The following is a 144,179-nucleotide window of genomic DNA, read 5'->3' as shown; positions in this document are numbered from 1 at the left end:
GTGTAAGAGAATTGAAGGACGCGCTGGCCGCGGTGACTGTCGAATCCGCCGTGTACAGAGGCAGATCAGGAGAGCACGGGCGGCAAGCGGTCTTGCGATATCTTGTCGAAAGGTAACGTCACGGAGACGTCAAAGATACGGCACAACCATCAGCCTTAACATGTTATAAATGTAATGCCTGCTGTTCAAATTACTAACTCAACCACATGTCGCAGTGTTGTATTATAACCCTGCAGTTCTTACTTCTCAATTCATTTGTCTATCTCTATTCTGTGATTATTATGGCAAGCTACGAGGGCGGTTGTTTCTGCTCTGTTTAAATGTAATATTTTCTTGGGCCTGCTTTCGTATCGTAGCTTTCGAATCGTAGTCACGTATCCCTGTTAGTGAACGAACCTTCTCCGACTATTTATTATGCCCATAAGTGGAAGGAAATTTGGCCCATTTGTATATTAAATGAAACTACACTCGATTGAAATTGTTCCTAGGTACCATTACGTAGCAACAGATATTATTTAAAACACGCAACGGATATCGTAGGGAAAGCGGGGCGGTCAGAGAAAGTTACGTGATTTTTCTTTTCCTGGAATTTTTCTATGCATTTAAATTTAAACTTCGTGAACCTACAATCTTTACCTCTTTGATATTCATTATATTTTTCGAATACTTACAAAACGGGAATCTCTTTCAGCAATGGCTTTTAAATGATTTATGTGAGAGCGAATTACTATCACTTTAACAAGGAAGATTATTCCAAAGAAAGCATGTGTTGAAAGATGTGAAAATTACCGAACTATCAGTTTAATAAGTCACGGCTGCAAAACACTTAACACGAATTCTTTACAGACGAATGGAAAAACTGGTGGAAGCCGATCTCGGGGAAGATCAGTTTGGATCCCGTAGAAATGTTGGAACATGTGAGGCAATACTGACCCTATGACTTATCTTAGAAGATAGGTTAAGGAAAGGCAAACCTGCGTTTCTAACATTTGTAGACTTAGAGAAAGTTTTTGACAATGTTGACTGGAATAATTTCTTTCAAATTCTGAAGGTGGTAGGGGCAAAATACAGGGAGCGAAACGCTATTTACAATTTGTACAGAAACCAGATGGCAGTTATAGGAGTCGAGGGGGCGTGAAAGGGACGCAGTGGTTGGGAAGGCAGTAAGACAAGGTTGTAGCCTTTCCCCGATGTTATTGAATCTGTACATTGAGCAAGCAGTAAAGGAAACAAAAGAAAAATTCTCCATGGAGAAGAATTAAAAATATTGAGGTTCGCCGATGAAAAAGGACCTGGAAGAGCAGATGAACGGAATGTCCAGTGTCTTTAAAGGAGGATATGAGATGAACATCAACAAAAGCAAAACGAGGATAATGGATTGTAGTCGAATTAAATCAGGTGATGCTGAGGGAATTAGATTAGGAAATGAGACACTTAAAGTAGTAGATGAGTTTTGCTATTTGGGGAGCAAAGTAACTGATGATGGTCGAAGTAGAGAGGATATAAAATGTAGACTGGCAGTGGCAAGGAAAGCATTTCTGAAGAAAAGAAATTTGTTAACACCGAGTATAGATTCAAGTGTCAGGAAGTCGTTTCTGAAAGTATTTGTGTGGAGTGGAAGTGAAACATGGACGACAAGTAGTTTAGAGAAGAAGAGAATGAAAGCTTTCGATATGTGGTGCTACAGAAGAATGCTGAAGATTAGATGGGTAGATCACATAACAAATGAGGAGGTATTGAATAGAATTGGAGAGAAGAGAAATTTGTGGCACAACTTGAACAGAAGAAGGGATCGGTTGGTAGGGCATATTCTGAGGCATCGAGGGATCACCAGTTTAGTATTGGAGGGCAGCGTGGAGGGTAAAAATCACAGAGGGAGACGAAGAGATGAATACAATAAACAGATTCAAAAGGATGTAGGTTGCAGTTGATACTGGGAGAGAAAGAAGCTTGCACAGCGTAGAGTAGCATGGAGAGCTGCATCAAACCAGTCTCTGGATTGAAGACCACAACAACAACAACAACAACAAGAAACACAGTTAAACAGTTGAGAAAGAAGTTGAGTCTCATATTCTTTGGATCCTCAAAATATTTCTATACAGTTTTACACAAAACCAACTGATAATACACTGAAGCGCTAAAGAAACTGGCATAGGCGTGTATTCCAATACAGAGATATGTAAACAGGCAAAATACAGCATTGCGGTCGTAAACGCCTATATAAGATAACAAGAGTCCGGCGCAGTTGTTAGATCGGTTACTGCAGCTACAATACCAGGTTATCAAGATTTAATGTTGAATGTGGTGTTATTGTCTACACATGAGCGATGCGACACAGCATCTCTGAGGTAGCGATGAAGTGAGGAATTTCCCGTACGACTATTTCACAAGTGTAACGTGAATATCAGGAATCCGCTAAAAAATCGAATCTCCGACATCGCTGCCGCCGGAAAAATATCCTACAAGAATGGCACCAACGACGCCCGAAGAGAATCGTTCAACGTGACAGAAGTGCAACCCATCCCCAAATTTCTGCAGATTTCAATGCTCGGCCATCAACATATGTCAGCATGGGAACCATTCAAAGAAACTTCATCGATATAGGGTTCTGGAGCCGAAGGCCCACTGGTGTACCATTGATGACCGCACGACACAAACCTTTACGCATCGCCTGGGCCCGTCGACACAGACATTGGACTGTTGATTACTGGAAACATGTTGCGTGATTGGGTGAGTTTCCTTTCAAATTGCATCGAGCAGGTGGACGTGTACGGGTATGGAGACAACCTCATGAACCCATGAACCCTGCATGTCAGCAGGGGACTGTTGAAGCTGGTAGAGGGTCTGTAATGGTGTGGCATGTGTGTAGTTGGAGTGATATTGGACCCCTGATACGTCTAGATGCAACTCTGACAGGTGACAGGTACGTAAGCATCCTGTCTGATCACCTGCAACCATTCATGACCACTGTGCATTCCGACGGACTTGTGCAATTCCAGCACGACAATGCGATACCCCACATGTCCAAGAACACTCTTCTGAGTTTAAACACTTGCGCTGGCCACCAAACTCCGCAGACATGAAGATTATTGAAAATATCTGGGACGCCTAGCAACGTGCTGTTCAGGAGAGATCTCCACCCCGTCGTAGTCTTACGGATTTATGGACGGCCCAGCAGGCTTCATTGTGTCAGTTCTTAGTCGAGTCCATGCCACGTCGTGTTGCAACACCTCTGTGTGCTCGCGGGAGCCCTACACGATATTTTGCGGGTGTACTAGTTTCTTTGGCTCTTCAGTGTATTTCAGACGTGTTTAATATGTTTTACCCGTATTTATACACATATTTCCCTATATGTCTAGCGAATTTCAACCTTCAGTTTCGTTTTCACACACCTCAATGATGTCATATCTCCTAAACTGTGTGTCGTTCAGATGGTTCAAATGGCTCTGAGCACTATGGGACTTAACTTCTGAGGTCATCAGTCCCCTAGAACTTAGAACTACTTGAACTTAGCTAACCTAAGGACATCACACACACCCATGCCCGAGGCAGGATTCGAACCTGAGACCGTAGCGGTCGCGCAGTTCCAGACTGTAGCGCCTAGAACCGCTAGGTCACACCGGCCGGCTCTAAAGGCTGTAAATTCGACTAAATCCCTAGGAATTACAATTACGAACACCTAAAATTGGAAAGAACACACGGAAAATGTTGCGGGGAAGGCGAACAGAAGACTGCGTTTTGTTGGCAGAACACTTAGAAAATGTAACGGATCTACTAAGGAGACTGCCGAAACTACACTTGTCCGACCTCTTTTAGAATTCTGCTGCGCGGTGTAGGATCCTTACCAGATAAGATTGTTGTTCTTGTTGTTGTTGTCGTCTTCAGTCCTGAGACTGGTTTGATGCAGCTCTCCATGCTAATCTGTCCTGTGCAAGCTCCTTCATCTCCCAGTACCTACTGCAACCTACATCCTTCTGAATCTGCTTAGTGTATTCATCTCTTGGTCTCCCTCTACGATTTTTACCCTCCACGCTGCCCTCCAATGCTAAATATGTGATCCCTTGATGCCTCAGGACATGTCCTACCAGCCGATCCCTTCTTCTAGTCAAATTGTGCCACAAACTCCTGTTCTCCCCAATTATATTCAATACCTCCCCATTAGTTACGTGATCTACCCACCCAATCTTCAACATTCTTCTGTAGCACCACATTTCGAAAGCTTCTATTCTATTATTGTCCAAACTATTTATTGTCCATGTTTCACTTCCATACATGGCTACACTCCATACGAATACTTTCACAAACGACTTCCTGACACTTAAATCTATACTCGATGTTAACAAATTTCTCTTCTTCAGAAACGATTTCCTTGCCATTGCCAGTCTACATTTTATATCCTCCCTACTTCGACCATCATCAGTTACTTTACTCCCTAAATAGCAAAACTTCTTTACTACTTTAAGTGTCTCATTTCCTAATCTAATTCCCTCAGCATCACCCGACTTAATTCGACAACATTCCATTATCCTTGTTTTGCTTTTGTTGATGTTCATCTTATATCCTCCTTTCAAGACATTGTCCACTCCATTCAACTGCTCTTCCAAGTCCTTTGCTGTCTCTGACAGAATTACAATGTCATCGGCGAACCTCAAAGTTTTTATTTCTTCTCCCTGGATTTTAATGCCTACTCCAGATTTTTCTTTTGTTTCCTTTACTGCTTGCTCAATATACAGATTGAATAACATCGGGGAGAGGCTACAACCCTGTCTCACTCCCTTCCCAACCACTGCTTCCCTTTTATGCCCCTCGAGTCTTATAACTGTTATCTGGTTTCTGTACAAATTGTAAATAGCCTTTCGCTCCCTGTATTTTACCCCTGCCACCTTTAGAATTTGAAAGAGAGTATTCCAGTCAACATTGTCAAAAGCTTTCTCTAAGTCTACAAATGCTAGAAATGTAGGTTTGCCTTTCCTTAATCTTTCTTCTAAGATAAGTCGTAGAGTCAGTATTGCCTCACGTGTTCCAATATTTCTACGGAATTCAGACTGATCTTCCCCGAGGTCGGCTTCTATCAGTTTTTCCATTCGTCTGTAAATAATTCGTGTTAGTATTTTGCAGCTGTGACTTATTAAACTGATAGTTAGTTAATTTTCACATCTGTCAGCACCTGCTTTCTTTGGGATTGGAATTATTATAATCTTCTAGAAGTCTGAGGGTATTTCGCCTGTCTCATACATCTTGCTCACCAGATGGAAGAGTTTTGTCAGGACTGGCTTTCCCAAGGCTGTCAGTAGTTCTAATGGAATGTTGTCTACTCCCGGGGCCTTGTTTCGACTCAGGTCTTTCAGTGCTCTGTCAAACTCTTCACACAGTATCGTATCTCCCATTTCATCTTCATCTACATCCTCTTCCAATTCCATAATATTGTCCTCAAGTACATCGCCCTTGTATAGACCCTCTATGTAATCCTTCCACCTTTCTGCTTTCTCCTCTCTGCTTAGAACTGGGTTTCCATCTGAGCTCTTGATATTCATACAAGTGGCTCTCTTTTCTCCAAAGGTTTCTTTAATTTTCCTGTAGGTAGTATCTGTCTTACCCCTAGTGAGATAAGCCTCCACATCCTTACATTTGTCCGCTAGCCATGCCTGCTTAGCCATTTTGCACTTCCTGTCGATCTCATTTTTGGGACGTTTGTATTCCTTTTTGCCTGCTTCATTTACTGTATTTTTATATTTTCTCCTTTAATCAATTAAATTCAATATTTCTTCTGTTACCCAAGGATTTCTACTAGCCCTCGTCTTTTTACCTACTTGATCCTCTGCTGCCTTCACTACTTCATCCCTCAGAGCTACCCATTCGTCTTCTACTGTATTTCTTTCCCCGATTCCAGTCAATTTTTCCCTTATGCTCTCCCTGAAACTCTGTAGAACCTCTGGTTCTTTCAGTTTATCCAGGTCCCATCTCCTTAAATTCCTACCTTTTTGCAATTTCTTCAGTTTTAATCTACAGTTCATAACCAATAGATTGTGGTCAGAGTCCACATCTGCCCCTGGAAATGTCTTACAATTTAAAACCTGGTTCCTAAATCTCTGTCTTACCATTATATAATCTATCTGATACCTTTTAGTATCTCCAGGATTCTTCCATGTATACAATGTTCTTTTATGATTCTTGAACCAAGTGAACTATGATTAAGTTATGCTCTGTGCAAAATTCGAACAGACGGCTTCCTCTTTCATTTCTTAGCCCCAATCCATATTCACCTACTATGTTTCCTTGTCTCCCTTTTCCTACTGTCGAATTCCAGTCACCCATGACTATTAAATTTTCGTCTCCCTTCACTACCTGAATAATTTCTTTTATCTCATCATACAATTCTTCAATTTCTTCGTCATCTGCAGAGCTAGTTGGCATATAAACTTGTACTACTGTAGTAGGCATGGGCTTCGTATATACTGTATCTTGGCCACTATAATACGTTCACTATGCTGTTTGTAGTAGCTTACCCGCACTCCTATTTTTTTATTCATTATTAAACCTACTCCTGCATTACCCCTATTTGATTTTGTATTTATAAACCTGTATTCACCTGACCAGAAGTCTTGTTCCACCTGCCACCGGACTTCACTAATTCCTACTATATCTAACTTTAACCTATCCATTTCCCTTTTTAAATTTTCTAACCTACCTGCCCGATTAAGGGATCTGACATTCCACGCTCCGATCCGTAGAATGCCAGTTTTCTTCCTCCTGATAACGACGTCCTCTTGAGTAGTCCCCGCCCGGAGATCCGAATGGGGGACTATTTTACCTCCGGAATATTTTACCCAAGAGGACGCCATCATCATTTAATCATACAGTAAAGCTGCATGCCCTCGGGAAAAATTACATCTGTAGTTTCCCCTTGCTTTCAGCCGTTCGCAGTACCACAACAGCAAGGCCGTTTTGGTTAATGTTACAAGGCCAGATCAGTCAATCATCCAGACTGTTGCCCCTGCAGCTACTGAAAAGGCTGCTGCCCCTCTTCAGGAAACACACGTTTGTCTGGCCTCTCAACAGATACCCCTCCGTTGTGGTTGCACCTACGGTACGGCTATCTGTATCGTTCAGGCACGCAAGCCTCCCCACCAACGGCAAGGTCCATGGTTCACGGGGGGAGGCAGATAAGATTGACAGAGTGTATTGAGACAGTTCAAAGAAGGGAAGTACGTCGTATCATCGGGAAATAGATAAGAGAGTGTCACTGACAGAATTTGGGGTGGTCATTATTAAAACCATGTTGTTTTTCTTTGTTCGGACTCTTCTCACAAAATTTCAGTCACCAACTTTCTACTACGAATGCGAAAATATTTTGTTGACGACGACGTGCATATAACGAAACGATCATCATAATAAGACGAGGGAAGTCAGAGCTCGCACGGAAAGAATAAGGTTTGTTTTTTCCGCACGCTGTTCGAGAGTGGATTAACACAGAATTGTTGTGAATGTGGTTCGACGATATCTCTGCCAGGCACTTAAGTGATGCACAGAGTATCCATGTAGAGGAAGATGTAGGTGTAGAATGCTATTGCCAGCAATGGAATGTCTTTTTGCCGAAGGCGTCGCTTCTTTACCCGGCCTCTAGTGCGCCAGCCCACGTCTGCTAGGAGTACGTGCCAATGGAGCGGCGTGTAGCCCACAGTCACCCGCTGTGCTCAGCCCGCCGTAGTGTCCTCACGTACGCAGCAGCCGCGTGTGCGCCGCGGACGGCCGGGCCGTTTCTCTGCCCTTGGCCGACCCCTTGAAGGGAAGTCCAGGTAGGCGAATGTCCGTCTGCACCCAGTCTCCACCAGCTCGCACGCATCTCTTGCCTCTACCTCCACCTCTACATCTACATAATTAATCTACAAGGCGCTACAGTCATGGACTGTGCGGCTGGTCCCGGCGGAGGCTCGAGTCCTCCCTCGGGCATGGGTGTGTTCGTCCTTAGGACAATTTAGGTTAAGTAGTGTGTAAGCTTAGAGACTGATGACCTTAGCAGTTAAGTCCCATAAGATTTCAGACACACACAATTAATCTTCATTTCACAATTAAAGCCTTGCCTGACAGTATATCGCGTGATTTTCACCGTATTTTCTTACCATTCCACTCTCGAACAGCGCGTGGGGAAAAACCAACGCTTAAATTTTTCCGTACAAGTTTATCTTATTTCATTATGATAATTGTTTCTCCATACCTAGGTCGGCGCTAACAAAATATGTTGGAAGCGCGAGAAGAAAACTGGTGATCGTACTGTATTTTATGGATTATAAAACACTATGCACTATAAGGCGCGCCTTAATTTTTAACCAATTCTACCGTTTTTATTATTAGATTACAAATCCAGCCTGAAAAATCTTATTTTATAAAACCGAGTGACCTCTAACATCTTGAAAATCGACACCTGAACATCCTGCTTCTCCTTCTTCCTCTTCCTCGCTTTCATTGTACCCTTCGTATGTACTGAAGAGCGACAGAAACTGGTACACCTGCCTAAAATAGTGTAGGGGCCCCACGAGCACGTAGAAGTGTCGCAACACGACGTGGCATGGACTCGACAAATGTCTGAAATAGAGCAGGAGGCATTCACAGCATGAATCCTGCAGCGCTGTGCATAAATCCGTAACAATACGACGTGTTGGAGAACTCTTCTGAACAGAACGTTACAAGCCAGTCCAGATATGCTCAATAATGTCCATGTCTGGGGAGTTTATCGATGAGCGGAAGTGTTTAAACTCAGAAGAGTGTTCCTGGAGTAACTATGTTGTAATTCTGAAAGTGTGGGGTGTCGCATTATCCTGCTGGAATTACCCAAGTCCGTCGGAATGCATGATGGACACGAATGGATGCAGGTGGTCTCGCAGAACGCTTACGTACGTGTCACCTGTCAGTCGTGTCTAGACGTAACAGAGGTGCCATATCTCTCCAACTGCACGCACCCCATACCATTACAGAGGCTCCACCAGCTTGAAGAGTCCCCTGCAGACATGCAGGGTCCATGGGTTCATGAGGTGTCCAAGGAATAGAAAAGCAACTGGAATCACTCAATAGAGGAAAGTCCACTGGACCTGACGGGATACCAATTCGATTGTACACAGAGTACGCGAAAGAACTTGCCCCCCTTCTAACAGCCGTGTACCGCAAGTCTCTAGAGGAAAGGAGGGTTCCAAATGATTGGAAAAGAGCACAGGTAGTCCCAGTCTTCAAGAAGGGTCGTCGAGCAGATGCGCAAAACTATAGACCTATATCTCTGACGTCGATCTGTTGTAGAATTTTAGAACATGTTTTTTGCTCGAGTACCATGTCGTTTTTGGAAACCCAGAATCTACTATGTAGGAATCAACATGGATTCCGGAAACAGCGATCGTGTGAGACCCAACTCGCTTTATTTGTTCATCAGAGCCAGAAAATATTAGATACAGGCTCCCAGGTAGACCCCATTTTCCTTGACTTCCGGAAGGCTTTCGATACAGTTCCGCACTGTCGCCTGATAAACAAAGTAAGAGCCTACGGAATATCAGACCAGCTGTGTGGCTGGATTGAAGAGTTTTTAGCAAACAGAACACAGCATGTTGTTCTCAATGGAGAGACGTCTACAGACGTTAAAGTAACCTCTGGCGTGCCACAGGGGAGTCTTATGGGACCACTGCTTTTCACAATATATATGAATGACCTAGTAGATAGTGTCGGAAGTTCCATGCGGCTTTTCACGGATAATGCTGTAGTATAAAGAGAAGTTGCAGCATTAGAAAATTGCAGCGAAATGCAGGAAGATCTGCAGCGGATAGGCACTTGGTGAAGGGAGTGGCAACTGACCCTTCATATAGACAAATGTAATGTATTGCGAATACATAGAAAGAAGGATCCTTTATTGTATGATTATATGATAGCGGAACAAACACTGGTAGCAGTTACTTCTGTAAAATATCTGGGAGTATGCGTGCGGAACGATTTGAAGTGGAATGATCATATAAAATTAATTGTTGGTAAGGCGGGTACCAGGTTGAGATTCATTGGGAGAGTGCTTAGAAAATGTAGTCCATCAACAAAGGAGGTGGCTTACAAAACACTCGTTCGACCTATACTTGAGTATTGCTCATCAGTGTGGGATCCGTACCAGATCGGTTTGACGGAGGAGATAGAGAAGATCCAAAGAAGAGCGGCGCGTTTCGTCACAGGGTTTTTTGGTAACCGTGATAGCGTTACGGAGATGTTTAATAAACTCAAGTGGCAGACTCTGCAAGAGAGGCGCTCTGCATGGCGGTGTAGATTGCTCGCCAGGTTTCGAGAGGGTGCGTTTCTGGATGAGGTATCGAATATATTGCTTCCCCCTACTCATACCTCCCGAGGAGATCACGAATGTAAAATTAGTGAGATTAGAGCGCGCACGTAGGCTTTTAGACAGTCGTTCTTCCCGCGAACCATACGCGACTGGAACAGGAAAGGGAGGTAATTACAGTGGCACGTAAAGTGCCCTCCGCCACACACCGTTGGGTGGCTTGCGGAGTATAAATGTAGATGTAGATGTAGGTTCTCTGCATACCCGTACATGCCGTTCCGCTCGATACAATTTGAAACGAGACTCGTCTGACCAGGCAACATGTTTCCAGTCATCAAAAGTCCGATGTCGGTGTCGACGGGGGCAGGCGAGCGTGAAGCTTTGCGTCGTGCACCTCGTCAACGGTATACGAGTGGGCATTCGGCTACGAAAGCCCATATCGATGATGTTACGTTGAATGGTTCGCAAGCTGACACTTGTTGATGTCCCAGCATTGAAATCTGCAGTAGTTGCGGAAGTTTTACACTTCTGCCACGTTGAACGATTCTCTTCATTCGCCGCTGGTCCGGTTCTTGCAGGATCTTTTTCCGGCCACAGCGACGTCGGAGATTTGATGTTTTACCGGATTTCTGATATTCATGGAACACTCGTGAAATGGTGGTACGGGAAAATCTCCATCGCTACCTCGGAGATGCTGTGTCTCATCACTCGTGCGCCAGTTATAGGAACAAGTTCAAACTCACTTAAATCTAGATAACCTGCCATTGTAATAGCAGTAGCTGATCTAACAACTGCGCCAGACATCTGTTATCTTACACGCAGGAGTGTTCTGCCTGTTTACATACGTATCTCTGTATTTGAATGCCTGAACCAGTATCTCTGGCGCTTCAGTGTATAAGATGGTCTTCAGTGCCATCGAGAGCGTAACTTATACCGTACTTCTTGAAAGATTCAACAATAATGTCTTGTCTCATTCTAGGTCACAACTGCTTTAGCCAGCGACAAACTTATTTGATTTTAGGTCGTTTTAAACCTGATTCCGGCATGAATTCACGTTAGGTTTCATCCATCACCCATTTGTTCCATTCCACTCCCATATACATTTTAAATGGTTGATTTATCGAGACACAAGACGTTGCAATTCTTAAGTAAGTCCTCCTATAATAACAGCAAGCTCTGTACTTACCTATTTCAATTTCTCTTTTTTATAGTTACAGTTTTCGCATCTTTAATGGCAACATTCTGTTACTCGACACATCAAATGTCAGAGGAGTTCAGTCCATATTCGCTATTTGGTTGGTTCCATACTGGTTTTCTTTCGATGTTGAATAATAAAGCGATGGAAATATACACTCCTGGAAATTGAAATAAGAACACCGTGAATTCATTGTCCCAGGAAGGGGAAACTTTATTGACACATTCCTGGGGTCAGATACATCACATGATCACACTGACAGAACCACAGGCACATAGACACAGGCAACAGAGCATGCACAATGTCGGCACTAGTACAGTGTATATCCACCTTTCGCAGCAATGCAGGCTGCTATTCTCCCATGGAGACGATCGTAGAGTTGCTGGATGTAGTCCTGTGGAACGGCTTGCCATGCCATTTCCACCTGGCGCCTCAGTTGGACCAGCGTTCGTGCTGGACGTGCAGACCGCGTGAGACGACGCTTCATCCAGTCCCAAACATGCTCAATGGGGGACAGATCCGGAGATCTTGCTGGCCAGGGTAGTTGACTTACACCTTCTAGAGCACGTTGGGTGGCACGGGATACATGCGGACGTGCATTGTCCTGTTGGAACAGCAAGTTCCCTTGCCGGTCTAGGAATGGTAGAACGATGGGTTCGATGACGGTTTGGATGTACCGTGCACTATTCAGTGTCCCCTCGACGATCACCAGTGGTGTACGGCCAGTGTAGGAGATCGCTCCCCACACCATGATGCCGGGTGTTGGCCCTGTGTGCCTCGGTCGTATGCAGTCCTGATTGTGGCGCTCACCTGCACGGCGCCAAACACGCATACGACCATCATTGGCACCAAGGCAGAAGCGACTCTCATCGCTGAAGACGACACGTTTCCATTCGTCCCTCCATTCACGCCTGTCGCGACACCACTGGAGGCGGGCTGCACGATGTTGGGGCGTGAGCGGAAGACGGCCTAACGGTGTGCGGGACCGTAGCCCAGCTTCATGGAGACGGTTGCGAATGGTCCTCGCCGATACCCCAGGAGCAACAGTGTCCCTAATTTGCTGGGAAGTGGCGGTGCGGTCCCCTACGGCACTGCGTAGGATCCTACGGTCTTGGCGTGCATCCGTGCGTCGCTGCGGTCCGGTCCCAGGTCGACGGGCACGTGCACCTTCCGCCGACCACTGGCGACAACATCGATGTACTGTGGAGACCTCACGCCCCACGTGTTGAGCAATTCGGCGGTACGTCCACCCGGCCTCCTGCATGCCCACTATACGCCCTCGCTCAAAGTCCGTCAACTGCACATACGGTTCACGTCCACGCTGTCGCGGCATGCTACCAGTGTTAAAGACTGCGATGGAGCTCCGTATGCCACGGCAAACTGGCTGACACTGACGGCGGCGGTGCACAAATGCTGCGCAGCTAGCGCCATTCGACGGCGAACACCGCGGTTCCTGGTGTGTCCGCTGTGCCGTGCGTGTGATCATTGCTTGTACAGCCCTCTCGCAGTGTCCGGAGCAAGTATGGTGGGTCTGACACACCGGTGTCAATGTGTTCTTTTTTCCATTTCCAGGAGTGTAATATTTTCTCTCCATACTCTTGTGGCATTTTCGGAGACGTTTTGGTTCGCATGCTAATTCGATGACGCTTCATAAACCTGCAGTACCAACCAACTCCACCCTTAAAGTCTGTTAGTTCCACTGTAGCCCTAGCTTACGAGCGTGTATCTCAATGGTTTTCGTATTAATTCCAGCGCCATTTCGACAGTGTCCTTGAATTCTTTTCAATACCTCGTCTTATAGTTTTCGCCGTTTTGAATTCAGTCTTCTGTTTGCACATTTAGTCTTCAACATTTTTTCAGTTCTTTTTATTCGCCCGCCAATCGCGGATGTTTTTTTTCTGTTGGTGAAGGACCGAAATGCCGCTCAGTTGCTCTAAGCCATTTTCTTCTGCACATGCTGTTACTTTCCATTCATAGTCTGCATCATATGAATATCTTTCATCTTTTTCCATTACGAGCCTAATTACTGACAAAAATATTGCAGTGTTACCTAAACACAAATCACTTAAATTCACTGCCGTCGTAGACTGCAGTGACGCATCGTAGGCTAGACAGTGTTCTGGGTTTGTGGTGGTGGGGCAGGAGAGAGGCAGTGTTTGCAAGCTTGTGAATCCCAGCAACTCATTTTCGTCGCATCGGTGCACTGCTGCTGCCAGTTGAATCCAGTGTTTCCAGATTAAGATAGGTTTCCCCGCGGCATATATGGCCATTTTTAAGACTGGTGGGAATTTTGATCAAACACTGGACATGAAAAAGCTCGTCTTGTAGTCCGTAAAATACGGTAATTTCATGAGAAGATCACACGGAACTAAAAAACGGCTTTGTTTTAACAATTACGACTCCCAACTCGCTAATCATGTCCGCGACACACTTTCCCCACTTTCTCGACAGTAAAAAAACAAGTTGCCCTTCTCTGGACTTTTTCGATGTCTTCTGTCAGGCTATCTGGTAAGGAGCCCACAAACATTATCTAAGAGATTGTTTCAATTTAAGTTGCTCGTAACTGCAGTTCGTACGTGATAGTGGAATTGACAGCTTTTACAGTTGTGCGACTTCCAGTCCCGTGGATGACCTCACACTTTTCATTATTCAGAGAAAATTTCCACTTTTCGCACCACATAGGTAAAGTATAGAAGTCATTCTTCAGTTGGTTCTGATCATCTGATTACTTTACTAGACGGTAAAAGATAGCAAGCAGCATCTGGAAACAATCTAAGACGGTGCTCAGATTGTCTCCGAAAGCATTTACATACAGTGTGCGTCACTAACTATTGCCACCTACAATAACTCCGACAGTATGATAGGACTGAAGAGTTTGTGGGATAAATGTTGCATGGGACAACGGAGCCCATAATAGGAAGTCGGTTTTCTGTTGATAGGTGGGGTCGCTTCAGAGATATGGAGGTCAACTATGTTTTTTGAAATTGGATGCTATAGTTTGGTACTTACTTTCTGATAGCGGCTATCGAGACGAATCCAATGATGCGTAACAGTAAGGTCTCTGAAGGTCAACGAAGGCCAGAAAGGTGGCATCAACGTTCATTTACAGAAAGTGTTCCAAGTGATGACCATTGGTTGGGGTTGGGTTGTTTTGGGGAAGGAGACCAGACAGCGAGGTCATCGGTCTCATCGGATTAGGGAAGGACGGGGAAGGAAGTCGGCCGTGCCCTTTGAAAGGAACCATCCCGGCATTTGCCCGGAGCGATTTAGGGAAATCACGGAAAACCTAAATTAGGATGCCCGGACGCGGGATTGAACCGTCGTCCTCCCGAATGCGAGTCCAGTGTCTAACCACTGCGCCACCTCGCTCGGTCATTGGTATCAGTGCAGTGCTACAATGTTCTTATCATGGATTGAGTGGTATTCCTTATCACATCGGCACTTATCAAAGCACATGCTCTGACAATTCTCGCTCACATATCTCGCTCACATGTAGTTGGAACGTCTTGATAAACAATGTCTTTTACGAATCCCCGCAAGAAAAAATCCAGAGGCATCAAGTCTGGCGAACGAGCCGGCCACTACACATCTCCTCCTCGTTCGATCCAACGATTTGGGAAAAATCTCTGCAACTCATTTCTAGCCCTTATCGAAAAATGTGCCGGATACCCATCATGATGATATCACATTCTGTTCCTTGTCCCTAAAGGTATTTCTTCCAATAACAGTCCTAATGTTTCTAGCAGGAATGTGGTGTACTTGCTACCATTAAGGTTTCCTGCAATGAAATAGGGCCTATAATTCTGTCCTCCAGTATCGCACACCACACATTAACCCACCACGGTTTTTGGTGTGCAACTTGCCGCAGTCAGCATGGATTTTTAGTTGCGCATTAATGCATGTTATGCAAATTAACATTTCCATGGTTCGTTTATGTAGCCTCGTCAGTAAATACACTCCTGGAAATGGAAAAAAGAACACATTGACACCGGTGTGTCAGACCCACCATACTTGCTCCGGACACTGCGAGAGGGCTGTACAAGCAATGATCACACGCACGGCACAGCGGACACACCAGGAACCGCGATGTTGGCCGTCGAATGGCGCTAGCTGCGCAGCATTTGTGCACCGCCGCCGTCAGTGTCAGCCAGTTTGCCGTGGCATACGGAGCTCCATCACAGTCTTTAACACTGGTAGCATGCCGCGACAGCGTGGACGTGAACCGTATGTGCAGTTGACGGACTTTGAGCGAGGGCGTATAGTGGGCATGCGGGAGGCCGGGTGGACGTACCGCCGAATTGCTCAACACGTGGGGCGTGAGGTCTCCACAGTACATCGATGTTGTCGCCAGTGGTCGGCGGAAGGTGCACGTGCCCGTCGACCTGGGACCGGACCGCAGCGACGCACGGATGCACGCCAAGACCGTAGGATCCTACGCAGTGCCGTAGGGGACCGCACCGCCACTTCCCAGCAAATTAGGGACACTGTTGCTCCTGGGGTATCGGCGAGGACCATTCGCAACCGTCTCCATGAAGCTGGGCTACGGTCCCGCACACCGTTAGGCCGTCTTCCGCTCACGCCCCAACATCGTGCAGCCCGCCTCCAGTGGTGTCGCGACAGGCGTGAATGGAGGGACGAATGGAGACGTGTCGTCTTCAGCGATGAGAGTCGCTTCTGCCTTGGTGCCAATGATGGTCGTATGCGTGTTTGGCGCCGTGCAGGTGAGCGCCACAATCAGGACTGCATACGACCGAGGCACACAGGGCCAACACTCGGCATCATGGTGTGGGGAGCGATCTCCTACACTGGCCGTACACCACTGGTGATCGTCGAGGGGACACTGAATAGTGCACGGTACATCCAAACCGTCATCGAACCCATCGTTCTACCATTCCTAGACCGGCAAGGGAACTTGCTGTTCCAACAGGACAATGTACGTCCGCATGTATCCCGTGCCACCCAACGTGCTCTAGAAGGTGTAAGTCAACTACCCTGGCCAGCAAGATCTCCAGATCTGTCCCCCATTGAGCATGTTTGGGACTGGATGAAGCGTCGTCTCACGCGGTCTGCACGTCCAGCACGAACGCTGGTCCAACTGAGGCGCCAGGTGGAAATGGCATGGCAAGCCGTTCCACAGGACTACATCCAGCATCTCTACGATCGTCTCCATGGGAGAATAGCAGCCTGCATTGCTGCGAAAGGTGGATATACACTGTACTAGTGCCGACATTGTGCATGCTCTGTTGCCTGTGTCTATGTGCCTGTGGTTCTGTCAGTGTGATCATGTGATGTATCTGACCCCAGGAATGTGTCAATAAAGTTTCCCCTTCCTGGGACAATGAATTCACGGTGTTCTTATTTCAATTTCCAGGAGTGTATAATCAAATTAATAAATGTGTCATCCGTCTGAATCTGAAGATGAGCTCTTCGGCAGAATCCAATACGACGCGTACAACCGTGGTGGAGACTGTTATGGGAAGGATGGTATTTATGGCGATGCGGAACACGGACAACACTACTCTGGCGCAGTGGCTAGCACACTGGACTCGTATTCGCGCCATCCTGATTTAGGTTTTCCGTGATTTCCCTAAATCGCTCCAGGCAAATGCCCGGATGGTTCCTTTGAAAGGGCGCGGCCGACTTCCTTCCCCGACCTTCCCTAATCCGATGAGACCGATGACCTCGCTGTCCGGTCTCATCCCCCAAACAACCCAGCACTACTCTGGCTCATGCCAGATGCCCTTGCCATTTGACGCGAACTAACACAAGGATCTCGAACCACTGTGGCAAGGCTACCAGTTTCTGTTTCCTCGTTATTAACTTTCCTTCGCCGGCCCTGTTTCCAGATCCAGTTGTTCTCAATTTATCATACACGTATTTAAATGTACGACGTGTAGCGTGACTACATTGAGGATATCTTTCAGCGTATAAGTCTGTTGCTCTCACTGAATTTCATTGGCATTCTCCATAAATTAGAAGCACATCGACTTTTTCTTCGAAGGAATACATCATTCACATTCCCTTGATTCGACGATACTAGTTTTACCGTTCCTATTAGTGTTGTATTGCAAAACCGTCGAATGGTGTTTAAATGTCAATGGCACGTTAGATGAATACTATCTGCACGATGTGCGAGAGCGAATTGTCAGACCATGTGCTTCGATAAGTGCCGACGTGATACCACTCAATCCATGATAAGAAGATTGCAGCACTGCATTGATACCAATGGTCATCACTTCGAACACTTTCTGTAAATGGACGTTCATGCCACCTTTCTGACCTTCGTTGCACTTCATTGGATTCGTCTCGGTAGCCGCTATCAGAAAATAAGTACCAAACTATAGCATCCCATTTAAAAAAAAAACAAAGTTGACCTTCATATCTCTGACGCGACCCTACTTATCAAGAAAGAACCAGCGTCATAATATGGCCCCCGTTATCCCATGCAACATGTCTCTCACAAACTTTTCAGCTACTATCGTATTTTCGGAGTTATTCTAGGTGGCAATAGTTAGTGACTCACCCTGAAGACTAGGAACAGCAGAGGTTTCATAAAACTTCCTTGTGGAACGCCAGATAATACATCTGTTTTACTCGATGACTTTCCATCAGTTAATACGAACTGTGGCCTTTCTGACAAGAAACCACAAATGCAGTCACACAACTGAGACGGTACTCCGTTGGCATGCAATTTTATTAGAAGTCGCTTGTGGAAAAAGATGCCAAAAGACTTCCGGAAACCTAGAAATATGGAATCAGTTTGAGATCTCCTGCCGATATAATTCGTTACTTTGTAAGAATAAAGAGCTACTTGTGTTACACAAGAATAATTTTTTTCTGAATCCCTGGTGATTATTTCTCAATAGATCGTTTTCTTCGAGGTAATTAATGGTGTTTGAGCACAGTATTTGTTCCAAAATCTTGCTTGAAATCAGCGTCAATGATATGAGTCTGTAATTTAGCGGATTCTCCTACATCCTTTTTTTAGTGTTGGTGCGACCTGTGCTACTTACCATCACTACGTACGGATCTTTCGTCGAGCGGTTGTGTAAGATTGCTAAATACGGGAATTTTGTATGAGCGTGCTCTGTAAGGAACCTAATTCGTATGGTATCTGGAGTGGTGGAGTTGCCTTTATTAAGCGATTTAAACTGCTTCGCCGTACCAAGAATATCAACTTCTAAATTACTCATGTTGGCAACTGTTAGTGACTCGCATACTAGACTGTTTACTTCACGTTCATTGGCGAAGGGATATAGTAAAAACTGTGTTAGTAACTCTGATTTAGTGGCACGTACATCGATAATAATAGCATGATGAGTGATGACTTCTTGTAGCAAAAAACACGATCCTTTCTCGTCCATAGATACAGAATAAATATGTGTCTTGTCCCATATGCAGGTCTGCGTGACCGAGCAGTTCTAGGCGTTACAGTCTGGAACCGCGCGACCGCTACGGTCGCAGGTTCGAATCCTGCCTCGGGCATGGATGTGTGTGATGTCCTTACGTTAGTTAGGTTTAAGTAGTTCTTAGTTCTAGGGGACTGATGACCTCAGATGTTAAGTCCCATAGTGCTCAGAGCCATTTTTGAACAAAAATCACCAACCAGGAAATCCTGCAATAAGCTGGCGAAGAAAGGTCGTTTTGGAGAACAATAGAGAGAAGAAGAGCGAGCGGACTGGCTGTACAGTTAGACAGAACCAATTTCTTGTATCTACCCTAGAAGGAACGTTATCGGGGACAACAGTCCGAGAAAGAACTTAACTTGCTTTTTTGAATACAAGCTACACTACTGGCCATTAAAATTGCTACACCATGTAGAAATGCAGATGATAAACGGGTTTTCATTGGACAAATGTATTATACTAGAACTGACATGTGATTACATTTTGACGCAATTTGGGTGCATAGATCCTGAGAAACCAGTACCCAGAACAACCACCTCTGGCCGTAATAACAGCCTTGATACGACTGGGCATTGAGTCAAACAGTGCTTGGATGGTGTGTACAGGTAAAGCTGCCCATGCAGCTTCAACACGATACCACAGTTCATCAAGAGTAGTGACTGGCGTATTGTGACGAACCAGTTGGTCGGCTACCATTGACCAGACGTTTGCAATTGGTGAGAGATTTGGAGAATGCGCTGGCCAGGGCAGCAGTCGAACATTTTCTGTACCCAGAAAAGCCCGTACAGGACCTGCAATATGCGGTCGTGCATTATCCTGCTGAAATGTAGGGTTTTGCAGGGATCGAATGAGGGGTAGATCCTTGGGTCATAAGACATCTGAAATGTCACGCCCACAGTTCAAAGTGCCGTCAATGAGAACAAGAGGTGACCGAGACGTGTAACCAATGGCACCCCACACCATCACGCCGAGTGGTACGCCAGTATGGCGATGACGAATACACGCTTTCAATGTGCGTTCACCGCGATGTCGCCAAACACGGATGCCACCATCATGAAGCTGTAAACAGAACCTGGATTCATCCGAAAAACTGACGTTTTGCCATTCGTGCACCCAGGTTCGTCGTTGAGTACACCATCGCAGGCGCTCCTGTCTGTGATGCAGCGTCAAGGGTAACCGCAGCCACGGTCTCCGAGCTGATAGTCCATGCTGCTGCAAACGTCGTGGAACTGTTCGTGCAGATAGTTGTTGTCTTGCAAAAGTCCCCATCTGTTGACTCAGGGATCGAGACGTGGCTGCACGATCCGTTACAGCCATGCGGATAAGATGCTTGTCTTCTCGACTGTTAGTTATACGAGGCCGTTGGGATCGAGCACGGCGTTCCGTATTACCCTCCTGAACCCACCGATTCCATATTCTGCTAACAGTCATTGGATCTCGACCAACGCGAGCAGTAATGTCGCGATACGATAAACCGCAATCGCGATAGGCTACAATCCGACCTTTATCAAAGTCGTAAACGTGATGGTACGCATTTCTTCTCAGTACACGAGGCATCACAACAACGTGTCATCAGGCAACGCCGGTCAACTGCTGTTTGTGTACGAGAAATCGGCTGGAAACTTTCCTCATGTCAGCAGGTTGTAGGTGTCGCCACCGGCGCCAACCTTGTGTGAATAGTGTGAAAAGCTAATCATTTGCATGTCACAGCATCTTCTTCCTGTCGGTTAAATTTCGCGTATGTAGCAGGTCATCTTCGTGGTGTAGCAGTTTTAATGGCCAGCGGTGTATATACTGAGTTGACGGAAGTCATGGGATAGCGATATGCACATGTACAGATGGCAGTAGTATCATGCACACAAGGTATATAAGGGCAGTGCATTGACGAACTTGTCATTTGTACTCAGGTGATTATGGCCGCACGACGGGATTTAACAGACTCTGAACACGGAATTGTAGTTGGAGCTAGACGCGTGGGACATTCCATTTCAGAAATCGTTAGCGAACTGATTATTCCACGACTAGCAGTGTGGACAGTGTGCCGAGAATACCGGATGTCAGGCGTCACCTCTCATCACGGACAACGCAGTGGCCGACGGGCTTCACTTGACGACCGAGAGCAGCGGCGTTTGCCTGGAGTTGCCAGACCTGACAGGCAAGCAACACTGCGCGAGATAACCGCAGAAATGAATGTGGGACGTACGACGGGCGTATCGTTTAGAACAGTGCAGCAAAATTTTGGTGTATTTGGCAGCAGACGCGAGGGACTTTGCTAACAGCACGACATCGCCAGCAGCGCCTGTAGCGGACTCGTCACCACATCGATTGCACCCTAGACGACTGGAAAATCGTGCGCTGCCCTGGTGACTCCCAATTACAGCTTGTTGCGTGGTTCGCGTGGGCGCAGAGTGCACGAAACTATGGACCCAAGATGTCAACGAGGTACGGGACTGAGCAAATGTGGTGGTTCCATAATGGTGTGGACTGGGTTTACATGGAATGGTCTGGGTCCTCGTGCATCTGAACCGATCGTTGACTCCTAATGGTTACGTTCAGCTACTCGGAGACCATATCGTGTTCCCAAACGTCGATGGAATTTTTGTGGATGACAGTGCGCTACGTCACAGGGTCACAGTTTTCGCGATTGGTTTGAAGAACATTTTGAACAGTTCGAGGGAATGGTTTAGCCACCCATACCGCCCGACATGAATCCCATCGAACAATCGAGAGGTCATTCTTGCACAACGTGCTGCACAGGCAACAATTTCGCAATTATGGGAGGCTGTAGAGGCTGCATGGGTCACTGTCCATGCAGGGGACTTCATACAAGCTCTTGAGTCCATGTCACGCCGAGTTTCTATACTGGGCCAGATAATAGAAGGTCCGACATTATATTACGAGGTATCCCATGAGTTTTGTCAGCTAAGCATTCGTAATGCAGTAGAAGTTAGCTTGTACTAGACCCTAGACGGAGAGTTGCCAACCAAACGAAAGATTGATGATGAAGGGAACTGCTCCTTCCAGCACCGCTGCTCTTGAGCGGGTAGCACGTGTATGTTGTATTGTACAGTATTGAACAGGGGACCTAAAGAAACGACGCAGAGGCTTCGTTCCCCGCCGTAGCCCTCAGTGGTTCACAACCCCACAACAGGCTGCAGCAGTCCACTCACCCCACCGCCGCCCCACACACACACCGAATCTAGGGTTATTGCGCAGTTCGGCGCCCAGCGGACCCCCTCCCCCCCCCCCCCCCTCACCCCGGAACGTCGCACACCAGACGAGTGTAACCCCAGTGTTTGCGTGGTAGAGTAATGATGGTTGAAACGCCCGCTAAACCTGCTGGGCAGAACAGGTGATTAGGATTGTGCAAAGGTCCAAATAAGATTGGGGTCAGTTTCACCTTAAAATTGTAATTTATGGTAATTTAATAACACATTTACAACCAAAGCGCCACATGGCCGAACCTTTACAACTACGAGTTTCAAAATGCAATTCTTTCACGGCTGAAGGCCTCCAAACAAGAAACCTTAAAAATCAACAAGATAAAAATGCAGTTAAAATAGCAAATAAAATAATTAAAATGTATATATATGCCAGGTTGAAAGCCTCAAGGCCTCAAGGCAAGGGTGGATAAACATAACCAAGTTGCAACGCACACGGCTGAAGGCCCACAATAAAATTTTAAAATAAATTACCATAACCTTTCAAAGGCAGAAGGCCGCAATGTTTAAGCTTGAAAGGTAATTTTAAGAATAAGGTTCCAAGGCTGAAGCCACACATTAATTTTCCAAGATTTTTAAAAAAATATAACCGTAAACCTTAAGTCTTTTGTAGATGAAACCGGACTAAAAGAAAAGACAACGGCAATAACCTTTCACCAAATATCCACTTGCCGGAATTCAAACTTACTTACATAAAACACAGTAAAACCAAGAATTTATTCTTTTATCATTGGCTCTGATAGATCATAAACAGACAATTAAACATTGGTGAGAAAGACAGTGGAGACAACAGCACTCAGAAGCCACTAGGGGTCGGTCTGCCCTCGTTCACTTAGGTGAGACAGGTGCTGACCCCAACTACACTTGATCCATCGGAACCCAACCAAGGGACAGCCACGGACCAACCGAAAAAACGACTTGCTTGCCACTAATCGGTACACCATGTTGGACAGCGACAACAGGAGTGGAAAGGACGCTGCCTGAAATTACGTTAGTGGCCAGGGCAGGCAACCGGAACACTAACGGCCACTAGGCAGAAAATTCCGCTGGTGCACTTGAATTGTAGTCAACCAATATAGTTCATTCCACCGCTTGGCAGCTAAATTTCAGCAATACAAACACTTGGTGTTGCTCACAGGAAAACCTCCCCAACAGCGAACCACCGTAACGAACCACACAACATGAATGGACGTGGCTTGGTTACTTGAAACCACCGCTCAACTTTGACGTCCTGGATCTGTGAGCCACAAAGCTCGTAGATATCGGACAGCTCTACACATGCTCCGACACTGCGCAGGGACCGCCAGCGGACCCAGCCGACTGCACCATCAGGAGATAACTTCCCTGGTCCGCAGCAACCGACCGGCTCCTCTCAGAATGACGACAACATCTAAAATAGACGTCAGTGGAAATAATGCCAGCTGCACACACAACCTGACAAACACTTGCACGCAGGCCGGAGTGGCCGTGCGGTTCTAGGCGCTTCAGTCTGGAACCGCGTGACCTCTACGGTCGCAGGTTCGAATCCTGCCTCGGGCATGGATGTGTGTGATGTTCTTACGTTAGTTAGGTTTAATTAGTTCTAAGTTCTAGGCGACTGATGACCTCAGAAGTTAAGTCGCATAGTGCTCAGAGCCATTTGAACCAAACACTTGCACGAAGACCTGAATGGTACCCAACAGGAACTAAGCACGCACGAAGACAAATCGAGAGTCGATGCACACAAACACAGCCGATTCATACCGGCCGGTGTGGCCGTGCGGTTCTAGGCGCTTCAGTCTGGAGCCGCGTGACCTCTACGGTCGCAGGTTCGAATCCTGACTCGGGCATGGATGTGTGTGATGTCCTTAGGTTAGTTAGGTTTAAGTACACTTCTGGAAATTAAAATAAGAACACCGTGAATTCATTGTCCCAGGAAGGGGAAACTTTATTGACACATTCCTGGGGTCAGATACATCACATGATCACACTGACAGAACCACAGGCACATAGACACAGGCAACAGAGCATGCACAATGTCGGCACTAGTACAATGTATATCCACCTTTCGCAGCAATGCAGGCTGCTATTCTCCCATGGAGACGATCGTAGAGATGCTGGATGTAGTCCTGTGGAACGGCTTGCCATGCCATTTCCACCTGGCGCCTCAGTTGGACCAGCGTTCGTGCTGGACGTGCAGACCGCGTGAGACGACGCTTCATCCAGTCCCAAAACATGCTCAATGGGGGACAGATCCGGAGATCTTGCTGGCCAGGGTAGTTGACTTACACCTTCTAGAGCACGTTGGGTGGCACGGGATACATGCGGACGTGCATTGTCCTGTTGGAACAGCAAGTTCCCTTGCCGGTCTAGGAATGGTAGAACGATGGGTTCGATGACGGTTTGGATGTACCGTGCACTATTCAGTGTCCCCTCGACGATCACCAGTGGTGTACGGCCAGTGTAGGAGATCGCTCCCCACACCATGATGCCGGGTGTTGGCCCTGTGTGCCTCGGTCGTATGCAGTCCTGATTGTGGCGCTCACCTGCACGGCGCCAAACACGCATACGACCATCATTGGCACCAAGGCAGAAGCGACTCTCATCGCTGAAGACGACACGTCTCCATTCGTCCCTCCATTCACGCCTGTCGCGACACCACTGGAGGCGGGCTGCACGATGTTGGGGCGTGAGCGGAAGACGGCCTAACGGTGTGCGGGACCGTAGCCCAGCTTCATGGAGACGGTTGCGAATGGTCCTCGCCGATACCCCAGGAGCAACAGTGTCCCTAATTTGCTGGGAAGTGGCGGTGCGGTCCCCTACGGCACTGCGTAGGATCCTACGGTCTTGGCGTGCATCCGTGCGTCGCTGCGGTCCGGTCCCAGGTCGACGGGCACGTGCACCTTCCGCCGACCACTGGCGACAACATCGATGTACTGTGGAGACCTCACGCCCCACGTGTTGAGCAATTCGGCGGTACGTCCACCCGGCCTCCCGCATGCCCACTATACGCCTTCGCTCAAAGTCCGTCAACTGCACATACGGTCCACGTCCACGCTGTCGCGGCATGCTACCAGTGTTAAAGACTGCGATGGAGCTCCGTATGCCACGGCAAACTGGCTGACACTGACGGCGGCGGTGCACAAATGCTGCGCAGCTAGCGCCATTCGACGGCCAACACCGCGGTTCCTGGTGAGTCCGCTGTGTCGTGCGTGTGATCATTGCTTGTACAGCCCTCTCGCAGTGTCCGGAGCAAGTATGGTGGGTCTGACACACCGGTGTCAATGTGTTCTTTTTTCCATTTCCAGGAGTGTAGTTCTAAGTTCTAGGGGACTGATGACCACAGAAGTTAAGTCCCATAGTGCTCAGAGCCATTTTTTGAACAGCCGATTCATGAACGATCGGCGAGCCAAAACGCGTCGTCCGGTAGGACGACCGGCCCACGATCCACCAAGACGGTGGCCCGGCTCAAGTGAAGCGTGGCGGCAATGGTCGGGCGAGCCGTGTCGACGCAGACCTCACTGCTGCTCCAAGCCGAATGCACCAGTGCCGCATTGCAACTCCCCTACTGGCAGGTCCGGACTGAGCTCCAGACGCGTTCCAACTCACTGGCAGGCCCGAACTCGCGACCCGAACAGGCTTACGACAGACAACGACTGGGAAGTAACAGCAGTCGAGCAAAGATACAACGAGAGGGGATATATCGATACGTGCTGCTAGCGCCGGTCACGGTTAGGCAAAGCAGCAACTCAGAGACAGTAGCAATTTAAATTAACGTAGTGAGGTGGAAATACGTTAAAAAAAGGGAGGTAAAATACATGATGGCGGGAACATGAGCCACGCACGGCTCAATGGTGTATGCGTACGTGGAGACAGTGTGTGCGTAGCAATCGCCGACATAGTGTAACTGAGGCGGAATAGGGCGAACCAGCCCGCATTCGCCGAGACAGATGGAAAACCGCCTTAAAAACCATCCATTGACTGGCCGGCACACCGGACCTCGACACGAATCCGCCGGGCGGATTCGTGCCGGGGACCGACACGAATCCGCCGGGCGGATTCGTGCCGGGGACCGACACACCTTTTCTAGCATACTCTTCAATTAGACATTTAGGGTGAATAACCAGATCCTTAACAGTCAGAGAAAACATCTGGGAACTATACTTTATTATTTACTCATTACTAAGACTAATCATAGTCTTATTATTCAAGCAAATAAATTTATTCTTAATAAATCAGTCGCCCGGAAAGCAGTGCGCTAGACTGCACGGCTAACCGGGCGGGAACGTTTATATTACTAAAATATGGGAAACGAGCTTCACTGTTTATAGTGCACGGTGCTAGTTGCTGGTTGCCCATCTAACGGCTGCCAGGGCCAACAGAATTATGATTTTCAGTATTTCATATAAAAGTGTTGTCATACTCATTAAGAGGTATCATCTTTCGTTAAAGGTTTAACACCGTAGGAAGAATGTTACAGTTAGAAACTGTGCGTAAGTTTTGAGGCAGCATTAAGACTGGGCGCGCAAATTACCCAGACTGTGTTCACGCAGTATTGGACATTGAGAGTACTTAGTGACTTACAACAAACTTTACACATAATTTCAAGCCTATACGCAACTTTTCCTCGCTGAAAAACCACACAAAATGGTGAAAGGTACAAAGCTTGTCACTAGGTACATATTCGCTGCTCACACAGTAAAGCTACAGTATCTGGGATGACGTTTTATTATTTCTTTACTACTTACACTATTTGGAACGCATTTTACGGGCAATGTTGACACATACCACTGAAAGTACCTGGAAAATTACACACATCAAATAAGTTTTGCATCACCGCGGTTCCGAGAGTTACGGAACCTGTACAGAAAATTGCAATAAAGATCAACATAAACATCATTTCCGCCCCTTTTTATTGCTCATGAAAAGCACACACTGCATACAGCGAGACCTTCAGACGCGGTGGTCCAGATTGCTGTACACACCGGCTCCTCTAATACCCAAAATTGGTTCCAATGGCTCTGAGCACTATGGGACTTAACTGCTGAGGTCATCAGTCCCATAGAACTTAGAACTACTTAAACCTAACTAACCTAAGGACATCACACACATCCATGCCCGAGGCAGGATTCGAACCTGCTACCGTAGCGGTCGCGTGGTTCCAGACTGTTGCTCCTGCAACCGCTCGGCTACTCCGGCCGGCCTCTAATACCCAGTAGCACGTGCTCTTGCATTGATGCATTCCCGTATTCGTCGTGGCATACTACCTACAAGTTCATAAAGGCACTGTTGGTCCGCATTGTCCCATTCCTCAACGGCGATTCGGTGTAGATCCCTCGAGTGGTTGGAGGGTACGTCGTCCATAAACAGCCCTTTTCAATCTATTCCAGGCATGTGCGGTAGGGTTCGTGTCTGGAGAACATGCTGGCCACTCTAGTAGAGCGGTGTCGTTATCATGAAGGAAGTCATTCACAAGATGTGCACGATGGGGGCGCGAAATGTCGTCCACGAAGACAAATGCCTCGGCAATATGCTGTCGATACGGTTGCACTATCGGTCGGAGGATGGCATTCACGTATCGTACAGCCGTTACGGCGCCTTCCATGACCACCAGCGGCGTACGTCGTCCCCACATAATGCTACACCAAAACAGCAGGGAATCTCCACCTTGCTGCACTCGCTGGACAGTGTGTCTAAGGCGTTCAGCCTGACCGGGTTGCCTCGAAACACATCTCTGACGATTGTCTAGTTGAAGGCACATGCGACACTCATCGGTGAAGAGAACGTGATGCCAATCCTGAGCGGTCCATTCGGCATGTTGTTGGGCCCATCTGTACCGCACGGCATGCTGTAGTGGTTGAAAAGATGGACCTCGCCATGGAGGTCGGGAGTAAAGTCGTGCATCATGCAGCCTATTGCGCACAGTTTGAGTCGTAACACGACCTCCTGTGGCAGCACGAAAAGCATTATTCAAGATGGTGGCGTTGCTGTCAGGGATCCTCCGAGCCATAATCCTTAGGTAGCGGTCATCCACTGCAGTAGTAATCCTTGGGCAGCCCGAGCGAGGCATGACATCGACGTTTCCTGTCTCTCTCTGTATGTCCTCCATATGCGAACAAAGCCGCTTTGGTTCACTCCGAGACACCTGGACACTTCCCTTGCTGAGGGCCCTTCCTGGCACAAAGTAACAATGCGGACACTATCGAACCGCGGTATTGCCATATAGGCATGATTGAACTAGAGATAACAGGAGCTGTGCACCTCCTTCCTGGTGGAGGGCATCTGATTGGCTATCGGACCCCCTTCGTCTAATAGGCGCTGCTCATTCGTGGTTGTTTACATCTTTTGGCGAGTTTAATGACAATTCTGAACAGTGAAAGGGACTGTGTCTGTGATACACTATCCACAGTCAACGTCAGTGTTCAGGTGTTCTCGGAACCAGGGGACGACACACAGTGCAGGAGTATGACGTCATAGACATTGAGAACTAGTTTCCTCTTAAAACGGAGCCCAAATTACGCAGACTATACTCATCCAGGGGTTGCTAATTAGAGCATTTATCGACTTCCAAAAAACATTAATCGTAATATCAAAATTTTTCTAAATTTTTTCTCATTTACATGCTTAATGTCGTATGCTTAACACAATAACTCATTTGTGATATAATCAGAAGTTTGAGGCTGTTTTGTATATTCTTTAGAGAATTGGGAGCTTATTCGTATCGCACTTGTATACCAGCAGATATTTTTCATTCAAAATGGTTCAAATCGCTCTAAGCACTCAGGGACGTAACATCTGAGGTCATGTGTCCCCTGGACTTAGAACTGCTTAAACCTAACTAACCTAAGAAACCACACACATCCATGCGTGAGGCAGGATTCGAACCTGCGACCGTAGCAGCAGCGCGGTTCCGGACTAAAGAACCTAGAACCGCTCGGCCACACCGGCCGGCGGTATTTTTCGTGTTCGCTCTGCGCAGGAGATGATGTTGATCAGGAAGTGTATCTGGTATTCGAGAGCCTGTTGTGCTCATTTATATGTGATGTGCATCTATGCTTCATTCCGTGACTTTCGGGAGAAAGGAAAGAAAGGGACTTCTATTGTTAGAGTCGATAGAGAGACGACGAGAGAAAAACTCTCTCGATGGATTCGATTAAGAATAGTTGTACATGATTAAAGGGTTTGACTATTGTATTTATCCGACAGTAGACATGCAGGTGAGAGGTTACAGCAAAAGAAACTTCCCAGATTATTTAATTCTATATGAAATTACTGTTGGCAAGCGGGGTGCACTCAGCCACTGTGAGGCCAGTTGAAAAGGTGGTTGACTGAGAAGTAGCGGCTCAGGTCACGAAAACTGACAAACGGCTGGGAGAGCGGTGTGCTGATCACATGCCCCTCCCGTATCAGCATCTTGTGACGCCTGAGGGCTGAGGATGACACGGCGGCCAGTCGGCACCATTAGTCATTCGAGTCCTGTTCGGACGGTGTTTTTTTTTAATTTTTAAATCAAACATAACTCACAGTTCGGAAGATTTGTTGGTTCATGATGAGGCAACACAAAACTTGCACTTCGGAGCCCTGTTTGTGGCGAATTTCATTAAATTAAAAATACAATACCATCGAATTTGTCGTGGATTGAGCTATGCGCGATGTTCTCCCCAGCCGTAATGACGTTAACTCTGTGTATTCAGTTTGTAAGATTAAAATACACTAATGGCCATTAAAATTGCTACACCACGAAGATGACGAGCTACAGTCGCGAAATTTAACCGACAGGAAGAAGATGCTGTGATATGCAAATGATTAGCTTTTCAGAGCATTCACACAAGATTGGCGACGGCGGCAACACCTACAACGTGCTGACATGAGGAAAGTTTCCAACCGATTTCTCACACAGAAACGAGGAGAAATGCGTACCATCACGTTTCCGACTTTGATAAAGGTCGGATTGTAGCCTATCGTATCGCGTTAGCGGTTTATAGTATCGCGACATTGCTGCTCGCGTTGGTCGCGATGCAATGACGTAGCAGAATATGGAATCGGTGGGTTCAGGAGGGTAATACGGAACGCCGTGCTGGATCCCAACGGCCTCGTATCACTAGCAGTCGAGATGACAGGCATCTTATCCGCATGGGTGTAACGGATGGTGCAGCCACGTCTCGATCTCTGAGTCAATAAATGTGGACATTTGCAAGACAACAACCATCTGCACAAACAGTTCGACGACGTTTGCAGCAGCATGGACTATCAGCTCGGAGACCATGGCTGCGGTTACCCTTGACGGTGCATCACAGACAGGAGCGCCTGCGATGGTGTACTCGACGACGAACCTGGGTGCACGAATGGCAAAACGTCATTTTTTCGGATGAATCCAGGTTTCGTTTACAGCATCATGATGTTCGCATCCGTGTTTGGCGACATCGTGGTGAACGTACATTGGAAACGTGTATTCGTCATCGCCATACTGGCGTATCACCCGGCGTGATGATATGGGGTGCTATTGGTTACACGTCTCGGTCACCTCTTGTTCGCATTGACGGCACTTTGAACAGTGGACGTTACATTTCAGATGTGTTACGAACCGTGGCTCTACCCTTCACTCGTTCCCTGCGAAACCCTACATTTCAGCAGGATAATGCACGACCGCATGTTGCAGGTTCTGTACGGGCCTTTCTGGATACAGAAAATGTTCGACTGTTGCCCTGACCAGCACATTCTCCAGATCTTTCACCAACTGAAAACGTCTGGTCAATGGTGGCCGAGGAACTGGCTCGTCACAATACGCCAGTCACTACTCTTGATGAACTGTGGTATCGTGTTGAAGCTGCATGGGCAGCTGTCCCTGTACACGCCATCCAAGCTCTCTTTGACTCAATGCCCAGGCGTATCAAGGCCCTTGTTACAGCCAGAGGTGGTTGTTCTGGGTACTGATTTCTCAGGATTTATGCACCCAAATTGCGTGAAAATGTAATCACATGTTAGTTCTAGTATAATATATTTGTCCAATGAATACCCATTTATCAACTGCATTTGTTCTTGGTGTGGCAATTTTAATGGCCAGTAGTGTATGTACATTACGAAGACTTGACCTTGGACTGTTTCAGGAGGCTTGTATTTGGACTCGAGTAGTATGTGAAAGAATACGAGAATGTAAGACAGAAAAAACCAGACTTATTCCTTGAACTTAATACGTTTACTTATTATTTCCAATTCGGAGAATAATATTTTCAGTTCCAGTGGATTAACTTGCTTCGTTGCTTATTACGAAGAGCATTAATTTCCTCCGAACACTCAAGCACGGAAAGCGTTCAAGTGAATCTTACATTCACTCTCGAAGCAATAGGGTTATTATTTTGTACACTGGTTTACGTTGTTGTGGTGTTATACACGGAGCTGCTTTGTACGAGGAGGTTCGATTGTTTAAGGAATCGGGGCCTTACTGTTAGCGACTAGCGGAGTGGTTTAGTAGTCGCAGATGCAGAAGTGTGCAGCTAGGCTAGGTGGACCTCGCCTGAGGCAGGTCGGGGTCGAAGTGATTACCGCAGGCGCTCGCCTAGCGCTGCACAGCGGCGGTGCTAACAGCTTGTAACACCAGCTGCAGGCGGCTCCAGGCCGGCGGGACGCGGAGTCCTGTGTGTTTACCGCGGCTCCACCAAGGCTGGCAATGAGCGGGGACCGCCCCACATCGGGAGAAAGCGATCGCGTCTATATAACGGGGTGGCCGGCCAGGGGCGGCGGACAGTTTGTTACCAGCTGAGCGGAAACAGGGCGAGGCGGCCATGAGACTGGTGAGTGGCTACTGCGATCCTCTTTCTGTCTGGCGGCTTGCTGGGGACACGTGCACAGCAAGGGCCACCATTTTTACGTCTACGTATCTTCCAATCAGTACGGATAATAAATCTGCAAAACGGTCGTGTCTCTCTGTCTTTGAATACGCTTGTCTTCAAAACTACTAGGTGAATTTTCGTGGGATTTTCGCAGTTAACTTAAGCATTGCTTGGGGCACCGTACAGGCTCAAATGGTTCAAATGGCTCTGAGCACTATGGGACTTAACAGCTATGGTCATCAGTCCCCTAGAACTTAGAACTACTTAAACCTAACTAACCTAAGGACAGCACACAACACCCAGTCATCACGAGGCAGAGAAAATCCCTGACCCCGCCGGGTATCGAACCCGGGAACCCGGGCGTGGGAAGCGAGAACGCTACCGCACGACCACGAGCTGCGGACACCGTACAGGCTTTAGCCCATTACAATCAGATAACAGCAAAAAAGATGTCGTGATTTAATGTTTTAGTAGAACTTCCTTCCCTGTCTGTCCGAACAAGCCAATCTCTAAAATTATTAGACGGATTTTTAGTGTGTTTTCAGTGGTAACTTAAGTGTACCTCGGGGCGCCGTAAAGGCTATATTTAATCAAAAACAGATCACGGAAAAAATATATTCGTACTTATCATAAAAATGTATTTTTTCAGGATGAATTTCAGTCATCAGTTGCAAATAAAATTTATTATCTTTACCGGTTTCGACAAGTTCAGGAGTCTACAAAATTAGGGATATTATAAGTGTTTTGACCTTGGCTACACATTCATGTGAATCAGGTTTATAATTTTGCACGCTTCTGAAGCTAATAAAGCAATTTGCCGAAACCGGTAGAGATAACTGTTGTGACTTGGCAAGACAGCCAAGCCACTCTGAGGAAGCCGAAAGGCACGCGTTTAAGCTCACGCAGGCTGGCGTGAGATCTGGAACAGTTAAAGGAATAGAGACTAGCCAAAAATGGTACGTAGCTTCTGGAATACTTAACTTTAATCCATAATTGGTAAACATCGGTCTGACGGTACATGCATCACAAGATAAATAGCAAATGATAATGGCGCCTTGCTAGGTCGTAGCAAATGACGTAGCTGAAGGCTATGCTAACTATCGTCTCGGCAAATGAGAACGTAATTTGTCAGTGAACCATTGCTAGCAAAGTCGGCTGTACCACTGGGGCGAGTGCTAGGACGTCTCTCTAGACCTTCCGTGTGGCGGCGCTCGGTCTGCAATTACTGACAGTGGCGACACGCGGGTCCGACGTATACTAACGGACCGCGGCCGATTTAAAGGCTACCACCTAGCAAGTGTGGTGTTCGGCTGTGACACCACAATAATAACTTTTCATTTTATTAAGATTTTAAGCTCCTCTTGATGTTATTCCGTGTTCGCGGTTTAAAAATTGGATTTGAATTCAGCCTTAGGCAAACACAATTAGTTGTACCCAGACATGTTTCGACACCTACGTTATCATCTGCTTTGGGTCAAATTTTTATTTCTGTAAAGTACAGCCAGCCGGTGTGGTCGAGGTGTTCTAGGCGCTTCAGTCTGGAACTGCGCGACCGCTACGGACGCAGGTTCGAATCCTGCCTCGGGCATGGGTGTGTGTGATGTCCTTAGGTTAGTTAGGTTTAAGTAGTTCTAGGGGACTGCTGACCTCAGATGTTACGCTGTTGTTTTCTCTCTATATAAATGATTTTTGGATACGGTGGATAGCAATGTGCGGCTGTTTGCTGATGATGCTGTGGTGTACGGGAAGGTGTCGTCGTTGAGTGACTGTCGGAGGATACAAGATGACTTGGACAGGATTTGTGATAGGTGTAAAGAATGGCAGCTAACTCTAAATATAGGTAAATGTAAATTAATGCAGATGAATAGGAACAAGAATCCGGTAAGGTTTGAATACTCCATTAGTAGACTAGCCCTTGACACAGTCACGTCGATTAAATATTTGGGCGTAACATTCCAGAGCGATACGAAGTGGGACAAGCATGTAATGGCAGTCGTGAGGAAGGCGGATAGTCGTCTTCGGTTCATTGGTAGAATTTTGCGAAGATGTGGTTCATCTGTAAAGGAGACCGCTTATAAAACACTAGTATGACCTATTCTTGAGTACTGCTCGAGCGTTTGGGATCCCTATCAGGTCGGGTTGAGGGATGACATAGAAGCAATTGAGAGGCGGGCTGCTAGATTTTTTTACTGGTAGTTTTGATCATCACGCGAGTGTTACGGAAATGCTTCAGCAACTCGGGTGGGAGTCTCTAGAGGAAAGGAGGCGTTCTTTTCGTGAATCGCTACTGAGGAGATTTAGAGAACCAGCATTTGAGGCTGACTGCAGTACAATTTTACTGCCGCCAACTTATATTTCGCGGAAAGACCACAAAGATAAGAGAGATTAGGGCTCGTACAGAGGCATATAGGCAGTCATTTTTCCCTCGTTCTGTTTTCGAGTGGAACAGGGAGAGAAGATGCTAGTTGTGGTACGAGGTACCCTCCGCCACGCACTGTATGGTGGATTGCGGAGTATGTATGTAGATGTAGATGTAGAAGTAGAATTAGGGAAAACACTGACTCTTTGACATTTCGACTTTATCGTATTTGCGAAAACGCTGTTCTTGGTTGATATCACGTGTTACCACTGTAAGTTGTAAATAAAATGTCTACACGATCTTCCTAGGTGCTCAGTCCAGAACCGCGCGACTGCTACGGTCGCAGGTTCGAATCCTGCCTCGGGCATAGATGTGTGTGATGTCCTTAGGTTAGTTAGGTTTAAGTAGTTCTAAGTTCTAGGGGACTGATGACCACAGATGTTAAGTCCCATAGTGCTCAGAGCCATTTTTTTCTACACAATCTTCATTGTCTTTAAACCATACTTCCGCACTGTTTAGTGCATAGTGTACTACCGCTTCGTACACGGCGTTTAAATTTATCATAACTAACCCGCTCTACCGATTTCGATTATATATTTACTATGCGCACTATTCAGTATTTGAGAACGACTTACTGACGTACAACAAACTTTACACATAATACCGAAGTGTTACGAAAATATTTCTCGCTTACAACCCCCCACAAAATGATCAAAGGAAAAGTGTTTATCGTTTAGTATATTTTCGCTACTCACACAGTAAAACTGTCTTATCAGGTACGACGTTTTAATTTATCACTTCTTTTCTATTACATTCGGTGCAGTTTTAGCAGACAGTATCCTTATATGCCACTGAATCTACGTATAAAATTATATCATTGTACGGCATCACGAAATGCGGATTCTCAGTCCTCCAGATGCGCCAATTTTGCTTATTGACGAACCCATCCAAATGAAAGTAGGCTTGATCGCTAAACCAAGCCTTGAGCATGCGCATACTAATTCCCATCATGCCCCGCGGCCAACCGTGCAGTTTAAACGTCCAAACGCAAACACTTCAGAAGTTATGACGATTTTATTTCATATAGTTTAATAACTGTTGTAAAAGCATAAGCCAGGAGGTCCTGGAGCAATATGCATGACTCATAATCTGTGTAAAGTACTGTGCGAGTAAGGGGATGGGGCTAACGTGTGGAACATGTAGAAACGTGGAAAAAGTGCTATGAATTATTTCCCAACATCCGATCTTCTTTCGTCTTCATTGGCCGGTCTCAGTCGTGCGCGTACACATTGTAAAATAGCGTAAGGACCACGAATATAAGATACGAGAGATTAGGGCTCATACGGAGGCGTATAGATAGTCGTTTTTCCCTCGTTCTGCGAGTGGAACGGGAAAGGAAAAAAAAATGGTTCAAATGGCTCTGAGCACTATGGGACTTAACTTCTGAGGTCATCAGTCCCCTAGAACTTAGAACTACTTAAACGTAACTAACCTAAGGTTCTAGGTCTGGAACCGTGCGACTGCTACGGTCGCAGGTTCGAACCTTGCCTCGGACATGGATGTGTGTGATGTCCTTAGGTTAGTTAGGTTTAAGTAGTTCCAAGTTCTAGGGGACTGATGACCTCAGAAGTTAAGTCTCATAGTGCTCAGAGTCATTTGAACCATTTTTGTGGACCAACGCGTTATTGACTTTCTCGGTTTGTGAAGCTCTGTCTTTTGACTGAATCATCCAACTCTTTTGAAGTTATAATCTTTTTTTTTTTTTTTTTTGTCTGCACTTGTACATCACTTCTAACGGTTCCCATTCCATTTGGATAATTCCTTCGTGGTGCGCTCCTTTTCTTTTAGATTTTCGATTGTTTCCGCATTATTGTTAGCCTGTCACCAGCACATTAACGTATAAGATTCCAGGAAGAGGAGAACGGAAATAACAGCAAGACTGTAGCAAGATGTGGCATTGGCTAATAGGAACGCAGAACAAGACGATAACAATTCCGGTGAAAGGTTCCAAAGTAGGAATTTTCGTGCACGAAGGGAAAGACTGGAAGGAGAGGAAAGATGACCCAACAGCAAAAAGTTTAACCCGACTGTTTGGAACAGCATCTTGCTCATACGCTCACGTTTCTTAAAAATAAAAATAAAAATGTTATCTGCTGTTGATGCGTCTTAAGACTACTTGGGAATTGTCTAGATGTACGAAAGTGCACTGGTCTCCACATTGCTTTAGTTCTTACGGCGGACTATATCTGCGCAAACGAAATGCAACAGGCAATACGATATTTAACTGTTCTGGAAATCACCTTAATTCCTTAATTATGTCATTTTATGCTTATAACGTGTTTTTGCCCTCATGAAAATAAACAAGGAAATGAGATTGAAATCATTTCGCAGCCCACTAAAACGCTTCATTTGAGTCATCTGATGTCTGTGATGTCACTTGCTAGCACGCTGCTCCTATGTTCATAAAGCCCATTCACAGTGATACTTTGTTTTGGAATTTACGTTCGAAATGTGAGTTACAAATGGTGTGTACCACCATACTGTACAAACACATCTATAAAATCTCGTGAAAAACTGTTTTTGTATGTTCCAAGAATGATAAGGTGCGTAAAACGTGGCTTTAACTCGCTTGTAGAGATCCAAATGATCTATCTTGTGGTTATTTCTGTGAGCATCATTTTGATGTAAGTATATACTGCATGTTAACACGCTGTCTCCTGCAGCGAGGTCAATTTTTCTTTCTTTTTCTGGTTAATATTGCTGTCTTTTTTTTAATTTTACTTTATTCGTAGTGAGTCACGTAAGAGCTTTAAATTCTGTAATATATTACATTTTAATATCTCTCTTAATTTTTTAGCTTCATTTTACACCTGATCAACTTGGGACGAATTCCAAGAGTGGTGTTAAGAAACTGTATTTCACGCCATATTTATCCCCTATTCTGAAGAATCTGAGGAACCATTTAACAACTTGCGATCACATTAATCTTTTCAAACAAGTCGTTGAAGGCAATAATTTGTCACTTCACACAATCTCCATTGAGCCTGTTGTAAAGCTGAATGATTTTGACAAAGAGAAAAACTGCCTGGAATCTACAAGGGAATGTAATAAGACCAGGGCATTACGATAGAATGAACTTGGTCCTGTGTAAATACTTTCAAGTAATAGTGTTTCAGCAGCACTTAGATATGCAGTAGAACAACAGATACGAGGCCTGTTAAGAAAGTAAGCTCCGATTGATTGCCAAATTGAAACCACAGTGAACATCAGAAATGTTTTACTTGTAACAATAAGCTACACCTTTCAGCTACTTCTCTACGTAGTCGCCGTTCTGACTTAGACTTTTGTCATAGCGTTGTACCAACTTTTCAATAGCCTCATCATAGAAGGCAGCCGCCAGTGCTTTCCGCCAATTCTCCACGCTGGCCTACACCTCGTTGTCTGTGTCAAAATGTTGTCTTCAAAGACAGCGGTTCATGTGACCAGAGATGAAACTCAGGGGGAGACAATTGCGGACTGTATTGTGGGTAATCTAACATTTCCATTTGAAAACGATGCAGGAGCATCTTCATTGCCCCTGCAGAATGCGGCTGAGAATTGTCGTGAAGACGAAACAGCACGACAGTTATGTAATGTTAGCTGCATAGCTTCAGGCGAAATTTCTCACCAGGCCCTCGTACTTGGCGGCAGACACTATTTTCTAGACATCTTTCCGCACTCACTGCGAGCTCAGAAATGAGAAGAGCGAAGTGATGCTAACTGGGGTTATACTAGAGACACTACCCAACACATCTGTGCAAAGCTTTATCGGATTTTCATAGTCGTTTCCATTTCGCGACCGATCGGAGCTTACTTTCTGAACGCCCCTCGTATTTTAAGGTCCTGCTACGTCAACTGAATATTTTATAGAATTAATTTTCCATGGTTTAAATTTATGAGCTGGACGAACAGCAAAACCGTTGTGTGTACAGCTGTTGAAGACAAAAGGTGGGTACAAACTAGACGAATGAAGATCGACAGGTGACAGACGCTGGACTTGGACGAACGTTGGTCGCCAGAGCATTGGTGTTCTCGTCTACACCAAACGAAGAGCTTGGGGGCAAAGCGATGCGCCGTGGGGAAGCGCAGTTGGCTCTGGTGATTTGCCGACGTTGCTCACGTTTTGTTACTGCCATAAAGCGGCGTTTTAATTAATTTCACCGGCCGACATTATGAAGGAAGATGAGGACTTAGCAGTCGTCGCGTATTTACCTTCATGTTCAGGAAAAACAGGACACTTTGAATGACTAGAGATAGGACGTTTTCACAGGACATGTACATTAGTATGTTCTGCAGAAATGGTTAGCATTTCAGTCACCTCGGTTCAGCATGTGCCCTGTTGGCACAGGGTGCGACAGGGGCCCTGTTAACTCGTTCCATGCGCGATGGCATCGACGAGTGTAAGGCGCGAATGGCGTCCAGTGGTATACCCGTCCATTCTGCAGTCACCAGGTTCCAAAGTTCATCCGTGGTGGTTGGCAGAGGGCCAAACATTTTCGACTGGCGACGAGTCTGGTGATCTGGCGAGCCAGGGCAAAAGGCTCACATCCAGTGACACCAAGAAAGCACGTGTTCGTGCAGTAATATGTGGTCGTGCGTTGTCTTGCTGAAAAATGGCGTCTGTGGTAGAAGCAGAAAGGGTACGGTTACGGGTCGCAGGATGTCATTAACGTAGGTCGCACTGGTTACAGTGCCCTGAACAAGCACCAGCTGTAACTTGTGGTGGTACCCAATAGCACCCGACACCATAATGCCTTGAGTTGGCGCTGTTTGCCTTGTGCGAATGTAGCGCTGTGATGGCGCTCCCCCTGTCTGCGGCGAACCAAAATGCGGCCATCATTTTCAAACAAACGAAACATGGACTCGTCCAGAAACACTATCTGATGTCATTCCTGCCTCCAGTGACGTCATTCCACACACACCATTGCCGTCTAGCATGTTTCTGCACATTCATCAAAGGTAGGCAGATAATTGGACGACGCGCGTGTAACGCATGCCGTGATAAACGGCCACGGACTGTGACCCCTGATAGTGTACAATGTGTTACACTGTGTCACTGTTACGCCAGAGCCCAGGGGGAGGGAGATCTACTCTGCAATGCCATTCGGATGAGGTGTCGCTTTGTCGGGCGGTGGTCTGGGAGGTGCGACCTTACACAGCTCGTCGCGTTCTACGGCCTTCCGTGAATCATTTTGCACACACCCGTTGCACTGCCGACACCCTTCGTCCCACACGAAGCAGCAGTTTCCCGGACGGATGCAACACATTCTCTCGTGCCAATAATTCGACCAATTTTAGTGGCCAGTAGTGTAATTTGGCTCCAACAATTACAAAATGTTTCTGTTCTCCCAGCACAGTCAAGAGAACTCAGCACTTTCAAACACAATAAAGATGGCGTAGTGACGTGTAACAGACCAGTTGTGTTACAACATTTTGTTCTGAAAGCAGGTTGGTTTTATTCAGTATTCCAATTACCACACTGGTGAGTGGTCCAGGCTGTAAGTGGACGAGGAAGGTTTTTTACGGCCTCCCACAGACGTCCACTTGTGCAGTAGGGCGTATGGTTGTGATCCGTCTATCACCTCGAGTGAGAGTGTCCGCACGTTCCAACACTGCAGAAGGGCGCCCTGCCAGCACTCCGAAGATCGGACAGGTTTGCGCGACCTTGTTGATGATGACAGATGCCTCGCCTAACGACTCACCGCGCTTTTGTTCAGTTCATGCGTTGTTATGGAGAACGAGAGGTTCGTTTGCAAGTTTGTGACGACGAACACGCTGTAGTCGTTTCTTCAGTTTCTCTGAGGGTAGCACAATACACTTCACTGTCGATCGTTGCACAATGAGGGAGTGCATCAAACAGAATAACCCGTTCAGAGCCGCAGAAGAACATGACTTTACCGGCTGAGTTAGCGGCTCTGAACTTTTTCTTCGGAGGAGAGGTAATGTGCCGCCATGGACTGCCATTTTGTTTCCAGTTCGAACTGATGGACCCATGTTCCATCTCTTGTGATGATGTTCGACCACAAGTTGTACGACCGGTTTCTTAACGCTGAAGCAATTCCTCACACATGGTTCTTGATTGCTCTTTATGGTCTTCTGTTAGGCGGCGAGGAACCCAGTGGCCACACACCTTCGAGTATGCCAACTGGTGCACGAGTGTGTCAGCACCATCAGCACAGACGTCCACTTATGCAGTGAGGTGTGTGGTTGTGATCCGTCGATCACCTCAAGTGAGGATGTCCACACGTTCCAACATTGCAGAAGCCGCAGCAGAGTGCGGCCTGCCGGCACGCCGAAGATCGGACAGGACTGCGCGACCTTGTCCGATGATGACAGACGCCTCGCCCAACGACTCACCGCGCTTTTGTTTACCACCAGGTCTCCGTAGACTTTATGCTAGCGCCTACTATGCCCTGGATTTCCCCCAAAAGAAACTCAGTGACATCTCTCCGCTCGGAAGGCACCTCCGTAACAGATGTCACAAGTTGAAGGCTACGCATAGCCATGCCCACCTACCAGTAACTATAGGGGCTGACGCGGGAATATTCCACAATGTCCCACATCATATTCCGGATTTTTTTCAACCGAAATAGGCGGAGAAAAAAAGATGTTGCATTACTTATTGAAAGCCACTCTTACGTGATAATAACAGATATTTTGCCAGAATGATGAGCGAAAATGTTGTCTGAACGCTATAATCATTCAGAGCAACAACAGTCCGGACTATATTTTTAGCACAGGAAAATAGCCAGTTGTACTGTTGTCATGAAAAATGGCAAAGCGGTAGGTACGACACCGGGAGAAATATTAAAATGCTTGAACCAAGATGGAATAAGAGAAATATTGAGATTATGTAATAAAATATATGACAGTGGTGAATGGCCTGAGGACTTTCTGACAACAGTAACGATTCCATTACCCAAAAAACAAGGAACCAAGAAATGCAGCGAACATAGGACAATCAGCCTCATTTCACATGCAGCCAAAGTGATGTTGAGAAAAGTTAATAAAAAACTTGAAAAAGTGATGGAGGAGAATCTTGGCGAAGAGCACTTTGGCTTTAGACTGAATACAGGCACCAGAGATGCAATAGGACTCCTACGAATCTTGGGAGACAGGTTTATTCAAAAACGAAGAGACCTATATATGTGCTTCATCGATCTAGAAAAGGCATTTGACAATGTGGTTTGGGACAAGCTGGCGACTATAATGAGGGAAAAGAGAGTGGACTGGAAAACCGGAAGACTAGTAAACTCATTATATCTTAATCAAAAAGTTTCAATTAAAGTGAGAGGAGAAAGTACAAATTGGATCGGACTAGGAAAGGGAGTAAGACAAGGATGCTGTCTATCACCTACACTTTTCAACCTCTACTTGGAAAATATGATTGACCAATGCTCATTAGATGAGAAAGGCGTATAAATTGGAGGAAGAAGAGTAGGGTGTTTGAGGAAATAAGGAAATAAAAATTATGCTGAATGGAGAAACACTAGAACAGGTGCAAAATTTTAAGTGTCTTGGAAGCAGGGTAGACACCGACTGGAAGTGCACCACAGAAATTAAAACAAGAATAGCAATGGCAAAAGAGGCGTTTTATAAGAAAAGGAGAATTTTCTGCAGCGGTCTGGACAGAGAACTCAGGAAGAGACTCATAAAATGTCTTGTATGGCGTGTTCTTTTATATGGCGCTGAAACATGGACTATGAGGAAGAAAGACAGAGAAAGACTGGAGCCTTTTGAGATCTGGACATGGCGGAGGATGGAAAGAATAAGTTGGATGGACAGAGTAAAAGATTAAGAGGTACTGAGAAGAGTGGGAGAGAAAAGACAGTTACTAGATGTAATACACAGAAGAAAAATAAATTGGATCGGGCATATATTAAGAAAGAATGACGGACTGATAAAAACAGTTTTAGAAGGCTATGTAGAAGGGAAAAGGAAGCGAGGAAGGAAGAGATTCCACATACTGGATGACACGATGGACGGTACAACATACAGCAGCCTTAAGAAGGAAGCAATGGATCGCAGAAAAGGGAGAGGCAAAGGACCTGCTAATATAGCAGATAACTGATGATGATGATGATGATGAATGTTGTCAGAGAGTCAAGACGTAGTATCGAGTCACACACGAAGCAGGCGATGGGGTTGAATTGCGCCGGAGTCGGCATATTAATAGCTCGCTGGATAAACAGGTTGTAGGTGCCGCCCGGAGCCAAAGATAGCCGGCGTACGTAGAACGTCGGTGAGTACGCAGCTGTTGCTTCACGTAGGTGCAGCCAGTCAGTCGAGGACCTGCGCAACGCCAGACGTCGCTACCGACTGGCGCGTTGGCAGCTGGCTCTACTTGCGAAATGATGTTGATAGCCCCGGGTGTGCATGAGTCTATTTTGAGTCTCCAATGTTCTCTTTCAAATTCTGAAGGTGGCAGGGGCAAAATACAGGGAGCGAAAGGCTATTTACAATTTGTACAGAGACCAGATGGCAGTTGTAAGAGTCGAGGGCATCAAAGGGAAGCAGTGGTTGGGAAGGGAGTGAAACAGGGTTGTAGCCTCTCCCCGTTTTTATTCAATCTCTATATTGAGCAAGCAGTGAAGGAAACTAAAGAAAAATTCAGAGTAGGTATTAAAATCCATGGGGAAGAAATAAAAACTTTGAGGTACGCCGATAACATTGTAATTCTGTAAGAGACAGCAAAGGACTTGGAAGAGCAGTTGAATGGAATGGGTGATGTCTTGAAAGGAGGGTATAAGATGAACATCAACAAAAGCAAAATGAGGATAATGGAACGTAGTCGAGTTAAATCGGGTGACGCTGCGGGAATTAGATTAGGAAATGAGACGCTTCAAGTAGTAAAGGAGTTTTGCTATTTGGGGAGCCAAATAACTGATGATGGTCGAAGTAGAGAGGATATAAAATGTAGACTGGCAATGGCAAGGAAATCGTTTCTGAAGAAGAGAAATTTGTTAACATCGAGTGTAGATTTAAGTATCAGGAAGTCGTCTCTGAGAGTATTTGTATGGAGTGTAGCCATGTATGGAGGTGAAACGTGGACGATAAATAGTTTAGACAAGAAGAGAATAGAAGGTTTCGAAATGTGGTGCTACAGAAGAATGCTGAAGATTAGATGGGTAGATCACATAACTAATGAGGAGGTATTGAATAGGATTGGGGAGAAGAGAAGTTTGTGGCACAACTTGACTAGAAGAAGGGATCGGTTGGTAGGACATGTTTTGAGGCATCAAGGGATCACAAATTTAGTATTGGAGGGCTCCGTGGAGGGTAAAAATCGTAGAGGGAGACCAAGAGATGAATACACTAAGCAGATTCAGAAGGATGTAGGTTGCAGTAGGTACTGGGAGATGAAGAAGCTTGCACAGGATAGAGTAGCATGGAGAGCTGCATCAAACCAGTCTCAGGACTGAAGACCACCACAACAACAACAATGTTGTGGCTTGATGTCTTTCCATTCCTTATTTTCCTGTACGATCTCTTGGTGTTCTGAGCCGCCTCTACAGAGGTAGGACAAAATAATATGAACATTCATTCATACGATGGATGATCTTTCCTTTATTGCGGACCAGAGTGCGATAGTATGTGGTAAAACAGGGATAGATAGCCATGATAGTTTCAAATGCCACTGATATTGCTTTATCCATTCATAACAAACAAAGCGAGACTTTTTTCACAAAGTTTGACGGAACTTCACACTAACTACGAATTTTCTTTTAAACACTTGGCCATTTCACCTGTGTATCAATTTTAGGCGACCAAACACGCAATGGATAGACAGCCAGCTGACAAAATGTTTTAAAACCGTGAAACATCCCCTTAGAAAAATTATAAATTACTGTGCCGATAAACCTCTTACGTTATTTGATTTTCAAACAGCTGAGCAGAACTGAACGTACTCAGACATTTCGCTCTTTACTTATTCTGATCAACACTAAACTGACACACAATAACTTTTAGCGCAACGCAATCTGACTTTCAATAATCCCTACAAAAGAATGGCCATGACTAACAATAACCTATACCAGAATGAGATTTTCACTCTGCAGCGGAGTGTGCGCTGATATGAAACTTCCTGGCAGATTAAAACTGTGTGCCCGACCGAGACTCGAACTCGGGACCTTTGCCTTTCGCGGGCAAGTGCTCTACCATCTGAGCTACCGAAGCACGACTCACGCCCGGTACTCACAGCTTTACTTCTGCCAGTATCTCGTCTCCTACCTTCCAAACTTTACAGAAGCTCTTCTGCGAACCATGCAGAACTAGCACTCCTATCCTCCTATATCCTTTCTTTCAGGAGTGCTAGTTCTGCATGGTTCGCAGAAGAGCTTCTGTAAAGTTTGGAAGGTAGGAGACGAGATACTGGCAGAAGTAAAGCTGTGAGTACCGGGCGTGAGTCGTGCTTCGGTAGCTCAGATGGTAGAGCACTTGCCCGCGAAAGGCAAAGGTCCCGAGTTCGAGTCTCGGTCGGGCACACAGTTTTAATCTGCCAGGAAGTTTCAATAACCTATACCTTTCATGAATCACTTACCTCACAAAAATCTTCGTTACTCAAACTACTGCAATACAGTGTGCGCCAATACTGCCAGCTGAATAAAAGATTCTAACTACTGAAGGCACTAACTACTGATAGGCATAGTTAGCAAATGAAAGATTTTGATAGAGAACGAACAATGTATTTACCTTAATAATGTTCAAAAGTCATCATATATATAATCAGTTCATGATATCCAGTATTACAAATTTACTCTTTCTGATGGACACACGTCCAGATCGTCCGCTCTCAGAATTCTGCCATCTCTCTCCCCACATCCACCACTGCTGGCGGCTCACCACCAACTGCGCAACGCTACGCGCTGTTCACATCCAACTGCAATAGCGAATATTCCAACAATGCCAACCAGCCACAGACTGCACACAGCAGAGTCAGTGATTTTCATACAAAGCGCTACGTGGCATTACCAACATAAAAAACTAAACAGCCTACTTACAACCGAAAAGAAAATCGTATTGACGTGCGGGATTAGCCGAGTGGTCCTCGGCGCTGCAGTCATGGACTGTGCGGCTGGTTCCAGCGGAGTTTCGATTCCTCCCTCGGGCATGGGCGTGTGTGTTTGTCCTATGGATAATTTAGGTTAAGTAGTGTGTAAGCTTAGGGACTGATGACCTTAGCAGTTAAGTCCCTCAATATTTCACACACATCTGAACATTTGAAAATCGTATTAAAAGAGTTGCAAATAATCTTAACCGGTGTTTTTTTGTAGAGGAAATTACAAGAAATAACACAGTTTTACATGAAACTGAAACTTAAACCGGCCGAAGTGGCCGTGCGGTTAAAGGCGCTGCAGTCTGGAACCGCAAGACCGCTACGGTCGCAGGTTCGAATCCTGCCTCGGGCATGGATGTTTGTGATGTCCTTAGGTTAGTTAGGTTTAACTAGTTCTAAGTTCTAGGGGACTAATGACCTCAGCAGTTGAGTCCCATAGTGCTCAGAGCCATTTTGAAACTTAAAACTAATACATCAGAAGGTATGTACGTTGTGCACCCCAATTTTTTCTTTTTTCTTTTACGCTACCACATCGATAGCGCTTGTCAATGTATGACGTACAGGATTCGTGCAGCCAACGCTTCCAGCTGACTCACTGAATCCAGTCCAGTCGCATATTTCCTTTCCCACAACCAGACCACTCTTCCTCTTAAAATAGCTATCATTCGAATCTTACCTGTACTGAACTTCCTGTGACAAGTCTGAACTGTCTGAAGTCACTTCAGTTTACTTCTTTGTCGAATCTTCTTTACGATTTTTTCCCAATAGATTTTAGACTTTTTCTTTTTTCCCAAGATTTCAATTTTTAATACTTTCTTCTGATGACGTATTGGAGCCTTTAATGTTTCTTCTTTTGTTATTTCGGGTTTTGGGTCCAGCCAGTGTAGGTGAAATACGAGGTGCGACAATAAAGTAATGAGACTGATGTGAAAAAAATGTTGCTTACCGTTTTAGTCAAGTTTAGTGTTGTCTCCATCAAAGTAGTTCCCTTCTGATTGCACACACTTTTTCCAGCGCTTCTGCCATTGATGGTAACATTTCTGCAACTCATCTTCTGTAATATCCTACAAGACCCTCGTCACAGCTCTTTTGGACATCTTGTGCTGTTTGAAAATGGTGTCCCTTGACCGCCGTTTTGTCTCTTGGAAATAGAAAAAAGTCGCACGGAGCGATATTTGCTGAATAAGGTGGCTGTGGTAGTACTAAAATTTGTTTTGAGGTTAGAAATTGCTGTACTGACAGAGCAGTATGGGATGGCGCATTATTGTGATGCAGAGTCCATCAGCAATGTTGGCACGGACACGAAGAACTCTTTTGCGATGTCTTTGTAAAATTTCTTTGCAGTAATACTGGTTAACTGCTTGTCCAGGAGGCACCCACTCTCTATGAACAATTCCCTTGGAATCAAAGGAACGCACAAGCATGCATTTCACTTTTGACTTTGACATGCGAGCTTTTTTTGGTCCCTTTGAGCACCATTGCAAACTTTGGCGTTTTGTCTCTGTATCGTATTGAAAAAAAAACTTTCATCACCAGTGACAACACGGCTCGGCAATTCTGGATTGATTTCCGTTTGCTCTAACAGATCGGGTGCCACATTTTTCCGTGTTTCTCCCTGTTATGGCTAGAGATTTTTGGGAATCATTTTTGCAGAAATCTTTCTCATACCAAGATCTTCAGTTATTATTGGACGAACCGTTTCTCGATTGATGTTCCTACTGCAATCATCTTCGATCAGTTCACGCACCTTGGCCGAGTTGACAGCCGTCCGTGAGGTTGATGGTTGTCCACTGTAGTCTTCATCTTCAACATTCGTTCTGCCTTCACTAAACATTTTATGCCAACGAAAAACTTGAGCTCTTGACATAACCTCCTCTCCAAAAGCCTTCTGAAGCTTACCATAAGTTGTCGCGTTTTCACCCAATTTAACGCAAAAAGAAATGGCATACCGTTGCGCAATACTATGCGGTTCCATTTCCGTGACGAGAGACACAAACACGTGTTGACTTATTACAGCACAACTCACGACTGAGTAGTTGCACCGATGTGCCGCTTGGACTAGAAGCAGCTTATAGACCAAGGTCAAAGATATTGTGCCTGCACAAGTCTGCAGGGTTGCAAAGCAAATCAGTCTCATTACTTTATTGTCGCACCTCGTAGTGTTCAGTATTTAGATTGGTGTGATTTGGTTGTTCCTTTGAGAAGCACAGGCCAGCTATCGTCTACCTCAGTAGAGGGAGCAGGCTGAGGTACCAGTGTTCTTCTTTCAGGGAATGTTTCGCCACATTCGTCTGCTGCAGTAAGACTATCCGCTGTAGTACAGGACTGAGGCTTAAGTAGCGGTTTTTGGCCTGATGGGTTCAGGGCTTCATTGCCTCCACGTACAACTGAATCACTTGTAAAAGTGTACATTGGATTTGAATCTAGATTAGAGGGGTAAATCTCTGTTGCATTCTTCCAACACTCATGAAGAAGCTCGCCAATATGTAATCTTCCTAGCTTTCAATCTGGATGATACCTTCACTATTTTGCTTCGGCTTTGAAAAAATAATGTTGTAATGGTTTACACATAGATCGGTCTAGCGGCTGCAGATAATGTGTACTGTGGCTAGAGAGGCAAACTAAAATGACATTATTCATGTCAGTAAGCCCGCCCAGTTGTCCGTGCGGTCTAACGCATGGCTTTCCAAGCGTGAAGGAGCGCCGGTCCCCGGCACGAATCCGCCCGACAGATCTGTGTCGAGGTCCGGTGAGCCAGCCAGTCTGTGGATGGTTTTTTGGCGGTTTTCCATCTGCCTCGGCAAATGCGGGCTGGTTCCCCTTATTCCCCCTCAGCTACACCATGTCGGCGATTGCTGCGCAAACAAGTTCCCCACGTACGTGTACACCACCATTACTCTACCACGCAAACGTAGGGGTTACACTCGTCTGGTGTGAGACATTCCCTGGGGGGTCCACCGGGGGCCGAACCGCACAATAACTCTGGGTTCGGTGTAGGGCGGCGGAGGGGTGAAGTGGACTGCGGTAGTCGTCGTGGGGTTGTGGACCACTGCGACTGCGGTTAGGGACGGAGCTTCTCCGTCGTTTCTAGGTCTCCGGTTAACACACCATAACATAACATGTCAGTAATCTCGAACATCTTAAAAGTTAGAGTGTGAGGTATGTGACGTGAAGCTGGAGAAAAGGAGCTCACAAAACTTGTCGACAGAGTGTCAAAATGCCCTTTTCCGAAAATGCGACTATCTGCTTTGCGCGTTTAAAACAGGAGGGTTCGCCAGATATCGAAGGCATCGGATCCCAGCCCTGCAGTGAAATGGTGTATGTTCTGTTTACTGTATAGTATAAATGAAATATTCAATACATACGCAAATGGGGTCTGGCCTCCACCAAGTGATCTGGAGTAATTAATGTTTTTTACAAGCTGTAGTCACTATAAAATTCTGTTAAAAGCTGAAGTACAGGCCCCTGCTCGGGTGGAACAATCACGCACTGTTGGGGCAGTGCGGCTCGAAATGAACTCTTGCTCTAGGGCCATATTAAATGGCAGACGCGCGGGACTTCATCATCGACACTCGTGCTAGTGTGAATGTAGTGATGCGCAACATTTTAGTATTACCAAATTTTAGTATTACCCCTCACCTTGGTGCGTGCGTGCGTGTGTGTGTGTGTGTGTGTGTGTGTGTGTGTGTGTGTGTGTGTGTGTGTGTGTGTGTGTGAGCGACCGACCGAGCGGTTTTTAGGGTACTGCAAGCTTTCGCCGACCGGAGTGGCCAAGCGGTTCTAGGCGCTACAGTCTGGAGCCGCGCGACCGCTACGGTCGAATCCTGCCTCGGGCATGGATGCGTGTGATGTCCTTAGGTTAGTTAGGTTTAAGTAGTTCTAAGTTCTAGGGGACTGATGACCTCAGATGTTAAGTCCCATAGTGCTCAGAGCCATTTGAGGCATTTTGAGCAAGCTTTCGATAATCTGTGTTACTTGTGCGTTACTCGTCGAAAACCGAGAAGGTACACACAAGAAAAACTATCAAATGTGCCTTTACCTTCCGAACCAGTGGTAATTCGTTGGGGTACGTAGGTCGAAGCTGCGTTGTTTTACAATGAACAATTCGAGGCCATTACAGGGATAGTAAAGTAAACGTCGTGTGAATAGGGCCTCCCGGCGGGTAGACCGTTCGCCTGGTGCAAGGCTTTCGATTAGACGCCACTACGGTGACTTGCGCGTTGATGGGGATGAAATGATGATGATGATTAGGACAACACAACACCCAGTCCCTGAGCGAAGAAAATCTCCGACGCAACCGGAAATCGAACCCGGGCCCTTAGGATTGACATTCTGTCGCGCTGACCACTCAGCTACCGGGGGCGGACAGAGGGATAATAAACGACTTCGATAGCGCAGAGGCTTCGGCAATTTGCCAGTGCAAGGAAGCTTTTAATGATTACAGTATTAAAAAAGACATTGCTGTGATTAGCACTCATTTTTCCCATGTAACTGCGAGTATTAAAAAGCTTGAAACTCAACGTTCGGTGTTGAACGAATCTATTCACTTGATGAATAAAATTATTATAGTGAACTCCTCATTGCCTGAGTTATTCCCAAGAACACTTAAAGAAAATTTTGAAAACATTTTGAACAATAACCCAGGCTTTGAACCCAAATTGATAGTTTTCTTAATGGGACGGATGAACTGTTATAAGAAACAATATGTGCTAATATAGCACCCAAATTCAAATATTGCCCTGTTAACTCAGTTGATGTAGAACGGGCTTTCTGGGCGCTTATAAAAATGTTTTCATTTATCGAAGACGCTACCGAACATTTGGAACAGCACTCGGTCGTTTATGTTTACAATAGTAGAAAAACGCAAAATAAATTGTAAATTATACTTCGGTCCAATCGTATCAATTAAAAGTTAATGCTGTTCAAAAAATTGATGATTTAATGTTTTTAAATAAAATATTACTTGGTTACGGGCATGACCCTATGCGTGCGATATATCTCGAAGTTGGTCCTGTACATATCGATTGTTTCGCTGCGACCCACTCGCATCGCGTCCGCTCGTTGCCGACAACAATAGCACAGAATGAACAATTCTTGAAACACGGTATACGTCCTCATTTTGCAAATTTTTAGAAAATAATCCCAGAAGGCCCCCTTTCTAACATCTACCAGAAAGTATTCAGAAAATATCAGCGTTCTAAATGAACCGATTTTTCGCGTGGCCGGCGCACTTCCTCGTGATTGATAAGCACCAGTTCGACTTTGAGAGACAATGTACGCAATAACTACCATGTTTTTTTATTATTTGTTCTTGCATATTTCGACACTTTTCAAGCAATTTTATTCATTTTTCATGCATGTTTTGCATGCATATTTTAAGGTTTCTGTGAGAACTATAATCCTGTCTCTAGTGATAACGCTTTCTTCCTCTGCCGAAAAATGTTTCCGCGCTTCATCTGCGTCGCTTCGCTGCTCAGACCCTGGTTTCATAGGCACAGCTGTGAAACCTCTCGCAGATGTTTTCGTCTTCGACTACTTCAAAACCGGAAGTCTGTCTTTGAAATATTAATATTTGTTCCAATTACAACAGAATATTTCGGACTTCGTTCACTTTTAATTTTCTTCAACAAATCGACGAATTAGTCACGGACAGTCCGCAAGCTATATACACTCCTGGAAATTGAAATAAGAACACCGTGAATTCATTGTCCCAGCAAGGGGAAACTTTATTGACACATTCCTGGGGTCAGATACATCACATGATCACACTGACAGAACCACAGGCACATAGACACAGGCAACAGAGCATGCACAATGTCGGCATTAGTACAGTGTATATCCACCTTTCGCAGCAATGCAGGCTGCTATTCTCCCATGGAGACGATCGTAGAGATGCTGGATGTAGTCCTGTGGAACGGCTTGCCATGCCATTTCCACCTGGCGCCTCAGTTGGACCAGCGTTCGTGCTGGACGTGCAGACCGCGTGAGACGACGCTTCATCCAGTCCCAAACATGCTCAACGGGGGACAGATCCGGAGATCTTGCTGGCCAGGGTAGTTGACTTACACCTTCTAGAGCACGTTGGGTGGCACGGGATACATGCGGACGTGCATTGTCCTGTTGGAACAGTAAGTTCCCTTGCCGGTCTAGGGATGGTAGAACGATGGGTTCGATGACGGTTTGGATGTACCGTGCACTATTCAGTGTCCCCTCGACGATCACCAGTGGTGTACGGCCAGTGTAGGAGATCGCTCCCCACACCATGATGCCGGGTGTTGGCCCTGTGTGCCTCGGTCGTATGCAGTCCTGATTGTGGCGCTCACCTGCACGGCGCCAAACACGCATACGACCATCAATGGCACCAAGGCAGAAGCGACTCTCATCGCTGAAGACGACACGTCTCCATTCGTCCCTCCATTCACGCCTGTCGCGACACCACTGGAGGCGGGCTGCACGATGTTGGGGCGTGAGCGGAAGACGGCCTAACGGTGTGCGGGACCGTAGCCCAGCTTCATGGAGACGGTTGCGAATGGTCCTCGCCGATACCCCAGGAGCAACAGTGCCCCTAATTTGCTGGAAAGTGGCGGTACGGTCCCCTACGGCACTGCGTAGGATCCTACGGTCTTGGCGTGCATCCGTGCGTCGCTGCGGTCCGGTCCTAGGTCGACGGGCACGTGCACCTTCCGCCGACCACTGGCGACAACATCGATGTACTGTGGAGACCTCACGCCCCACGTGTTGAGCAATTCGGCGGTACGTCCACCCGGCCTCCCGCATACCCACTATACACCCTCGCTCAAAGTCCGTCAACTGCACATACGGTTCACGTCCACGCTGTCGCGGCATGCTACCAGTGTTAAAGACTGCGATGGAGCTCCGTATGCCACGGCAAACTGGCTGACACTGACGGCGGCGGTGCACAAATGCTGCGCAGCTAGCGCCATTCGACGGCCAACACCGCGGTTCCTGGTGTGTCCGCTGTGCCGTGCGTGTGATCATTGCTTGTACAGCCCTCTCGTAGTGTCCGGAGCAAGTATGGTGGGTCTGACACACCGGTGTCAATGTGTTCTTTTTTCCATTTCCAGGAGTGTATATCCGTTAGCCGGTTAATAGATAGTTTATTGCACAGGGCTACTACCAACGATTCTTTCATTTTCAAACTTCTGTATTTTCCAGAGTATTACATGTACACCACTGGACATCAAAATTGCTACACCACGAAGATGACCTGCTACAGACGCAAAATTTAACCAACAGGAAGAAGATGCTGTGATATGCAAATGATTAGCTTTTCAGAGCATTCACACATGATTGGCGCCGGTGGCGACACCTGCAATGTGCTGACATGAGGGGAGTTTTCAAGCGATTTCTCATACACAAACAGCAGTTGACCGGCATTGCCTGATGAAACGTTGTTGTGATGCCTCGTGTAAGGAGGAGAAATGTGTACCATCGCGTTTCCGACTTTGATAAAGATCGGATTGTAGCCTATCGCGATTGCGGTTTATCTTACCGCGACATTACTGCTCGCGTTGGTCGAGATCCAATAACTGTTAGCAGAATATGGAATCGGTGGGTTCAGGAGGGTAATACGGAACGCCGTGCTGGATCCCAACGGCCTCGTATCACTAGCAGTCGAGATGACAGGCATCTTATCCGCATGGCTGTAACGGATCGTGCAGCCACGTCTCGATCTCTGAGTCAACGGATGGGGACGTTTGTAAGACAACAACCATCTGCACGAACAGTTCGACGACGTTTGCAACAGCATGGACTAACAACTCGGAGACCACGGCTGTGGTTACCCTTGAAGCTGCATCACAGACAGGAGCGCTTGCGATGGTGTACTCAACGACGAACCTGGGTGCACGAATGGAAAAACGTCATTTTTTTCTGATGAATCCAGGTACTGTTTACAGCTTCATGACGGTCGCATCCGTGTTTGGCGACATTGCGGTGAACGCACATTGGTAGCGTGTATTCGTCATCGCGATACTGGCTTATCACCTGGCGTGATGGTATGGGGTGCCATTGGTTACACGTCTCGGTCACCTCTTGTTCGCATTGACGGCGCTTTGAACAGTGGACGTTACGTTTCAGATGTGTTAAGACACGTGGCTCTACCCTTCATTCGATCCCCGCGAAACCCTACATTTCAGCAGGATAATGCACGACCGCATGTTGCAGGTGAAGTACGGGCCTTTCTGGATACAGAAAACGTTAGACTGCTGCCCTGGGCAGCACATTCTCCAAATCTCTCAGCAACTGGCTCGTCACAATACGCCAGTCACTACTCTTGGTGAACTGTGGTATCGTGTTGAAGCTGCATGGGCAGCTGTACCTGTACACGCCATCCAAGCTCTGTTTGAATCAATGCGCAGGTGTCTCAAGGCCGTTATTACGGCCAGAGGTGGTTGTTCTGGGTGCTGACTTCTCAGGATTTATGCACCCAAATTGCGTGAAAATGTAACCACATGTCAGTTCTAGTATAATATATTTGTCCAATGAATACCTGTTTATCACCTGCATTTCTTCTTGGTGTAGTAATTTTAATGGCCAGTAGTATATAAATATGGGAGAGGCACGAATAGAATCGTAAACTCATAAAGTTCGCATCTCGCACTCTAAAGATATTCTATGAGTGCCTCTGTGGTCACACGACACGTTCAAGCGCTAGTCATGTTCGTTACATACCTTATGTGCCAACATCTTGGTAGGAATCACAGCAGCACTGATTCGTTCTCTCAGCCGTTCCAGTGTTCTCGGCAGTCAGGGTACGTAAACACAGTCCTTAATAACCCCAAAGGAACAAGTCTCAAGGCGTTAGGTAAGGCGACCTGATTTGGTGGGGAGGGGGGGGGGGGGGGGGGTGAAGGAATCAGATAAACATCATCTTCACTACTATGTACAATCCAGCGATGCAGAAGTTTGTCGCTTAGATAGCCACGAATATTGATGATCAAATGAGGCGGTATCCCGTCTTATTAGAAGATTAAATATTCAGCAGTCAGCTGTCCACAGCTGCAACATACGAGGGTAATCCCAAAAGCCATATTTTTTTAAAGTACAGAACTCTGTTTGTGTGGCAGTTGGTCTCACTGTTATGAAGACTGCTTCACGTGCTGTGTGTAAACATGCGCACGCCGCTCTGACGCTCTCAGTCTTGGCTTGGCAGCCGTTGAGAATGGAGCCCCCGTTGGATGTTACCGCCAAGTGCAAATTGCGCGCAGTTATTCGGTTTTTGAACGCAAAGGGCACTACGGCGATTGAAATCCATCGCCAATTGACGGTTCAAAAATGGCTCTGAGCACTATGGGACTTAACTTCTGAGGTCATCAGTCCCCTAGAACTTAGAACTACTTAAACCTAACTAACCTAAGGACAGCACACTCATCCATGCCCGAGGCAGGATTCGAACCTGCGACCGTAGCGGTCGCGCGGTTCCGGACTGTAGCGCCTAGAACCGCTCGGCCACCTCGGCCGGCTCCAATTGGCGGAAGTGTATGGTGAGTCGTGCATGGATGTCAAAAATGTTCGTAAATGATGTAGAGAGTTTGTAGCTGGTCGGACCGAAATTCACGACGAACAAAGGAGCAGGAGACAGTCAATTTCTGAAGATACAGTGTTGAAGGTTGAGCAAAGCATGTGTGAAGATCGGCGGGTCACCCTGGATGATCTCTGCACGTTGGTTCCTGAGGTTTCCCGAAGCACCGCTCACAGGATTTTAACGGAAATCAACTCGTTGCCGCATGTGGTCCTCAGTCAGCAGCGTGGCACCCAACTTGCGAATACCTTCCGGTACAGCGGAGGAGTGGTACTCAAGCGTCAACTTTAGGTTACGATATCTCTGGATGTAATTAACATTTTACAGTGCAACAAACGGCACTGATTAGGTATTTGTTTATATGTTCAGATGTGCTAACAAAACTACCGGGGTACCATTTAAAAAAACGTAGGTTTGTGTTAAAAAACATACTTCCGTGCATTTTTTTATGGTTTGCATTAACCAATTACATTAGCCCCTCTCCTCACGTTCGGTCTGTGGAATCGATTCGTCAGTATTTGATGTGGTTTACGAAATATATCCGGCGGTAATGATAGGTGACTCACCCTGTATACGCACTGAAGAGCCAAAGAAACTGGTACACCTGCCTAATATTGTGTAGGACCCCCGCGAGTACGCAGAGGAGCCACAACAGGACGTGACATGGACACAACTAATTCCTGAAGTAGTGGTGGAGGGAACTGACACCATGAATCGTTCACGGCTGGCCTTCAATCCGTAAGAGTATCAGAGGGTGGAGGTCTCTCCTGAACAGCACGCTGCAAGGCATACCAAATATGGTCAATGGTATTCATGTCTGGGGAGTTTGGTGGTAAGCAGAAGTGTTTAAACTCAGAAGAGTGTTCTTTTAGCCACTCTGTAGCAATTCTGGGCGTGTGGGGTGTCGCATCGTCCTGCTGGAATTGCCCAAGTCCTTCGGAGTGCACAATGGACATGAATGGATGCAGGTGATCAGAGAGGATCCTTACGTACGTGTCACTTGTCAGAGTCGTATCTAGGCGTATCAGGGGTCCCATATCACTCCAACTGCACACGCCCCATACCATTACAGAGCCTGTACCACCTTGAACAGTTCCTTGCTGACATGCAGGTTCCATACACGTACACGTCCATCCGCTCGATACAATTTGAAACGAGACTAATCCGATCCAGTCATCAACAGTCCAATGTCGGTGTTGATGGACCGAGGCGAGGCGTAGAGCTTTGTGTCGTGGAATGGCTCTGAGCAGTATGGGACTTAACATCTGAGGTCATCAGTCCCCTAGAACGTAGAACTACTTAAACCTAACTAACCTAAGGACATCACACACATCCATGCCCGAGGCAGGATTCGAACCTGCGACCGTAGCAGTCGTGCGGTTCCGGACTGAAGCGCCTAGAACCGCTCGGCCACCGCGACCGGCTGTGTTGTGGAATCATCAAGGGTACACGTGTGGGCTTTCGGCTCGGAAGCCCATATCGGTGACGGTTTGCTGAATGGTTCGCACGCTGACTCTTGCTGATGGTCCAGCATTGAAATCTGCAGCAATTTGCGGAGGGGTTACACTTCTGTCATGCTGCACGATTCTCTCCAGTCGTCGTTGGTCCTGTTCTTGCAGCATCTTTTCCCGGCTGTAGCGATGTCGGAGATTTGATGCTTTACCGGATTCCTGATATTCATTGTACACTCGTGAAATGGTCGTACAGGAAAATCCCCACTTCATCGCTACCTCGGAGATGCTGTGGCCCATCGCTCGTGCGCGGACTATAACACCACGTTGAAGCTCACTTAAATCTTGATAAACTGCCATTGCAGCAGTAACTGATCTAACAACTGCGCCAGACACTTGTTGACTTACAAAGGCGTTGCCGACCGCAGCGCCGTATTCTGCCTGTTTACATAATATATTTATATTTGAATACGCATGCCTGTACCAGTTTCTTTGGCGCTTCAGTGTAACTTGGAAAACAGTTTATACTGTTTTACACTTACCTTGCATGATACTAAAAAGTTATTTTTATGCTGGTAGCTTTGCAAAAATACCTTACCCATCTGTCCCTGTAGCTTATACTTAGTTACCCAACTTGCACAATTATACTTTGTCTACATCTACATCTACATTTATACTCCGCAAGCCATCCAACGGTGTGTGGCGGAGGGCACTTTACGTGCCACTGTCATTACCTCCCTTTCCTGTTCCAGTCGCGTATGGTTCGCGGGAAGAACGACTGTCTGAAAGCCTTCGTGCGCGCTCTAATCTCTCTAATTTTACATTCGTGATCTCCTCGGGAGGTATAAGTAGGGGGGAGCAATATATTCGATACCTCATCCAGAAACGCACCCTCTCGAAACCTGGCGAGCAAGCTACACCGCGATGCAGAGCGCCTCTCTTGCAGAGTCTGCCACTTGAGTTTATTAAACATCTCCGTAACGCTATCACGGTTACCAAATAGCCCTGTGACGAAACGCGCCGCTCTTCTTTGGATCTTCTCTATCTCCTCCGTCAAACCGATCTGGTACGGATCCCACACTGATGAGCAATACTCAAGTATAGGTCGAACGAGTGTTTTGTAAGCCACCTCCTCTCTTGATGGACTACATTTTCTAAGCACTCTCCCAATGAATCTCAACCTGGTACCCGCCTTACCAACAATTAATTTTATATGATCATACCACTTCAAATCGTTCCGCACGCATACTCCCAGATATTTTACGGAAGTAACTGCTACCAGTATTTGTTCCGCTATCATATAATCATACAATAAAGGATCCTTCTTTCTATGTATTCGCAATACATTACATTTGTCTATGTTAAGGGACAGTTGCCACTCCCTGCACCAAGTGCCTATCCGCTGCAGATCTTCCTGCATTTCGTTACAATTTTCTAATGCTGCAACTTCTCTGTATACTACAGCATCATCCGCGAAAAGCCGCATGGAACTTCCGACACTATCTACTAGGTCATTTATATATATTGTGAAAAGCAATGGTCCCATAACACTCCCCTGTGGCACGCCAGAGGTTACTTTAAAGTCTGTAGACGTCTCTCCATTGAGGACAACATGCTGTGTTCTGTTTGCTAAAAACTCTTCAATCCAGCCACACAGCTGGTCTGATATTCCGTAGGCTCTTACTTTGTTTATCAGGCGACAGTGCGGAACTGTATCGAACGCCTTCCGGAAGTCAAGAAAAATAGCATCTACCTGTGAGCCTGTATCTAATATTTTCTGGGTCTCGTGAACAAATAAAGCGAGTTGGGTCTCACACGATCGCTGTTTCCGGAATCCATGTTGATTCCTACATGGTAGATTCTGGGTTTCCAAAAACGACATGATACTCGAGCAAAAAACATGTTCTAAAATTCTACAACAGATCGACGTCAGAGATAGAGGTCTATAGTTTTGCGCATCTGCTCGACGACCCTTCTTGAAGACTGAGACTACCTGTGCTCTTTTCCAATCATTTGGAACCCTCCGTTCCTCTAGAGACTTGCGGTACACGGCTGTTAGAAGGGGGGCAAGTTCTTTCGCGTACTCTGCGTACAATCGAATTGGTATCCCGTCAGGTCCAGTGGACTTTCCTCTATTGAATGATTCCAGTGCATTTCCTACAGCGATCAATCATACTACACTGCCTCGAATTTGTTGAGTCTTGCTTCAATTAACCTGCACCTGCCTGAGCAGGAAACACATTGTTTCTGTCACTGCGCTTCGCTAATTCCGTAATATGTACTTGTCGGTAGTGCCACTTCTGCTACGGCTCAACTAGATTACGCAGTGTTTTCATGCCGGATTAAATGCAGCGCTGAAGCGTCACGATAGTCTAATATGAGCGCGTCTCTTGCCAACCAGTCGGCCCACATTTAGACCGGACGTGGCGAGCGTGCGTCTGAGAGAGAGGCGTGGGATAGATGGCGGACACCGTGCCGGAACTGGCTGCTGCAAAAATACTCTCTCCCTCCCCGGTAAAGCTACTACGGTACGTCCAAGATGAAAGCGGCTTCGCGTCAGTAACACGGATATGTAGGCGTAGAACATTATTACGGTTGTTAAGCTAGCGTAGTCTACAGTACACGGTCATGAATAAGAGTAGACTGCTGTAGCTTTAGTAGTAGCTTTGGTAGGTTAAGGTCGTACCCACGTTGTACGTTGTGTATGTTGCATACCTACTGGACTTTTCTTTGCGTAAGCAATCAGTACCATACTAGGTTGTCCTAAAAATCGGAAGCGGTGAACCATATAGAAACCCTGTGAGGATATACATTGATCAGCCAGAATATTATGACAACTCAGCTGCACTACTGGCCATTAAAATAGCTACACCAAGAAGAAATGCAGATGATAAACGGGTATTCATTGGACAAATATATTATACTAGAACTGACATGTGATTACATTTTCACGCAGTTTGGCTGCATAGATCCTGAGAAATCAGTACCCAGAACAACCACCTCTGGCCGCAATAACGGCCTTGATACGCCTGGGCATTGAGTCAAACAGAGCTCGGATGGCGTGTACAGGTACAGCTGCCCATGCAGCTTCAACACAATACCACAGTTCATCAAGAGTAGTGACTGGCGTATTGTGACGACCCAGTTGCTCGGCCACCATTGACCAGACGTTTTCAATTGGTGAGAGATCTGGAGAATGTGCTGGCCAAGGCAGCAGTCGAACATTTTCTGTATCCAGAAAGACTCGTACAGGACCTGCAACACACGGTCGTGCATTATCCTGCTGAAATGTAGGGTTTCGCAGGGGACGAATGAAGGGTACTGGTCGTAACACATCTGAAATGTAACGTCCACTGTTCAAAGTACCGTCAAAGCGAACAAGAGGTGACGTAGACGTGTAACCAGTGGCACCCCATACCATCACGCCGGGTGATACGCCAGTATGGCGATGACGAATACACGCTTCCAATGTGCCTTCACCGCGATGTTTCCAAACACAGATGCGACCATCGTGATATTGTAAACAGAACGTGGATTCATCCGAAAAAATGACATTTTTCCATTCGTGCACCCAGGTTCGTCGTTGTGTACACCATCGTAGGCGCTCCTGTCTGTGATGCAGCGTCAAGGGTAACCGCAGCCACGGTCTCCGGGTTGTTAGTCCATGCTGCTGCAAACGTCGTCGAACTGTTCGTGCAGATAGTTGTTGTCTTGCAAACGTCCCAATCTGTTGACTCAGACCGAGACGTGGCTGCACGATCCGTTACAGCCATGCGGATAAGATGCTTGCCATCTCGACTGCTAGTGATACGTGGCCGTTGGGATCCAGCACGGCGTTCCATATTACCCTCCTAAATCCACCGATTCCATATGCTGCTGACAGTCGTTGGATCTCGACCAACGCGAGCAGCAATATCGCGATACGATAACCCGCAATAGCGATAGGCTACAATCCGACCCTTATCAAAGTCGGAAACGTGATGGTACGCATTTCTCCTCCTTACACGAGGCATCACAACAACGTTTCACCAGACAACGCCCGTCAAGTGCTGTTTGTATATGGGAAATCGGTTGGAAACTTTCCTCATGTCATCACGTTGTAGGTGTCGCCACCGGCGCCAACCTTGTGTGAATGCTCTGAAAAGCTAATCATTTGCATATCACAGAATCTTCTTCCTGTCGGTTGAATTTCGAGTCTTCGTGGTGAAGCAATTTTGATGGCCAGTAGTGTAATAGCCGATACGTCCAACCACCTTTGGCATGGATAATGATGGCGACGCGTCGTGGCATGGAAGCAGTGAGGCCTCGGTAGCTCGCCAGAGACAGTTGACTCCACATCTGCACACATAAGTTACCTACTTTCCGTAAATTCCGCGGAGAGAGGGGGAGCTGTGACGCCACGTTGAATCACCTGCAAGATGTTTTCGATCGGGTTCAGATCTGGCGAGTTGAGGAGCCTAGACATCAATTGGGACTCGCCACTGTGTTCCTCGAACCACTCCATCACACTTCTGGCCTTGTGACATGGAGCGTCATCTTGCTGAATAATGCCATTGCCGTCGGGAAACATGCTCGTCTTGAAGGGATGTAAGTGGTGTGGAACCAGTGTACGATACTCTTTGCTCGTCGTGGTACCTTGCACCAACTCCTCTGGTCTAATGGATGCCCACGTGAATGTTCCCCAGAGCATAATGGAGCCGCCGCCAGCTTGTCTCCGTCCCGCTGTTCAGTTGTCAAGGAGCTATTCGCGTGAAACACGTCGGATTCGGGCCCTCCCATCGGCATGACGAAGAATGTATCGGGACTCATCACATCGTGCAACGCTCTGTCACTGCGCCAACGGTCACGCGCCCATTCGAGTCATAGTTGCCGATGTTGTTAACATTGAAACGTGCACGGACGTCGGCTGTGGAGACCGATCGTTAGTAGTGTTCGGTGGACTGCGTGTTTAGACACACTTGTACTCTGCCGAGCATTAAAGTCTGGATGTCAGTTCCAGCACAGTTCGCCGCCTGTCCTCTTTTACCAGTCTGCCCAGCCTACGAGGTCCGAGATCTGCAATGAGGGGTGGCTGCCCAACCCGACGACGCCTGGACGTGGTTTCCAAAATTCTAGTGCCGAGCCTCCGAGCTATCGGAATCTTTCCTCGGCGAAACTCAGACTGCGCGCCTTCCCCTTTCTATCTACACTCCTGGAAATGGAAAAAAGAACACATTGACACCGGTGTGTCAGACCCACCATACTTGCTCCGGACACTGCGAGAGGGCTGTACAAGCAATGATCACACGCACGGCACAGCGGACACACCAGGAACCGCGGTGTTGGCCGTCGAATGGCGCTAGCTGCGCAGCATTTGTGCACCGCCGCCGTCAGTGTCAGCCAGTTTGCCGTGGCATACGGAGCTCCATCGCAGTCTTTAACACTGGTAGCATGCCGTGACAGCGTGGACGTGAACCGTATGTGCAGTTGACGGACTTTGAGCGAGGGCGTATAGTGGGCATGCGGGAGGCCGGGTGGACGTACCGCCGATTTGCTCAACACGTGGGGCGTGAGGTCTCCACAGTACATCGATGTTGTCGCCAGTGGTCGGCGGAAGGTGCACGTGCCCGTCGACCTGGGACCGGACCGCAACGACGCACGGATGCACGCCAAGACCGTAGGATCCTACGCAGTGCCGTAGGGGACCGCACCGCCACTTCCCAGCAAATTAGGGACACTGTTGCTCCTGGGGTATCGGCGAGGACCATTCGCAACCGTCTCCATGAAGCTGGGCTACGGGCCCGCACACCGTTAGGCCGTCTTCCGCTCACGCCCCAACATCGTGCAGCCCGCCTCCAGTGGTATCGCGACAGGCGTGAATGGAGGGACGAATGGAGACGTGTCGTCTTCAGCGATGAGGGTCACTTCTGCCTTGGTGCCAATGATGGTCGTATGCGTGTTTGGCGCCGTGCAGGTGAGCGCCACAATCAGGACTGCATACGACCGAGGCACACAGGGCCAACACCCGGCATCATGGTGTGGGGAGCGATCTCCTACACTGGCCGTACACCACTGGTGATCGTCGAGGGGACACTGAATAGTGCACGGTACATCCAAACCGTCATCGAACCCATCGTTCTACCATTCCTAGACCGGCAAGGGAACTTGCTGTTCCAACAGGACAATGCACGTCCGCATGTATCCCGTGCCACCCAACGTGCTCTAGAAGGTGTAAGTCAACTACCCTGGCCAGCAAGATCTCCGGATCTGTCCCCCATTGAGCATGTTTGGGACTGGATGAAACGTCGTCTCACGCGGTCTGCACGTCCAGCACGAACGCTGGTCCAACTGAGGCGCCAGGTGGAAATGGCATGGCAAGCCGTTCCACAGGACTACATCCAGCATCTCTACGATCGTCTCCATGGGAGAATAGCAGCCTGCATTGCTGCGAAAGGTGGATATACACTGTACTAGTGCCGACATTGTGCATGCTCTGTTGCCTGTGTTTATGTGCCTGTGGTTCTGTCAGTGTGATCATGTGATCTATCTGACCCCAGGAATGTGTCAATAAAGTTTCCCCTTCCTGGGACAATGAATTCACGGTGTTCTTATTTCAATTTCCAGGAGTGTACATCTACATATGTACTCCGCTAGCCACAAAGCAGCGTGTCGCGGAGGGCACTATTCGCACCAGTCATATTTCCCCCATCTGTTCCACTCGCGCATCGCACGAGGGAAAAACGACTGAACGCCTCAGTACGAGCTCTAATTTCCCTTATCTTTGAATGGTGATCATTGCGCGATTTGAAAGTTGGTGGTAATAATATATGCTCTACATCCTCGGCAAAGATCGGATTTCGGAATTTTGTGAGCAGCCTCTTCCGTTTAGCGCGTCGTCTATCTGCAAGAGTGTCCCACTTCAAACTTTCTATCAGATTCGTAACGCTCTCGCGATGGTTCAACGTACCAGTCACGAATATTGCCGCTCTTATTTGGACATTCTCAATCTCTTGGATCAGACCCAACTGGTAAGGGTCACATACAGACGAACAATACTCCAAGACTGGACGAACTAAAGTATTGTAAGCAATTTGCTTTGTTGAAGGACTGCATCGCTCCAGGATTCTACCAATAGACCGCAATCTAGAATTCGCCTACCCGTTACTTGTGTGATCTGATCGTTCCATTTGAGATTATTTCGAGTAATCACACCCACATACTTCACGGATGTTACCGTTTTCAAAGACTGGGCATTTATTTTGTACTCGTACATTAATGGGGATTTTCGCTTTGTTACACGCACTAGCTTATACTTACTAATTTTGAGAGATAACTGCCAGTCATTACACCCCGCATTTATTTTCTGCAAATCCTCACTGATTTGTTTACAGCTTTCGTGTGATACTACTTTCTTATAGGCTACAGCATCATCGCCATACAGTCTAACACCGCTGTCAATACCATCGACTAGATCGTTTATGTAAATCGTAAAAAGCAGAGGACCTAATAGGCTGCCCTGGGGCACACCTCATGTTACGCTTGTTTCTGTTGAAGTCTCCCCGTTCAGGACGACATACTGCTCTCTGTCTGTTAGAAAACTTTCTGTCCAGCCGCATATCTCATCGGATAGACCGTAAGCGCGCACTTTTTGGAGCAAGGAACAGTGCGGACTAAGTCGAACGCCTATCGAAAGTCGAGGAATATGGCGTCAGCCTGTGAGCCGGTATATAGAGCCTGTTGTATATCATGCAGAAAGAGGACCAGCTGTGTCTCGTAAGATCGCTGTTTCCTAAAACTGTACTGGTTTCTGCAGATGAGCTTCTCTGACGATTACAGACTGAATAAAAATGACAAGTTTTCCAAAGTGAGACCAATCTTTGATATAATCAATCAAAAATATCTTGTATTTGGAATATTTTCATATTATTTGTCTATTGACGAGGAAATGGTCCCTTATTTTGGGAGACATTCCTGCAAGATGTTCGTCAAAGGAAAATCTGTCAGATTAGGCTTCAAATTGTGATGTTTATGCAGTTCGAAAGGTTAGCTGTGGGTGAACAAGTAGTTATGAATTTGCTTTCAGTTGTTGAAGACCCGTCTCGTCATTCTATATATTTTGATAATTTCTTTTTCTCTTTTTTTTGTATTTTAAAACAAAAGGGATTTTTTGCCATTGGCACTATTCGGGAGAACCGCACTGCAAAGCGCTGAAAGAAAAGAAAGGCAAGGATGTGTTTGTCTTTCTCTTTGACGATAAGACTGAAATCATGATAGCAAAGCGGAATGGCAGTTCCACTGTGACAGTAGTTACCAACGACGGCACCATCCAACCTTTAGCGAATGCAAAAAGATTCAGTCGGAAAGGAAAGAAAAGTATTTCTCTGCTCCAACCCAGGGTAACAGCTCAGTACAATCAATATATGGGTGGTGTTGATTTACACGATAATGCTATTGCCAATTACAGAATTCGCCGGCCGCGGTGGTCTCGCGGTTAAGGCGCTCAGTTCGGAACCGCGCGACAGCTACGGTCGCAGGTTCGAATCCTGCCTCGGGCATGGATGTGTGTGATTTCCTTAGGTTAGTTAGGTTTCAGTAGTTCTAAGTTCTAGGGGACTGATGACCTCAGATGTTAAGTCATATAGTGCTCAGAGCCTTATTTTTTTTTTTTTTCTTTTTAAACATTTCATAAGAGAACGAAATAAGACTCCTTATAGTCCCAAAGTTGCGTAAACGCAACATTTTGCTGTACTTTAATTGGGGCCTGTATGTTTCTTTTTTTGTATTTTTATGTCTATATTAATGTACAATTAGATCAAATATTATTTTCAAAAGAAGATTTATTATTATTAATGCTTTGTCCTTAATGGGTTTTGCACCATCCTTAACGTTGTACTGAATGACAGATTAATTTTTGAGGTTGTTGCACATCATAGTATCAGAAATTGAAAGAAAGAAAACCTTTTAAATTTGCATTCTGGAAAGGTTTCACAGTAATGTTTCGGTAACAAACCCAGCAGGTTCAAATGGTTCAAATGGCTCTGAGCACTATGGGACTCAAATTCTGAGGTCATTAGTCCCCTAGAACTTAGAACTAGTTAAACTTAACTAACCTAAGGACATCACACACATCCATGCCCGAGGCAGGATTCGAACCTGCGACCGTAGCGGTCTCGGGGTTCCAGACTGCAGCGCCTAGAACCGCACGGCCACTTCGGCCGGCAAACCCAGCAGGTAAACAGCAGTAAGTTAACGATAAGTAATGTTAAGTGCACTCAGTTAACAAGTAAACAACGTTAGGTAACCAACGACGTATTTTTAAGAATAAAATTTTGGATATAATTTACGATTTTAGAAGTATATCGTTTCTCTAGAAATATTTGGAACCAGTGATTTATATGCTTAAAAAATCACAGTGGCTGTACTTGAAGTATCTTATTTATCAGAATTCATTGAAACTTGACTGTGCAGTTTCTCAAAACAGCCAGATCGTCCAATTACCATAGTTAACAGCCGAGGGCTTCATATGTAAAATAAATACTTTTAAAAATGAGTAGAATTGCAACAATTAGAAACAATGTAGACTTCTGCGAAGTTCACCTAGCCTTTTCTACGTCTACATACATACTCCGCAACCCCATAAGGAAAGATTGATTCACCTGTAAAGGAGACCGCATATAGGACGAAAAAAAATGGTTCAAATGGCTCTGAGCACTATGGGACTTAACATCTGTGGTCATCAGTCCCCTTGAACTTAGAACTACTTAAACCTAAGGACATCACACACATCCATGCCCGAGGCAGGATTCGAACCTGCGACCGTAGTAGTCGCGCGGTTCCGGACTGAGCGCCTGAACCGCTAGACCACCGCGGCCGGCGCATATAGGACGCTGGTGCGACTTGTTCTTGAGTGCTGCTCTGGTGTTTGGGATCCGTACCAGGTCGGATTGAAGGAAGACATCGAAACAATTCAGTGGCAGGCTGCCAGATTTATTACCAGTAGGTTCGAACAACATGTAACTGTTATGGAGGTGCTTCGGGAACTCAAATGGGAATCCCTGGAGTGTTCGGGGAAACACTGCTGGGAAAATTTAGCATCTGAAGCTGACTGCAGAATGATTCTGTTGCCGCCAACACACGTTGCGCGTAAGGGCCACGAAGATAAGATTCGAGAAATTAGGGCTGATACGGAGATACAGAGGCAGTCGTTTTTCCCTCTGTCTTTTCGCAAGTGGAACAGGAAACGAAATGACTTGTGTGGTACAGGGTACCCTCGACCACCGCGGCTTGCGGAGTATCTATGTTAGAGGTAGATGCAGTCTGAAAAGTGTCTACATCGACACCTACGCTCTGCAAACGTCTTAGCTGTTAGCCATTTTGCCTCTGAAGATGTCTCCAGCAGTCGGAGAGGAATCGTTAGGAGAAAGTTTTACACGTCAATCAACCCGGAAGTTTTAAGTGCTGTCCGTGAAAACTTACAGTTTTACATCAGTCGGTCTGTCAGTAAGTTAGCACTCTGCCTTTTATACAGCGAGAAAAAGACTAAATCTATTTTGAAGATATTGTTACTCTCCAGTTACAGAATTTAATGGGGAGTAAAACCCTACACATATTTTAAAACTAGTTATATAACTTGTGGACGTTGAAGTTATGCTTCGTCGGTGAAATAGGAGGAGGTCTTTTGTCATGGAACATGTGGTACTTGCAAACGAACTCAAGTTTATTAAACGTCTTAACAGTTTTCACCGTCTTCAAAATGGAATACTTCTCAGTATCATTTCACTTAGTAATTAATGGTGTGCAGTAGTGTAATAATGTGACACATAAACTGTTAAATACAGTACTGTCAATCTTTTCTAGGCTACAAGACTTTTAAATTTAAATAGAATATTTGTTTGTAGGAGATGACCGTGCTGAACCTTGGAACAGTTTTTCATATTTGGATAAACCTCAACGCTCCAGAGTAATATTTGTAGTTTCAGGAAAAGGCTTCAGCGCACATAAAGCGAATGCTACCATTTTAAAATAGAATAAGAAAATTAATATATTGCGGCGGCTGGCTAGAAGTGAAATTCCTCAAAAGTATTCTAAGATGCAACTCTCTCACTTCGACAACAGCGATGAATCAAGTTTATTTTTGTCTTATTTGACGCCTTTGGTTTTATATCGCCTTATAGACTGTTGTGAATATTTTACGATACCTGATTATGGCCTGCGGAACGAAACTGTTTGTATAATGCAGAAATTTTTATCGGAATCTCATGGTGGACAATCACGACTTTTTTTCAAATATTTCCGAGCTGTGGGGCGCCACTTTTCAAATATACTGGGCTGTAGTTTATTCCTAGATTGATCACTTACAGTCGGCCGCTGTGATCGAGCGGTTGTAGGAACCGCGCGAACGCTACGGTCGCAGGTTCGAATCCTGCCTCGGGCATGGATGTGATGTCCTTATGTTAGTTAAGTTTAAGTAGTTCTAAGTTCTAGGGGACTGATGACCTCACATGTTAAGTCCCATAGTGCTCAGAGCCATTTGAACCATTTGATCACTTACAGCCTGTTCTTCTAACATTATAGTATACACTGATGAACCAAAAAATTACGACCACCTGTTTAATAGCTTGTTTGTCTGTCCTTGGAACGAAATACATCAATGACTGTGCTTATGAGGGATCCAACAGTTTGTTTGTAGGTTTGTGCAGGTATGTAGCATTAGATGTCTACACACACATCAAGTAATTCACGTAAGTAAGGCGCTGATTTCCGTATGCAGTGATGGCACCCGATAGCGACCCAGATGAATTCCATAGAATCTGCATCAGGTGAATTTGGTCGCCGAGACATCAACGTGAGTTCACTATCATATTCCGAGACACGGACAGTTATACTGCTCAAAGAAGACATCGCCATCGGAGAATACATCAGGGATGAAGGGATGCACGTGGTTCGCAGTTCTGTCAGCGTGCCTTCGATTAGTACCGCAGGTCCCATGCAAGTGCAGGAGAAGAATGTCTCCCACAGGGATGGTCTCCTGACGAGCTTCATGTGCAACAATGTACGGTGAACGGTGTGCTCTGAGACACTCGCGTGTGTGTACGAGCGTTGTACTCTTTCGGCAGAAATGCCACAGATCGCAATCTCTTCTGCTTTACTGAGCAGGCATGTCTCCGTACCGCACGCTATGTGAAGAGTCGTGGACGTCCAATCATTTAGCGCCTAGTGGTAGTTTCACTCCCCTTCTCTTTCCATAGATGCTGACAACAGACAGTCGACAAGTTTCGCCGTTTTAGAGCTACTCGTTCACGAGATCTGCATAATAATAATCATCCCCTGTCATAGTCGCTTATCTGAATGGATTTCCGCATTTGCAGCCATATTTTCACTAGGGTGATCCTCCGTTCGTGTCTGCTCCGCTTACGTACTTCTGCTACCGAGTTACGTGCCCGCAACCCCACCAGGCGGGATCCAACCTCGCGGTGGGCAGTGGTCATAATGTTTTGGCTTAGCAGTTTGTTCCCATCTTCATTACCTTAAGCGTCATATCGAAACGGATATAGGTTCTCTCTGGCTAGTGTGGATCTATCTTTATGTCTCTGTGACGCTCACCAGCGTGTCAAACAAACTTGTGACCGAAGTTAAAATCGTCGGGGTTCTTAGGCCGCGTCATATTTCTTCTAAAATGATCGACGTTTCGACCCCTCTGCTGTGATCTTCCACTACCGCTCCTGCAGTGTTCTAGCAGTAGTGGACACCAGAGGATCCTGAGGAAGATCACAGCAGTGGGGTCGAAACGTCGATCTTTTTGGAAAAAAACATGTCGCGGCCTAATAACCCAGAAGATTTTAACTTTAATGACAACGGTCACGAAAGCCTGCAGACTTACAGAAACCTGTTATCATTTGTGCTGTCTGTCGTATTTGGCAAAGTTCCCACACACTTGGCAACATCCTATGATCCTTGATTTGTAAGCAGTCTCCTTTGTAGACTGCTTGCACTTCCCCAGTATTCTACCAATAAACCGAAGTCTGTCATCTGCTTTTCCTGCGACTGAGCCTACGTGATCGTTCGATTTCATATGCCTAGAAATTGTTACTCTCAAGAATTTGTAAGAGATTAATTCCAACTGTGAGTCATTGATATTATAGTCATAGGACTCCACCTTTTTTACGTTTTGGGAGGCGGAAAACTTTCATTTCTGAACGTTTAAGGCAAGTTGTCTGTCGTTATAGCAGTTTGAAATCTTACTTTCTTGAGGTAGTACTTCATTACAGCTAACTGCATCATCTACAAAAAGCCTTACCTTACTATTAATATTGCCTGCAGGATCGTTAATGTATTAAATGAACAGCAAGGGTCCCAGCACATTTCCCTGCGGCAGACCCGAAGTTACTTCTACATCTGTCGGTTAATCGCCAACCAAGATAAGATGCTACATCCTCGATCCTACATCCTCTCTACCAAAAAATCCTCAATCCAATCGCAGGTTTCTGGTGATACCCCATACGAACGTACTTTCGATAATAAGCGTAAACATGGCACTGAGTCAACTGGTCTTTTGAAATCCGGAAGTCTTGCATCTACATGTCTGCCTTGATACACAGCTTTCGGGATGTCACGTGAGGGAAGTGCGAATTTGTTATCACAAGACCGACGATCGCGGAATACGTTGCGGTTGACATGGAGGTAGTTATTCTGTTCGAGATGCTTAACTATGTTTGAGCTCAAAATACACTCCTGGAAATGGAAAAAAGAACACATTGACACCGGTGTGTCAGACCCACCATACTTGCTCCGGACACTGCGAGAGGGCTGTACAAGCAATGATCACACGCACGGCACAGCGGACACACCAGGAACCGCGGTGTTGGCCGTCGAATGGCGCTAGCTGCGCAGCATTTGTGCATCACCGCCGTCAGTGTCAGCCAGTTTGCCGTGGCATACGGAGCTCCATCGCAGTCTTTAACACTGGTAGCATGCCGCGACAGCGTGGACGTGAACCGTATGTGCAGTTGACGGACTTTGAGCGAGGGCGTATAGTGGGCATGCGGGAGGCCGGGTGGACGTACCGCCGAATTGCTCAACACGTGGGGCGTGAGGTCTCCACAGTACATCGATGTTGTCGCCAGTGGTCGGCGGAAGGTGCACGTGTCCGTCGACCTGGGACCGGACCGCAGCGACGCACGGATGCACGCCAAGACCGTAGGATCCCACGCAGTGCCGTAGGGGACCGCACCGCCACTTCCCAGCAAATTAGGGACACTGTTGCTCCTGGGGTATCGGCGAGGACCATTCGCAACCGTCTCCATGAAGCTGGGCTACGGTCCCGCACACCGTTAGGCCGTCTTCCGCTCACGCCCCAACATCGTGCAGCCCGCCTCCAGTGGTGTCGCGACAGGCGTGAATGGAGGGACGAATGGAGACGTGTCGTCTTGAGCGATGAGAGTCGCTTCTGCCCTGGTGCCAATGATGGTCGTATGCGTGTTTGGCGCCGTGCAGGTGAGCGCCACAATCAGGACTGCATACGACCGAGGCACACAGGGCCAACACCCGGCATCATGGTGTGGGGAGCGATCTCCTACACTGGCCGTACACCACTGGTGATCGTCGAAGGGACACTGAATAGTGCACGGTACATCCAAACCGTCATCGAACCCATCGTTCTACCATTCCTAGACCGGCAAGGGAACTTGCTGTTCCAACAGGACAATGCACGTCCGCATGTATCCCGTGCCACCCAACGTGCTCTACAAGGTGTAAGTCAACTACCCTGGCCAGCAAGATCTCCGGATCTGTCCCCCATTGAGCATGTTTGGGACTGAATGAAGCGTCGTCTCACGCGGTCTGCACGTCCAGCACAAACGCTGGTCCAACTGAGGCGCCAGGTGGAAATGGCATGGCAAGCCGTTCCACAGGACTACATCCAGCATCTCTACGATCGTCTCCATGGGAGAATAGCAGCCTGCATTGCTGCGAAAGGTGGATATACACTGTACTAGTGCCGACATTGTGCATGCTCTGTTGCCTGTGTCTATGTGCCTGTGGTTCTGTCAGTGTGATCATGTGATGTATCTGACCCCAGGAATGTGTCAATAAAGTTTCCCCTTCCTGGGACAATGAATTCACGGTGGTCTTATTTCAATTTCCAGGAGTGTATACATAAATGATCTGACGGACAATGTGAGCATCGTGTGCGGCTGTTTGGTGATGATGCTGTGGTGTACGGGAAGGTGTCGAAGTTCAGTGTCTGTAGGAGGACACAAGATAACATAGACAAAATTTCTAGTTGGTGTAACGAACGGCAGCTAGCTCTAAATGTAGGAAAATGTGAGTTATGCGGACGAGTAGGAAAAACAAACTCGTAATGTTCAGATACAGTATTAGTTGTCTGCTGCTTGGTACGGTCACGTCGTTTAAATATCTAGAGGTAACGTTGAAAACCGATATGAAATGGCAAACTATTTTATACTCTACGCATCCGCAGCTGTTGAAAGGTATGAGGTTGGGAATAATTTAGCTAACGGCTGGTAAAATTGTTGTTTGTTAAAACACGACCGGTTTCGCGGCCTAAAGCCGCATCACCTGGTGCACCGTCTTCGTTATCTTTCGCTCGCCATAGCAGTGGGCGATTTGCAGGGGGCGTTGGGGGGGGGGGGATTTCCCCCCCCTCTGCATCAGACCATCCCCTCCTCTGGCTTTAGTTTACGCATCCCAACCTGAGATGTTTATTTCCCACGCACTGGAGTAAAACTTTACATATAATTTAAATTTGTGGAGCCGAACACTGAAAGTGTTTAATACAGTCTTACTATTAATACTATTAATATGTTTGCTTATTATTTTGAAAAAGTGTTACGTAGTAGTAGTTGTTGTTGTTGTTGTTGTTGTGGTCTTCAGTCCTGAGACTGGTTTGATGCAGCTCTCCATGCAACTCTATTCTGTGCAAGCTTTTTCATCTCCCAGTACCTACTGCAACCTACATCCTTCTGAATCTGCTTAGTGTATTCAACTCTTGGTCTCCCTCTACGATTTTTACCCTCCACGCTGCCCTCCAATACTAAACTGGTGATCCCTTGATGCCTCAGAACATGTCCTACCAACCGATCCCTTCTTCTGATCAAGTTGTGCCACAAATTGCTCTTCTCTCCAATTCTATTCAATACCTCCTCATTTGTTATGTGATCTACCCATCTAATCTTCAGCATTCTTCTGTAGCACCACATTTCGAAAGCTTCTATTCTCTTCTTGTCCAAACTATTTATCGTCCACGTTTCGCTTCCATACATGGCTACACTCCATACAAATACTTTCAGAAATGACTTCCTGACACTTAAATCTATACTCGATGTTAACAAATTTCTCTTCTTCAGAAACGCTTTCCTTGCCATTGCCAGTCTACATTTTATATCCTCTCTACTTCGACCATCATCAGTTATTTTGCTCCCCAAATAGCAAAACTCCTTTACTACTTTAAGTCTCTCATTTCCCAATCTAATTCCCTCAGCATCACCCGACTTAATTAGATTACATTCCATTATCCTTGTTTTGTTTTTGTTGATGTTCATCTTATATCCTCCTTTCAAGACACTGTCCATTCCATTCAACTGCTCTTCCAAGTCCTTTGCTGTCTCTGACAGAATTACAATGTCATCGCCGAACCTTAAAGTTTTTATTTCTTCTCCATGAATTTTAATACCTACCCCAAATTTTTCTTTTGTTTCCTTTAGTGCTTGCTCAATATACAGATTGAATAACATCGGGGAGAGGCTACAACCCTGTCTTACTCCCTTCCCAACCACTGCTTCCCTTTCATGTCCCTCGACTCTTATAACTGCCATCTGGTTTCTGAACAAATTGTAAATAGCCTTTCGCTCCCTGTATTTACCCCTGCCACCTTTACAATTTGAAAGAGAGTATTCCAGTCAACATTGTCAAAAGCTTTCTCTAAGTCTACAAATGCTAGAAACGTAGGTTTGCCTTTCCTTAATCTTTCTTCTAAGATTAGTCGTAAGGTGAGTATTGCCTCACGTGTTCCAGTGTTTCTACGGAATCCAAACTGATATTCCCCGAGGTCGGCTTCTACTAGTTTTTCCATTCGTCTGTAAAGAATTCGTGTTAGTATTTTTCAGCTGTGACTTATTAAACTAATAGTTCGGTAATTTTCACATCTGTCAACACCTGCTTTCTTTGGGATTGGAATTATTATATTCTTCTTGAAGTCTGAGGGTATTTCGCCTGTTTCATACATCTTGCTCACCAGATGGTAGAGTTTTGTCAGGACTGGCTCTCCCAAGACCGTCAGTAGTTCCAGTGGAATGTTGTCTACTCCGGGGGCCTTGTTTCGACTCAGGTCTTTCAGTGCTCTGTCAAACTCTTCACGCAGTATCATATCTCCCATTTCATCTTCATCTACATCCTCTTCCATTTCCATAATATTGTCCTCAAGTACATCGCCCTTGTATAGACCCTCTATATACTCCTTCCACCTTTCTGCTTTCCCTTCTTTGCTTAGAACTGGGTTTCCATTAGCATTTCAAAACATTTAGAACTAAATCGTCATTCTCATGTTGTCATTGCTTTCTTCTAAGGTGCGTCATCCGTTTACTTGCGAGCTTGCGAGGGAAGTAGTGTGGCGGTCATACCGCAGCAGTCGTTCCGCAGAGTTGGGTGAGCTGGGGGCTGAAATTCTCACCCCGGGCTCTGACACAGGGTGGTGACCGGCCCGGTACCTGTGCGAACATTCACCGTTAGGCCACCTTTTGGCAACGGTATGGCGCGGACTAACGTGCCTGGGACGAAAGCGCACATTACTAAATAACGCACCATCGTCTGCTGCTAGTTCCTAGGATACTATTTCGTAGACCTTCTTTAAATACTCTTCTCTTCCACCATCGTTTTCTTTTCCTTTGGTTTTCATTTCCGTTGGTTTTCATTTCCGTTGTTAGCTGCATGTGCAAGTACCATGTAGTCCGCCGCCGCGATACTTTATCATCCTTTATACTGCAAGACCGACACACGTGTGGCACAAATTCTGTTGCTTAGGTATAAATTAACCTGCCGCATGCAACATACGCCGCAAGATGTTGCCTGTTGTAGCATGCTACAAGACGACGCACGCCACATTTCCGTAGCATGCCACAATGTTGAAAGACGCCGCCCCAGCGTAAACGAGGCTTTAGAGCCAGGGCTGTATTGTATGGTGGATGTGATGTGTTGCGTACGAAACTATAACCTACAATCAGGTTCAAACGTCGTCAAGAACTGTGAAGAGGTGTCATCCTGCAGCAGGATAACGCTCGCCCACATTCTGCCAAACGGACAGCCGACGCAATAAAGGAGTTGAGATTCGAGGTGCTGGAACATCCACCATACAGTATAGACCTGGCCCCAACTGATTTTCACATGTTTGGACCCTTAACGGAAGCACTACAGGGAAGAAGATTTGAAAGTGATGAAGACGTCATTGCTGTGGTGCAAAATTGGTTACAGGTGCACCGAAAAACGTATTTTCTGATGAAATAAAAAAAAACTCGTAAAACGTCGGGAAAACTGCATTGAAGTCCAGGGAGGTTACGTAGAAAAATAACGCATGTTTCAGTTTTCTATCATCAGAATAAATGCAGCTTTTCACAAATGTGCCTCTACTTTTTGAATTCCCGTCGTATACCTGTATGTAGAAGAATTTTGTAAATAAGCTTTACCTATAATGTGCTTTTAAAGATATAACAAGGCATGGCTTTTCTGATAATGCATACGCGTGATTAGTGAGTTCCGGCATTAACATCTATTTATAAATAACTGTTTAACCATGGATAACGCCACGGTCCAAGCTAGTAACATATGTAATTATACTAACCCCCTAAGACATCCCCCCCCCACTGGTAAAAGCACAAATCGCATACTGCGCCATAGTAATGACAATATTCACCGAACGGTAACTTTTGACTAGGAACCATAGGTATGGGTATGATCTTTTAAAGTTGTGGGTATATTTATACATTCCTTTATTAATTTTAATTTCCACAAAATGTGGTGACACACTACTTCGCTTTTTATTACCTAGGTTCCACCTGATGATGCGGCTTTAGGCCATGAAACCGGTTGTCTTTCAATAAACAGCAATTTTACCACCTTTTAGTGGAATTCTTCCTAACATCGTGATATGAAATGGAATAACCATGTCGCGTTGGTAGTAGGGAAGACTTCGTCTTATTGGGAGAATTTTAGGAAAGTGAGGCTTATCTCTAAAGGACACTATTGTGACCGATTCTTGAGTACTGTTAGTGTTTGGGATGCCCAGCAGATCGGATTGGCGTGGTGCTAGATTTGTTACCTGTAGTTCGATCAGCACCCAGGTACTACGGACAAGCTTCGTGAACTCAGATGGAGGGAAGACAAAGCTTTTTTTAGCGAGACACTATTGTGAATTTGACTCTGACCGCTGATCGATACTACTGCCGCCAAAGTACATTTCGCGTGAGGACCATGAAGATAAGGTCTGAGAAATTAGGGCTCGTACAGAGGCATATACCAGGCGTACCGATATGAAATGAGCGTTCTTTTGTTAAAAGGAAACACTCATTTTGAACTGAAAAGTAAAATCATTTTATTCAAAGTACTGACCATTGCTTTCTATACATTTTGAACACCTTTCTGGCAATTTGTGGACACCACGCCAATAGATATTTTCGTCTTTTGAATCAAATCAATCAGACACCCAATTTTCGACTTTTTCGTAGGGATCGAAGTGTTCCTCAGCCAATGCGTGTCTCATTGATGAAAATAAATGATAGTCAGAAGGGGCCAAGTCTGGTGAACACGGCGGGTGGGGTAGCAGCTCCCAGCCAAGGGTTTTGATTATATCCTGAACCAGTTTTGCTTTGTGTGCAGGTGCATTGTCATGAAAAAAAATTACTTTGGCATGTCTTCTGGCCAATTCTGGTCGTTTTTTGATCAATGCATAGTTCAAATTGATCATTTGTTGTCTGTAGCGATTAGTATTCACAGTTTCACCGGGTTTTAGAAGCTCATGATACACCACACCTTTCTGATCCGACCAAACACAGAGCATTGTCTTCTTGCCGAATCGATCTGGTTTTGCAGTCGATGTTGATGGTTGTCCTGGATTAACCCATGATTTTCCCCGTTTAGGACTCTTAAAATAAATCCATTTTTCATCGCCAGTAACAATTCGATGCAAAATTGATTTTCTTTCATGTCTTTAAAGCAAAATTTGACAAATGGTTTTTCGGTTTTCCATCTTTCATTCATTCAATTCATGTGTCACTCATTTTCGACACTTTTGGATCTTTCCCATAGCTTTCAAACGGTCAGAAATTGTTTGTTGTGCAACATTTAGCATTGCTGCCATTTGCTTCTGACTCAAAGTATCATCTTCATCCAGTATTGCTTGCAATTCTGCGTCTTCGAACGTTTTTGGTGGTCTTCCACGTTCTTCATTTCTTACATCAAAATCATTATTTCTGAACCGTTGAAACCATCTTTTGCGTGTTGCTTCTGATAGAGCATGATCACCATATATATGCCTCGACAAGCATTCGATGCGACTCTGCAGCACTTTTTTTTTCAAATGAAAACAAAAAAATTAATGCATTCCGGAAATCATCACTTTCTGGTACAAAATTCGACATTGTTAACACTATGAAAACATATGATGATGTTTGTTCCATGACTTGATGTATGCTAAATATCTTTGACAGATGTCATAAAAACCAAACAAACAAAAAAAAAAATTGAGGCTCGTTCACAACAAATGTTTCCTATCGACACATTTGTATCTTAACGCTCATTTCATATCGGTACACCTGGTAGATAGTCGTTTTCTCCTTCCCCTGTTTGCGGGTATAACAGGAAGGGAAATGACTACAGGGTACCCACTGCCATGCACCGTACGGTGGCTTGCGGGGTATGTATGTAGGTGTAGGCGCATATCACTTTTGCTACCTTTCTTGTAGACGGGTGTGACCTGTGCTTTCTTCCACGCAGTATCTCGACTCGCTGTGGAAAAGTTTGACTGTACTTTCCACACCGAGTTCCCGCTGTCTGAATTTCGTTGAGATCCGGCCTCTCTCGACCACTTGTCCTGTGTGTTGTGCTGTTCCGTGGGTCACTTTCCCACCGCAACGCGGTGTTTACTGCGCGTGGAACGGACTCCCCACATTCCAGGTGGACGCCCCCTCCCACCCACCTCCAAGGCCGCGGCAGGTATTCCACGGACAAAACACACTCGGGCAGACCGCTAGCGGCGGATGTCTGGAGTCCAGTTAGCGGACAAAGAGCCCGCCTGCGGGACTCCTGCTCTGCTTTTCGTCCCCACTACATACGGCCCCACTGCGAAAAATATCGTAGCGAAACAGCGTGGTCTCCAAAAACATCTTTTACGTGAAACCCGATTCTGCTCTGCTGTGACTATTACTTTTCAGAAAGTGATCTTCTTTATGTGTGATGTATTACAGTCTTAAATCACATGGGATTACAGCTTGATAATAAATTCAACTGGGAGGAGCACACCACAGAACTGGTGAAGCGTCTTAACAAGTCTCTATTTGCAATGCGAATTGTGTCAGTCATAGGGGATATAAAAATGAAAAAGGTGGCATACTATGCTTACTTTCATTCCATAATGTCATATGGGATTATTTTTGAAGGTAATTCATCAAGCCAAGCTAAAGTTTTCCTGGCACAAAAACGTGCAGTAAGAGTTATATGTAGTGTGAACTCAAGAACATCCTGCAGAAGCCTGTTTAGGGAACTAGGGATACTAACTACTGCTACCCAATATATTTATTCCTTAATGAAATTTGTCATTAAAAATGACAAGCCAACAGCTCAATTCATGGAATCAACACTAGAAATAAGAATAATCTTCACAAGGATTTAAAGGCACTTAGTCTACAAAAAGGTGTGCATTATTCAGGAACTCACATTTTCAATAACTTGCCAGCAGCCATGAAAAGCTTAACAACCAATGAAATTCAGTTTAAGAGAAACCTAAAGGGTTTATTGGTGGCCAACTCCTTCTACTCCATTGATTAATTTCTCAGTAAATTTCAGTGCAGTAATGTGTTCATTGTAAATATGTGTGTGTGTGTGTGTGTATGTGTGTGTGTGTGTGTGTGTGTGTGTGTGTGTGTGTATGTGTGTGTACAATCTAACTTCTGCACCATTTCAGTGTAGTAATGTGTTCATTGTAAATAAGTATTATAGTAGTTGTATTACATGTTTATTACCTTATAAATAAATAAGAAATCTTTATTTTAAATTCAGTGCATTAGTATTTGTAAAATGACTATTTCATATACTGTTCATTAAAAAATGACGATAATTCCACTTGGGATCTGTGGAATGGTACATTAGCTTCTTTGTTTTAGTTGTAAATATTTGTCGTTTTTCTGACATGTTCTACATCCTGGAGGACCTCCTCACTACGGATCAATTGGAATGAAAGTAAATCTAATCTAATCTAAACACTCCGTCAACCTTAAAACGTTCCCGCTGTCACTAATCGCCGCAGCTGTAACAACGTGATTAATCACAAATAACAACTAACAGGCACTGTCTGTATTACTAACGCAAGCAGCTGTCGGCAACCAGGTTGCGATTAAAGGTTGCCTATCCAACAGCATCCAGGCGCGACAAAAATTATATTTCCAGTGCTACGCATTACTGTCGACGGAGTTTAAAAAATGCTAAATGCAGCCATGCTCGGCTCACTAAGAGGTATAATCTTATGTCAAAAGTTTAACACAACAAGTCAAGTATTACATTTAAATTGATTCAGCTGTGGGTTACTGATGAAACATTGTATATTGGTACAATTTTGTCATATGATGACATGTTTGGACGCTGTGGCTGTTATTTGATGTTGCTGAGACAGCAGCCAGCCACAAATTTATTTTAAGCTCCTTTATTCAAAAGGTACCGTTACCGGTTCCGAAAAATTACAATCCATCGTCAGACGGGTTTCATGCTTTCATTAGAACATGTGGAACGTTTTTTACTGAATAGTTGTCGTGAAATCTCGGCTTGGAGTACTTGTTTTCATAGTTTTCATCCAGCAGACGACATGTTCTAATGAAAGCATGAAAGCCGCCTCACGATGAATTGTGATGATTCGAAACCGGTAACGCTACCTTTTTAATAAAGGAACTTAAAATAAATTTGTGGCTGGTTGCTGTCTCAACACCATCAACAATTGTATATTGGGTTAACTAAACGAAATTTCGAAGCCTTCTTTCACAAACTTCATTATCTCTTTGAGACCCGGGATTCGGGTTATAAGCCCATATTCTGATACGTAACTGAGCACAAAAATGCGATCGAAGAAAAGATAAATATATCAACTTTTTAAATCTATAGATTCTTGACTTGAAACCTAAATGTTATCCCTGTTGAGAATTTTGATAAAATTACGTGTGGATTTACAGAATTCATTAGGACATCATTTACAATAACTATGATCAAACATGTGTACAAAATACGTCAGGCTAGCATTTACCATAACTATGCCTTAAGAGACAGTGGAGTGGAGTTATGCTCAGGAATGGGTGGGTGATCTATCGTTTCCTTTCATCTCAATACAATAAAAACAATAGCCGCAAACAATGAATCTGACTCCACCATTGACAAAAGTCTCAATAAAAAACTGAAGAAGGAAGCCAGATCCCTACTGTACCCAGTGAACAGCTTAGACAGACCGAAAATGAGTTGCTGAAGTTTACCATTTATAAGTAAATAGGAAAAGCAACATTTTAAAAGTAAAAGATTTGGTTCAAATGGCTCTGAGCACTACGGGACTTAATATCTTAGCTCATCAGTGCCCTAGAACTTAGAACTACTTAAACCTAACTAACCTAAGGACATCACACACATCCATGCCCGAAGCAGGATTCAAACCTGAGACCGTAGCGGTCGAGCGGTTCCAGACTGTAGCGCCTAGAACTGCTCGGCCACTCCGGCCGGCGGCAAAAGGTTTCTCTGTGCTGTTCTATATACCATAGACAGCTGGTATATGTCTCTCCAGTTAAAAAGATAAACAATTAGAGATCACGAAATGTAGGACTTATAAGACTGTGCCGCAAGAGTACAGAAGCTAGAGATTCAGGAAGCCAGATTCATCCTTGCCAAGCTCTGCACAAATATATCATAGATAAAGAAGTCCTATGTATGGAGGGAAAGGGTGAAAAACTCAATCAGCAATTTCAGAAATTAAGAAACAGATGTAAGTATCCCCACTTTTCTTATTGAATCAACAAATTCATTTCAAATATTCAGTCCTTCTAGACAATATTGCAGCCCCTAAATAGAAGAAAAAGCCTGGTGCATTCTTTCACATAACAAAATTTCGTTCCTGTACATTACTCTACATGAAAGTATGTTTAGTCACAGTCATTGTAAATGTTACCCTATTCCTTTCTGACCTGAAATTTTTCTGAAGGAAGGAAAATTTTTGTTTATCTGGTAATGCTCTTGGGTGCTTTTTTTATGATTTTAGATGCAATATTTATAAAAAAATATGCACTCGTTTCCAAAACATACTTTTTACACTTCATTTGATGAAATATTCTCTATTGTAATAAATAATTAAATGATCATTCAATAATTTCCATACAAAATAACAATAACAATATTCAATCATACAATGGAACAGAGAGAACCAACCACATCCGAGTATTCTGGTGGTCCCGAACTGGTGCACACTGCTACGATGACTTGCTGATATTTTCATAGTTATGCCCAACAGTTGGCAGCAATTGCGCTAGATGAAAAGGTTGAACATTCACATATCTGTACCTTAGGTTGGGAAAAAATACTTCAGTTGCAGCTAAGATACAGTAAAAGCTAATGTACACAACTGTCGCCAGAGGGTCTGAAAAGGTTAACGAATTTTGTAAATCCGTATATAATTCGGTCAAAATTGTCAAAAGAACTCCGCTAGTGAAGAATCCAATGTTTAAAAAGTTGTCATGTGTAGCTTTGCTTGTTTCTCATCTTTGGAGATCAGTTATGTGCCAGGAAACGGGCTTATGACCAGAAACCTAGTTCGTACAGTAATACTGAAGTTTGTGAAACAAGATTAAAAAAGTATTTCGTTTAGTCAATACAAGTATTACAGCGAGAAACTGAGTGTTTATCATGCAGCAGCGTAACAGATGGCCGCAAATACCCGGATTTTAATCGTCAAATATTTGAGAATCAGAGGATTTACAGAATTCCATCAAATTTCGCGCGTAATTTCACACCTTCACGAAACTATTTTTCGCTGAAACCCCTCGCAAAATGATGAAAGGAAAAACTTCATCGCTTACTTCACTTTTGCTGTCCATGCACTAAACCGGCAGCATCAGGCATGACGTTTAATTTTTTACTTCTAACTCAATCTGCAACACATTTTACAGCGCATATCACTAAATGTACCTGCAAAGTTATATCACTGTAAAGGTACGTTTACACCTGTGCGCCTTACGATCTACAGATTCTGAGAAACAGCAACAGTCTATACCGACAACTAACAATAGAAGAAAATTACCACATACAAAAGGCTACAGTCGAAGGGAAAAATGTAATAAATGAAAACACTACGCTCTGCAACAACACTCTCTTTACCGCTCTGAGAGAACTGACGAAGGACACAGAACAGAAAGCACACACACGCAAAAGAACCACTTCCCCATCACACTTCCCCAGGGAAGCGTCCTGGGACCTCAGCTGTTCTTGATCTATATAAATGACCTGGGTGACAATCTGAGCAGTTCTCTTAGGTTGTTCGCAGATGATGCTGTAATTTACTGTCTAGTAAGGTCATCCGAAGACCGGTATCAGTTGCAAAGCGATTTAGAAAAGATTGCTGTATGGTGTGGCAGGTGGCAGTTGACGCTAAATAACGAAAAGTGTGAGGTGATCCATATGAGTTCCAAAAGAAATCCCTTGGAATTCGATTACTCGATAAATAGTACAATTCTCAAGGCTGTCAATTCAACTAAGTACCTGGGTGTTAAAATTACGAACAACTTCAGTTGGAAAGACCACATAGATAATATTGTGGGGAAGGGGAGCCAAAGGTTGCGTTTCATTGGCAGGACAGTTAGAAGATGCAACAAGTACACTAAAGAGACAGCTTACACTACTCTCGTTCGTCCTCTGTTAGAATATTGCTGCGCAGTGTGGGATCCTTACCAGGTGGGATTGACGGAGGACGTCGAAAGGGTGCAAAAACGGGCAGTTCGTTTTGTATTATCACGTGATAGGGGAGAGAGTGTGGCAGATATGATACGCGAGTTGGGATGGAAGTCATTAAAGCAAAGACGTTTTTCGTCGCGGCGAGATCTATTTACGAAATTTCAGTCACCAACTTTCTCTTCCGAATGCGAAAATATTTTGTTGAGGCCATCCTACATAGGTGGGAATGATCATCAAAATAGAATAAGAGAAATCAGAGCTCGAACAGAAAGGTTTAGGTGTTCGTTTTTCCCGCGCGCTGTTCGGAAGTGGAATGGTGGAGAGATAGTATGATTGTGGTTCGATGAACCCTCTGCCAAGCACTTAAATGTGAATTGCAGAGTAGTCATGTAGATGTAGATAAATAATGAACAGAAGTCGTCGTAATTCGCGCTACAGTTTTTCATAGCCTTTCTCGCCACATGCGATACGCCTCTCGCGACACACGCGAACAGCAAGATGGCGTAATATTCCGGATCAGAAACATAAGTTTTGTTTTTCTGTGTAAAAAACAGCCACATACCATCCAACGAACGTGAGTACACGAACAGCTAAGCAACAGCTCAATACACACCAAAATTACTGGTTTCCACAACACTACTACAACCCCAAGTACATACTGCTGACATACGAAGTTCACCTTTTAGTATTTGTTTACTAACAGCCGCTCACATGGTTGCAGATGACATGATGTTCCCTAAGTAAAAAGACGGCAACAGAAAAAAAGAGCACAGAAAATATGTCACAATCAGCGCCAATAATTGCTTGAAACATGCTGTAACACACAATAAATAAGGTAGTATGAAAGTATCAATATAAAACTATATTTCAAAAGACGATTTGTAAAAATGTAATAATGTTTTCCTGTGTTTGTACAACCATACCATTTTCTGCATGTTTTAAATTAAAAAACCTCACTGATGATGGTGATATTTGTCGCCGAAACTAGTTTGGGATACTAAAGAAATAAACGAATAACAAGGTGTTTTGCATCATGGCGGACTCCATGTCTGATATTGCATCTACATCTACATCAGCATCTACATCCATACTCCGCAAGCCACCTGACGGTGTCTGGCGCAGGGTACCTTGAGTACCTCTGTCGGTTCACCCTTCTTTTCCAGTCTTGCATTGTTCTTGGAAAGAAGGGTTGTCGGTATGCCTCTGTGTGGGCTCTAATCTCTTTGATTTTATCCTCATGGTCTCTTCGCGAGATATACGTAGGAGGGAACAATATACTGCTTGACTCCTCGGTGAAGATATGTTCTCGAAACTTCAACAAAAGCCCGTACCGAGCTACTGAGCGTCTCTCCTGCAGAGTCTTCCACTAGAGTTTATCTATCATCTCCGTAACGCTTTCGCGATTACTAAATTATCCTGTAACGAAGCGCGCTGCTCTCCGTTGGATCTTCTCTATCTCTTCTATCAACCCTATCTGGTACGGATCCCACACTGCTGAGCAGTGGGCGAAGAAGCGCACCGTAACCTACTTCCTTTGTTTTCGGATTGCATTTCCTTATTATTCTTCCAATGAATCTCAGTCTGGCATCTGCTTTACCGACGATCAACTTTATATGATCATTCCATTTTAAATCACTCCTAATGCCTACTCCCAGATAATTTATGGTATTAACTGCTTCCACTTGCTGACCTGCTATATTGTAGCTAAATGATAAGGGATCTTTCTTTCTATGTATACGCAGCACATTACACTTGTCTGCATTGAGATTCAATTGCCATTCCCTGCACCATGTGTCAATTCACTGCAGATCCTCCTGCATTTGAGTACAATTTTCCATTGTTACTACCTCTCGATGTACCACAGCATCATCCGCAAAAAGCCTCAGTGAACTTCCGATGTCATCCACAAGGTCATTTACTGTTTTTCTATGCAAACACGGACCAAATGGAAGAGTTCCAAGATAATATTATTGTTACGACTAGTCGCCGTGCGACTGTAGCTTGCCCCACACGGAGTAAAGGCGCCCAGTGTGAACAACAGGTGTGAATGGAATCCACTGGCACGCACATGTTGAGGAAGAGGTATCCGCCTATATGCGTGCCTCTATTTTCGCCACAGGCCACCGCACATATTCATAGTCGCTTGCAGAATATCTGCGGAGACGTGAAAGAAGCACGGTGAGTGGTTGGGCGAGGCGGCCCTGATCATCCAAAAAGGTCGCGCAAACGTGTCCAATCTCCCGCGTGCCGGTCGGTCGCACACAGCCGTGACTCCTGCAACGATGGAACGTGCGGACACTCTCTTGCGACGTGATCGACGGATCACTATCAAACACCTCGCTGCTCAACTGGTTGTCTCTGTAGGCAGTGCACACACGTCCACCAGTTGGCGTACTCAAACGTGTGTGCCGGCTGGGTTGTTCGCGCCTTAGCAAAGACCATAAACGGCAACGAAGGACCACTCGTGCTGGATTACTTGCGCGGTACGAGGCTCATCGTGAGATTTTATTGTCGAACTTCGTCACAGGCGATGAAACATGGCTTCAAAACACTGAACTACACTACTACCCATTAAAACTGCTACACCAAGAAGAAATGCAGATGATAAACGGGTATTCATTGGACAAATATATTATACTAGAACTGACACTTGATTACATTTTCACGCAATTTGGGTGCATAGATCCTGAGAAATCAGTACGCAGAACAACCACCTCTGGCCGTAATAACGACCTTGATACGTCTGGACATTGAGTCAGACAGAGCTTCGATGTCGTATACAGGACAGCTGCCCATGCAGCTTTAACACGATACGACAGTTCATCAAGAGTAGTGACTGGCGTGTTGTGACGGGCCAGTTGCTCGGCCACCATTGACCAGACGTTTTCAATTGGTGAGAGATCTGGAGAATGTGCTGGCCAGGGCAGCAGTCGAACATTTTCTGTATCCAGAAAGGCCGATGTAGGACCTGCAACATGTGGTCGTGCATTATCCTTCTGAAATGTAGGGTTTCGCAGGGATCGAATGGAGGTTACAGCCAACGGGTTGTAGCACATCTAAAATGTAACGTCCACTGTTCAAAGTGCCGTCAATGCGAACAAGAGGTGACAGGGACGTGTAACCAATGGCACCCCATCCCATCACGCTGGGTGATACGCCGGTATGGCGATGACGAATACACGCTTCCAATGTGCCTTCACCGCGTTGTCGCCAAACACGGATGCGACCATCATGATGCTGTAAACAGAACCTGGATTCATCCGAAAAAATGACGTTTTGTCTTTCATGGACCCAGGATCGTCGTTGAGTACACCATCGCAGGCGCTCCTGTCTGTGTTGCAGCGTTAAGGGTAACTGCAGCCACAGTCTCCGAGCTGATAGTCCATGCTGCTGCAAACGTCGTCGAACTGTTCGTGCAGATGGTTGTTGTCTAGCAAACGTCGCCATCTGTTGACTCAGGGCTCGAGACGTGGCTGCACGATCCGTTACAGCCATCCGGATAAAACGCCTGTCATCTCGACTGCTAGTGATACGAGGCCGTTGGGATTCAGCACGGCGTTCCGTATTACCCTCCTGAAACCGCCGATTCCATTTTCTGCTAACAGCCATTCGATCTCGACCAATGCGAACAGCAATGTCGCGATACGATACACCGCAATCACGATAGGCTATAATCCGACCTCTATCAAACGTGATGGTACGCCTTTCTCCTCCTCTCACTAGGCATCACAACAACGTTTGGCCAGGCAATGCCGGTCAACTACTGTTTGTGTGTGAGAAATCGGTTGGAAACTTTCTGGTGTCAGGACGTTGTAGGTGTCACCATCGGCGCCAACCTTGTGCGAATGCTCTGAAAAGCTAATCATTTGCATATCACAGCATCGTCTTCTTGTCGGTTAAATTTCGCGTCTGTAGCACGTCATCTTCGTGGTGTTGCAATTTTAATGGCCAGTAGTGTAGAAACAAAAGTCTGGAGCCGCACAGCCGCTACGGTCGCAGGTTCGAATCCTGCTTCAGGCATGGAAGTGTGTGATGTCCTTAGGTTAGTTAGGTTTAAGTAGTTCTAGTTCTAGGGGACTGATGACCTCAGCAGTTAAGTCCCATAGTGCTCAGAGCCATTTGAACCATTTTTTGTAGAAACAAAACGGCGTTCCATGTAGCGGCGCCACACCACCCATCCTCCGAAAAAAAAGTTCAAAGCCGCACCCACAGCTGGTAAACTTATGGTAACAGTTTTCTGGGGTCCTGAAGCGGTTATTCTGTTTGATATCCCTCCTCGTGGTGCAACGATCAACTCGGAAGTGTATTGTGTTGCCCTCAGAAAATGGAAGAAGCGAGTTTTGGGTGTTCGACGACTCAAAAATACAAACGAACAACGCACAAGTCTGCGCACCCGAGAGGAGCTCACTGAACTTCATCGGACAGTTCTTCCTCATCCACCCTACAGCCCAGATCCCGCACTTTCCGATTTCCATCTGTTTGGCTCACTGGAGGATGCATTCCTCGGGAAGCAGTGTGTGGGTGATGGGAAGGTTATTGATGCAGCAAGACGTTCGTTCCGACGTCACCCAGTAGGGTGGTACTATGTGGGCATACAGGCCCTCCCAGTAAAGTGGTGTACGACTATCGCACTGAATGGAGATTATGTTTAAAAACACGGTTTTTTAGCCAAAATAAAACCAACCTGCTTTAAAAAAAAGTATGTTGCATTACTTATTGAATGCCACTTGTACATCTCCTACACTTCCCCATAGCAGTCTAACAGTACTGTTCAGACACATGAATTGCACCACCCACATGTGTGAACGTTTTCTGCTTCGCTCATACGAGGTGCATTCAAGTTCTAAGGCCTCCGATTTTTTTTCTCCGGACTGGAAAGAGATAGAAACATGCGCATTGTTTTAAAATGAGGCCGCGTTCATTGTCAATACGTCCTAGAGATGGCAGCACCCTACGGCAGATGGAATTTTACCGCCAGCGGCAAGAATGAGAACTGTTTTAAATACTTAAAATGGCGACGTTTTCCTTACTTGAACAGCGTGCAATCATTCTTTTTCTGAATTTGCGTGGTGTGAAACCAATTGAAATTCATCGACAGTTGAAGGAGACATGTGGTGATGGAGTTATGGATGTGTCGAAAGTGCGTTCATGGGTGCGACAGTTTAATGAAGGCAGAACATCGTGTGACAACAAACCGAAACAACCTCGGGCTCGCACAAGCCGGTCTGACGACACGATCGAGAAAATGGAGAGAATTGTTTTGGGGGATCACCGAATGACTGTTGAACAGATCTCCTCCAGAGTTGGCATTTCTGTGGGTTCTGTGCACACAAACCTGCATGACGACCTGAAAATGCGAAAAGTGTCATCCAGGTGGGTGCCACAAATGCTGACGGACGACCACACGGCTGCCCGTGTGGCATGTTGCCAAGCAATGTTGACGCGCAATGACAGCATGAATGGGACTTTCTTTTCGTCGGTTGTGACAATGGATGAGACATAGATGCCATTTTTCAATCCAGAAACAAAGCGCCAGTCAGCTCAATGTAAGCACACAGATTCACCGCCACCAAAAAAATTTCGGGTAACCGCCAGTGCTGAAAAAATGATGGTGTCCATGTTCTGGGACAGCGAGGGCGTAATCCTTACCCATTGCGTTCCAAAGGGCACTACGGTAACAGGTGCAATCTACGAAAATGTTTTGAAGAACAAATTCCTTCCTGCACTGGAACAAAAACGTCCGGGAAGGGCTGCGCGTGTGCTGTTTCACCAAGACAATGCACTCGCACATCGAGCTAACGTTACGCAACAGTTTCTTCATGATAACAACTTTGAAGTGATTCCTCATGCTCCCTACTCACCTGACCTGGCTCCTAGTGACTTTTGGCTTTTTCCAACAATGAAAGACACTCTCCGTGGCCGCACATTCACCAGCCATGCTGCTATTGCCTCAGCGATTTTCCAGTGATCAAAACAGACTCCTAAAGAAGCCTTCGCCGCTGCCATGGAATCATGGCGTCAGCGTTGTGAAAAATGTGTACGTCAGCAGGGTGATTACGTCGAGAAGAAACGCCAGTTTCATCGATTTCGGGTGAGCAGTTAATTAGAAAAAAAAATCGGAGGCCTTAGAACTTGAATGCACCTCATATTTCTGGAGTTGGTGTTTCGCTCTAACAGCTCACCATCAGCAGTACAGTTTCCACAATCGTGTTTCGTGGAGCTGTCGGTTATGGCGCCGGCTCAACTGCGCTCCGGGTGACTGCTGTATGGCCTGGCATCGTTCTACCTGTCTCATATACACTGCCTGACAAAGTGATAGGAGAACCTACAGAGTGCACTAGTGTTGTTCGTGTTTAGTGTTGTTACGAGGCCTGGTAGGGTATACTATGGGCGTGAACAGCGATAGATGTTGGATGACTATATAAAATTAATCGTTGGCAAAGTAGATGCCAGACAGATTCATTGGAAGAATCCTAAGGAAATGCAGTCCGAAAACAAAGGAAGTAGGTTACAGTGCACTTGTTCGCCCACTGCTTGAATACTGCTCACCGGTGTGGGATCCATAGCAGATTGGGTTGATAGACGAGATGGAGAAGATCCAACAGAGAGCAGTGCGCTTCGTTACAGGATCATTTAGTAATCGCGAAAGCGTTATGGAGATGATAGATAAACTCCAGTGGGAGACTCTGTAAGAGAGACGCTCAGTAGATCGGTACAGGCTTTTGTTGAAGTTCCGTGAACATATCTTCACCGAGGAGTCGAGCAGTATATTGCTCCCTCCGACGTATATCTCGCGAAGAGACCATGAGGATAAAATCAGAGAGATTAGAGCCCACACAGAGGCATACCGACAATCTTTCTTTCCACGAACAATACAAGACTGGAATTGAAGGGAGAACCGATAGAGGTACACAAGGTACCCTCTGCCACACACCGTCAGGTGGCTTGCGGAGTATGGATGCAGATGTAGATCGCTATGAAGAATGCGGAAATGGTGCTTACTCATGTGAGACACAATCATCAGCACCTGACAGTGTTTTGAAAGGATCTCATTGTGGGGCGCTATGTGGCCAACTGGTCGAATTGTGCAATATCCTGATTTGTGGGTTATTCTGTGTCATACTGCACCATCGATCACAGACTAGCAGCAGCCTTAGTAGGGAATTCCTGTGCAGGCGTAGGCTGCCTTTAACCCTACGCCACACTTTGTACGGCTTGGTGCTGTGATATGGAAGCGTGAACTGCTAATCAGTGACGTCGCATAGTGCCCTGTGGCGAATTATGGCACTGCACTACATCCTCAGCGTGTATGGCAGCAAGCTTGGGAGAGATGCCATCCTTCCAGTGCCTTAGAGAGGAACATTGGTGTTACGCTTCTCATCATAGTGTGGGAAGCCATCGAGTGTGACTTCAGGTCACGGTTGGTAGTGGCTGTGGGAACTCAGATAGGGAAATGGTTACATCACGGGTATTCAAGCGTTACCTCTTAAGTGACGGTATCATGGTCCCATTTTTCAACAGGACTGTATCCACCCATGCATACACGTATCTCTATGAAGCGTCAGCACGATTATGAGATCCTCTTCTGGCCAACAAGGTCCCCAATGTGCGACCAGCTTGTGCCTGTACCAACTATATCGAGGATCACTTACGATAGTTCTGGGGCTGCTCGCCTCACGAGAGGATACAACGGCCTTATGACGCCCTTCCCAACCGAATCAGTGCATGCATCCAGGTCAGAATGGGTGCAACGCCTTACTGCCATGTTCTTTCCAAATTTGAGTGGGGTTTGCAGTCACTGAAAGAACACCAAGAATCTTCTCAATGTGTGAAGTTTAATTTCGTTTTCTCCTACCTTGCAGGGGGCTTCACTCTTTTTGCTGGTATTTCTCCCCTGTGGCCCATCATCAGGGTCACAGTTTGGGCACTTCACTTTGAGGGGACGCCACTGTTGCTGTTGTAACTTTGCTCGGGATGGCTGCCACCTGAGCTAGCGTCATTGCTACTGTGTCACAGAGATATTTTGGGGCTGGCGTTTCGGCCGCCTATTTCATCATCAGGAGTATAGTTTGCACGCTCGTGTTTCAGTGGACGCTGCTGCTGCTGGCGGCGCTGGTGCCGCTGAGCTCCGGGTGGCTGATTCCTGGGATCGCGTCGCTGCTGCATGCCAAGGCCTACCTGCTACGCCAGTTCACCGGCAAGATCTTCCAGAAACCTGCAGTCCACATTGCCAAGATACACGTCTACCCCGCCTACCCCGCCAGGTGAGAAACTGCTTTACATGCGCCACAACACGAGACTCGAATAGAAGGGAGAACCGATAGACGTACCCTCCGCCACACACCGTCAGGTGGTTTCCGGAATATGGATGTAGATGTAGATGTAGATGCCAAGCACACATTTATCGCGGTTATTCCATATTTTTGTACAACCCTGTAACCTCTTCGTTTCTGCATTATGTATAGCTTGTTTTGAAAACACCAGTCACGTTCTTTCTCGAGCTATCATTCCTCGTAACGTTCTTTCGAAGATATATGTAAGGAACTGGTAATGTGCTCTACTCGTTTCTTCTTCTCTCTGTTAGCTCTTAAACGACCTTAGCCAATTGCTTCCAGCACTTCTTACTCGGGGGCTCTATCTGTGCGATTTGTATTTAAATATATCTATTTTAGAAAGCAGATAAAATTTATTTGACGCCTTCCTAAGAGACAAACTCCATTCCTTCCAGTTTGGCTGTATAAACGTACACCAGATGTGGTTCAGATTCAAAGAAATAGTGTCAGTTGTAATTGAGAGATATAGAGTATATAAACTAATTAGAGACTGTACTGGTCTCCCACGATACACAAAACAGTTCAGACCCCTTTTGCAGAAGCAACGGAGAAAGCGTGCCAAATTTAAAAGAACGCATAAAAGATTGGCCAAGTTATACAGAAACTTCGAAATTTAGTGCGATCTTATGCGAGATGCTTTTAATATTGACCACAACTAAATTGGGCCTCGCAATCTGGCAGAAAACCCAAGGAGATTCTGGTCGTATGTAAAGTACGCAAGCAGCAAGACATATCTTCACTGTGCAATAGCAATGGTAATGTTATTGATGACATTGCTACTAAAGCTGAATTACTAAATGCTGTTATCCGAAATTCCTTGACGAACGAAGACGAAGTAAATATTGCAGAATTCGAATCAAGAGCTGGTGCCAACGTGAGTAATTTGGAAATAGATATCCTCGATGTAGCGAAACAGTTTAAATGACTTAAGGCAACGCTTCTGGTCGTGAGTGTATATCAGTTCGATTCCTTTCAGGGTATGCTGGTACAATAATTTGTTCAAATGGCACTGACCACTATGGGACTTAACTTCTGAGGTCATCAGTCCCCTAGAACGTAGAACTACTTAAACCTAACTAACCTAAGGACATCACACACATCCATGCCTAAGGCAGGTTTCGAACCTGCGACTGTAGAGGTCGGGCGGTTCCAGACTGTAGCGCGTAGAACCGCTCGGCCACTTCGGCCGGCGCTGATATAATACCTACTTACTTAGCAATCATATGCAGTTGCACCAAAAAGTATTGGCACAGTCACATGTTAGTGGTTATAGGTTAAACGAAACGCATATTTCAGAACAGAACCCAAACATGTGCCACCCTACATTACATAGGTTACAAATATGTCCAAATCACCTGTCCGTAAAGTAACATACAGTGTTATGAAAATAAACATCGCTCTTCTGCATCCAAAAAGTATTGGCACACGCTTATGAATCGGACAGTGTGTTCGTTCTCTTCATTGATATTCACCTTCTAATAGCTGGTGTGCATGCCTTTAGCATCTGTAACAGCACGTAAACGCCTAGGAATGCTTTGTATTAAATTCTGGGCGGTATCAGGGCAATTTTAGACCATTCCTCCAGGAGCACTTTCTCCAAGTCGTTTTTACCGGACGGACGCCTTTTTCTGACTTGTGTGTCAAGATCAGCTCACAGGTTCTCAATGGGGTTCAAATCAGGTCTCTGTCGTGGTGTTAGAACCCTTCATGGGGCATTGTACAGTAACCACACCCGGGTTTTCATGGCGGTATGTTTTGGGTCGTTGTTTTGCTGGAAATGAAACACCTCAGTAAGGCCCAATGTCTGCGCACTAGCGTGTAAATTACCTCGCAACACGTCGATGTATCTCATATGACCCATTGTACCGTGGTTTATAGCTAGGTTTCCAACGCCGGACGCCGCCATACAGCCCCAGACCATGATACCGTCCACCGTGTTTGACTGTGGGATGCATGTGTTTGACGTCGAGGTGCGTATTCGGCTTGCGCCAAACTTTCTTTCTTGCATCAAATCCGAACACATTGAACTTCGATTCGTCGCTAAATATCACAGTGTTCCAAAACTCCATCGGCTCGCTGATGTAGTCCTTGACAAACTGCAGGCGTTTCTGCCGGTTAATTTCCGATATATATGGCTTTTTCCTGGGAGAACGTGCATGTATGTCAGCCTCATTCAACACATTTCGAATAGTTTGAACACTTACCTCTTGTCGGAGGACTGTCTGAACAACCTCAGCAATGGTTGCTGCACTTATAGCAGGTTCCTTCCGAGCAAATGTGATGATACGGCGACGCTCTCGGTTTTGGACGTCCAGGACGACACTTATTCACTGTTGTTCGCCTCTTTATATTTATGAATGATGGCTCGTAGCGTGGTGTAGCTAACAGAAACCTCTGCTCCGATTTGTCGATAGCTTCTCCCTTGTGAATGGAGCAATACCACTCTCTCACGCAACGCCACTGAATGGTACTTCTTCTTCGGCCCCATACTGACCGCTATCACGCAATATAGCAACAAACTAGCGACTGGGTCGCCAACAACACGCAGTGTCTATTGCGTCAGCAGATGGCTTTCCGGTACCTGAAAACCCAGCAATATACCGAGAAGCCACGCTCTGTGCCTGCTGTGTTGCTAGAGGAGGCCGAAATGCACGCGTTTAATTACACGCAGACTGGCGTGAGGTCTGGAACATTACAAGGAAATGAGAACTTAGAAAATGGACGCAGTTGCTGTAATACTTAGCTTTAATCCATAATTGGTGAACATTGGTCTGACGGTACAGGCATCACAATATATATATATATATAGCAAAGGATAATGGCACCTTGCTAGGTCGTAGCAAATGACGTAGCTGAAGGCTATGCTAACTATCGTCTCGGCTAATGAGAGCGTATTTGTCAGTGATCCGTCTCTGGCAAAGTAGGCTGTACAACTGGGGCGAGTGCCAGGACGTCTCTCTAGACCTGCCGTGTGGTGGCGCTCGGTCTGCAGTTACTGACAGTGGCGACACGCGGGTCCGACGTATATTACCGGACCGCGGTTGATTTAAAGGCTACCACCTAGCAAGTGTGGTGTCTGGCGGTGACACCACAGTGCCAATACTTTTTGTGTGCAGGGGAGATGCATGTTTGCCCTTAACACTGCATTTCTTTGTTAATGGTAGGCACTGTGGGCAGAATTGTAACGTTTGGTATGTGAGGTAGCACGTACATATACTGTGTACCGGAACGTGCAGCGTTTGTAACCAGCAACGATAAATACACACGTGTGCCAATACTTTTTGGTGCGATTGTACAGCCGCACGCACCAGTGCCCAAGTAAGTGAATAAGAGTAATCCACTGAATTACAGGCCGAAATGACTAACGTCGATTTGCAGTTGATTTGTGGAACATATACTGTGTTCGAACATCATGAATTACCTCGGTTCGATGAGCTCTCTACAAGGGATCAGGCACAGTAGTCATGAAGATGTAGATGTAGAACGTGTCTCGAGCACCATACCTCAGATACTTCAAAATATTTCCTCTCTTAGCCATTCTGTGGCTCAGTAACAGGAAACACTAACCGGCCCCCAAAGAGGCATAAAATTGATTCGCTCTTCACGGATCCAACAAAAATTCGACAGCTCATGAGATCTGTGAAAGGCGATGTAGGCCACAGAAGCCAGGAGCATAGAAAATACCATGCGGGTGTTGACAGTTTCATATCGGACAGACTGTGCGTATGCCCGCTATTGAACAAAGCTGCGTAGAACGCGTTAGATCTACACCTACCTCTACATCTACATGTACATGGATACTCCGCAAATCACACTTAAGTGTCTGGCAGATGATTTCGCCTTTGGTACCTTGAGAAATCTGCGGTATCAGAGTATGCTCTATAAGACATCGTACTGAATCCGAAGAGACATCTGTTGTTTGTTGTTGTTCTGGTCTTCAGTCCTGAGACTGGTTTGATGCAGCTCTCCATGTTACTCTATCCTGTGCAAGCTTCTTCATCTCCCAGTACATACTGCAGCCTACATCCTTCTGAATCTGCTTGCTGTATTCATCTCTCGGTCTCCCTCTACGATTTTTACCCTCCACGCTGCCCTCCAATGCTAAATTTGTGATCCCTTGATGCCTCAAAACATGTCCTACCAACCGATCCCTTCTTCTAGTCAAGTTGTGCCACAAACTTCTCTTCTCCCCAATCCTATTCAATACCTCCTCATTAGTTACATGATCTACCCATCTAATCTTCAGCATTCTTCTGTAGCACAACATTTCGAAAGCCTCTATTCTCTTCTTGTCCAAACTAGTTATCGTCCATGTTTCACTTCCATACATGGCTACGCTCCATATAAATACTTTCAGAAACGACTTCCTGACACTTAAATCTATACTCGATGTTAACAAATTTCTCTTCTTCAGAAACGCTTTCGTTGCCGTTGCCAGTCTACATTTTATATCCTCTCTACTTCGAGCATCGTCAGTTATTTTGCTCCCCAAACAGCAAAACTCCTTTACTACTTTAAGTGTCTCATTTCCTAATCTAATTCCCTCAGCATCACCTGACTTAATTCGACTACATTCCATTATCCTCGTTTTGCTTTTGCTGAGTTCATCTTATATCCTCCTTTCAAGACCATATCCATTCCATTCAACTGCTCTTCCAAGTCCTTTGCTGTCTCTGACAGAATTACAATGTCATCGGCGAACCTCAAAGCTTTTATTTCTTCTCCATGGATTTTAATACCTACTCCGAACTTTTCATTTGTTTCCTTTACTGCTTGCTCAATATACAGATTTAATAGCGTCGGGGAAAGGCTATAACCCTGTCTCACTCCCTTCCCAACCACTGCTTCCCTTTCATGTCCCTCGACTCTTATAACTGCCATCTGGTTTCTGTACAAATTGTAAATAGCCTTTCGCTCCCTGTGTTTTACCCCTGCCACCTTCAGAATTTAAAAGGGAGTATTCAAGTCAACATTGTCAAAAGCTTTCTCTAAGTCTACAAATGCTAGAAACGTAGGTTTGCCTTTCCTGAATCTTTCTTCTAAAATAAGTCATAGGGTCAGTATTGCCTCACGTGTTCCAACATTTCTACAGAATCCAAACTGATATTCCCCAAGGTCGGCTTCTACCATTTTTTCCATTCGTCTGTAAATAATTCGCGTTAGTATTTTGCATCCGTGACTTATTAAACTGATAGTTCGGTAATTTTCACATCTGTCAACACCTGCTTTCTTTGGGATTGGAATTATTATAATCTTCTAGAAGTCTGAGAGTATTTCGCCTGTCTCATACATCTTGCTCACCAGATGGAAGAGATTTGTCAGGACTGGCTCTCCCAAGGCTGTCAGTAGCTCTAATGGAATGTTGTCTACTCCCGCAGCCTTGTTTCGACTTAGGTCTTTCAGTGCTCTGTCAAACTCTTCACGCAGTATCACATCTCCCATTTCATCTTCGTCTACCTCCTCTTCCATTCCCATGTATTGTTATATGGACTAATAGTTTCTGGGATAAGGTAATAAAGGAAGCAGTCTAGATAAAAAATTGTGACAACATTCTCAATAAAAGCGGCGACCTGCCGTTAAGCAAGGGTTCGGACCTGGCCATCAGAAGGTTGAAGTGGGTGCGAAACGAAAACAGGCCTTATACGGCACTAGAGCAAGCATCAGTGACGTCACCGAAGGTGGCGCGGTTGTATCGGCTATACAGGGTGAGACACTATTGCCAACTAGAATAACTCCGTATGATAAGAGCTGAAAAGTTCGTGGGATAGGTGTTGCATGGGACAGCGGGAGCCATAACATGATGTTTGTTGATAGGTGGGGTCGCGTCAGAGATATGAAGGTCAATTTTGTTTTCTGAAATGGGATGCTATAGTTTGGTACTTATTTTCTGATAGCGGCTATCAAGACGAATCCAGTGATGTGTAACAGTATGGCCTCTGAAGCTCAACGAAGGTCAAGAAGGTCCATTTACAGAAGGTGTTCGAAGTGATGACCATTGGTATCAACACAGTGCTGCAATCTTCTTATCATGGATTGAGTGGTATTCCTTATCACTTCGGCACTTATCGAAGCACATGCTCTGACAATTCTCTTTCGCATATCGAGTCCTGCAAATAGTAAATATTCTCCGAATACGGCGTATCCATCTAACGTGCCATTGATATGTAAACCACATTCGACGGTTTCGCAATACAACACTAAAAGGAACGGTAAGGTTAGTTGTGGTGTCACCGCCAAACACCACGCTTGCTAGGTGGTAGCCTTTAAATCGGCCGCGGTCCGTTAGTATACGTCGGACCCGCGTGTCGCCACTGTCAGTGATAGCAGACCGAGGGCCGCCACACGGCAGGTCTAGTCTAGAGAGACTCCCTAGCACTCGCCCCAGTTGTACAGCCGACTTTGCTAGCGATGGTTCACTGGCTACATACGCTCTCATTTGCCGAGACGATAGTTAGCGTAGCCTTCAGCTACGTCACTTGCTACGACCTAGCAAGGCGCCATATTCAGTTACTATTCTGAACAGATAATATTGTGAATCATGTACCGTCAAGAGTGACGTTCATCATTAATGGATTAAAGTTAAGTATTAAACTAATTATGTCCGCTTTCTGAATTCTCACTCCTTGTCATGTTCCAGACCTCACGTCAGTATAGTTCTTCCCTCCTCACGGCAGCCTGCGTGAGCTAAAACGCGTGCACTTCGGCCTCCACTCGTAACACGGTGTTGGCTCTTCTGCTAACACAAAACTAGTATCGTCGAATCAAGTGAATCTGAATAATGTATTACTTCGAAGAACAAGTCGATATGCTTCTCATTTACGGAGAATGCCAACGAAATTCAGTGAGAGTTATAGACTTATACGGTGAAAGATATCCTCAACGTACCGTACACGTCGTACATTAATATATGTGTATGATAATAACTAACGAGGAAACAGAAATGGTACTCTTGCCACTGTGATTCGAGATCCTTGTGTTAATTCGCGTCAAATAGCAAGGGAATCTGGCATCAGCCAGAGTAGTGTTATTCCTGTTCTGCATCGTCATAAATATCATCCTTACCACATCGGTCTCCAGCAAGAATTAACTGGTACGGTTGTATGCGTCGCATTGAAATCTGCCGATGGGCTCAACTTCAGATGTAGAGGAATGACGCATTTATTAATTTGATTTTATTTACTGACGAGGCTACATTCAAGAACCATGGAAATGTTAATTTGCATAACATGCATTATTGGGCAACTGAAAATCCATGTTGGCTGCAGCAAGTTGCACACCAAAAACCGTGGTCGGTGAACGTATGGTGTGGGATTCTGGAGGATAGAATTGTAAGCCCCTGTTTCATCGAAGGAAATCTTCATGGTAGGTAGTACACCAGATTCCTCAAGAAACATTAGGTCTGTTATTGGAAGAATTACCTTTAGGAACAAGGAACAGAATGTGGTATCAACACGATGGGTGTCCGGCACATTTCTCGCTGATGCCTAGAAAAGAGTTGCAGAGACAATTCCACAATCGTTGGACTGGAAGCGGAGGAGATGTGTCGTGGACGACTCGCTCGCCAGACTTGACGCATCTGGATTTTTTCCTGCGGGGATTCGTAAAAGACATTGTTTACAAAGACGTTCCAACTACTCCTGAAGATATGTGAGGGAGGATTGTCAGAGCATGTGCTTCGATAAATGCCGATGTGCTATGGAATACCACTCAATCCATGACAAGAAGATCGCAGCACTGCATTGATACCAACGGTCATCACTTCGAACACCTTCTGTAAATGGACGTTCATACCACCTTTATGACCTTCGTTGACCTATAAAGACCTTACTGTTACACATCACTGGATTCGTCTCGATAGCCGCTATCAGAAAATAATTACCAAACTATAGCATCCCATTTAAAAAAACAAAGTTGACCTTTATATCTCTGACGCAACCCCACGATGCAACAAACAACGAACATCATATTATGGGTCCCATTGTCCCATGCAAGATTTGTCCCACGAACTTTTCAGCTCCTATCACATTGTCGGAGCTATTCTAGGTGGCAGTAGTTAGTGACTCACCCTGTATAGGGACAGCAACGGCAATCAAAAGACAGTCACCACTTGACAATGACCAAGGAATCCTCGACCGAAAACTCGTGGATTTTGAACCATTCAGTGCCGCTGGAAGCTCAAGAAAATTCCATCACTATTTTTATTATTTTCAACATTTATTTTAAGTCTTTTTTTATGTCTTCTTTGCCGCTTCCGTCTCCAGTAGCCTTATTTCCTAAATATCTGTATGGCGCCTAGTTTCTTTTATCTCTATTTTCTCTGATTTTAAAGTTGACTTCCTCTCATTCCTTGGAGGACACGAATATTTCGTTTTCGAATTAATTTCCGTTTTATGCTTGTACCTCAATGCTAAGTCCTTAACTTGTAAGGTTCTTTGGCGATTTCTTTCATCTGGAGCTATCGCAGCTATGTTATCAGCAAACCTGAGCATCTATATTTTGCCTCGATATATTCTAATACCTATACAGTATCCTTTGCACTCGTTTATTGCATGTTCCATGTAGGTGCATATTGTATCCTAGTGCAACGACTTTAAAGATTTTCATGGAAATACAGCGTGCCGCCACTGGAGCATTTTTCCAGATGGTTGGAGAACAACCAAAATTTTGTTTTCTCACGGCAGAATCCTTTTCCAAAACATACTTGAAATCACATACGGACACAAATACACTACTGGCCCTTAAAATTGCTACACCACGAAGATGACGAGCTACAGACCCGAAATTTAACCAACAGGAACAAGATGCTGTGATATGCAAATGATTAGCTTTTCAGGGCATCCACACGAGGTAGGCGCCGGTGGCGACTCCTACCACGTGCTGATATGAGGAAAGTTTCCAACCGATTTCTCAAACACAAAAAGTTGACCGACGTTGCCTGGTGAAACATTGTTGTGATGCCTCGTGTACGGAGGAGAAAAGCTTACCATCACGTTTCCGACTTTGATAAAGGTCAGATGTAGCATATCGCCATTGCGGTTTATCGTATCGCGACATTGCTGATATGGAATCGGTGGGTTCAGGAGGGTAATACGGAACGCCCTGCTGGATCCCAAGGGCCTCGCATCACTAGCAGTCGAGATGACAGGCATCTTATCCGCATGGCGCATGTAACGGATCGTGCAGCCACGCCTCGATCCCTGAGTCAACACATGGGGACCTTTGCAAGACAACAACTACGTGCACGAACAGTTCGCACGCCTGCGATGGTGTACTCAACGACGAACCTGGGTGCACGAATGGCAAAACGTCATTTTTTCGGATGAATCCAGGTTATGTTTACAGCATCATGATGGTCGCATCCGAGTATGGCGACATCGCGGTGAACGGACATTGGAAGCGTGTATTCGTCATCGCCATACTGGCGTACCACCCGGCGTGATGGTATGGGGTGCCATTGGTTACACGTCTACGTCACCTCTTGTTCGCTTTGACGGCACTTTGAACAGTGGACGTTACATTTCATATGTGTTACGACCCGTGGCTCTACCCTTCATTCGATCCCTCGGAAACCCTACATTTCAGCAGGATAATGCACGACCGCATGTTGCAGGTCCTGTACGGCCTTTCTGGATACAGAAAATGTTCGACTGCTGCCCTGGCCAGCACATTCTCCAGATCTCTCACCAATTGAAAACGTCTGGTCAACGGTGGCCGAGCAACTGGCTCGTCATAATACGCCAGTCACTACTCTTGATGAACTGTGGTATCGTGTTGAAGCTGCATGGGCAGCTGTACCTGTGCACGCCTTCCAGTCTCTGTTTGACTCAATGCCCAGGCGTATCAAGGCCGTTATTACGGCCAGAGGTGGTTATTCTGGGTACTGATTTCTCAGGATCTGTGCGCCCAAATTGCGTGAAAATGTAATCACATGTGAGTTCTAGTATAATATATTTGTCCAATGAATACCCGTTTATCATCTGCATTTCTTCTTGGTGTAGCAATTTTAATGGCCAGTACTGTAGTAAACTTGAGGGTGGTCATAGCTGTGTATCGAAACACAGGATGCTGTATATACGAGTGCTTCCGTCTGTCACACAGGACGATATACTACCCTCCGAAGCCGGTCTACCGACCGCCGCCCCCGGTCTACGGCCCACCCCCGGCTTACGGCCCACCCCCTGTCTACGGGCCGCCTCCGTCGTACGGGCCGCCCCCAACGACGACGACGACGACGACTTCGCCGCCAGAGACATTACCTCCGGAGACTGAACCTCCGCCTCCCCCGGAGGCGCCTTATGCACCGCCACCGCCACCGGAGTCGTCGTACGGGCCTCCACCGCACGAAGAGGTGTTCACGGAGCCTCCTCCACCTCCACCGGCGTATGGCCCGCCCCCGGCATCCTACGGCCCACCACCAGTGACGCACGGGCCGCCTCCATCGTCTTACGGACCACCCCCTTCGTCTTACGGACCACCCCATTTGTCTTACGGTCCGCCTCCGACAACGTATGCGCCACCGCCGTCGTCTTACGGGCCGCCTCCCTCGTCATACGGCCCACCCCCAGCGTATGGAGTTCCCAGATGAGAGCGAGGTAAGTCGAGGCTGCATCCGCCTGCTCTAAATGCCACAGTGCGTTACACGCCTCAGTGTCTGGTGACAGCTGCATAAACGCTCGTCCCCTCGAGCGTGACCGACCGAGGTGGCGCAGTGTTTAGCACACTGGACTCGCATTCGGGAGGACGACGGTTCAATCCCGCGTCCGGTCATCCTGATTTAGGTTTTCCGTGATTTCCCTAAATCACTCCAGGCAAATGCCGGGATGGCTCCTTTGAAACGGCACGCCCGACTTCCTTCCCCATCATTCCCTAATCCGATGAGACCGATGACCTCACTGTCTGGTCTCCTCCACCAAACAACCCAACCCAACCTCTCAGGAGTGCCACAGGGCGCAGTCTTAGCCCCACTACTGTGCTCCACGTGTTTTGGAAATAGACGTTCCACAGCCGCACTTTGCTTTTTCTTTTGTTTGTTGTATGTGGTCAGAGGGTCAAATGGTTCAAAAGGCTCTGAGCATTGAACATCTAATGTCATCAGTCCCCTAGAACTACTTAAACCTAACTAACCGAAGAACATCACACACATCCATGTTCAAGGCAGGATTCGAACCTGCGGCCGTAGCGGTCGCGCGGTTCCAGACTGAAGCGCCTAGAACCGCTCGGCCACTGCGGCCAGCATGGGCACAGGGAAGGGGGAGGAAGGTTGTCACATCTGGCTTGCGACGATAATGTACAGGAGGTCGAGCGGTCAGGACTTGTGAGTGGGCATCCGGGGCTGCCGTTAAGTGACAGAACAGGAAATTAGCTACAGTAAATATACAGGGCGAGCCAAAAGTTCTTGGAAGATTAAAGGGAAAATTGAAATGTGATGATGGGAACGTAAGTTTGACGTGGGGCCGCAACTTTTGGAGTGAATGTCATTCATGGTCGCCATTTTGGATTCAAGTTATTTTTTTAAGGGGAGGGGGGGGGGGGGGGTCTATGACACATCAAATAACACTCGCTTGTGCTCTGGAAGTGAGTGGTGTAATTTGTTTTTGTCTATCTTGTACAGTTTAGAAGTTATTAATGTTCAAAGATACCTTGATACCGACATGTGTCTCTCTTTGTTCCAGCTGATCTAAAACGGTATGACGGTAATTTCCCAACTTTGAACATTAATAACCTCTAAACTGTACAAGATAGACAAAAACAAATTACACCACTAAATTTCAGAGCTCAAGCGAGTGTTATCTGATGTGTCATACACCCCCCTTCCCTTTGAAAGGAAATGACTTGAATCCAAAATGGTTCAAATGGCTCTGAGCACTATGGGACTTAACATCTATGGTCATCAGTCCCCTAGAACTTAGAACTACTTAAACCTAACTAACCTAAGGACATCACACAACCCCCAGCCATCACGAGGCAGAGAAAATCCCTGACCCCGCCGGGAATCGAACCCGGGAACCCGAGCGTGGGAAGCGAGAACGCTACCGCACGACCACGAGATGCGGGCACTTGAATCCAAAATGGCGGATTTCAAGATGGCGGCCATGGATGACATTCACTCCAAAAGTTGCGGCCCCACATCAAACCTATGTTCCCATCATCACATTTCAATTTTCCTTTCAATCTTCCAACTTGTGAAGGTGTCCAAGGACTTTTGACTTGCCCTGTTTTTCAGTGTACGGTATACAAGGGGCGCGGCTAGGGTCGGAAGTATGGCCCAGTCTAAGAGGTCGAACAATTAAGTGAAGTGGGAGGCGGTTCATGTTAATTGATGTCGGTGGCCAGTCATGGAACGCACAGCCGGTGGCTCTGCCTCCCAGGAAAGACGTCTGTTCTGATGGAACTCTGGCTCACAAGAGAGAGAGAGAGAGAGGCAACTGTGTTATGCTCTGCAGAACGCTGCAGCACCCACACACGTGACCTGTATTCCACGCATGCTATTGGCTAAAAATGGTTCAAATGGCTCTGAGCACTATGGGACTTAACATCTGAGGTCATCAGTCCTCTAGAACTTAGAACTACTTACACCTAACTAACCTAAGGACATCACACACATCCATGCCCGAGGCAGGATTCGAACCTGCGACCGGAGCGGTCACGCGTTTCCAGTGCCTAGAACCGCACGGCCAAACCGGCCGGCTATTGGCTAAAACCGATGGCGTGAATTCAATAGCAGTTTCAGCAGAAGGCTCAAGGGGTCTCTTGTCAGCAGCTTTAAGTGGACAGAACTGCCTTGGTTCTGAAAGAGAGCCAACTTGTGTCACGTAGGCACAGCAAAAGTTGCTCTGGGAGAAGTATAGGTGTCACTGGGACTTTGTAATAAATTTTTTTACACCAATTTCCTCAAATATTCCTTGACTGGCTGCCACTCTGTACATTGTGTTGGTAGTACTGAAACATGAGGTAACAGGCATCAGCTTTGACCTGTGACGTCATTAAGAAGATGGAAAACCGTGTCCATTACTAGCTGCGCTCCGCCGTGTTACCGGTGGTTAAACTGTTGTTCATGAAGAAATATTAACGCCGAAACTCACTATCTACGCGTATGCGCCATCACAAAAGTTCTCTCGAGGTACGGAGGTGCGACCCACTTGCGGCCCAGCATACCGCGTGACATCAGAAAACACACACACACACACACACACACACACACACACACACACACACACGATACCTTGGGATATTGGGAGAAACTGACAGAAAACATGTCGCCGTCCAGAACTCACTCGTTTGTGTGAAGACAAAAAATGGTTCAAATGGCTTTGAGCACTATAGGACTCAACATCTTAGGTCATAAGTCCCCTAGAACTTAGAACTACTTAAACCTAACTAACCTAAGGACAGCACACACACCCATGCCCGAGGCAGGATTCGAACCTGCGACCGTAGCAGTCCCGCGGTTCCGGACTGCAGCGCCAGAACCGCTAGAGCACCGCGGCCGGCGTTTGTGTGAAGAAAAAATATTTACGCGACCCAGTAGCGAAGTACAAAACGTACCAGGAAACGGAGTAAATAATTTCACGGCTGTTGCGACATGTCGGTAGAGAAGAAACAAAAAAAAAAAAATTGTCTTGGTGTGTACGAAGAGCTAGAACCTACCGCAACACATCTGTGGTCCGAGACTTCCTGTTCTCTGCCTATATGTAGAGATTTCGGGCTCTCGATACACGTGAGCAGCCAACGTGATTCTGTCTGCGAAAAACATGGTGTGCTCAGATGAATACCTACTACTGTTAACGTTTGTCCTTTAGTCTCATTTATAGTGGTCGATAATCTTCCTGCTGTTCTACATTTATGTACGTACTAATTTCATTTATTAAAACAGTAAAAAACTAATTTATACGCTAAACGTAATGTATTCATTTGACATTTTTCTTTCATGGATGACTTTTTAGTCACGTTATGCATCCCACGTGAACAGCAGTCACATAGACCATCACATGGGAGCAGTGATTTCCTTTTGGGGATAAAAGGGCCTATGCGTTGATTCAGCGTATAGGCTATCTCTATTCCAAAGTACATCTAAATCCGTCCACCTGCTTCAGCGTGAAGGAGTAACAAACATCTTAACTCGACGAAGAAGACAGTAAGCAATTTCTAGTTCGGTGCAGCTCAAATCTTCTAATATTTGTGCCTGCAACGTCATCTGCCCTCACGTGTGTGCCTGTTGGCAGCGGATTTGCTTGCATATCACAATCGAAACCAGCCTCACTAAAAGCCTACCACGTCCTCCTACATATAAAGGCACGACGTCTCCCTATTGTACACCATTTAAATGACACCGTCGACGTGAGCCTTCCATCGTATCAGAAGTATACCCGCGCCTCAGGCTCAGCGGCTAAAAGGAAGCATGTCTGTATGGAAGTCGGCATTAAACACTTCGACGATTGTATAAGCATCGCATTCATTACGTTGAATCGTATTATTTAGCACATATTAAACAGTAAAAGCATTTTGACAACTACGATACGGTTCAGAAGTGGAAACGTAAATAGCTTTATCTAAGAGTAATTATTGTTGCACATTTCGCGTTATATTCATCAAATCAATAAATATTATTACACATTTTTAAACGCAGCCTGTGTGTTAATTCAGAGTATAAGACAATTCCATTCTAAATTTCTTCGAAGTCCGTCCAGCCGTTTCAGCATGAAGGAGTGACAAACATGCTCACACACAAACTTTCGCATTTATGACGTATATGGGATGGCGTTCATGATGTGACAGATTCAATAATTAAGCAGACCAAAACAATTCCATAAGACAGCATGTAATTAAATTAATTTGAAGGAGAAAATGAAATTAACGGGACACTGACGGGAATTAGAGGGTTTTCAGTGGCGACTACCAAAATAATCGGCATTCCTACCTTAATATACAGACCCAAACAAAAAATTACTCCTAAATCCAGTAGGCCAACATTACACAAACCTCACGATAAAATATATATGTATACAAAGTGAGTATCATCATTGGTTTAGAAAAAAAAAAAACGTTCAAATGTGTGTGAAATCTTATGGGACTTGATGATGCCATTATGGCCGTATCACTTTAGGACATGGTGTAAAAAAGATCTGAGGATGGTCATTACAGACTGAAACCGGTCATCGTCTAAAGAATTCATATTGTGATCAGAGACTGAAATAAAAAAGCATTTTATGGGACTTAACTGCTAAGGTCATCAGTCCCTAAGCTTACACACTACTTAACCTAAATTAGCCAAAGCACAAACACACACACCCATGCCCGAGGGAGGACTCGAACCTCCGCCGGGACCAGCCGGACAGTCCATGACTGCAGCGCCTGAGACCGCGCGGCTAATCCCGCGCGGCTAATCCCGCGCGGCTCGTCATTGGTAAACTGAACTTTACGATACCAAAGAATGAGTGAAACTGGTATCGAACATTCCGTGATGGAAGTGACCGTGTGACAGGGGGCGCTGTCATGATGCAGCACCCATTTGTCTGCAATGTCTAGTCTCAGTCGATGCATCCTTTCCCTGAGCTCTTCAAAGATACATTTGTAAAACAGAATATTGTTGCGCGGTGTGGGACCCTTACCAGATAGGACTGACGGAGTACATCGAAAAAGTTCGAAGAAAGGCAGCACGTTTTGTATTATCGCGAAATATGGGAGAGAGTGTCACAGAAATGATAGAGGATGGGCATCATTAAAAGAAAAGCGTTTTTCGTTGCGACGGAATCTTCTCACGAAATTCCAATCACCAACTTTCTCCTCTGAATGGAAAATATTTTGTTGACATCGACTTAGATAGGGAGGAACGATCACCAAGATAAAATAAGGGAAATCAGAGCTCGTACGGAAAGATATAGGTGTTCATTCTTCCCGCGCGCTATACGAGATTGGAGTAATAGAGAATTGTGAAGGTGGTTCGATGAACCCTCTTTCAGTCACTTAAATGTGATTTGCAGAGTATCCATGTAGTTGTAGATGTAGATGTAAAACACTCCGTTGACAGTATGTCCTGGATAAACAAATTCTTTATGCACGACACCCCTACTGTCGAAAAAGGAGATCAGTATTGTTTTGATCTTTGATTTGCTCATTCAAGCTTTTTTCTGTCGAGGAGATGTCTCAGTGAGCCACTCCTCACTTTGTCGCAGGATCGTACCTAAAAATCCAGGATTCATCGCCTGTACTCACACAACCGAACCATTCACGATCCTTGTCAATCCTCGTAAGATGATCAACGCATGTGTTTCTTCCGTTGCCCTTCTGATCAGTTGCGAGGTTTTTCCGCACAATTTTCGGGCAAACCTTTCGCATGTGCAAAACGTCCATCAAAATTTGATGCACGGTGAAAGTGTTTATCGGGTCACCCATTATTCTTATTGTTAAACGTCAGTCTGATCTCATAAGAGCACGCACATGTTGGAGGTTTTCTTCGGTTTTTCAAATTGAAGATCTCCCTTAGCGAAGTTCATCTTCAACGTGTTCTGGGCCTTCCAAATATGATTTGTGATACCGAAAACTTGTGCCCTTGATATCGAATGTTCCCCATAGGTCTGTTGCAACTGTTCAAAGGTCACACCCACGGACTCCCCAAGTTTAACACAAAAATTTACGGCATAACGTTGATCCCAATTCCGCTCATTTTAGTAACACACAACAAAAACACTATTTCACTTACGGCGCTCTCAAAAATCGCGTGATTACTGTTCGGAGTTGAAACTCGGACTGAGCATCTGGAAGGAATGAACACACCGGTCTATACAAGTAGAACAACACAGCGTAGCCAGACCACTCGCACTGTTGACAGTCTCATTATTTTTCTCACACACCCCATGTAGCTCGAGCAATGTCCAGGATAGCAAGATGAGATAACAGGTCAACAAAACTGTATCCTGGATTGTGTGGCGAAATAAATAAAAAAATTAAATTTATTGATTTTTTTGAAAAGAGAAAAGCTATGGATATGGAACTTTAGAATTTTTGAAGGGCTTTTTTATGAACTGTATTGACCGGCTTGAATTCGGACAAATTCAGTGCTGCATGAAATTTGGCTGTAATGTAATTTACAGTTCCGATTAATAACATTTTTGAATTCTACGTCATTGCTGATTTAATCAGAGTTCTCACCTTAAACGTAGAATTAGTCCTTCTGCCACAATATTAATTCAGTAGTCGCCATCGATGTTCTTCTCTTTGTTGACCGTGTGTATCTTCCTAAGTCGGCATCGGTTTCCTTCACGAAGACGGTGGAAACAAAGGAATACAATGTTACGTCGCTTTAAATAATTCTCGTAAAACGTAGATAAATTCACTATTTTTTATTCACAAGAGAATAATATTTGCTCTGCTCGTCGCACAAACCATAAATACTAACAAGATGGCTGCCTTTCAGCACACACCAAAAATTACGTCCATCCCCTACAAGGTAACAATCGAAAGTGTACCTTAACTTCTTCTTGGAGTTTGAAACAAAAGAGAATCCAATATGAACATTACAGAGATTATATTCTACATTCCTCTCAATTTAATCTTTGGCGTAGACTTTAAAGTATTGTATGTCTCTGTGTCAGAATGTGTCATTACAATTGCCAGTGCAGATTTCTCTAACTAGCCACCGCGACGAATCGATCGCCGAAAGTTATCCTCTCGACACCGTGAAATATACTCGTCGTTGGTCCAAGAGGAAGCAATTTCATGTCATTGCCACAGATTTGGCACTTTAAAAATTTGGACAGCAAGCCACACTGCTGCAAAAACTTAACGATGCTAGCTTCATCATTGCCCACAGTATCTGTAACTACTACTAATAATTCCACGCAAGAAAACAAACCACTCAACGCTGTTTGCCATTAGTACTCACTAATAACAACACGAGGCATTGAAATTCAACGCTCAAGAGCGCCACTACATACTATCAAATACCATTCTCTAACACGCCATATTTCAAATACGCCGCCCAGCCATGACGTCACATAGTTGAACGTCACAATGTGACGAATCATAGGCGAGGCCCGGTGTCGTACGTTGCCTTTCACTCTTTATCTTTGGTTCTTTGCCATTAATGTCAGCGTCAAACTCCCGTTCTCAACTACCTGCCACCAACAGAGCGGTCTGGCTGGAATTAAGACATTATCACTGGACACAGCCAAACTAAACTGCCAAGGCACTCTTTGTCTTCTAATATTATTATTACCTCTTTGGTCTTGAACGTACTATTACTCGTCTTTCCTCGTAGTTTATACCAATTCTTCTGGCAACAACAAAAATTTTTCATGTTGTCGAATGCTTGTTCTAGTTCGAAATATTACGAGAGGAGGCGTGGGTCATGGTTAAAGCCTCTCAAGCGGAGCCTACCCAAATCATACTGGCTGTCTCTGCCAAGAATCGTCAGGTGCCTTTTCTCTGGTGTTTCGGCAATTTCGAGTTTCCTGTGTGTAACTGGCTTCAAACAAATACTGCTCATGCAACCCTCGGTGCCAGCGAAAAGCGTCCATTTGTTTCCCGTTACGAACAAAATTATTTTTGACGTGGAATTTTGCGTGGCCATTCGGCAAACTCGACCCAGATTAGTGTTGTGCGATATTCGTTTTATCTTTGGGCTATCGACAGCCACAGTAAAACACGAAGGAATAACCAATACTCATTTTCAGCACCGCCCTGGCCTGTGCTGGTGCTACTCCCATGCAGCAGCGCTGCTCAGTCGCTACTGGAATACTGGCTACTCTTGATGTTTTACTGTCCCTGTTAATACACAGCGATGAAACAAATATCGCAATCGACTAATTTAGGACCACTCTATCCAGCGGACACGTCAAATCCCGCTTTAAAAATAATTTACTTTGTAATGGGAAACAAGCGAAGGCTTTTAGGTGGCGCTGGTTGTCGCGTGTAAGAGATTATGCGCAGGATTTGTTTGAGCCGACTACACGTACACATTACAAAAACGAAACTGCAAATATCTGCCGAAATACCAACGAAAGTACGCCTGATGATGCTTTTTAGAGACACCCTGTATATTAAAAAACATTTTTCGATAACGCAGCACAGAATTTAAGTTATCAGTGGTTAAGCATACGCTCAGCTTTCTACATCTACATTTATACTCCACAAGCCACCCAACGGTGTGTGGCGGAGGGCACTTTACGTGCCACTGTCATTACCTCCCTTTCCTGTTACAGTCGCGTATGGTTCGCGGGAAGAACGACTGCCGGAACGCCTCCGTGCGCGCTCGAATCTCTTAATTTTGCACTCATGATCTCCTTGGGAGGTATAAGTAGGGGGAAGCAATATATTCGATACCTCATCCAGAAACGCACCCTCTCGAAACCTGGACAGCAAGCTACACCGCGATGCAGAGCGCCTCTCTTGCTGAGTCTGCCACTTGAGTTTGCTAAACATCTCCGTAACGCTATCACACTTACCAAATAACCCTGTGACGAAACGCGCCGCTCTTCTTTGGATCTTCTCTATCTCCTCCGTCAACCATATATGGTACGGATCCCACACTGATGATCAATACTCAAGTATAGGTCGAACGAGTGTTTTGTAAGCCACCTCCTTTGTTAATGAACTACAGTTTCTAAGGACTCTGCCAATGAATCTGAACCTGGCACCCGCCTTACCAACAATTTATTTTATATGATCATTCCACTTTAAATCGTTCCGCACGCATACTCCCAGATATTTTACAGAAGTAACCGCTACCAGTGTTTGTTCCGCTATCATATAATCATATAATAATGGATGTTTTAGAATTTATACGTGTGTATTACGAAAAGAATCAGTTTAAATGATACACCGCATTGATGATCGCCCCAATGCACGTCATTTTTAGTGGAGTTATTGTGCTAAAGTGTCGGGAAATGTTACATCTTGATTTTTTTTGTCTTGCTACCATTATCAAGCGCAATATCAGAACTGCCTCCGTGATGCCTTTACCTTGGCGAAAGCCAAACTAATCGTCGTCTAACAGGAACTCCATTTTTGAGAAAGGCCATCACGTTGTGCACTACGAACTGCACTTGAAAAATATTTACTGCCAGATCAGTATTGGGGCGTACAGTCCCTCCATTTGTTACAGAGGAAAAAAAGCTTATATGTGCCTGTAATATAAGAACATTTGATATACACTAAAGTAGAATCATAAGATTACTTGCACACTGTGCACGTGTCCATCAAACGATGTGTCTGTTTGGTATAAAACCTTTACGATGGTTAAAAATTATATGGATCTAGAAAACATAGAACACCGTGAATATTTAAAATCTAATTACAACGCAGTACATAACGACGCCAACATGATCCGGATAGGGTCGGTTACCTTGGCAGTACACAGATGAGCGTGTGTACTTGTTATAACTGTTTAACGACAAATGGCCACACTTACTGGTCGTATGTGACGCTGCTATTGGAGTTATAAAACCTGGAACTGCTCCTCAGGGAAGAGAGTCTCATAGTACCTGTCTCTGAGACCATACCTGGATATATCTGTGGCACTCAGTCACTATGTACTTCGTATGTTTCCTTGATCCACACCGCTTTTAATCGTCATAAAGATCTGCCACGACTGTCACATATCACTATGCGATACTGTATTTTTCTGCCACAACTTCGTGGTTGTTTTATAGAGCGTAGTGGACATGTGTCTGGTAGCAAATCTTCGCATTTTTTAGTCTAGGAAGGTGCGTCCCCAGTGTGACGTTCCCCGACGGTTTTCTGCTGAGATGTAGCTCCTCTTGCCAGAATCCCATACCAGCAAACAAGTTGCGACTTTACCTAATGCTGCTCATACCTTACGTAACTGGGCTGTGCATGCCTCTGTTTAAAAGGGTATAGCTTGTTAATGACGTAGCGGCGAGCGGCGCACGTGTGCTTTCATGCACAGGAGCTAAAGTAGCCGTGATCCCGCAGCCAAATAGCTTATACATAGGCTAGAATTGCGAGTTAACGAAATAAACAGACATAATAAATAAAAGATAACTGAATAATTAGAAAATGAGTTCTATTCTAACATCTGTGATTGATGTAGACGACAGAGAATTATGTCGAAAAATGTTTATTCGAGAAAATACATCTCAAATAAACGGAAAGAGGTCCAACGATAGCTAAATACGATACGTAGAAATAATCTTGTTAAATGAGTACAGTTGCAGTGAGAGCATTACGAGAACGGTAGCTGAATCTACAAGCTGAATAGTTGTTGAAGATGAACAAAAAAATAAGCTCATTTCGAGCACACATTAACGAAATGTTTGTCAGCACAAACTAATTCAAAATTTTCACTTAAAACTTCCGGGCTGATAGGCCGTGGTCGATGTATAAAACTCTCCCCTGAGTAAATAACGACACAATATCAAAACTGACGAGGATATCATTCGCGTCCACGGTCATTTCCTTTAACTTCTCAATGAAATGAACAGAATTTTAAATATGAATGTCCGTCCCACCAATATAAGGTTGCAGCAATGAGGCAAGGTGTCTAGCTAACTCGTGTGATGGTCCGCCTATAGCACTGACAGTTGCCCTAAACGGAACCTCAGGTTTTATGCACTTAGGGTAACCATAAAGTCCAGGTGTGTACGCTTCTGCTTTACAAAGCAGTTTCTTATCGTCGGGGCGAATGAAGATGCTTTCACCAGTCGACTGGTCATTCTTAAAATCTTCATAGTCGGATCCTTCTGGAGGAGAGGTGTAATGAAAACTTTGGTAGACAAGGCCTACATAATTTGTGAACCTGTTTATTTAACAGGTGAGATTGAACATCTACGGCCAACTTTCGTGAAGAATGGCTATTCTAGCAAGGATATAGATCGAGCACTTCGCTCTATGCAGAGAATCAGGAGCAACGACGTACAACAGTCGCCCAAGGGCAAGGTTTTTCTTCCGTTCATTAGTAAGGTCACAGATCGCATTGGGAAAATTTTAAGCAAGTATGGGGTGGAAACTATTTTCAGACCCACCAGGAAAATAAAAGAATATTTAATATCGGCAAAAGATGCACGACAGCCTTTGGCTACACCGGGTATATATGAAATTCATTGTAGCTGTGGACAGGTTTATTTCAGTATCACAAAGAGAAGTGTGAACACCCGCCATGTTCAACATAAGAGGAATTACTGCCTTGGTCACACGGATAAATCGGCCGCGGAACATGTTTACCAGGAAGGTGATCATGAAAAAAAATTCAGCGAGACGAGCGTCATATCTAAAACGTCGCATTATTATGCACGTATGTATAGACAGGCTATAGAGATTGATAAACAACGTAGTAATTTTAACAGGAAAGACGATGGTGTTAAACTGGATAAAATTTGGATGTCAGCATTGCACCGCAAGCGTGACGATCGATTACTTTCAATCGAGAATGTTGGCATTACCAGAGACAGTCTCATAGCCGATGCCACGTGATCGACAGTGGCGCCCTCTGTACTGCCTATATAATCAGCGCTTCCTCGAGTCTTCTTCACAGTTCGCCGGTTTACCTCGGAGGATGTCTCCCGCTGTCAGGGGAGAGTTTTATACATCGACCACTGCCTATCAGCCCGGAAGTTTTAAGTGAAGATAATACTGGCCGTGAAAGCCTACTCTTAATTCCGTAATGCAGTCGGAAAATTTCTACACAGGAGCTATTTAGACCTATTAAGAGGTGAAGTATTTTAGTTGAAGTAGTGTAGCGGTAGGAGCCTACTTAGACTTCTCGAGAGATGAACCACTACCAGGAATCAATCACCTATATGACTGACTCGCACATATTACCAGAGGAAGATGTGCCTTCTTCAAGAACAAAAGTGAAAGTGTCCAGAATCGCTGCCCTGAGCTCTTCACTCCAAAAGTCCCACTCTCCACTTGACTCCAGCAGTGTTCTGCCGCTGTCTGCTTCTCCATTGGCTGAAGGCCGTCCCCACCTTGCGGTATAGAGACATGATTTGACTCAACTTGATCACTTTTCCCTCTAGACTAATATATTACAATCCCATTTAAATAGAATAAACGTTGTAAACATTCGCTCACACTCAGACCATTCGCAATAAATATAAATAAGGTTTGATCTTAAGCAAATAAGCCAGCAGTTTTGAGCGAGAGCGCTCACATTAAATGACAACAAATATGTCGTTGAATATTGTTTAAACAATTACTTATGACGGCTTGATAGAAGCGTCTTTCGGTTCTCTTTTCAGTGGTGCTATAGATAACAGATGTGACTAACTGCCTTTAAATTACCATTGTTTTATAAATAGCAGTTCTAATCAACATTTAGACGATGCAATTTACAAAATACTAGCAGATTCCTTAAGGGGGGTATGACCTCCAACGGGCCGACATGGAGCAGGAGAGGCACCACAGGACATTTTAATATCCACTGACTATACTTTTACAAATAAATTCATAAAACTTTGTCAGCATGACCAGGAAGGATTCAGAATTCACACTCATAGCAGTGGAAGTTCGAAAACATAACGAAGTAATTTTTTTTACATGTAAAATTTCATCATTTTTTTTTCACTTACTGATGGCAGCATTTGTTGCTATAGGTATACTTTTCTTCATAAGTAAGAGAGATGGTTCGATGAATTTTGCAGAACATACAAACCATACTTAAAGGTATATGAAACTCTAGAATTTTCCAAATCTATTAAAAACTGTGGTAAAAATTGAGGTAATTAACTACAAAATTTGTGTTTTTTCTAAACATGAAGTTTAAAATTCAACAGAACATTCGTTTTTTCATAAATTAAATAAATTCTAGAGTTTCATACACCTGTAAGTATGGTATGTATGCTGTGCAAATTCATTGAAGAATCTCTGCAATTTATGAAGAAAAGTGTACCTATAGCAACAAATTCAGCCGTTAGTAAGTAAAATATTGATGAAATTTCAAATGGAAAAAAAATTATTTCGTTAAGTTTTCGAACTTCCACTGTAATGAGTGTGAATCCTGAATCCTTCCTGGTGATGCTGACAAAGTTTTATAAATTTATTAGTAAAAGTATAGACACTGGAAATTAGAATGTCCTGTGATGCCTCTCCTGCTCCAAGTCGGCCCATTTGACGTCCTACCCCTCCTATAGATTCAAAATGGTTCAAATGGCCCTGAGCACTATGGGACTTAACATCTGAGGTCATCAGTCCCCTAGAACTTAGAACTACTTAAACCTAACTAACCTAAGGACATCACACACATCCAAGCCCGAGGCAGGATTCGAACCTGCGACCGTAGCAGTCGTGGGGTTCCAAACTGAAGCGCCTAGAACCGCACGGCCACTCCGGCCGGGCCCCCTTAAAGAACTACACAAATATTGTAAGGTGGCTATAATTTCGCAGCTTACAAGAACTCACCTACATATTTTGCTGTGATCCACAAACACAATTAGGTATCATGTGACAGATTGTACATCGTATATATGAATAGATAAAGGAGACTGACATAGTCACGTACGTCTTGTAAGTAATTGTTAACGCTTATTGCATGAAACGTGACGGAATGTCTTTATTATAAAAAAAGGGCGTAATGAATGATTGCCTATACTAGTAGAGGTTGGAACGTCAGTGGAGATGAAACGGCAAGCAGAACTCAAGCTCTGGGTGGAAGGGCCGCACAGGTGTTGGTTCTGCTCAAACACAGGAAGTAGCTAGACATACGTCGTGGCACCTGAGCTGTGGAGCACAATAGGGTGATGGCCGGTCGCTATTGTAGTAGGGGCCGGAAGGATAACCGGATAGTACTTTAGAACGCTGAAAATCTTGGACACAGGTGAGAGGAATGAAGAAGCGGCACCTCGGAAACCACGCAGGCTGGGTTATTTCCAAGGATTTTTACTCAGAAGCGTACCACTGTACGACTATAGGCTTTTTCTCGCAAACTTTCCACGTTGGACGACAAAAGACTAAATTATGGTTGATTAGCGTTGGGAAGAATCTGTAGAGAGGGAGAGTATTCCGTGGTTTCGGGAATATGATTCGTTTTCAGAATTACGAGGTTGGGGAGCCGAGCCTTGCTGGGAGGCCAGCGGTGGAGAGAAGAGGGCTTCCGTTGTGAGCGCCCATGTGTGACGGTCGCTCGATATCAGCTTTGTTGGTACAGACGGACTTGGCGTCTTTGCTCTCAGGAGAGTTTATAGTTAGAACGGTTAGGCACTGTACTGTTGCGAACCTATACGATTCTGGACTTCACCTCCAGGTTGGAAGTCGTCGTTGAGTACGCAGCGTTCAGTAATTGAGAGCACTTCCTCTGCCTATACCTACGTTGAGACACTATCTGAACTCCGTCCTAGTGGCTGGGAGTTTGCGTTTCTCGTCTGTAGAATACAGAGAGGAGAAGACAGTATTAGAGTATATTAGTCAGAGGACCGCTTTCTGCCGTCCTAGTGTTTGAAAGAGTTTATTTGTGGCTGGAGTTCTTCCATCGTCGCAGACGAGTACGAGAACCATCACTTCGACGCACCGGACGCAGTACATACGGTGATATCGCAAATACTTCGGCTCATTAGGGCTATAAAAGCTAAACAGCTGTGATCACGTTAGTTTATTTCCACTGAGGTTCCACACCACCGCAGATCATCTTTGAAAGTAGTGTCTTCTAGTGTTTCGTACGTGGATGATGTCAGTCATTTATTGATATTAGATCACGCAGTCATAATAAGGGGGGGGGGGGCAGAGTTGGGCAATCGATTAGTAATTTTACTTGGGAAATGTAAACTTTGTAATATAAAGCTTTTTTTTTTTAATCTACAATAAATATATAAGCAGAAACAATGTTTATCATTTAGTAATATTAGTTCCCTGGCCGTCCGGTGTGGCCGTGCGGTTCTAGGCGCTCCAGTCTGGAACCGCGTGACCGCTACGGTCGCAGGTTCGAATCGTGCCTCGGGCATGGATGTGTGTGATGTCCTTAGGTTAGTTAGGTTTAAGTAGTTCTAAGTTCTAGGGGACTGATGACCTCAGATGTTAAGTCCCATAGTGTTCAGAGCCATTTATTAGTTGCCTTAATCATCCATTTATGTTTATGTTGTAATTTGTATGTTAAAGTCCATTAAGAGATCCTAAGATCTGCTTCAGGGGGTAGTCAGACAGGGCCAAATCTTCATTTTAGCTTTTATTATTTTCCGTTGCGCACATTTATTTTTACACCCGACTAGAGTGGCATCTTCGAATATGACGAGATGTGAGGTATTCGTGCTGCATTCAGTTGCTGTGTTGAGAATATGATGTTCTGACAGACACTCGCGTAATGAAAAAGATAAGAGTACATAATGTCTAACATTCTGCGTGGTGTCTGTTCTATATCGTGTCTCCCTACCACTTTCGCGCAACGACGCTCTGAGTGTGTTTTTTTAGGGAATTGTCTAGTTTGAACCTGGGACCTGTTGCTGGTAAGGAGACGCCATGCCACACATGACATGTAGAGTTCAGAAGAGTTCAGTGAGACTAGCGACGATATAACCAAATACTTAATGATTTCAGCGTCAGCTCCACTGCACTCCCTGTAAAAGAATCTTAATACTAACTAAATTTAGTGGAAGGGGTTCAAGGCTTTCCTATTTTTAGTTAGCTGGTAAAATAACGTCGAAAAAGCAGTTAAGTTTACCATTGGAAATTTTATTCTACTTACAAAACATTGTTTATAAATTGCACTATTGATAAAAGGAAATATTTTAATACAGGTTGATAAAAACCAACTGCGTTCAACTAAAATGTGAACGAATATTCCCTGAATGGGTTTCCAAGTTCTACAATGGATCGAAGGATGGCCTATGCCATATCACATCTATAATCTAGGTTTAAATTAAGTTTCATAAAAGAGAAAACTATCAAAAATGGTCTACAGTGACCCTCAGTTATCTTTAATTGCTTATTTAACTTGTAAATTACAGTGGCTGATGTGGCTTCTCAATAACTATATAACAGAAAAATCATCGCGTTTCAGATTTTTACTTCACGTGGCAAATGTGAACACCATGAGCTTTAATTGACGATCGACACTAGTATTACGCAAAAAGGGGGTGTAACAGATGAGACTTCTGCAGTTCTGAGTGAAGCTTTATGCGCTGTTATGTGACATACTACTGGATTTGCTTATCATGTCAGGGTTTTCATGGAAGGTGTTGGATTTGCCTGACACCTTACAAATGAATCCATAAATAAATTAGATATTGATCAAAAGCTCCTAGGAATGATAGCTATAGTGCAATACTATCATCTGAGACATTGTTTGCTGAAACTGCATGAAGTTTTTAAAAGTTGTTAATTCAGTGGTTCATTGCAAACATGTTTATTCACTGTTAAATATTAACTTGTAATGTTGAATATTAGCTCATTGGATGTGGCTCATATTTCTGAATGGTTCAAATGGCTCTAAGCAATATGGGACGTAACATCTGAGGTCATCAGTTCCCCAGAACTTAGAACTACTTAAACCTAACTAACCTAAGGACATCACACACATCCATGCCCGCGGCAGGATTCGAACCTGCGACCGTAGCAGCAGCGCGGTTTCGGACTGAAGCGCCTAGAACCGCTCGGCCACATCGGCCGGCCATATTTCTGAGATCGCCATTATATTCAGATTTGCTGCGGATTTGGGCAGTTTTTATGGAAACTGAGCTGCGGCCTGCTCTGTGCTTTTGTTGGCAGAGCCGGCTTCTACCCTGGGAGGACTCCGTGCCGCCACTGCCATCCCCAGTTAATGGCGTTGGCTGACTAGTGTGGGAAAGTCAGTTGCTTTCGTTACAAAATTGTAGTGTATCCAGTTGAATGGTTTGGCACCAACACTGAGCTTGGTGTGAAGAGTCTGATCAATTGAGCAGACATTGCTCCAGAGGAGTAGCAATCTTGTGTTTGTTAATGTGTGTTTTGTACGCCAAGACTGGGAAGTTTCTGAGGGTTGGGGAACTAAGATTCTGGGTCCAAAATGAGATGTTCACTCTGCAGCGGAGTGTGTGCTGATATGAAACTTCCTGGCAGATTAAAACTGTGTGCCGGACGAGACTCGAACTCGGGACCTTTGCCTTTCGCGGGCAAGTGCTCTACCAACTGAGCTACCCAAGCACGACTCATGCCCCGTCCTCACAGCTTCACTTCTGCCAGTACCTCGTCTCCTACCTTCTAAACTTTACACAAGCTCTCCTGCGAACCTTGCAGAACTAGCACTCCTGAAAAAAGGATATTGCGGAGACATGGCTTAGCCACAGCCTAGGGGACGTCCCCAGAATGAGACTTTCACTCTGCAGCGGAGTGTGCGCTGATATGAAACTTCCTGTCAGATTAAAACTCTATGTGGACGAGACTCGAACTCGGGACCTTTGCCTTTCGCGGGCAAGTGCTTTACCAACTGAGCTACCCAAGCACGACTCACGCCCCGTCCTCACAGCTTCACTTCTGCCAGTACCTCGTCTCCTACCTTCTAAACTTTACACAAGCTCTCCTGCGAACCTTGCAGAACTAGCACTCCTGAAAAAAGGATATTGCGGAGACATGGCTTAGCCACAGCCTAGGGGACGTCCCCAGAATGAGACTTTCACTCTGCAGCGGAGTGTGCGCTGATATGAAACTTCCTGTCAGATTAAAACTCTATGTGGACGAGACTCGAACTCGGGACCTTTGCCTTTCGCGGGCAAGTGCTTTACCAACTGAGCTACCCAAGCACGACTCACGCCCCGTCCTCACAGCTTCACTTCTGCCAGTACCTCGTCTCCTACCTTCTAAACTTTACACAAGCTCTCCTGCGAACCTTGCAGAACTAGCACTCCTGAAAAAAGGATATTGCGGAGACATGGCTTAGCCACAGCCTAGGGGACGTCCCCAGAATGAGACTTTCACTCTGCAGCGGAGTGTGCGCTGATATGAAACTTCCTGTCAGATTAAAACTCTATGTGGACGAGACTCGAACTCGGGACCTTTGCCTTTCGCGGGCAAGTGCTTTACCAACTGAGCTACCCAAGCACGACTCACGCCCCGTCCTCACAGCTTCACTTCTGCCAGTACCTCGTCTCCTACCTTCTAAACTTTACACAAGCTCTCCTGCGAACCTTGCAGAACTAGCACTCCTGAAAAAAGGATATTGCGGAGACATGGCTTAGCCACAGCCTAGGGGACGTCCCCAGAATGAGACTTTCACTCTGCAGCGGAGTGTGCGCTGATATGAAACTTCCTGTCAGATTAAAACTCTATGTGGACGAGACTCGAACTCGGGACCTTTGCCTTTCGCGGGCAAGTGCTTTACCAACTGAGCTACCCAAGCACGACTCACGCCCCGTCCTCACAGCTTCACTTCTGCCAGTACCTCGTCTCCTACCTTCTAAACTTTACACAAGCTCTCCTGCGAACCTTGCAGAACTAGCACTCCTGAAAAAAGGATATTGCGGAGACATGGCTTAGCCACAGCCTAGGGGACGTCCCCAGAATGAGACTTTCACTCTGCAGCGGAGTGTGCGCTGATATGAAACTTCCTGTCAGATTAAAACTCTATGTGGACGAGACTCGAACTCGGGACCTTTGCCTTTCGCGGGCAAGTGCTTTACCAACTGAGCTACCCAAGCACGACTCACGCCCCGTCCTCACAGCTTCACTTCTGCCAGTACCTCGTCTCCTACCTTCTAAACTTTACACAAGCTCTCCTGCGAACCTTGCAGAACTAGCACTCCTGAAAAAAGGATATTGCGGAGACATGGCTTAGCCACAGCCTAGGGGACGTCCCCAGAATGAGACTTTCACTCTGCAGCGGAGTGTGCGCTGATATGAAACTTCCTGTCAGATTAAAACTCTATGTGGACGAGACTCGAACTCGGGACCTTTGCCTTTCGCGGGCAAGTGCTTTACCAACTGAGCTACCCAAGCACGACTCACGCCCCGTCCTCACAGCTTCACTTCTGCCAGTACCTCGTCTCCTACCTTCTAAACTTTACACAAGCTCTCCTGCGAACCTTGCAGAACTAGCACTCCTGAAAAAAGGATATTGCGGAGACATGGCTTAGCCACAGCCTAGGGGACGTCCCCAGAATGAGACTTTCACTCTGCAGCGGAGTGTGCGCTGATATGAAACTTCCTGTCAGATTAAAACTCTATGTGGACGAGACTCGAACTCGGGACCTTTGCCTTTCGCGGGCAAGTGCTTTACCAACTGAGCTACCCAAGCACGACTCACGCCCCGTCCTCACAGCTTCACTTCTGCCAGTACCTCGTCTCCTACCTTCCAAATTTTACACAAGCTCTCCTGCGAACCTTGCAGAACTAGCACTCCTGAAAGAAAGGATATTGCGGAGACATGGCTCAGCCACAGCCTAGGGGATGTTCCCAGAATGAGACTTTCACTCTGCAGCGGAGTGTGCGCTGATATGAAACTTCCTGGCAGATTAAAACTGTGTGCCGGACCGAGACTCTACCAGAGCACTTGCCCGCGAAAGGCAAAGGTCCCGGCTTCGAGTCTCGGTCCGCCACAGAGTTTTAAACTGCCAGGAAGTTTCAAGATTCTGGGTGATTCATCTCCCAGCCACCAGCTGGTGCTGCTTGACGCACACTAGTTAATTTTTGCGGAAATCTTTCACAATTGTGGTAGTGCGATCCATATCCTGTGCAGCTCGCTACTTAATAGTTTGCGGCCTCATTTCGTCTCGTTAACTTTATATTAGTAACCCGCCCATATGAGGAGGTCTTGTTGTGTATCCTCCGAACGGTCTTCCATATGATTTGGTACCTCAGCACAGGGCTAGCGTCCTTCTGTAGTTCTATTTCAACTTTTAGAGAACTTTTCTCTGTTTTAGTTTGATTTGAATTATGGCAATCATGAAAAGCAAGTGTAAATATCACTGACTATCAGCCCTGACTTTGATTTCAAGATCCCTTACTGTCGCCGGCCGAAGTGGCCGAGCGGTTCTAGGCGCTACAGTCTGGAACCTCGCGACCGCTACGGACGCAGGTTCGAATCCTGCCTCCGGCATGGATGTGTGTGATGTCCTTACGTTAGTTAGGTTTAAGTAGCTCTAAGTTCTAGGGGACTGATAACCTCAGCAGTTAAGTCCCTTAGTGCTCAGAGCCATTTGAATCATCCCTTACTGTCACGCGACTTTTCCAAGGTTGGGCGACCCACAAATGGTAGGCCTAAATACAACCTATTGTATTCCTAAGCTGTTGATCTCAATGTAACGTTTTTTTTTAATGTGCACAGTGACCAAACTCTATGACCAGTTACTTAAAAATTCAGAGATGGGAATGAGCATTTTACTCTCCCATCTTGTTTGATTATAGTTTTTGTTATTAGTGGTTTTGATTTCCCGTTTCTCTGGGACTTACTTTTCTGTTGTTTCACAATACCATTACTAATTTACTTTAAGGCAAAGGTAACAGCTTTCAAAGATTTTATACTTGACAAATACATTGTTTGTTCTACATGTGCACAGTATCCACATAATCTTATGTTTCTACTTTAGTCTATACAAAATATCATCATATTATCGACGTAGATATGTGCATACCTATCTTTTATCCTCTGTACCAGATGCTATTGATGATGAGCAGTACGCTCGAATACCTGTATGGAGAAAATCAAGCTATGGGCCCACTCATATTCTCAATTTTTTTCATTCTGTATGCTAAGTAATGGCAAAGAAATACATGTTTGACCAACAGCTGTGTACTGATGAATATTTTCCATATACATGTCTCCTAAGTTTTGGTCTCAATGTTCCAGGTGAGAGGCAGATGACTTACGCTGGAGAAGACCTCAGGCAGTTTCCATCTCTCCATGGAGAACCTGCCGCAGCCATCGCCAGTGCCGATCTGCAAATCTGTTTTTTATTTTGTAATAAAAATCCAAAGTCTTACCTGTAACGTGAAAAAAAATGGTATGTCACAGACATCCTGCGTCCTCATTGTGCCGCCATTTTTCAACAGGACAATGCTCGTCCACATATGGCAGTTCTCTCTATGAATTGCCTGCTTGATGTTGAAGTACTCCTTTGGCTAGCAACATCCAGCTCCCCTTCCCCCAATAGACCATGTGTGGGACCAACTCGGATGTTATCATCATCCCAGTGTCAGTGTCCAGGCTATCAAGGACTTGGTATTATGGGCTAGCTTACCTCAGGAGAGGATACAATGGCAGCCTCCCCAAACAAATCAAAGCATGCATCACACTGAAAAGCAGGCTCATACTACCAACTTCTTTGTAAATCTGACTCCATTTTGTAATCACAGAAATAACATCAGCTACCCTCTCAACCTATGAAGATTAATTTGTTTTCCTCCTCCCCCTCTGGATGCTTAATATTTTTGTCAGACTGTGTGCCTACAGTTTACTGTTTACTTTACAAAAGCACACATGTCATCGACTGAGGCTGAAATCCACAACTGCTACATATACACTTACAGGTTTATACTCATAGAGAGAAAACGCCAACCAGCTACTTTTAATAATGCTATTTGTTCAGGTAAATAGCGCCGTTACCAGTTTATAACAACAGGTTCGTGATGAGACGGCTCTTCACATTAAGGTAGAGTTTGTTGTTTACATTAGTTTTCACTTTCTATTCTCCCTTGTGGTGAGAATTCCTTGGGGTGGTGGTCCCATCGAAAACCTTGTTTCATTACGTTGCAATGCTGACTAATTGTGTTCATGCCATAGTGAACACTAAATGAAGTACTATTTTGATATACGGACTGTTAGGGATATACTTGCAAGTGCAGAAATTTTCATCGATGACTCGGGAGAGAGTACTGAACAACACTGCATCAGCATTTACATTATTTACAGACCAGTAATTATGACTTTTACAAGTAGTACGTTTTCAGGCTGTACATGGCTCAAGCAAGTCATTAACGTTTATTGTCCCCTGTACAGCAGGTTAGATAACGGAGTATTGACGCGTGGGCGCACAATAGAGAGTCTATTCTGAGAGGCGTAGTCCACTTCGTGGTGCAGTTACGACTGTGAAGAAAACAACAGGTAGTAAATTATGTAACATGTTTGCGAGAAGACTGTTAGACACAGAGAAAAAGCAGTTAACACACTGAAGTGGATACATATTAAGGTACCAATGCCCACAGTATTTGCACCTATATCCCATAACTCGTTCCATATACATACGTCACAGTTTACATCACCCACCCACCCTCCACTCCCCTCCGCACCGAGTTAGGTGGCGCAGTGGCTAGAACACTGGACTCGCATTCGGGAGGACGGCGGTTCAATCCCGCCTCCGGCCATCCTGATTTAGTTTTTCCGTGATACCCCTAAATCGGTTCAGGCAAATGCCGGGATGGTTCGTTTGAAAGAGCACGGCCGACTTTCTTCCCCGACCTTTCCTAATCCGATGACACCGATGACCTCGCTGTTTGGTCTCCTCCACCAAATAAACCCAACCAATCAAATCCCCCTCCCCCCCTTCCCCCCTTCGACACTCACACACACCAAAACATTTTGCCTCATTGAACGATGTACAAAAATACGGCGATATCACTGTGTATTACTTCTGTCATAACAGCTACTCCGTCACCTATTGCTACGAGAGCGTTAAATAATAGTGATAGATTTATATTTGTTTTGTCAGATCAGGGGGTACACACCAGCGTAACAGGTCATATACAAGCGATAATCGTCACTCTCGATTACTTACCACCGAAATGAAACACAGCGTTTAACAGGGATGGCGGCGAGAGGAATCAATTTATTAGCAGCTCGAATTCCACCAAACTCTACTGTGCACCATAGACCTGGCATCATCGTCGAATGAATCTTTTGTAAGCTGCTTCCTTTGTTGATGAACTAAACTTCCTGAGGATTCCTCCAACGAATCTGTCTGGCATCTGCCCTACCAGCGATTAATTTTATGTGGTCGTTCCACAGTAGTGTGCCCATACTCCCAGATATTCTATGAATATGAATGCTTCTAGTGACTGTTCTGCGATCGTGTAATCACACAATAAAGGGTCTTTCTGTCTATGCACTCGCAATGCGTTACATTTGTCTACGTCGAGGGTAAATTGCCAGTCCCCGCACCAAGTGCCGATGCCGTGCGGGTTTTCATGCATTTCGCTATAATTTTCTACCGTTGAGACTTCTTTGCATACGACATCATCAACGGAATGCTTCATAGAACTTTCGCCGTTATCTACTACGTTCTTTCTTGTGGAAAGTAATAGTCCTATAATACTCCTTTTGGACACTACCGAAGTCACTTTTACGTCTGAATCATTCTCTCCGTTCAGAAGGACGTGTTGTACTGTAGTTGGCTAGGCACTCTTCAAAGTAATCGCACAGCTGATGTGATATTCCGTACCCTCGTATCTTGTTCATTAGCCGAAAGTGCGGAAGCGTATTGAACGCCTTTCGGAAGACAAGGAACACAGCATCCTCCTTGGGTGCTGGTATCTACCGCCTTCTGGGTGTCGTGGAGGGACAACAGGGGAGATTGTCCGTCTCCGAAATGTCATAGTAAGTGAGCATAAAACACGTTCCAAAATGCTACAGAAGACTGACGTCGAGGTAATGGCATATAGTTCTGTGGGCCAGGACGATGACCTGCGCTTTTTTCTCAAGTCATTAGGAACACTTTGCTCCTCCAGCGACCTACGATACTCTGCTGCTAGAAGAGGAGCAAAGTTCTTTCTCATATTTTTTGAGTCATCAGTCTTATGGGAAACGTTGAACACTAATATCCTCCTCTTCCTGCTCCTCTCTTCTGGATACAGAAAATGTTAGACTGCTGCCCTGGCCAGGACATTCTCTGGATCTCTCTCTATTCTCCGGATCTCTCACCAATTGAAAACGTCTGGTCAATGGTGGCCGAGCAACTGGCTCGTCACAATACGCCAGTCACTACTCTTGATGAACCAGGCGTATCAAGGCCGTTATTACGGTCAGAGGTGGTTGTTCTGGGTACGGATTTCTCAGGATCGATGCACCCAAATTGCGTGAAAATGTAATCACATGTCAGTTCTAGTATAAAATATTTGTCCAATGAATACCTGCTTAACATCTGCATTTATTTTTGGTGTAGCAATTTTAATGGCCAGCAGTGTATTTGCTGCACATATTCCAGTCTCTGTCTTCCACTGGAGTTTTTACCCACTATAGCTCCCTTTAGTACTACGAAAGTTATTCTCTGATGTCTTAACACATGCCCCTTCTTCTTGTCAATGTCTTCCATAATTATATTCTTCTCCTTGCAGATTCTATGGAGAATCTCCTCATTCGTTACCTTATCAGTCCACATTCTTCTGTTGCACCATACTTCAAATACTTCGAGTCTCTTCTGATCCCGTTTTCCCCAAGTGTATGCTGTGCCCCAAAAGTACGTACGTTCTCACAATTTTTTCCTCAAAGTAAGGCCTATGTTCGATACCAGCAGACTTCTCTTCGCCAAAAATGCTCTTGATGCCATTGCTAGTCTCCATTTTATGTCCTCCGCCCGTCATGGGTTATTTTACTGCCTACACAGAAGAATAAACTAACTTCGTCTACTTCGCGATCTCCAATTCTGACGTTAAGCCTCTCACTGTTCTCATTTCCTCTACTTCTTATTACTTTCGTCTTTCTTCGATACACTCTCACTCCATATTATGTACTGATTAGACTGTTCACTCTGTTTAACACATTCTGTAGCTCTTCTTCACTTTCACTGAGGATAGCAACGTCGTGAGCGAATCGTATTATTGATATCCTTTCACCTTGAATTTTAATCCCACTCTTGAACTTTTATTTCCGTCACTGCTTCTTCGATGTATTAATTGAACAGTATGGGGGAAGACTACATCTCAGGCTTACACACTTTTTAATCCGAGCGCTTCGTTCTTAGTCTTCCAGTCTCATTGTCCCCTCTTCATTCTTCTACATATGTGTATTACCCATCTTTTCCTATAGCTTGCCCCTATTTTCCTCAAAATTTCGAACATCTTGCACCATTTTACATTGTCTAACGCTTTTTGCAGGTTGACAAGTCCTATGAACGTGTCTTGATTTTCCTTTAGTCCGAAGTTCCTCTCTGCTGCCTTTACCTTTCCTATAGCCTAACTGATCGTCACGTAACACACACTCCATTTACTTTTCCATTCTTTTGTATATTATTCTTGTCAGCACCTCGGAGGCATGAGCTGTTAAGCTGATTGTGCGATAATTCTCGCGCTTGTCAGCTCTTCCTATGTGTAGAATTATGTGGATGAAGCTTTTCCAAAAGTCTGATGGTATATCACCAGTCTCATATGTTCTACCCACCAACGTGAATAGTCGTTTTGTTGCCACTTCTCCCAATCATCATCATCTTGGACAGTTTCCAGCCACTGGCTGGGTCTGTCGGGAACACAAGCCTCTCCATCGTGTTCTGTCTTTCCACCATTCCCCCTCTTCCACCTTCGTCCAGTTCTCTCCTCTTCTCATCACACATTCCTTCACTCCCTTCACCCATCTATCTCTTGGTCTTCCTCTGGGCCTCTTCCCCTCCAGTTGCAGATCAAACATCCTCTTTGGAATTCTTCCCTCATCCATTCTCTTCATGTGTCCATACCACTGCAGTCTTGATTTTTCTATCCTGTCCTGTACTGGTTCCTCCTTTAGTCTTTCCCTCACATACAAATTTCGCAATCTGTCTCGTCTTGTTACACCCAACCTGCTCCTCTGGAACTTCATTTCACTAGCCTGTATTCTACTTTTGTCGCTTTTGTGCATTACCCATGTCTCACTTCCGTATGTCAATATGGGGACAAAGTAGGTTCGGTATATAATTCCCTTGGATTTCTGTGGCACCTCCTTGCTCCAAATAAGCCCCCTAATGCATTTGTAGAACTGCCCTGCTTTTCTGCACCTTTCATTTATTTCCATTGCGTTTCCCCCCTTACTTTCAATCACGCTTCCCAGGTACTTGAAGTTCTCTACCACTTGTAGTTTTTCCCCTCCACAAGTTATATCCACATTTGGCCTATTCTTCTTCCTTGTTGTGACGATTATTTCACTTTTCTTTGCAGAGAAATGCATTCCATATTGTGCTGCCGTTGCCTCCCATGCATCTAACTGCTCTTGCACCTCCTTCACGCAATTTCCCCATAACATCAGGTCATCGGCAAAAAGCACTGCTTTCATTTTATGATCTCCAATTGCATCTGATACTTGCTGTAGGATTTCATCCATAACAATAATAAACAATAAAGGCGAAAGTGCACTTCCCTGTCGCAGCCCATTTTCCAGCTTGAACCATGCAGTACGTTCCCTCCCCACTTTCACACAACTCTCACTTCCCTCATACATTTTTCTGACTTTTCGTGTAATCTCTTCATCTATCCCTTTTGCGTTCAGCACATCCCAGAGCTTGTCCCTACAGATACTGTCATACGCCTTCTCAATATCCAAAAAGGCCATGATTAAGTCCTTCCCGTACTCATAGTGCCTTTCCTGCAGTTGCCTTACCACAAATATGAGGTCCGTTGTTGATCTTCCCGGTCTGAAACCGTACTGCTCCTCTTGCAGTCTACTTTCAATACTGCTTCTTATTCTCTTCTCCAGCATCTTTTCATAGATTTTTCCACAGTGGCATAGCAGGGTGATTCCTCTGTAGTTCTCACATCTCCTTTTATCCCCTTTCTTGAAGATCGGGACTATAATTCCTTTCTTCCAATCCTCAGGAATTCTGTTCTCCTTCCACACCACCCTCAGCACTCTGTATAGCCACTGGGTTCCTACTTCTCCTGCTGCTCGTATCATATCCACTGTTACTTCGTCCCAACCTTGTGCCTTGCCCCCTTTCATCCTCTTTATGGCTTCTTCCACTTCATTCCAAGTTAGATCATCAATTTCCCCACTATGATAATCGTCTGCTGCCTTAGGCTCTCCATCGCTGTTAGTTACCTGCTTGGCAGCATTCAACAGATCTTCAAAGTACTCCTTCCAAATCTTTTTGAGCTCATGCATTTCCTCCACAACTCTTCCATTATTATCCATGATCCTCAGGCACTCGCTTCTGTCGTTCCTCTTATTTCTTACCATGGTGTAAAGTACTTTTTTGTTCCCTTCACTGTCCTCTTCTAACATTGTTGTCCATTTTTCCATCCACTTCTTCTTCTCCGCCCTTACTATGGTCTGTGCCGCTTTCTTGCTTTCCTTATATTTTACCCTAGCTTCCTCTGTTCGGGTCTGGAACCATTCTCTGAAGGCCTTGTTCTTTCGAAGTACTGCCTCTTTACATATGTTGTTCCACCATGGGGTTTCCCTACTTCTCCTCTTTGTGCTAGTTCTTCCGCACACAGTCTCAGCTGCCTCAACTAGAGCCCTCTTAAAATCGCCCCATTCTTCTTCCACTGTTCTCTGATCTTCCTTTGGCAGCTTCTTCCTGATCAGTGTCTGGTACTGGGTCCTCCGTTCATCCTCTTTCAGCATCCATGTCTTCAACCTTTTCTCCTGTATATCTGTTGCCCTCCTATCTTTTTTCTCTCTCAGGGTGGCTACCAACAGCCGATGGTCGCTGTCTAAGGCCTCAGATGGTATGACCTTAACATCTGTGAGGCTGCTCATCATCTGCCTATCCACTAGTACATAGTCTACTACTGAAGTTTGGGACCAGTCCCCACTGTACCAAGTTATTTTGTGACTACTCCTCTTCTTGTACCACGAATTTGCGATCGCCAGCCCATTCCTCTTGCAGAATTCCAGCAACAATTTTCCTTCTCTATTTCGGTTCCCCCAGCCCTCTGGTCCCATTATCTCCTCGAATCCTTTCCTGTCTGTGCCAACATGTGCATTGAGGTCCCCTATTATAATCTGATTTCCTCCATTTAGCTGCTTTTGCATGTCATCTTCAAATTCCTCCTTCTCCTTTTTTGTACACCCCACCTGTGGGGCATATGCTTGGATGATTTCAATGCTTTTTCCTTTCACCCGTACTCTGGCTTTTATCATTCGATCATTGATACCTTCCACCTCCTCCTGCAGACCCTCTCTTACCACTATTGCCACTCCATTTCTTCCCCTCTCATTCCCTATCCAGTACAGTTTACATCCTTTACTTAGTGGTTTTTCACCAACTCCTCTCCACCTAGTCTCAGCAAGTCCCAAGATGTCCAATTTCCTCCTTTCCATCATTTCTACAATTTCTTCTAACTTCCCTGTTAGAGTCCTTATGTTTAAGGTGCCCAGCCGTAAACCATCTCGTAATCCTTTTCCATTGCTTGGTCGGTTTCCTTTAAATCCGTTCCGTGATCCGAGGCATGTTCCCTTTTTGAAAGCAGTTGATTTATCCACTACTGGCTTGCTAGGCCTATCGCAGCTTCACCAGAGCCCCGTTAGCCGTCACGTTTCAGGGTTCCCATAGGGCCTTCTCAGCTACCGTAGCGGTCCTGGGGCACATGAAGTCCCCGCTGTACATCGCCCCTAAAGGCAATCCCCTACTTTGTGCCGTTGCCCATCTCCCACGACTTGGACGAGGGGTTGGACTTACGGGAGACACTTCTCCCAATAATTTCAGAAATTTTGATGCATTATTAACTACCTCTTGTGCCCTATTCGATCTTAAGTTGTCCAGAGCTCGTTCAGATTCTAACTCTAGTACTGGATCCACTATCTCTCCTCTGTCGATTCGTGTTTCTTCTTCTATCACGACATCAGACAAGTGGTCTTCCTCATAGAGGCATTCAGTATATTGTTCCCACCTGGCTGCTCTCTCCTCTGCATCTGCGGTATTCCCGTTGCATTCCTGATGTTACTGCCTTGCTTTTCACTTCCCAGAAATGACCTTTCCATGTACTGAGTCACTCCTTCCGACAATCATTTCTTTTTAGATTTCTTCGCAATTTTCTTGCAGCCATTTCGCCTTAGCTTGCCTGTACTTCCTATTTATTTCATTCCTAAGTGACTTGCACTTTTGTATTCCTTAATTTCTTCTTTCTTCCATCAGATAAAGAAGCTCTTCTCTTATACAAGGTTTTTTTTTAAAAGATTTACCTTTCTTTTACCTATCTCTTTTTCCAAATTCTGTGATTGCCCTTTTTTCAGATGTCCATCCTCTTCAACTGAACTATTTATTATCGCAGAATGTATGGCCTAAGAGAAGTACAAGCCTGTATCTTCATTCCTTAGTACTTCCGTATCCCAGTTCTTTGAAGAAAATATATCCATGGGGCCTGTCAAATGTACCGTGACGTGTACCCGTTGTCGAGACCTCGTTGTACAGCATGTGATTCCTGCTTTGGAAGAGAGCAACTGCGTGGAAACAACTGTTTTCATGCAAGGTGGAACAATACCTCGTGTCTCTCGCCAGTGAAACATCTGGTTAATGCAGCCTTCCACGATCGTGTTATCTCCAGGGGTTTTCCATGTACATGGTCTGCAAGATCACCTAGGCCTAATGTGAATCTGTGTGACTTCTAGCTCTGGGATGTCTACAAGAATGCGTTTACCAGGGACACGTTCCGTCTGTATTTGATGTGAAGAGCAGCATACAGGAACACGTTGCTCTGATTCTATCGGAGCAGCTGCGAGCTACTGTTGATCACGTCGTTTTGTCGTTTTACGGATTCAGCCTCTCGTCGACGTCTCCGGTGTTCGTATTGAACAAATTGTGTACGTGGCGGTTAATAATAAAATCAACATTACGCGTTTGTCACTTGTATCACCTCTTCTGCCCGCGTGTCGCTCCTAACCAATAACATATGGAAACAATTGAATACGTGTTTCTTGCATTGAGAGCAGCAGAGTTGCAACTGGCGGCAAAAACTGGAAGTAATTTTTTTTCTGGCGCAAGTCGGTTCCGCATTAACGCGTTAGAATTTCTACCGCAGCCATGCAATGATACAGCCCGTGTGATTATACAACCCGCACTGGAGCTCTGTAAGTAGCTGCACGTACAACCACCGGGCAGTTGTGGATGAAATTTTTTTCATACCTTCCTGGGGAATACAGGTTTCTACACTACTAGCCATTGAAATTGCTACACCAAGAAGAAATGCAGATGATAAACGGGTATTCACTGGACAAATATATTATACTAGAACTGACTTTTTCACGCAATTTGGGTGCATAGATCCTGACAAATCAGTACCCAGAATAACCACCTCTGGCCGTAATAACGGCCTTGACACGCCTGGGCATTGAGTCAAACAGAGCTTGGGTGGCGTGTACAGGTACAGCTGCCCATGCAGCTTCAACACGATACCACAGTTCATCAAGAGTAGTGACCATTGACCAGACGTTTTCCATTGGTGAGAGATCTGGAGAATGTGCTGGCCAGGGCAGCAGTCGAACATTTTCTGTATCCAGAAAGGCCCGTACAGGACCTGCAACATGCGGTCGTGCATTATCCTGCTGAAATGTAGGGTTTCGGAGGGATCGAATGAAGGGTAGAGCCACGGGTCGTAACGCATCTGAAATGTAACGTCCGCTGTTGAAAGGGCCGTCAATGCGAACAAGAGGTGACCGATACGTGTAAGCAATGTCAACCCATACCATCACGTCTGGTGATACGCCAGTATGGCGATGACGAATACACGCTTCCAAGGTGCGTTCACCGCGATGTCGCCAACCATGAATGTGACCATCATGATGCTGTAAACAGAACCTGGATACATCCTGAAAAATGACGTTTTGCCACTCGTGCACCCAGGTTCGTCGTTGAGTACACCATTGCAGGCGCTCCTGTCTTTGATGCAGCGTCAAGGGTAACCGCAGCCACGGTCTCCGAGCTGATAGTCCGTGCTGCTGCAAACGTCGTCGAAATGTTCGTGCATATGGTTATTGTCTTGCAAACGTCCCCATTTGTTGACTCAGGGATCGAGACGTGGCTGCACGATCCGTTACAGCCATGCGGATAAGATGCCTTTCATCTCTACTGCTAGTTATACGAGGCCGTTGGGATGGAGCACAGCGTTTCGTATTAGCCTCCTGAATCCACCGGTTCCATATTCTGCTAACAGTCATTGGATCTCGACCAACGCGAACAGCAATGTGGCGATACGATAAACCGCAATGGCGATAGGCTACAATCCGACCTTTATCAAAGCCGGAAACGTGATGGTAGCATTTCTCCTCCTTACACGAGGCATCACAACAACGTTTCACCATGGAACACCAGTCAACTGCTGTTTGTGTATGAGAAATCGGTTGGAGACTTTCCTCATGTCAGCACGTTGTAGGTGTCGCCACCGGCGCCAGCCTTGTGTGAATGCTCTGAAAAGCTAATCATTTGCATATCACAGCATCTTCTTCCTGTCGGTTAAATTTCGCGTCTGTAGCACATCATCTTCGTGGTGTAGCAATTTTAATGGCCAGTAGAGTAGTTTCACAGCGCAGTGTGGCCAAGTATCGAAAGAGAAGCGCTGTGGGCTCGCGATACGATCGAAGCAGCCCGTTGACTCGTGCAGTCTGGCTCGTGTCGCGTTGCGGAGCGCATCGGCCGCGTGTTGTTGACATCGGCAGAGACGACTACGCCGCCGTCAGCCACTGTGGGCAGCCGCGCCTCAGCCCCCATCCCTGCAGACAGCATGGGAACACGGTAAGTCTTCAGCTTTCTGTGAGCCGCGGGCTGTAGATAGTTTGATCATCTGTGAGTCACTTGTTTACAACGATGATGGACCTGTCACGGTATAGCAGTACAGTAACAAAGAAAAGAAGCATAATATCGTATGGAATATTCTGACGTCACTTGAAGGAACACAGTGTCAATGCTCCACAAATTTTATTTTATACTAGCCGGGTATGTATTTATTCCAATTCCATTAGCCCATCCCCCCTCTTCCCTCTCTCGTTCGTCGTCTCCTCCACTCTCCTCTTTGTCTATCTCCCCCCCCCACCCGCTCATGTCTGTGTCCATGTCCTCCTCTCCCCTCTTTGCCTGTTCGCCTCTTCCTCCTCCTCCTCCTCCTCCTCCTGGACTCGCATTCGGGAGGACGACGGTTCAATCCCGTCTCCGGCCATCCTGATTTAGGTTTTCCCTGATTTCCCTAAATCGCTTCAGGCAAATGCCGGGATGGTTCCTTTGAAAGGGCACGGCCGATTTCCTTCCCCATCCTTCCCTCACCCGAGCTTGCGCTCCGTCTGTAATGACCTCGTTGTCGACGGGACGTTAAACACTAATATCCTCCTCCTCCTCCTCCTCCTCCTCCTTCTCCCCCCCCCCCCTCCCTCAGCCCCACCCAAATAGGAGGTTGCTGGTTCTTACCCCCACATTATTTCTTTCCACATAGTGACTAATGATAGCACGTGCGATAGAAATCGATCCAGGGGTTTCGCAGGAGTTTTGTAGCCGCGATTTTGTACAGTATACTCTTACATAACTGGAAAAACTGGTAGAAGCCGACCTCCGGGAATATCAGTTTGAATTCCGTAGAAATATCGGAACACGTGACGCAATACTGACCCTTCTACTTATCTTAGAAGATAGATTAAGGAAACGCAAACCTACGTTTCTAGCATTTGTATTCTTAGAGAAAGCTTTTGACAATGTTGACTGGAATACCGTCTTTCAAATACTGAACGTGGCGGCGGTAATATACAAGGAGCGAAAGGCTATTTACAATTTGTACAGAAACCAGATGGCAGTTATAAGAGTCGAGGGGCATGAAAGGGAAGCAGTTGGTTCAAATGGCTCTGAGCACTATGGGACTCAACTGCTGAGGTCCTTAGTCCCCTAGAACTTAGAACTAGTTAAACCTAACTAACCTAGGGACATCACAAACATCCATGCCCGAGGCAGGATTCTAACCTGCGACCGTAGCGGTCTTGCGGTTCCAGACTGCAGCGCCTTTAACCGCACGGCCACTTCGGCCGGCAAGGGAAGCAGTAGTTGGGATGGGAGTGAGACAGGGTTGTAGCCTCTCCCCGATGTTATTCAATCTGTATATTGAGCAAGCAGTAAAGGAAACAAAATAAAAGTTCGGAGTAGGTATTAAAATCCATGGAGAAGAAATAAAATCTTTGAGGTTCGCTGATGACATTCTAATTCTGTCAGAGACAGCAAAAGACTTGAAAGAGCAGTTGAACGGAATGGATAGAGTCTTGAAGGGAGGATATAAGATCAACATCAACAAAAGCAAAACGAGGAAATGGAATGTAGCCGAATTTAGTCGGGTGATGCTGAGGGAATTAGATTGGGAAATGGGACACTTAAAGTAGTAAAGGAGTTTTTCTATTTGTGGAGCAAAATAACTGATGATGGTCGATGTGGAGAGGATATAAAATGTAGACTGGCAATGGCAAGGAAAGCGTTACTGAAGAAGAAAAATTTGTTAACATTGAGTATAGATTTAAATGTCAGGTAGTCGTTTCTGAAAGTATTTGTATGGAGTGTAGCCATGTACGGAAGTCAAACATGGACGATAAATAGTTTGGACAGGAAGAGAATAGAAGCTTTCGAAATGAAGAATGCTGAAGATTAGATGGGTAGATCACATAAGTAATGAGGAGGTATTGAATAGAATTGAGGAGGAGCTTGTGACGCAACTGGACTAGAAGAAGGGATCGGTTGGTAGGACATGTTCTGAGGCATCAAGGGATCACCAATTTAGTATTGGAGGGCAATGTGGAGAGCAAAAATCGTAGAAGGAGTCCAAGAGATGAATACGCTAAACAGTTTCAGAAGGATGTAGGTTGCAGTAAGTACTGGGTGATGAAGCTTGCACAGGATAGAGTAGCATGGAGAGCTGCATCAAACCAGTCTCAGGACTGAAGACCACAACAACAACAACTCCTCTTACATACATTTCATTCATATCAAACATATTTCACACAAATATCTACACATACTTCACCTGTATCCGTGGGGAATTCCGTCCTGCAGTCTCGATTTCACACAGGCCAATCTCTTCGACGTCAGCTCTCCTGAGGATTGTGTCGTACAATGATTTAATTTTGCACGTACATTCACTGGTGTTGCTAATAGAGTTAGAAGTACGGACGTAATAAATTAAAACAACGTGCATGACGTGGTCACTGTGTTTGACGTATTATCTCCTGAAGTATGTGACGTGCAATGATGCAATTCTCCAGGTGCATTCCCTGGTGTATGTGAATACCGTCTGCGAAATGGGTAATCAGTACAGTTAGTAACAAAGAAATAATAAATTATAACGTGACAGCGGATGGGCTGTTTTGCTGCGTGAACAGCGAAAATGTAGTAAGCGATGAACTTTTTTATCCGTTCAACATTTCGCGGGGTAAACAGCGAGAAAAAATTACGTAAACGTCTGAAATTATGTGTTGCAGGTCACTAAGTGCTCTCATTCCCAAATACAGGATGAATATACGAGGCCTGTTCAGAAAGTAAGCTCCGATTGATTGCCAAATTGAAACCACAGTGAACATCAGAAATGTTTTACTTGTAACAATTAGCTACACCTTTCAGCTACTTCTCTACGTAGTCGCCGTTCTGACTTACACTTTTGTCATAGTGTTGTACCAACTTTTCAATAGCCTCATCATAGAAGGCAGCCGCCAGTGCTTTCCGCCAATTCTCCACGCTGGCCTACACCTCGTTGTCTGTGTCAAAATGTTGTCTTCAAAGACAGCGGTTCATGTGACCAGAGATGAAACTCAGGGGGAGACAATTGCGGACTGTATTGTGGGTAATCTAACATTTCCATTTGAAAACTATGCAGGAGCATCTTCATTGCCCCTGCAGAATGCGGCTGAGAATTGTCGTGAAGACGAAACAGCACGACAGTTATGTAATGTTAGCTGCATAGCTTCAGGCGAAATTTCTCATCAGGCCCTCGTACTTGGCGGCAGACACTATTTTCTAGACATCTTTACGCACTCACTGCGAGCTCAGAAATGAGAAGAGCGACATGATGCTAACTGGGGTTATACTAGAGACACTACCCAACACATCTGTGCAAAGCTTTATCGGATTTTCATAGTCGTTTCCATTTCGCGATCGATCGGAGCTTACTTTCTGAACGCCCCTCGTAATATGGAAATATGCGCGTCGGGGGTTATACTACTTTTTCACCCCACCCTATCCTCGCCTCTTTGATAGATAGGTATTTCCTATCCCACAGACAGTCAGTCACATTGTACTAATCTCGTTGAAATCGGTCCGCTGGTTTAGGAGGAGTTGTGGAACATACACATACATACCTACTCGTATACATACATGTACATACGTACATACCTTTTTATAATAAGTATTTTAGTGCTTTCGACATTTCGAGGCGATCCTCGTACAACATATATAGACAGTCTACACTGCATCAGAGGCGGCTTTTGTCTGTACAAATGTTATTTTCAAAGATATGCGACCGTATATACTGGGTACACAAATTCCAACTCCTCAATTTCATGCGGGTACCCTTACAAAATCTTAGCAGTGCAATTTTTGTTTTCCGTGTGTATAGTCGTATAAAGGCCACGTATCTTTGGAAATAACAATATTTGTACAGACAGGAGCTGACTATTTCGTCTTTAAAGGAAAACATCATCACTGCGACTGCTGACAAATATAAAGAAAGCATTTTAGTGCATCAGTCACTCATTTTCCAACCACGCGTTTCGATGTTTCTTACCATCATATTTAGGTACAAAACTGTCTAGTTCCAGTCCCAGTGTTAATGTGGTGCACAGATGAATTTCCTCAGCAACAGACTAAAAGTAAAGCAGATTATGTTTCGTCTTTTGTCACGAACTATGATCGAAAAGATGCTGCATACAGCTTGTGCTCTTCACTCTACATTACGTTTACACTCTACCTTACAATTATGTGTAAACATGGTGTGCAGTGAAGGGCACGTGCAACCAATAGCAGTGTGCACGATTTTCTTACTAGTAACTCTCCCCTCTACAGTTCTCCCAGATCTGTAAAGAAGCTAACTTTTCTTTTTCTTCGTCCACTTCAAGGAGTGGGGGTTGGCCCGTTTCGAAATCAAAGGAATTTAATAAAACTGTTGCCTCCATCTCTTCATTGGCCACCCTGTATCTCGTTTTCCAGTTTGGTTGAAATACGGTATTTGCCATAGCAGACTTTCAGGTGGCATCCTTTCGATGTGATCGTACTGCTTGTTTATAACAGAGCCAAATGAATTCTGTCACTGTTGCTTTTACGTCTAGATGTTGCCTTATACCAAGGTGGTTTGATAAATATTGTAAAAAATGCAAAAACTTTTGTTTCGTAAACAACTTACCTTACTGTTCGGCATGGTCTCCTGTGGGAGATATTCACTGGGCCCAGCAGTCGTCTGCCTTCTTCACCCCATCGTAAAAAATAAGCTCTGTCAATACAAATAAAGCTTTTTCTGCGTCAGTCACTTGTTTTGTTTTGCCATTATGCGTTTCGACAGTTCACCACCATCATCTTCAGGTGGAGAATTGTTTCTTTACGTGGCTGGTGTTTAAGAGCACAGACGTCTTTTCACAGTCACAGACCAAGGCCAGTGTAGGTTAAAAATTGTTCAAATTGCTCTAAGCACTATGGGACTTAAAATCTGAGGTCATCAGTGCCCTAGACTTAGAAGTACTTAAATCTAACCTAAGGACATCACACACGTCCATGTCCGAGGCAGGATTCGAACCTGCGACCGTAGCAGCAGCGCGGTTCCGGCCTGAAGCGCCTAGAACCGCTCGGCAACAGCGGTCGGAACCAGTGTAGGTTATTTTGCGTCCTTTTCTAATGATAAAATTTGTTGATTTAGAAAAGGCACTGTAGGGATTAAAAAACAACTACTCATATCACTTTCTCATTCTTCCCAGCAACCCAAAGTTTCAAGTTGGGGAACAGGAAAATGTCACTTGGGCCTAAGACTGCTGAACAGGGTGTATGAGGAAACAATTAAAAGCCCAGTTCACGCGTTTCCGCCATTGTTATCGCTGATGTCTGGGATGGTGCATTACCCTGGTGAAAGAGCCTTGGTCTCTTTTCAGCCAATGCAGGTTCCAAACTATCCGACAGTGAATCATAACAGGGTCCAATTATGGTTCTGCCATTTTCCGGGTACTCCATGAGGTTTATTCCCTGGCAATCCCAAAAAGCTGGCCATCACCTTACCAGCTGACAAAATAGTATTTGCCTGCTTGGGTGCAGTTTCACCAGCCTTTGTCCAATGCTCTCACTGCCGTCTAACTTCTGATATGTAATGATGCATCCAGGTTTCACAAATCGGAGCAGAAAGTTTTGCGGATTGCAATTAAACATCGCCGGACACTGTGTTGAAATGCTGCTCCGGATGCGCTTTTGGTCGATTGTGAGCAATCGCGGTACCCAACTCGCACACAGCTTCTCCATTGCCACTTCTACGTGCAGGATATTATACACTCGCTCAGTTGAGATATCTCCCCTCTCAGCAAACTCAAGAATTTTTATTCGGCGGTCTTGTATTACTCTATACAGTTTGCAACGAGACTCGTCCGATCAGGTACCATGTTTCCAGCCATCCACAGTCCCTTGTCGGTGTTGACGGTCCAGGGCGAGGCTAAAGCTTTGTGTCGTGCAGTCATGAAGGGTACACGAGTGGGCCTTCGGCTCCGAAAGCCCATATCGAAGACGTTTCGTTGAATGGTCCGCACGCTGTCTATTTAAATGAAACAGTAATAACTCTGTCAATAAAATCCTTCTGGGTTTGAGGCCGCATTGTCAACTATGAAATTCCGACGTTTCGGCGACAGTTGCTTCTGTTGCAAGACGCCTTCCTCGGGGTGTACAGAAGTTAGCAATACACCCTGAGGAAGGCGTCTTGCAACAGAAGCAACTGTCGCCGAAACGTCGGAATTTCATAGTTGACAATGCGGCCTCAAACCCAGAAGGATTTTATCGACTGTGACAACGGCCGCGGAAGACTACGCTTACAGTGTTCAGTGGCCGATGTCCGACCGTTGCGTGTATTCCAGGACGAGAGAAACCGAACTGTGAATTCTTTGTCGTTGTACGATGGTTAACAAATGACATGTTTCCATTCTATTTACACGGAACAAAGAGTTTCTTATTGACATTATTCTTAATTTTTCCTTTTACGCACGCCTCTATCGCTCTATGAAAGTCTTTGGGTATAGTCAAAACTATTTCAGAAAATAAAAACGTTCAGATTATTTAGTGTCATCACCAGGTATCAGTAGATCTTTTTTCTATTAATACCTTCCATTAATATCAGATTTAATACTATGCAGTACCTCACTTTAGGATCCACAGCGAGGGTCATAAATTCCTCGAGTTACTCATTCCGTTGTGCACAGTAATTTCAGATCAGGCATTAAAGGCGCGTCTGGCTCTTGATTAACTTCCTGCGTCAGGGTTAAACACTTTAAACACGTACGGGGTTGTGAAAATTCGCTTTATTTGTGTGCACGTGAAGATTAATGTTGTTAGGCTTTGATGCGGCTTTCACAAATAGACCGACTGATACATACGGAAGCCGTATAATTCACTACCGCAACGCCAGGCAAGTAGTCCGGCTGCAGACATTTTAACGCTATCCAAGCGAGGCCGCAGCTGGCCAATAGTGTAATATAAATTTAAGAGTGAGGAAATGTTTTCTGGTGGTATTTACGTGTAGTGTACTCATATGTGGAGGTGAAGCTTCAGTCATAGTTCAGACAAGAAAATAATAGCTCTTTAAATGTGGTGATACAAAAGAATGCCGAACATTAGTTAGAGTTAGTGTTGAAGAGATACTAAATCGAATTGGGGAAAAATAAATTTATGGCACGCTTGGACTAAAAAGAAGGGACTAAACTGCTAAGAAAAGCCCTGAGGCACCAAGGAATTGTTACTTAAATAAAGGAGGGAAGTGGTGGGGGTAAATATTGAAGGTAGAAGCCAAGACTTGGCTATCGTAATCAGGTTGAAGTGATGGGGAGATATGGGGCCTTGTTTAGACCCGAAGACCAGAACAACAAAATGGTTCAAATGGTTCTTAGCACTAAGGGACTTAACTTCTGAGGTCATCAGTCCCCTAGAACTTAGAACTACTCAAACCTCAGTAACCTAAGGACATCACACACATCCATGCCCGAGGCAGGATTCGAACCTGCGACCGTAGCGGTCGCACGGTTCCAGACTGTAGCGCCTAGAACCGCACGGCCACCCCGGCCAGCCCGCCATTAACATTTATGACACCTTTTCGAATCGAGTAAGTGCATACATCCAAGCCACTTGGGGTGCAACGTCATGCTGATAAATGGGTGCATACTGCCAAGTTGCTTGTGCATGTTACTCGATTCTGTTGTCACTGAAATGACATGCTGTACCTTCGCAGTCCATGAAGTTCCATTCCACTTCTTCGTTTCGTCCTGGGTACTTCCATGTCAGGCAGTGTACTTTATCTCAGAAGATTACTATTTTTAATCGCAGAATAATGTTTTTAGTAACACGTACGCTAAAAGGAAGATGCGCTGTGTGGCAGTTTTTTTAAAGGGCCCAGCACAAGAAAAGCTACACTGCAGCTTGCGTGGGTGGGCCTGCGACAGGCAGCAGAACACCTGGTATCCACACTCACTGAAAATGATTCCACAAACAGTATAATAACATTAAGTAGTCAAAAAATAAGCACGTTTTTAAGAACTAAAACGGAAATGTTTACATTCCTTAACATAATAATAATGTCGTGTGACTAGGGCCTCCCGTCGGGTAGACCGTTCGCCGGGTGCAAGCCTTTCGATTTGACGCCACTTCGGCGACTTGCGTGTCGATGGGGATGAAATGACGATGATTAGGACAACACAACACCCAGTCCCTGAGCGGAGAAAATCTCCGACCCAGCCGGGAATCGAACCCGGGCCCTTAGGATTGACAGTCTGTCGCGCTGACCACTTTTATTTTTTTTGTCCGTTGTTGCCGTTAAAGTTAGTTTGTTGATCCTTCCACTCAGTTTTTTTATTACAGAGGCCAATCAGCTCCCTGACCGAACACGCTGAGGTACCGTGCCGGCTGTCCACTCAGCCATCGGGAGCGGACATTCCTTAAGATAACTGTATCGAAACATACACAAAACGTCTAACAGCAACATTAATAAATAAATAAATAATTGCAATCATCAATAGTTCGCAAGTGGGCCTTAGGCTTCGATAAACCCATATCGATGATGTTTTGTTGAATAGTTCGCATGCTGAAACTTGTTGATGACCCAGCACCGAAATCTGGATCAATTTGAAGGAGGATTGCATTTCTGTCACGTTGAACTATTCACTTCATTCGTCGTTGATCCCCTTCTTGCAGCATCTTTTTCCGGCCGCAGCGATGTCAGAGATTTTGTGTTTTACCGCATTCCTGATATTCACGGTACACTCGTGAAATTTCCGTACGGGAAAATCCCCACTTCATCGCTACCTCTGAGATGCTGTGTCCCATCACTCGTCCACCGACTATAACACCACGTTCATATTCACTCAATTCTCGATAACCTGCCATTGCTGCAGCAGCAGCAGCAATCTAACAATTGCGCGAGACACTTACTGTCATACATAGGCGTTGCCGACTGCACCGCCGTATTATGCTTGTTTACGTTTCTCCGTATTTGAGTACGCATGCCTATACCAGTTTGTTTAGCGCTTCACTGTAATTCATACTACACCTAGCTGGGCAATGCACCTTTTCCAGTGAGATGCACAAATGTGTCCGACCGCCTGTGGGTTCAAAAGTGGTTCAAATGGCTCAGAGCCCTATTTGAGGTCATCAGTCCCCTAGAACTTAGAACTACTTGAACCTAACTAACCTAAGGATATCACACACTTCCATGCCCAAGGTCGCGCGGTTCCACACTGTAGCGCCTAGAACCGCTAGGCCACACCGGCCGGCACTGAGGAGAGGTATCGATGTCGGTCGCTGAGGCCTGGCACGAAGTCGGCGTTCCAAAACATCCCAAAGGTGTTCTATAGGATTCAGGTCAGGACTCTGTGCAGGCCAGTCCATTACACGGATGTTATTGTCGTGTAACCACTCCGCCACAGGCCGTGCATTATGAACAGGTGCTCGATCGTGTTGAAAGATGCAATCGCAATCCTCGAATTGCTCTTCAACAGTGGAAAGTAGGGAGCAGCTTAAAACTTCAATGTAGGCCTGTGCTGTGATATTGCCACGCAAAACAACAAGGGGTGCAAGCCCCCTCCACGAAAAACATGACCACACCGTTACACCACCCCGTCCGAGTTTTACTCGTACTGTTGGCACTACACACGCTGGCAAATGACGTTCACCGGGCATTCGCGATACACACACCCTGACATCGGATCGCCACATTGTGTACCGTGATTCGTTGCTCCACACAACGTTTGTCCACTGTTAAATCGTCCAATGTTTACGCTCCTTACACCAAGCGTTTGGCATTTACCGGCGTGATGTGTGGCTTATGAGCAGCCGCTCGACCATGAAATCCAAGTTTTCTCCCTCCCGCCTGCCATAGTACTTGCAGTAGATCCTGAAGCAGTTTTGAATTCCTGTGTGATGGTCTGCATAGATGTCTGCCTATTACACATTACGACCCTCTTCAACTGTCGGCGGTCTCTTTAAGTCAACAGACGAGGTCGGCCTGTACGCTTTTGTGCTGTAGGTGTCCCTTCATATTTCCACTTCACTGTCACATCGGAAACACTGTACCTAGTGATGTTTGAGTGTAGAAATCTCGCGTACAGACGTATGACACAACTGACACCCAGTCACCTAAGTAAGATCGAAGTCCTTAAGTTCCGCGGAGCGCCCCATTCCGCTCTCTCTACTCTCTAATAACTACTGAGGTCGCTGATATGGAGTACCTGGCAGTAGGTGGCAGCACAATGCACCTAAAATGAAGAACGTTTTTGGGAGTATCCAGATATTTTTGATCACATAGTGTAGTTGGGTCAGGAACCCGCCTTGTCTCTTCAGAAGACTCAATAACAAATGAGAATTATTTGAACTGGTTCAGGAACAATCAAAGCGAGGAACTCTCAACTTTTACACCACACACATCCATGCCCGAGGCAGGGTTCGAACCTGCGACCGCAGCGGCGGTGCGGTTCCAGACTGAAGCGCTTAGAACCGCTCGGCCACACCGGTCGGCCAACTTTTACATCAGGATATGGATCTGTGATTGGCTCCTCTGCACAGCACGTACAGTGTATGAGAACACACATCGTCAGTATCGGCACGTCTTCTCTGGTCAACACATCATCTGTTCCGTTGTCGGCCCCTACTGTACGACAGACAGCGTTTCCGAATTGAAACGCCTGCCAACTGGATTCACTGGCATTGCGTATTTTAAACGACTCGAAATACAGGAATAACCAGCGTCAAAAGTGGAAGAATGTGATGACTCTACCGATGCGTGGGGTAGAGCAGAGACGTGGGTCAGTAATGAGACCTTGTGTGCGCACAGGCACGCTTCGCTTGAGGAGCGTGTAGGAGGTGTGACGTCAT

At 45.4% G+C, this 144,179-nt stretch overlaps 1 protein-coding gene across 1 annotated transcript; it reads left to right on the top strand.

The window, feature by feature from the left end:
• Nucleotides 1-29,309: 29,309 nt before the first annotated feature.
• LOC124552331 (extensin-like) lies at nt 29,310-122,727 on the top strand. Its single transcript, XM_047126602.1, has 4 exons — nt 29,310-29,315; nt 90,638-90,813; nt 100,981-101,474; nt 122,585-122,727. Exons 1-3 carry the CDS (start codon nt 29,310-29,312, stop codon nt 101,465-101,467), a joined length of 669 nt encoding a protein of 222 aa, XP_046982558.1. The 3' UTR covers nt 101,468-101,474; nt 122,585-122,727.
• The last annotated feature ends 21,452 nt before the right edge of the window (nt 122,728-144,179 follow it).

The sequence above is a fragment of the Schistocerca americana genome, chromosome 10 (assembly GCF_021461395.2).
Source record: "Schistocerca americana isolate TAMUIC-IGC-003095 chromosome 10, iqSchAmer2.1, whole genome shotgun sequence".
In the NCBI taxonomy this organism is placed as follows: Eukaryota; Metazoa; Arthropoda; class Insecta; order Orthoptera; family Acrididae; genus Schistocerca; species Schistocerca americana.
Note: the sequence above shows the minus strand (reverse complement) of the source record. Positions and strands in the feature narration are given on the sequence as shown.

Excerpts from the sequence above, each read along its gene's own strand:
- LOC124552331 (XM_047126602.1), top strand. Across the intron at positions 90,814-100,980 it reads TACCCCGCCTACCCCGCCAG|GACGATATACTACCCTCCGA; the intron begins GTGAGAAACTGC and ends TCTGTCACACAG.